Genomic DNA, 144,179 nt, shown 5'->3' with positions numbered 1-144,179 from the left:
CAGATGGGAGGTTCAATATAAGGTCAAAAACTACATACTCAGATCTTCACCAAACTTTGCAGGGATACATTGGATGTCAAGACACGTGGAAAAAACGTACAAAACAAGAGATTGGAGACATCAAGATTTTGGACGAATTTTTTAAGAATTTTCAAATTTTCAGATAGGAGGTTCCATATAAGGTCAAAAACTACATACTCAGATCTTCACCAAACTTTGCAGGGATACATTGGATATCAAGACACGTGGAAAAAACGTACAAAACAAGAGATTGGAGACATCAAGATTTTGGACGAATTTTTTAAGAATTTTCAAATTTTCAGATAGGAGGTTCCAGATAAGGTCAAAAACTACATACTCAGATCTTCACCAAACTTTGCAGGGATACATTGGATGTCAAGACACGTGGAAAAAACGTACAAAACAAGAGATTGGGTTCATCAAGATTTTGGACGGATTTTTTAGGAATTTTCAAATTTTCAGATGGGAGGTTCCAGATAAGGTCAAAAACTACATACTCAGATCTTCACCAAACATTGCAGGGATACATTGGATGTCAAGACACGTGGAAAAAACGTACAAAACAAGAGATTGGAGACATCAAAATTTTGGACGAATTTTTTAAGAATTTTCAAATTTTCAGATAGGAGGTTCCAGATGAGGTCAAAAACTACATACTCAGATCTTCACCAAACTTTGCAGGAATACTTTGCATGTCAAGACACGTGGAAAAAACGTACAAAACAAGAGATCGGAGACATCAAGATTTTCGACGAATTTTTTAAGAATTTTCAAATTTTCAGATGGGATGTTCCAGATAAGGTCAAAAACGACATACTCAGATCTTCACCAAACTTTGCATGGATACATTGGATGTCAAGACACGTGGAAAAAACATACAAAACATAGGATTGGTGACATCAAGATTTTGGACGAATTTTTTAAGAATTTTCAAATTTTCAGATAGGAGGTTCCATATAAGGTCAAAAAATACATACTCAGATCTTCACCAAACTTTGCAGGGATACATTGGATATCAAGACACGTGGAAAAAACGTACAAAACAAGAGATTGGAGACATCAAGATTTTGGACGAATTTTTTAAGAATTTTCAAATTTTCAGATGGGAGGTTCAATATAAGGTCAAAAACTACATACTCAGATCTTCACCAAACTTTGCAGGGATACATTGGATGTCAAGACACGTGGAAAAAACGTACAAAACAAGAGATTGGAGACATCAAGATTTTGGACGAATTTTTTAAGAATTTTCAAATTTTCAGATAGGAGGTTCCATATAAGGTCAAAAACTACATACTCAGATCTTCACCAAACTTTGCAGGGATACATTGGATATCAAGACACGTGGAAAAAACGTACAAAACAAGAGATTGGAGACATCAAGTTTTTGGACGAATTTTTTAAGAATTTTCAAATTTTCAGATAGGAGGTTCCAGATAAGGTCAAAAACTACATACTCAGATCTTCACCAAACTTTGCAGGGATACATTGGATGTCAAGACACGTGGAAAAAACGTACAAAACAAGAGATTGGGGTCATCAAGATTTTGGACGGATTTTTTAGGAATTTTCAAATTTTCAGATGGGAGGTTCCAGATAAGGTCAAAAACTACATACTCAGATCTTCACCAAACATTGCAGGGATACATTGGATGTCAAGACACGTGGAAAAAACGTACAAAACAAGAGATTGGAGACATCAAAATTTTGGACGAATTTTTTAAGAATTTTCAAATTTTCAGATAGGAGGTTCCAGATGAGGTCAAAAACTACATACTCAGATCTTCACCAAACTTTGCAGGAATACTTTGCATGTCAAGACACGTGGAAAAAACGTACAAAACAAGAGATCGGAGACATCAAGATTTTCGACGAATTTTTTAAGAATTTTCAAATTTTCAGATGGGAGGTTCCAGATAAGGTCAAAAACGACATACTCAGATCTTCACCAAACTTTGCATGGATACATTGGATGTCAAGACACGTGGAAAAAACATACAAAACATAGGATTGGTGACATCAAGATTTTGGACGAATTTTTTAAGAATTTTCAAATTTTCAGATAGGAGGTTCCATATAAGGTCAAAAACTACATACTCAGATCTTCACCAAACTTTGCAGGGATACATTGGAGGTCGAGACACGTGGAAAAAAAGTACAAAACAAGAGATTGGGGTCATCAAGATTTTGGACGGATTTTTTAGGAATTTTCAAATTTTCAGATGGGAGGTTCCAGATAAGGTCAAAAACTACATACTCAGATCTTCACCAAACATTGCAGGGATACATTGGATGTCAAGACACGTGGAAAAAACGTACAAAACAAGAGATTGGAGACATCAAGATTTTGGACGAATTTTTTAAGAATTTTCAAATTTTCAGATAGGAGGTTCCAGATGAGGTCAAAAACTACATACTCAGATCTTCACCAAACTTTGCAGGAATACTTTGCATGTCAAGACACGTGGAAAAAACGTACAAAACAAGAGATCGGAGACATCAAGATTTTCGACGAATTTTTGAAGAATTTTCAAATTTTCAGATGGGAGGTTCCAGATAAGGTCAAAAACTACATACTCAGATCTTCACCAAACTTTGCAGGGATACATTGGATGTCAAGACACGTGGAAAAAACGTACAAAAAAGAGATTGGAGACATCAAGATTTTGGACGAATTTTTTAAGAATTCTCAAATTTTCAGAAAGGAGGTTCCATATAAGGTCAAAAACTACATACTCAGATCTTCACCAAACTTTGCAGGGATACTTTGGATGTCAAGACACGTGGAAAAAACGTACAAAACAAGAGATTGGGGTCATCAAGATTTTGGACGAATTTTTTAAGAATTTTCAAATTTTCAGATGGGAGGTTCCAGATAAGGTCAAAAACTACATACTCAGATCTTCACCAAACTTTGCAGGGATACATTGGATGTCAAGACACGTGGAAAAAACGTACAAAACAAGAGATTGGAGACATCAAGATTTTGGACGAATTTTTTAAGAATTTTCAAATTTTCAGATAGGAGGTTCCATATAAGGTCAAAAACTACATACTCAGATCTTCACCAAACTTTGCATGGATACATTATGTGTCAAGACACGTTAAAAAAACGTACAAAACAAAAGATTGGAGACATCAAGATTTTGGTCGAATTTTTTAAGAATTTTCAAATTTTCAGATGGGAGGTTCCAGATAAGGTCAAAAACTACATACTCAGATCTTCACCAAACTTTGCAGGGATACATTGGATGTCAAGACACATGGAAAAAACGTACAAAAAAGAGATTGGAGACATCAAGATTTTGGACGAATTTTTTAACAATTTTCAAATTTTCAGATGGGAGGTTCAATATAAGGTCAAAAACTACATACTCAGATCTTCACCAAACTTTGCATGGATACATTGGATGTCAAGACACGTGGAAAAAACATACAAAACATAGGATTCGGAACATCAAGATTTTGGTCGAATTTTTTAAGAATTTTCAAATTTTCAGATAGGAGGTTCCATATAAGGTCAAAAACTACATACTCAGATCTTCACCAAACATTGCAGGAATACATTGGATGTCAAGACACGTGGAAAAAACGTACAAAACAAGAGATTGGAGACATCAAAATTTTGGACGAATTTTTTAACAATTTTCAAATTTTCAGAAAGGATGTTCCAGATAAGGTCAAAAACGACATACTCAGATCTTCACCAAACTTTGCATGGATACATTGGATGTCAAGACACGTGGGAAAAACGTACAAAACAAGAGATTGGGTTCATCAAGATTTTGCACGGATTTTTTAGGAATTTTCAAATTTTCAGATGGGAGGTTCCAGATAAGGTCAAAAACTACATACTCAGATCTTCACCAAACTTTGCAGGGATACATTGGATGTCAAGACACGTGGAAAAAACGTACAAAACAAGAGATTGGAGACATCAAGATTTTGGACGAATTTTTTAAGAATTTTCAAATTTTCAGATAGGAGGTTCCATATAAGGTCAAAAACTACATACTCAGATCTTCACCAAACTTTGCATGGATACATTATGTGTCAAGACACGTGGAAAAAACGTACAAAACAAGAGATTGGAGACATCAAGATTTTGGACGAATTTTTTAAGAATTTTCAAATTTTCAGAAAGGATGTTCCAGATAAGGTCAAAAACGACATACTCAGATCTTCACCAAACTTTGCAGGGATACATTGGATGTCAAGACACGTGGAAAAAACGTACAAAACAAGAGATTGGGGTCATCAAGATTTTGGACGGATTTTTTAGGAATTTTCAAATTTTCAGATAGGAGGTTCCAGATGAGGTCAAAAACTACATACTCAGATCTTCACCAAACTTTGCAGGAATACATTGGATGTCAAGACACGTGGAAAAAACGTACAAAACAAGAGATTGGAGACATCAAAATTTTGGACGAATTTTTTAAGAATTTTCAAATTTTCAGATAGGAGGTTCCATATAAGGTCAAAAACTACATACTCAGATCTTCACCAAACTTTGCAGGGATACATTGGATATCAAGACACGTGGAAAAAACGTACAAAACAAGAGATTGGAGACATCAAGATTTTGGACGAATTTTTTAAGAATTTTCAAATTTTCAGATGGGAGGTTCAATATAAGGTCAAAAACTACATACTCAGATCTTCACCAAACTTTGCAGGGATACATTGGATGTCAAGACACGTGGAAAAAACGTACAAAACAAGAGATTGGAGACATCAAGATTTTGGACGAATTTTTTAAGAATTTTCAAATTTTCAGATAGGAGGTTCCATATAAGGTCAAAAACTACATACTCAGATCTTCACCAAACTTTGCAGGGATACATTGGATATCAAGACACGTGGAAAAAACGTACAAAACAAGAGATTGGAGACATCAAGATTTTGGACGAATTTTTTAAGAATTTTCAAATTTTCAGATAGGAGGTTCCAGATAAGGTCAAAAACTACATACTCAGATCTTCACCAAACTTTGCAGGGATACATTGGATGTCAAGACACGTGGAAAAAACGTACAAAACAAGAGATTGGGTTCATCAAGATTTTGGACGGATTTTTTAGGAATTTTCAAATTTTCAGATGGGAGGTTCCAGATAAGGTCAAAAACTACATACTCAGATCTTCACCAAACATTGCAGGGATACATTGGATGTCAAGACACGTGGAAAAAACGTACAAAACAAGAGATTGGAGACATCAAAATTTTGGACGAATTTTTTAAGAATTTTCAAATTTTCAGATAGGAGGTTCCAGATGAGGTCAAAAACTACATACTCAGATCTTCACCAAACTTTGCAGGAATACTTTGCATGTCAAGACACGTGGAAAAAACGTACAAAACAAGAGATCGGAGACATCAAGATTTTCGACGAATTTTTTAAGAATTTTCAAATTTTCAGATGGGATGTTCCAGATAAGGTCAAAAACGACATACTCAGATCTTCACCAAACTTTGCATGGATACATTGGATGTCAAGACACGTGGAAAAAACATACAAAACATAGGATTGGTGACATCAAGATTTTGGACGAATTTTTTAAGAATTTTCAAATTTTCAGATAGGAGGTTCCATATAAGGTCAAAAACTACATACTCAGATCTCCACCAAACATTGCAGGGATACATTGGATGTCAAGACACGTGGAAAAAACGTACAAAACAAGAGATTGGAGACATCAAGATTTTCGACGAATTTTTGAAGAATTTTCAAATTTTCAGATAGGAGGTTCCAGATAAGGTCAAAAACTACATACTCAGATCTTCACCAAACGTTGCAGGGATACTTTGCATGTCAAGACACGTGGAAAAAACGTACAAAACAAGAGATTGGAGACATCAAGATTTTGGACGAATTTTTTAAGAATTTTCAAATTTTCAGATAGGAGGTTCCATATAAGGTCAAAAACTACATACTCAGATCTTCACCAAACTTTGCATGGATACATTATGTGTCAAGGCACGTGGAAAAAACGTACAAAACAAAAGATTGGAGACATCAAGATATTGGTCGAATTTTTTAAGAATTTTCAAATTTTCAGATGGGAGGTTCCAGATAAGGTCAAAAACTACATACTCAGATCTTCACCAAACTTTGCAGGGATACATTGGATGTCAAGACACGTGGAAAAAACGTACAAAACAAGAGATTGGAGACATCAAGATTTTGGACGAATTTTTTAAGAATTTTCAAATTTTCAGAAAGGATGTTCCAGATAAGGTCAAAAACGACATACTCAGATCTTCACCAAACTTTGCAGGGATCCATTGGAGGTCGAGACACGTGGAAAAAACGTACAAAACAAGAGATTGGAGACATCAAGATTTTCGACGAATTTTTGAAGAATTTTCAAATTTTCAGATGGGAGGTTCCAGATAAGGTCAAAAACTACATACTCAGATCTTCACCAAACTTTGCAGGGATACATTGGATGTCAAGACACGTGGAAAAAACGTACAAAAAAGAGATTGGAGACATCAAGATTTTGGACGAATTTTTTAACAATTTTCAAATTTTCAGAAAGGATGTTCCAGATAAGGTCAAAAACGACATACTCAGATCTTCACCAAACTTTGCATGGATACATTGGATGTCAAGACACGTGGAAAAAACGTACAAAACAAGAGATTGGGGTCATCAAGATTTTGCACGGATTTTTTAGGAATTTTCAAATTTTCAGATGGGAGGTTCCAGATAAGGTCAAAAACTACATACTCAGATCTTCACCAAACTTTGCAGGGATACATTGGATGTCAAGACACGTGGAAAAAACGTACAAAACAAGAGATTGGAGACATCAAGATTTTGGACGAATTTTTTAAGAATTTTCAAATTTTCAGATAGGAGGTTCCATATAAGGTCAAAAACTACATACTCAGATCTTCACCAAACTTTGCATGGATACATTATGTGTCAAGACACGTGGAAAAAACGTACAAAACAAAAGATTGGAGACATCAAGATTTTGGTCGAATTTTTTAAGAATTTTCAAATTTTCAGATGGGAGGTTCCAGATAAGGTCAAAAACTACATACTCAGATCTTCACCAAACTTTGCAGGGATACATTGGATGTCAAGACACGTGGAAAAAACGTACAAAAAAGAGATTGGAGACATCAAGATTTTGGACGAATTTTTTAACAATTTTCAAATTTTCAGAAAGGATGTTCCAGATAAGGTCAAAAACGACATACTCAGATCTTCACCAAACTTTGCAGGGATACATTGGATATCAAGACACGTGGAAAAAACGTACAAAACAAGAGATTGGAGACATCAAGATTTTCGACGAATTTTTTAAGAATTTTCAAATTTTCAGATAGGAGGTTCCAGATAAGGTCAAAAACTACATACTCAGATCTTCACCAAACGTTGCAGGGATACTTTGCATGTCAAGACACGTGGAAAAAACGTACAAAACAAAAGATTGGAGACATCAAGATTTTCGACGAATTTTTTAAGAATTTTCAAATTTTCAGATGGGAGGTTCCAGATAAGGTCAAAAACGACATACTCAGATCTTCACCAAACTTTGCATGGATACATTGGATGTCAAGACACGTGGAAAAAACGTACAAAACAAGAGATTGGAGACATCAAGATTTTGGACGAATTTTTTAAGAATTCTCAAATTTTCAGAAAGGAGGTTCCATATAAGGTCAAAAACTACATACTCAGATCTTCACCAAACTTTGCAGGGATACTTTGGATGTCAAGACACGTGGAAAAAACGTACAAAACAAGAGATTGGGGTCATCAAGATTTTGGACGAATTTTTTAAGAATTTTCAAATTTTCAGATGGGAGGTTCAATATAAGGTCAAAAACTACATACTCAGATCTTCACCAAACTTTGCATGGATACATTGGATGTCAAGACACGTGGAAAAAACATACAAAACATAGGATTCGGAACATCAAGATTTTGGTCGAATTTTTTAAGAATTTTCAAATTTTCAGATAGGAGGTTCCATATAAGGTCAAAAACTACATACTCAGATCTTCACCAAACATTGCAGGAATACATTGGATGTCAAGACACGTGGAAAAAACGTACAAAACAAGAGATTGGGGTCATCAAGATTTTGCACGGATTTTTTAGGAATTTTCAAATTTTCAGATGGGAGGTTCCAGATAAGGTCAAAAACTACATACTCAGATCTTCACCAAACTTTGCAGGGATACATTGGATGTCAAGACACGTGGAAAAAACGTACAAAACAAGAGATTGGAGACATCAAGATTTTGGACGAATTTTTTAAGAATTTTCAAATTTTCAGATAGGAGGTTCCATATAAGGTCAAAAACTACATACTCAGATCTTCACCAAACTTTGCATGGATACATTATGTGTCAAGACACGTGGAAAAAACGTACAAAACAAAAGATTGGAGACATCAAGATTTTGGTCGAATTTTTTAAGAATTTTCAAATTTTCAGATAGGAGGTTCCATATAAGGTCAAAAACTACATACTCAGATCTTCACCAAACATTGCAGGAATACATTGGATGTCAAGACACGTGGAAAAAACGTACAAAACAAGAGATTGGAGACATCAAAATTTTGGACGAATTTTTTAACAATTTTCAAATTTTCAGAAAGGATGTTCCAGATAAGGTCAAAAACGACATACTCAGATCTTCACCAAACTTTGCATGGATACATTGGATGTCAAGACACGTGGAAAAAACGTACAAAACAAGAGATTGGGGTCATCAAGATTTTGCACGGATTTTTTAGGAATTTTCAAATTTTCAGATGGGAGGTTCCAGATAAGATCAAAAACTACATACTCAGATCTTCACCAAACTTTGCAGGGATACATTGGATGTCAAGACACGTGGAAAAAACGTACAAAACAAGAGATTGGAGACATCAAGATTTTGGACGAATTTTTTAAGAATTTTCAAATTTTCAGATAGGAGGTTCCATATAAGGTCAAAAACTACATACTCAGATCTTCACCAAAATTTGCATGGATACATTATGTGTCAAGACACGTGGAAAAAACGTACAAAACAAGAGATTGGGGTCATCAAGATTTTGGACGAATTTTTTAAGAATTTTCAAATTTTCAGATAGGAGGTTCCATATAAGGTCAAAAACTACATACTCAGATCTTCACCAAACTTTGCAGGGATACATTGGATATCAAGACACGTGGAAAAAACGTACAAAACAAGAGATTGGAGACATCAAGATTTTGGACGAATTTTTTAAGAATTTTCAAATTTTCAGATGGGAGGTTCAATATAAGGTCAAAAACTACATACTCAGATCTTCACCAAACATTGCAGGGATACATTGGATGTCAAGACACGTGGAAAAAACGTACAAAACAAGAGATTGGAGACATCAAAATTTTGGACGAATTTTTTAAGAATTTTCAAATTTTCAGATAGGAGGTTCCAGATGAGGTCAAAAACTACATACTCAGATCTTCACCAAACTTTGCAGGAATACTTTGCATGTCAAGACACGTGGAAAAAACGTACAAAACAAGAGATCGGAGACATCAAGATTTTCGACGAATTTTTTAAGAATTTTCAAATTTTCAGATGGGATGTTCCAGATAAGGTCAAAAACGACATACTCAGATCTTCACCAAACTTTGCATGGATACATTGGATGTCAAGACACGTGGAAAAAACATACAAAACATAGGATTGGTGACATCAAGATTTTGGACGAATTTTTTAAGAATTTTCAAATTTTCAGATAGGAGGTTCCATATAAGGTCAAAAACTACATACTCAGATCTCCACCAAACATTGCAGGGATACATTGGATGTCAAGACACGTGGAAAAAACGTACAAAACAAGAGATTGGAGACATCAAGATTTTCGACGAATTTTTGAAGAATTTTCAAATTTTCAGATAGGAGGTTCCAGATAAGGTCAAAAACTACATACTCAGATCTTCACCAAACGTTGCAGGGATACTTTGCATGTCAAGACACGTGGAAAAAACGTACAAAACAAGAGATTGGAGACATCAAGATTTTGGACGAATTTTTTAAGAATTTTCAAATTTTCAGATAGGAGGTTCCATATAAGGTCAAAAACTACATACTCAGATCTTCACCAAACTTTGCATGGATACATTATGTGTCAAGGCACGTGGAAAAAACGTACAAAACAAAAGATTGGAGACATCAAGATATTGGTCGAATTTTTTAAGAATTTTCAAATTTTCAGATGGGAGGTTCCAGATAAGGTCAAAAACTACATACTCAGATCTTCACCAAACTTTGCAGGGATACATTGGATGTCAAGACACGTGGAAAAAACGTACAAAACAAGAGATTGGAGACATCAAGATTTTGGACGAATTTTTTAAGAATTTTCAAATTTTCAGAAAGGATGTTCCAGATAAGGTCAAAAACGACATACTCAGATCTTCACCAAACTTTGCAGGGATCCATTGGAGGTCGAGACACGTGGAAAAAACGTACAAAACAAGAGATTGGAGACATCAAGATTTTCGACGAATTTTTGAAGAATTTTCAAATTTTCAGATGGGAGGTTCCAGATAAGGTCAAAAACTACATACTCAGATCTTCACCAAACTTTGCAGGGATACATTGGATGTCAAGACACGTGGAAAAAACGTACAAAAAAGAGATTGGAGACATCAAGATTTTGGACGAATTTTTTAACAATTTTCAAATTTTCAGAAAGGATGTTCCAGATAAGGTCAAAAACGACATACTCAGATCTTCACCAAACTTTGCATGGATACATTGGATGTCAAGACACGTGGAAAAAACGTACAAAACAAGAGATTGGGGTCATCAAGATTTTGCACGGATTTTTTAGGAATTTTCAAATTTTCAGATGGGAGGTTCCAGATAAGGTCAAAAACTACATACTCAGATCTTCACCAAACTTTGCAGGGATACATTGGATGTCAACGCACGTGGAAAAAACGTACAAAACAAGAGATTGGAGACATCAAGATTTTGGACGAATTTTTTAAGAATTTTCAAATTTTCAGATAGGAGGTTCCATATAAGGTCAAAAACTACATACTCAGATCTTCACCAAACTTTGCATGGATACATTATGTGTCAAGACACGTGGAAAAAACGTACAAAACAAAAGATTGGAGACATCAAGATTTTGGTCGAATTTTTTAAGAATTTTCAAATTTTCAGATGGGAGGTTCCAGATAAGGTCAAAAACTACATACTCAGATCTTCACCAAACTTTGCAGGGATACATTGGATGTCAAGACACGTGGAAAAAACGTACAAAAAAGAGATTGGAGACATCAAGATTTTGGACGAATTTTTTAACAATTTTCAAATTTTCAGAAAGGATGTTCCAGATAAGGTCAAAAACGACATACTCAGATCTTCACCAAACTTTGCAGGGATACATTGGATATCAAGACACGTGGAAAAAACGTACAAAACAAGAGATTGGAGACATCAAGATTTTCGACGAATTTTTTAAGAATTTTCAAATTTTCAGATAGGAGGTTCCAGATAAGGTCAAAAACTACATACTCAGATCTTCACCAAACGTTGCAGGGATACTTTGCATGTCAAGACACGTGGAAAAAACGTACAAAACAAAAGATTGGAGACATCAAGATTTTCGACGAATTTTTTAAGAATTTTCAAATTTTCAGATGGGAGGTTCCAGATAAGGTCAAAAACGACATACTCAGATCTTCACCAAACTTTGCATGGATACATTGGATGTCAAGACACGTGGAAAAAACGTACAAAACAAGAGATTGGAGACATCAAGATTTTGGACGAATTTTTTAAGAATTCTCAAATTTTCAGAAAGGAGGTTCCATATAAGGTCAAAAACTACATACTCAGATCTTCACCAAACTTTGCAGGGATACTTTGGATGTCAAGACACGTGGAAAAAACGTACAAAACAAGAGATTGGGGTCATCAAGATTTTGGACGAATTTTTTAAGAATTTTCAAATTTTCAGATGGGAGGTTCAATATAAGGTCAAAAACTACATACTCAGATCTTCACCAAACTTTGCATGGATACATTGGATGTCAAGACACGTGGAAAAAACATACAAAACATAGGATTCGGAACATCAAGATTTTGGTCGAATTTTTTAAGAATTTTCAAATTTTCAGATAGGAGGTTCCATATAAGGTCAAAAACTACATACTCAGATCTTCACCAAACATTGCAGGAATACATTGGATGTCAAGACACGTGGAAAAAACGTACAAAACAAGAGATTGGGGTCATCAAGATTTTGCACGGATTTTTTAGGAATTTTCAAATTTTCAGATGGGAGGTTCCAGATAAGGTCAAAAACTACATACTCAGATCTTCACCAAACTTTGCAGGGATACATTGGATGTCAAGACACGTGGAAAAAACGTACAAAACAAGAGATTGGAGACATCAAGATTTTGGACGAATTTTTTAAGAATTTTCAAATTTTCAGATAGGAGGTTCCATATAAGGTCAAAAACTACATACTCAGATCTTCACCAAACTTTGCATGGATACATTATGTGTCAAGACACGTGGAAAAAACGTACAAAACAAAAGATTGGAGACATCAAGATTTTGGTCGAATTTTTTAAGAATTTTCAAATTTTCAGATAGGAGGTTCCATATAAGGTCAAAAACTACATACTCAGATCTTCACCAAACATTGCAGGAATACATTGGATGTCAAGACACGTGGAAAAAACGTACAAAACAAGAGATTGGAGACATCAAAATTTTGGACGAATTTTTTAACAATTTTCAAATTTTCAGAAAGGATGTTCCAGATAAGGTCAAAAACGACATACTCAGATCTTCACCAAACTTTGCATGGATACATTGGATGTCAAGACACGTGGAAAAAACGTACAAAACAAGAGATTGGGGTCATCAAGATTTTGCACGGATTTTTTAGGAATTTTCAAATTTTCAGATGGGAGGTTCCAGATAAGATCAAAAACTACATACTCAGATCTTCACCAAACTTTGCAGGGATACATTGGATGTCAAGACACGTGGAAAAAACGTACAAAACAAGAGATTGGAGACATCAAGATTTTGGACGAATTTTTTAAGAATTTTCAAATTTTCAGATAGGAGGTTCCATATAAGGTCAAAAACTACATACTCAGATCTTCACCAAAATTTGCATGGATACATTATGTGTCAAGACACGTGGAAAAAACGTACAAAACAAGAGATTGGGGTCATCAAGATTTTGGACGAATTTTTTAAGAATTTTCAAATTTTCAGATAGGAGGTTCCATATAAGGTCAAAAACTACATACTCAGATCTTCACCAAACTTTGCAGGGATACATTGGATATCAAGACACGTGGAAAAAACGTACAAAACAAGAGATTGGAGACATCAAGATTTTGGACGAATTTTTTAAGAATTTTCAAATTTTCAGATGGGAGGTTCAATATAAGGTCAAAAACTACATACTCAGATCTTCACCAAACATTGCAGGGATACATTGGATGTCAAGACACGTGGAAAAAACGTACAAAACAAGAGATTGGAGACATCAAAATTTTGGACGAATTTTTTAAGAATTTTCAAATTTTCAGATAGGAGGTTCCAGATGAGGTCAAAAACTACATACTCAGATATTCACCAAACTTTGCAGGAATACTTTGCATGTCAAGACACGTGGAAAAAACGTACAAAACAAGAGATCGGAGACATCAAGATTTTCGACGAATTTTTTAAGAATTTTCAAATTTTCAGATGGGATGTTCCAGATAAGGTCAAAAACGACATACTCAGATCTTCACCAAACTTTGCATGGATACATTGGATGTCAAGACACGTGGAAAAAACATACAAAACATAGGATTGGTGACATCAAGATTTTGGACGAATTTTTTAAGAATTTTCAAATTTTCAGATAGGAGGTTCCATATAAGGTCAAAAACTACATACTCAGATCTCCACCAAACATTGCAGGGATACATTGGATGTCAAGACACGTGGAAAAAACGTACAAAACAAGAGATTGGAGACATCAAGATTTTCGACGAATTTTTGAAGAATTTTCAAATTTTCAGATAGGAGGTTCCAGATAAGGTCAAAAACTACATACTCAGATCTTCACCAAACGTTGCAGGGATACTTTGCATGTCAAGACACGTGGAAAAAACGTACAAAACAAGAGATTGGAGACATCAAGATTTTGGACGAATTTTTTAAGAATTTTCAAATTTTCAGATAGGAGGTTCCATATAAGGTCAAAAACTACATACTCAGATCTTCACCAAACTTTGCATGGATACATTATGTGTCAAGGCACGTGGAAAAAACGTACAAAACAAAAGATTGGAGACATCAAGATATTGGTCGAATTTTTTAAGAATTTTCAAATTTTCAGATGGGAGGTTCCAGATAAGGTCAAAAACTACATACTCAGATCTTCACCAAACTTTGCAGGGATACATTGGATGTCAAGACACGTGGAAAAAACGTACAAAACAAGAGATTGGAGACATCAAGATTTTGGACGAATTTTTTAAGAATTTTCAAATTTTCAGAAAGGATGTTCCAGATAAGGTCAAAAACGACATACTCAGATCTTCACCAAACTTTTCAGGGATCCATTGGAGGTCGAGACACGTGGAAAAAACGTACAAAACAAGAGATTGGAGACATCAAGATTTTCGACGAATTTTTGAAGAATTTTCAAATTTTCAGATGGGAGGTTCCAGATAAGGTCAAAAACTACATACTCAGATCTTCACCAAACTTTGCAGGGATACATTGGATGTCAAGACACGTGGAAAAAACGTACAAAAAAGAGATTGGAGACATCAAGATTTTGGACGAATTTTTTAACAATTTTCAAATTTTCAGAAAGGATGTTCCAGATAAGGTCAAAAACGACATACTCAGATCTTCACCAAACTTTGCATGGATACATTGGATGTCAAGACACGTGGAAAAAACGTACAAAACAAGAGATTGGGGTCATCAAGATTTTGCACGGATTTTTTAGGAATTTTCAAATTTTCAGATGGGAGGTTCCAGATAAGGTCAAAAACTACATACTCAGATCTTCACCAAACTTTGCAGGGATACATTGGATGTCAAGACACGTGGAAAAAACGTACAAAACAAGAGATTGGAGACATCAAGATTTTGGACGAATTTTTTAAGAATTTTCAAATTTTCAGATAGGAGGTTCCATATAAGGTCAAAAACTACATACTCAGATCTTCACCAAACTTTGCATGGATACATTATGTGTCAAGACACGTGGAAAAAACGTACAAAACAAAAGATTGGAGACATCAAGATTTTGGTCGAATTTTTTAAGAATTTTCAAATTTTCAGATGGGAGGTTCCAGATAAGGTCAAAAACTACATACTCAGATCTTCACCAAACTTTGCAGGGATACATTGGATGTCAAGACACGTGGAAAAAACGTACAAAAAAGAGATTGGAGACATCAAGATTTTGGACGAATTTTTTAACAATTTTCAAATTTTCAGAAAGGATGTTCCAGATAAGGTCAAAAACGACATACTCAGATCTTCACCAAACTTTGCAGGGATACATTGGATATCAAGACACGTGGAAAAAACGTACAAAACAAGAGATTGGAGACATCAAGATTTTCGACGAATTTTTTAAGAATTTTCAAATTTTCAGATAGGAGGTTCCAGATAAGGTCAAAAACTACATACTCAGATCTTCACCAAACGTTGCAGGGATACTTTGCATGTCAAGACACGTGGAAAAAACGTACAAAACAAAAGATTGGAGACATCAAGATTTTCGACGAATTTTTTAAGAATTTTCAAATTTTCAGATGGGAGGTTCCAGATAAGGTCAAAAACGACATACTCAGATCTTCACCAAACTTTGCATGGATACATTGGATGTCAAGACACGTGGAAAAAACGTACAAAACAAGAGATTGGAGACATCAAGATTTTGGACGAATTTTTTAAGAATTCTCAAATTTTCAGAAAGGAGGTTCCATATAAGGTCAAAAACTACATACTCAGATCTTCACCAAACTTTGCAGGGATACTTTGGATGTCAAGACACGTGGAAAAAACGTACAAAACAAGAGATTGGGGTCATCAAGATTTTGGACGAATTTTTTAAGAATTTTCAAATTTTCAGATGGGAGGTTCAATATAAGGTCAAAAACTACATACTCAGATCTTCACCAAACTTTGCATGGATACATTGGATGTCAAGACACGTGGAAAAAACATACAAAACATAGGATTCGGAACATCAAGATTTTGGTCGAATTTTTTAAGAATTTTCAAATTTTCAGATAGGAGGTTCCATATAAGGTCAAAAACTACATACTCAGATCTTCACCAAACATTGCAGGAATACATTGGATGTCAAGACACGTGGAAAAAACGTACAAAACAAGAGATTGGGGTCATCAAGATTTTGCACGGATTTTTTAGGAATTTTCAAATTTTCAGATGGGAGGTTCCAGATAAGGTCAAAAACTACATACTCAGATCTTCACCAAACTTTGCAGGGATACATTGGATGTCAAGACACGTGGAAAAAACGTACAAAACAAGAGATTGGAGACATCAAGATTTTGGACGAATTTTTTAAGAATTTTCAAATTTTCAGATAGGAGGTTCCATATAAGGTCAAAAACTACATACTGAGATCTTCACCAAACTTTGCATGGATACATTATGTGTCAAGACACGTGGAAAAAACGTACAAAACAAAAGATTGGAGACATCAAGATTTTGGTCGAATTTTTTAAGAATTTTCAAATTTTCAGATAGGAGGTTCCATATAAGGTCAAAAACTACATACTCAGATCTTCACCAAACATTGCAGGAATACATTGGATGTCAAGACACGTGGAAAAAACGTACAAAACAAGAGATTGGAGACATCAAAATTTTGGACGAATTTTTTAACAATTTTCAAATTTTCAGAAAGGATGTTCCAGATAAGGTCAAAAACGACATACTCAGATCTTCACCAAACTTTGCATGGATACATTGGATGTCAAGACACGTGGAAAAAACGTACAAAACAAGAGATTGGGGTCATCAAGATTTTGCACGGATTTTTTAGGAATTTTCAAATTTTCAGATGGGAGGTTCCAGATAAGGTCAAAAACTACATACTCAGATCTTCACCAAACTTTGCAGGGATACATTGGATGTCAAGACACGTGGAAAAAACGTACAAAACAAGAGATTGGAGACATCAAGATTTTGGACGAATTTTTTAAGAATTTTCAAATTTTCAGATAGGAGGTTCCATATAAGGTCAAAAACTACATACTCAGATCTTCACCAAAATTTGCATGGATACATTATGTGTCAAGACACGTGGAAAAAACGTACAAAACAAGAGATTGGGGTCATCAAGATTTTGGACGAATTTTTTAAGAATTTTCAAATTTTCAGATAGGAGGTTCCATATAAGGTCAAAAACTACATACTCAGATCTTCACCAAACTTTGCAGGGATACATTGGATATCAAGACACGTGGAAAAAACGTACAAAACAAGAGATTGGAGACATCAAGATTTTGGACGAATTTTTTAAGAATTTTCAAATTTTCAGATGGGAGGTTCAATATAAGGTCAAAAACTACATACTCAGATCTTCACCAAACTTTGCAGGGATACATTGGATGTCAAGACACGTGGAAAAAACGTACAAAACAAGAGATTGGAGACATCAAGATTTTGGACGAATTTTTTAAGAATTTTCAAATTTTCAGATAGGAGGTTCCATATAAGGTCAAAAACTACATACTCAGATCTTCACCAAACTTTGCAGGGATACATTGGATATCAAGACACGTGGAAAAAACGTACAAAACAAGAGATTGGAGACATCAAGATTTTGGACGAATTTTTTAAGAATTTTCAAATTTTCAGATAGGAGGTTCCAGATAAGGTCAAAAACTACATACTCAGATCTTCACCAAACTTTGCAGGGATACATTGGATGTCAAGACACGTGGAAAAAACGTACAAAACAAGAGATTGGGGTCATCAAGATTTTGGACGGATTTTTTAGGAATTTTCAAATTTTCAGATGGAAGGTTCCAGATAAGGTCAAAAACTACATACTCAGATCTTCACCAAACATTGCAGGGATACATTGGATGTCAAGACACGTGGAAAAAACGTACAAAACAAGAGATTGGAGACATCAAAATTTTGGACGAATTTTTTAAGAATTTTCAAATTTTCAGATAGGAGGTTCCAGATGAGGTCAAAAACTACATACTCAGATCTTCACCAAACTTTGCAGGAATACTTTGCATGTCAAGACACGTGGAAAAAACGTACAAAACAAGAGATCGGAGACATCAAGATTTTCGACGAATTTTTTAAGAATTTTCAAATTTTCAGATGGGAGGTTCCAGATAAGGTCAAAAACGACATACTCAGATCTTCACCAAACTTTGCATGGATACATTGGATGTCAAGACACGTGGAAAAAACATACAAAACATAGGATTGGTGACATCAAGATTTTGGACGAATTTTTTAAGAATTTTCAAATTTTCAGATAGGAGGTTCCATATAAGGTCAAAAACTACATACTCAGATCTTCACCAAACTTTGCAGGGATACATTGGAGGTCGAGACACGTGGAAAAAAAGTACAAAACAAGAGATTGGGGTCATCAAGATTTTGGACGGATTTTTTAGGAATTTTCAAATTTTCAAATGGGAGGTTCCAGATAAAGTCAAAAACTACATACTCAGATCTTCACCAAACATTGCAGGGATACATTGGATGTCAAGACACGTGGAAAAAACGTACAAAACAAGAGATTGGAGACATCAAGATTTTGGACGAATTTTTTAAGAATTTTCAAATTTTCAGATAGGAGGTTCCAGATGAGGTCAAAAACTACATACTCAGATCTTCACCAAACTTTGCAGGAATACTTTGCATGTCAAGACACGTGGAAAAAACGTACAAAACAAGAGATCGGAGACATCAAGATTTTCGACGAATTTTTTAAGAATTTTCAAATTTTCAGATGGGAGGTTCCAGATAAGGTCAAAAACGACATACTCAGATCTTCACCAAACTTTGCAGGGATCCATTGGAGGTCGAGACACGTGGAAAAAACGTACAAAACAAGAGATTGGAGACATCAAGATTTTGGACGAATTTTTTAAGAATTTTCAAATTTTCAGATAGGAGGTTCCATATAAGGTCAAAAACTACATACTCAGATCTTCACCAAACTTTGCTAGGATACATTGGATGTCAAGACACGTGGAAAAACGTACAAAACAAGAGATTGGAGACATCAAGATTTTCGACGAATTTTTTAAGAATTTTCAAATTTTCAGATGTGAGGTTCCAGATAAGGTCAAAAACGACATACTCAGATCTTCACCAAACTTTGCAGGGATCCATTGGAGGTCGAGACACGTGGAAAAAACGTACAAAACAAGAGATTGGAGACATCAAGATTTTGGACGAATTTTTTAAGAATTTTCAAATTTTCAGAAAGGAGGTTCCATATAAGGTCAAAAACTACATACTCAGATCTTCACCAAACTTTGCAGGGATACTTTGGATGTCAAGACACGTGGAAAAAACGTACAAAACAAGAGATTGGGGTCATCAAGATTTTGGACGAATTTTTTAAGAATTTTCAAATTTTCAGATGGGAGGTTCAATATAAGGTCAAAAACTACATACTCAGATCTTCACCAAACTTTGCATGGATACATTGGATGTCAAGACACGTGGAAAAAACATACAAAACATAGGATTCGGAACATCAAGATTTTGGTCGAATTTTTTAAGAATTTTCAAATTTTCAGATAGGAGGTTCCATATAAGGTCAAAAACTACATACTCAGATCTTCACCAAACATTGCAGGAATACATTGGATGTCAAGACACGTGGAAAAAACGTACAAAACAAGAGATTGGGGTCATCAAGATTTTGCACGGATTTTTTAGGAATTTTCAAATTTTCAGATGGGAGGTTCCAGATAAGGTCAAAAACTACATACTCAGATCTTCACCAAACTTTGCAGGGATACATTGGATGTCAAGACACGTGGAAAAAACGTACAAAACAAGAGATTGGAGACATCAAGATTTTGGACGAATTTTTTAAGAATTTTCAAATTTTCAGATAGGAGGTTCCATATAAGGTCAAAAACTACATACTCAGATCTTCACCAAACTTTGCATGGATACATTATGTGTCAAGACACGTGGAAAAAACGTACAAAACTAAAGATTGGAGACATCAAGATTTTGGTCGAATTTTTTAACAATTTTCAAATTTTCAGAAAGGATGTTCCAGATAAGGTCAAAAACGACATACTCAGATCTTCACCAAACTTTGCATGGATACATTGGATGTCAAGACACGTGGAAAAAACGTACAAAACAAGAGATTGGGGTCATCAAGATTTTGCACGGATTTTTTAGGAATTTTCAAATTTTCAGATGGGAGGTTCCAGATAAGGTCAAAAACTACATACTCAGATCTTCACCAAACTTTGCAGGGATACATTGGATGTCAAGACACGTGGAAAAAACGTACAAAACAAGAGATTGGAGACATCAAGATTTTGGACGAATTTTTTAAGAATTTTCAAATTTTCAGATGGGAGGTTCCATATAAGGTCAAAAACTACATACTCAGAACTTCACCAAACTTTGCATGGATACATTATGTGTCAAGACACGTGGAAAAAACGTACAAAACAAGAGATTGGGGTCATCAAGATTTTGGACGAATTTTTTAAGAATTTTCAAATTTTCAGATAGGAGGTTCCATATAAGGTCAAAAACTACATACTCAGATCTTCACCAAACTTTGCATGGATACATTATGTGTCAAGACACGTGGAAAAAACGTACAAAACAAGAGATTGGAGACATCAAGATTTTGGACGAATTTTTTAAGAATTTTCAAATTTTCAGAAAGGATGTTCCAGATAAGGTCAAAAACGACATACTCAGATCTTCACCAAACTTTGCATGGATACATTGGATGTCAAGACACGTGGAAAAAACGTACAAAACAAGAGATTGGGGTCATCAAGATTTTCGACGGATTTTTTAGGAATTTTCAAATTTTCAGATAGGAGGTTCCAGATGAGGTCAAAAACTACATACTCAGATCTTCACCAAACTTTGCAGGAATACATTGGATGTCAAGACACGTGGAAAAAACGTACAAAACAAGAGATTTTAGACATCAAAATTTTGGACGAATTTTTTAAGAATTTTCAAATTTTCAGATAGGAGGTTCCATATAAGGTCAAAAACTACATACTCAGATCTTCACCAAACTTTGCAGGGATACATTGGATATCAAGACACGTGGAAAAAACGTACAAAACAAGAGATTGGAGACATCAAGATTTTGGACGAATTTTTTAAGAATTTTCAAATTTTCAGATGGGAGGTTCAATATAAGGTCAAAAACTACATACTCAGATCTTCACCAAACTTTGCAGGGATACATTGGATGTCAAGACACGTGGAAAAAACGTACAAAACAAGAGATTGGAGACATCAAGATTTTGGACGAATTTTTTAAGAATTTTCAAATTTTCAGATAGGAGGTTCCATATAAGGTCAAAAACTACATACTCAGATCTTCACCAAACTTTGCAGGGATACATTGGATATCAAGACACGTGGAAAAAACGTACAAAACAAGAGATTGGAGACATCAAGATTTTGGACGAATTTTTTAAGAATTTTCAAATTTTCAGATAGGAGGTTCCAGATAAGGTCAAAAACTACATACTCAGATCTTCACCAAACTTTGCAGGGATACATTGGATGTCAAGACACGTGGAAAAAACGTACAAAACAAGAGATTGGGGTCATCAAGATTTTGGACGGATTTTTTAGGAATTTTCAAATTTTCAAATGGGAGGTTCCAGATAAAGTCAAAAACTACATACTCAGATCTTCACCAAACATTGCAGGGATACATTGGATGTCAAGACACGTGGAAAAAACGTACAAAACAAGAGATTGGAGACATCAAGATTTTGGACGAATTTTTTAAGAATTTTCAAATTTTCAGATAGGAGGTTCCAGATGAGGTCAAAAACTACATACTCAGATCTTCACCAAACTTTGCAGGAATACTTTGCATGTCAAGACACGTGGAAAAAACGTACAAAACAAGAGATCGGAGACATCAAGATTTTCGACGAATTTTTTAAGAATTTTCAAATTTTCAGATGGGAGGTTCCAGATAAGGTCAAAAACGACATACTCAGATCTTCACCAAACTTTGCAGGGATCCATTGGAGGTCGAGACACGAGGAAAAAACGTACAAAACAAGAGATTGGAGACATCAAGATTTTGGACGAATTTTTTAAGAATTTTCAAATTTTCAGATAGGAGGTTCCATATAAGGTCAAAAACTACATACTCAGATCTTCACCAAACTTTGCTAGGATACATTGGATGTCAAGACACGTGGAAAAACGTACAAAACAAGAGATTGGAGACATCAAGATTTTCGACGAATTTTTTAAGAATTTTCAAATTTTCAGATGTGAGGTTCCAGATAAGGTCAAAAACGACATACTCAGATCTTCACCAAACTTTGCAGGGATCCATTGGAGGTCAAGACACGTGGAAAAAACGTACAAAACAAGAGATTGGAGACATCAAGATTTTGGACGAATTTTTTAAGAATTTTCAAATTTTCAGAAAGGAGGTTCCATATAAGGTCAAAAACTACATACTCAGATCTTCACCAAACTTTGCAGGGATACTTTGGATGTCAAGACACGTGGAAAAAACGTACAAAACAAGAGATTGGGGTCATCAAGATTTTGGACGAATTTTTTAAGAATTTTCAAATTTTCAGATGGGAGGTTCAATATAAGGTCAAAAACTACATACTCAGATCTTCACCAAACTTTGCATGGATACATTGGATGTCAAGACACGTGGAAAAAACATACAAAACATAGGATTCGGAACATCAAGATTTTGGTCGAATTTTTTAAGAATTTTCAAATTTTCAGATAGGAGGTTCCATATAAGGTCAAAAACTACATACTCAGATCTTCACCAAACATTGCAGGAATACATTGGATGTCAAGACACGTGGAAAAAACGTACAAAACAAGAGATTGGGGTCATCAAGATTTTGCACGGATTTTTTAGGAATTTTCAAATTTTCAGATGGGAGGTTCCAGATAAGGTCAAAAACTACATACTCAGATCTTCACCAAACTTTGCAGGGATACATTGGATGTCAAGACACGTGGAAAAAACGTACAAAACAAGAGATTGGAGACATCAAGATTTTGGACGAATTTTTTAAGAATTTTCAAATTTTCAGATAGGAGGTTCCATATAAGGTCAAAAACTACATACTCAGATCTTCACCAAACTTTGCATGGATACATTATGTGTCAAGACACGTGGAAAAAACGTACAAAACTAAAGATTGGAGACATCAAGATTTTGGTCGAATTTTTTAACAATTTTCAAATTTTCAGAAAGGATGTTCCAGATAAGGTCAAAAACGACATACTCAGATCTTCACCAAACTTTGCATGGATACATTGGATGTCAAGACACGTGGAAAAAACGTACAAAACAAGAGATTGGGGTCATCAAGATTTTGCACGGATTTTTTAGGAATTTTCAAATTTTCAGATGGGAGGTTCCAGATAAGGTCAAAAACTACATACTCAGATCTTCACCAAACTTTGCAGGGATACATTGGATGTCAAGACACGTGGAAAAAACGTACAAAACAAGAGATTGGAGACATCAAGATTTTGGACGAATTTTTTAAGAATTTTCAAATTTTCAGATAGGAGGTTCCATATAAGGTCAAAAACTACATACTCAGATCTTCACCAAACTTTGCATGGATACATTATGTGTCAAGACACGTGGAAAAAACGTACAAAACAAGAGATTGGGGTCATCAAGATTTTGGACGAATTTTTTAAGAATTTTCAAATTTTCAGATAGGAGGTTCCATATAAGGTCAAAAACTACATACTCCGATCTTCACCAAACTTTGCATGGATACATTATGTGTCAAGACACGTGGAAAAAACGTACAAAACAAGAGATTGGAGACATCAAGATTTTGGACGAATTTTTTAAGAATTTTCAAATTTTCAGAAAGGATGTTCCAGATAAGGTCAAAAACGACATACTCAGATCTTCACCAAACTTTGCATGGATACATTGGATGTCAAGACACGTGGAAAAAACGTACAAAACAAGAGATTGGGGTCATCAAGATTTTCGACGGATTTTTTAGGAATTTTCAAATTTTCAGATAGGAGGTTCCAGATGAGGTCAAAAACTACATACTCAGATCTTCACCAAACTTTGCAGGAATACATTGGATGTCAAGACACGTGGAAAAAACGTACAAAACAAGAGATTGGAGACATCAAAATTTTGGACGAATTTTTTAAGAATTTTCAAATTTTCAGATAGGAGGTTCCATATAAGGTCAAAAACTACATACTCAGATCTTCACCAAACTTTGCAGGGATACATTGGATATCAAGACACGTGGAAAAAACGTACAAAACAAGAGATTGGAGACATCAAGATTTTGGACGAATTTTTTAAGAATTTTCAAATTTTCAGATGGGAGGTTCAATATAAGGTCAAAAACTACATACTCAGATCTTCACCAAACTTTGCAGGGATACATTGGATGTCAAGACACGTGGAAAAAACGTACAAAACAAGAGATTGGAGACATCAAGATTTTGGACGAATTTTTTAAGAATTTTCAAATTTTCAGATAGGAGGTTCCATATAAGGTCAAAAACTACATACTCAGATCTTCACCAAACTTTGCAGGGATACATTGGATATCAAGACACGTGGAAAAAACGTACAAAACAAGAGATTGGAGACATCAAGATTTTGGACGAATTTTTTAAGAATTTTCAAATTTTCAGATAGGAGGTTCCAGATAAGGTCAAAAACTACATACTCAGATCTTCACCAAACTTTGCAGGGATACATTGGATGTCAAGACACGTGGAAAAAACGTACAAAACAAGAGATTGGGGTCATCAAGATTTTGGACGGATTTTTTAGGAATTTTCAAATTTTCAGATGGGAGGTTCCAGATAAGGTCAAAAACTACATACTCAGATCTTCACCAAACATTGCAGGGATACATTGGATGTCAAGACACGTGGAAAAAACGTACAAAACAAGAGATTGGAGACATCAAAATTTTGGACGAATTTTTTAAGAATTTTCAAATTTTCAGATAGGAGGTTCCAGATGAGGTCAAAAACTACATACTCAGATCTTCACCAAACTTTGCAGGAATACTTTGCATGTCAAGACACGTGGAAAAAACGTACAAAACAAGAGATCGGAGACATCAAGATTTTCGACGAATTTTTTAAGAATTTTCAAATTTTCAGATGGGAGGTTCCAGATAAGGTCAAAAACGACATACTCAGATCTTCACCAAACTTTGCATGGATACATTGGATGTCAAGACACGTGGAAAAAACATACAAAACATAGGATTGGTGACATCAAGATTTTGGACGAATTTTTTAAGAATTTTCAAATTTTCAGATAGGAGGTTCCATATAAGGTCAAAAACTACATACTCAGATCTTCACCAAACTTTGCAGGGATACATTGGAGGTCGAGACTCGTGGAAAAAAAGTACAAAACAAGAGATTGGGGTCATCAAGATTTTCGACGAATTTTTGAAGAATTTTCAAATTTTCAGATAGGAGGTTCCAGATAAGGTCAAAAACTACATACTCAGATCTTCACCAAACGTTGCAGGGATACTTTGCATGTCAAGACACGTGGAAAAAACGTACAAAACAAGAGATTGGAGACATCAAGATTTTGGACGAATTTTTTAAGAATTTTCAAATTTTCAGATAGGAGGTTCCATATAAGGTCAAAAACTACATACTCAGATCTTCACCAAACTTTGCATGGATACATTATGTGTCAAGAGACGTGGAAAAAACGTACAAAACAAAAGATTGGAGACATCAAGATATTGGTCGAATTTTTTAAGAATTTATAAATTTTCAGATGGGAGGTTCCAGATAAGGTCAAAAACTACATACTCAGATCTTCACCAAACTTTGCAGGGATACATTGGATGTCAAGACACGTGGAAAAAACGTACAAAACAAGAGATTGGAGACATCAAGATTTTGGACGAATTTTTTAAGAATTTTCAAATTTTCAGAAAGGATGTTCCAGATAAGGTCAAAAACGACATACTCAGATCTTCACCAAACTTTGCAGGGATCCATTGGAGGTCGAGACACGTGGAAAAAACGTACAAAACAAGAGATTGGAGACATCAAGATTTTCGACGAATTTTTGAAGAATTTTCAAATTTTCAGATGGGAGGTTCCAGATAAGGTCAAAAACTACATACTCAGATCTTCACCAAACTTTGCAGGGATACATTGGATGTCAAGACACGTGGAAAAAACGTACAAAAAAGAGATTGGAGACATCAAGATTTTGGACGAATTTTTTAACAATTTTCAAATTTTCAGAAAGGATGTTCCAGATAAGGTCAAAAACGACATACTCAGATCTTCACCAAACTTTGCATGGATACATTGGATGTCAAGACACGTGGAAAAAACGTACAAAACAAGAGATTGGGGTCATCAAGATTTTGCACGGATTTTTTAGGAATTTTCAAATTTTCAGATGGGAGGTTCCAGATAAGGTCAAAAACTACATACTCAGATCTTCACCAAACTTTGCAGGGATACATTGGATGTCAAGACACGTGGAAAAAACGTACAAAACAAGAGATTGGAGACATCAAGATTTTGGACGAATTTTTTAAGAATTTTCAAATTTTCAGATAGGAGGTTCCATATAAGGTCAAAAACTACATACTCAGATCTTCACCAAACTTTGCATGGATACATTATGTGTCAAGACACGTGGAAAAAACGTACAAAACAAAAGATTGGAGACATCAAGATTTTGGTCGAATTTTTTTAGAATTTTCAAATTTTCAGATGGGAGGTTCCAGATAAGGTCAAAAACTACATACTCAGATCTTCACCAAACTTTGCAGGGATACATTGGATGTCAAGACACGTGGAAAAAACGTACAAAAAAGAGATTGGAGACATCAAGATTTTGGACGAATTTTTTAACAATTTTCAAATTTTCAGAAAGGATGTTCCAGATAAGGTCAAAAACGACATACTCAGATCTTCACCAAACTTTGCAGGGATACATTGGATATCAAGACACGTGGAAAAAACGTACAAAACAAGAGATTGGAGACATCAAGATTTTCGACGAATTTTTTAAGAATTTTCAAATTTTCAGATAGGAGGTTCCAGATAAGGTCAAAAACTACATACTCAGATCTTCACCAAACGTTGCAGGGATACTTTGCATGTCAAGACACGTGGAAAAAACGTACAAAACAAAAGATTGGAGACATCAAGATTTTCGACGAATTTTTGAAGAATTTTCAAATTTTCAGATGGGAGGTTCCAGATAAGGTCAAAAACGACATACTCAGATCTTCACCAAACTTTGCATGGATACATTGGATGTCAAGACACGTGGAAAAAACGTACAAAACAAGAGATTGGAGTCATCAAGATTTTGGACGAATTTTTTAAGAATTTTCAAATTTTCAGATAGGAGGTTCCATATAAGGTCAAAAACTACATACTCAGATCTTCACCAAACTTTGCATGGATACATTATGTGTCAAGACACGTGGAAAAAACGTACAAAACAAAAGATTGGAGACATCAAGATTTTGGTCGAATTTTTTAAGAATTTTCAAATTTTCAGATGGGAGGTTCCAGATAAGGTCAAAAACTACATACTCAGATCTTCACCAAACTTTGCAGGGATACATTGGATGTCAAGACACGTGGAAAAAACGTACAAAACAAGAGATTGGAGACATCAAGATTTTGGACGAATTTTTTAAGAATTCTCAAATTTTCAGAAAGGAGGTTCCATATAAGGTCAAAAACTACATACTCAGATCTTCACCAAACTTTGCAGGGATACTTTGGATGTCAAGACACGTGGAAAAAACGTACAAAACAAGAGATTGGGGTCATCAAGATTTTGGACGAATTTTTTAAGAATTTTCAAATTTTCAGATGGGAGGTTCAATATAAGGTCAAAAACTACATACTCAGATCTTCACCAAACTTTGCATGGATACATTGGATGTCAAGACACGTGGAAAAAACATACAAAACATAGGATTCGGAACATCAAGATTTTGGTCGAATTTTTTAAGAATTTTCAAATTTTCAGATAGGAGGTTCCATATAAGGTCAAAAACTACATACTCAGATCTTCACCAAACATTGCAGGAATACATTGGATGTCAAGACACGTGGAAAAAACGTACAAAACAAGAGATTGGGGTCATCAAGATTTTGCACGGATTTTTTAGGAATTTTCAAATTTTCAGATGGGAGGTTCCAGATAAGGTCAAAAACTACATACTCAGATCTTCACCAAACTTTGCAGGGATACATTGGATGTCAAGACACGTGGAAAAAACGTACAAAACAAGAGATTGGAGACATCAAGATTTTGGACGAATTTTTTAAGAATTTTCAAATTTTCAGATAGGAGGTTCCATATAAGGTCAAAAACTACATACTCAGATCTTCACCAAACTTTGCATGGATACATTATGTGTCAAGACACGTGGAAAAAACGTACAAAACAAAAGATTGGAGACATCAAGATTTTGGTCGAATTTTTTAAGAATTTTCAAATTTTCAGATGGGAGGTTCCAGATAAGGTCAAAAACTACATACTCAGATCTTCACCAAACTTTGCAGGGATACATTGGATGTCAAGACACGTGGAAAAAACGTACAAAAAAGAGATTGGAGACATCAAGATTTTGGACGAATTTTTTAACAATTTTCAAATTTTCAGATGGGAGGTTCAATATAAGGTCAAAAACTACATACTCAGATCTTCACCAAACTTTGCATGGATACATTGGATGTCAAGACACGTGGAAAAAACATACAAAACATAGGATTCGGAACATCAAGATTTTGGTCGAATTTTTTAAGAATTTTCAAATTTTCAGATGGGAGGTTCCAGATAAGGTCAAAAACTACATACTCAGATCTTCACCAAACATTGCAGGAATACATTGGATGTCAAGACACGTGGAAAAAACGTACAAAACAAGAGATTGGAGACATCAAAATTTTGGACGAATTTTTTAACAATTTTCAAATTTTCAGAAAGGATGTTCCAGATAAGGTCAAAAACGACATACTCAGATCTTCACCAAACTTTGCATGGATACATTGGATGTCAAGACACGTGGAAAAAACGTACAAAACAAGAGATTGGGGTCATCAAGATTTTGCACGGATTTTTTAGGAATTTTCAAATTTTCAGATGGGAGGTTCCAGATAAGGTCAAAAACTACATACTCAGATCTTCACCAAACTTTGCAGGGATACATTGCATGTCAAGACACGTGGAAAAAACGTACAAAACAAGAGATTGGAGACATCAAGATTTTGGACGAATTTTTTAAGAATTTTCAAATTTTCAGATAGGAGGTTCCATATAAGGTCAAAAACTACATACTCAGATCTTCACCAAACTTTGCATGGATACATTAGGTGTCAAGACACGTGGAAAAAACGTACAAAACAAGAGATTGGGGTCATCAAGATTTTGGACGAATTTTTTAAGAATTTTCAAATTTTCAGATAGGAGGTTCCATATAAGGTCAAAAACTACACACTCAGATCTTCACCAAAATTTGCATGGATACATTATGTGTCAAGACACGTGGAAAAAACGTACAAAACAAGAGATTGGGGTCATCAAGATTTTGGACGAATTTTTTAAGAATTTTCAAATTTTCAGATAGGAGGTTCCATATAAGGTCAAAAACTACATACTCAGATCTTCACCAAACTTTGCAGGGATACATTGGATATCAAGACACGTGGAAAAAACGTACAAAACAAGAGATTGGAGACATCAAGATTTTGGACGAATTTTTTAAGAATTTTCAAATTTTCAGATGGGAGGTTCAATATAAGGTCAAAAACTACATACTCAGATCTTCACCAAACTTTGCAGGGATACATTGGATGTCAAGACACGTGGAAAAAACGTACAAAACAAGAGATTGGAGACATCAAGATTTTGGACGAATTTTTTAAGAATTTTCAAATTTTCAGATAGGAGGTTCCATATAAGGTCAAAAACTACATACTCAGATCTTCACCAAACTTTGCAGGGATACATTGGATATCAAGACACGTTGAAAAAACGTACAAAACAAGAGATTGGAGACATCAAGATTTTGGACGAATTTTTTAAGAATTTTCAAATTTTCAGATAGGAGGTTCCAGATAAGGTCAAAAACTACATACTCAGATCTTCACCAAACTTTGCAGGGATACATTGGATGTCAAGACACGTGGAAAAAACGTACAAAACAAGAGATTGGGGTCATCAAGATTTTGGACGGATTTTTTAGGAATTTTCAAATTTTCAGATGGGAGGTTCCAGATAAGGTCAAAAACTACATACTCAGATCTTCACCAAACATTGCAGGGATACATTGGATGTCAAGACACGTGGAAAAAACGTACAAAACAAGAGATTGGAGACATCAAAATTTTGGACGAATTTTTTAAGAATTTTCAAATTTTCAGATAGGAGGTTCCAGATGAGGTCAAAAACTACATACTCAGATCTTCACCAAACTTTGCAGGAATACTTTGCATGTCAAGACACGTGGAAAAAACGTACAAAACAAGAGATCGGAGACATCAAGATTTTCGACGAATTTTTTAAGAATTTTCAAATTTTCAGATGGGAGGTTCCAGATAAGGTCAAAAACGACATACTCAGATCTTCACCAAACTTTGCATGGATACATTGGATGTCAAGACACGTGGAAAAAACATACAAAACATAGGATTGGTGACATCAAGATTTTGGACGAATTTTTTAAGAATTTTCAAATTTTCAGATAGGAGGTTCCATATAAGGTCAAAAACTACATACTCAGATCTTCACCAAACTTTGCAGGGATACATTGGAGGTCGAGACACGTGGAAAAAAAGTACAAAACAAGAGATTGGGGTCATCAAGATTTTGGACGGATTTTTTAGGAATTTTCAAATTTTCAAATGGGAGGTTCCAGATAAAGTCAAAAACTACATACTCAGATCTTCACCAAACATTGCAGGGATACATTGGATGTCAAGACACGTGGAAAAAACGTACAAAACAAGAGATTGGAGACATCAAGATTTTGGACGAATTTTTTAAGAATTTTCAAATTTTCAGATAGGAGGTTCCAGATGAGGTCAAAAACTACATACTCAGATCTTCACCAAACTTTGCAGGAATACTTTGCATGTCAAGACACGTGGAAAAAACGTACAAAACAAGAGATCGGAGACATCAAGATTTTCGACGAATTTTTTAAGAATTTTCAAATTTTCAGATGGGAGGTTCCAGATAAGGTCAAAAACGACATACTCAGATCTTCACCAAACTTTGCAGGGATCCATTGGAGGTCGAGACACGTGGAAAAAACGTACAAAACAAGAGATTGGAGACATCAAGATTTTGGACGAATTTTTTAAGAATTTTCAAATTTTCAGATAGGAGGTTCCATATAAGGTCAAAAACTACATACTCAGATCTTCACCAAACTTTGCATGGATACATTATGTGTCAAGACACGTGGAAAAAACGTACAAAACAAGAGATTGGAGACATCAAGATTTTGGACGAATTTTTTAAGAATTTTCAAATTTTCAGAAAGGATGTTCCAGATAAGGTCAAAAACGACATACTCAGATCTTCACCAAACTTTGCATGGATACATTGGATGTCAAGACACGTGGAAAAAACGTACAAAACAAGAGATTGGGGTCATCAAGATTTTCGACGGATTTTTTAGGAATTTTCAAATTTTCAGATAGGAGGTTCCAGATGAGGTCAAAAACTACATACTCAGATCTTCACCAAACTTTGCAGGAATACATTGGATGTCAAGACACGTGGAAAAAACGTACAAAACAAGAGATTGGAGACATCAAAATTTTGGACGAATTTTTTAAGAATTTTCAAATTTTCAGATAGGAGGTTCCATATAAGGTCAAAAACTACATACTCAGATCTTCACCAAACTTTGCAGGGATACATTGGATATCAAGACACGTGGAAAAAACGTACAAAACAAGAGATTGGAGACATCAAGATTTTGGACGAATTTTTTAAGAATTTTCAAATTTTCAGATGGGAGGTTCAATATAAGGTCAAAAACTACATACTCAGATCTTCACCAAACTTTGCAGGGATACATTGGATGTCAAGACACGTGGAAAAAACGTACAAAACAAGAGATTGGAGACATCAAGATTTTGGACGAATTTTTTAAGAATTTTCAAATTTTCAGATAGGAGGTTCCATATAAGGTCAAAAACTACATACTCAGATCTTCACCAAACTTTGCAGGGATACATTGGATATCAAGACACGTGGAAAAAACGTACAAAACAAGAGATTGGAGACATCAAGATTTTGGACGAATTTTTTAAGAATTTTCAAATTTTCAGATAGGAGGTTCCAGATAAGGTCAAAAACTACATACTCAGATCTTCACCAAACTTTGCAGGGATACATTGGATGTCAAGACACGTGGAAAAAACGTACAAAACAAGAGATTGGGGTCATCAAGATTTTGGACGGATTTTTTAGGAATTTTCAAATTTTCAGATGGGAGGTTCCAGATAAGGTCAAAAACTACATACTCAGATCTTCACCAAACATTGCAGGGATACATTGGATGTCAAGACACGTGGAAAAAACGTACAAAACAAGAGATTGGAGACATCAAAATTTTGGACGAATTTTTTAAGAATTTTCTAATTTTCAGATAGGAGGTTCCAGATGAGGTCAAAAACTACATACTCAGATCTTCACCAAACTTTGCAGGAATACTTTGCATGTCAAGACACGTGGAAAAAACGTACAAAACAAGAGATCGGAGACATCAAGATTTTCGACGAATTTTTTAAGAATTTTCAAATTTTCAGATGGGAGGTTCCAGATAAGGTCAAAAACGACATACTCAGATCTTCACCAAACTTTGCATGGATACATTGGATGTCAAGACACGTGGAAAAAACATACAAAACATAGGATTGGTGACATCAAGATTTTGGACGAATTTTTTAAGAATTTTCAAATTTTCAGATAGGAGGTTCCATATAAGGTCAAAAACTACATACTCAGATCTTCACCAAACTTTGCAGGGATACATTGGAGGTCGAGACTCGTGGAAAAAAAGTACAAAACAAGAGATTGGGGTCATCAAGATTTTCGACGAATTTTTGAAGAATTTTCAAATTTTCAGATAGGAGGTTCCAGATAAGGTCAAAAACTACATACTCAGATCTTCACCAAACGTTGCAGGGATACTTTGCATGTCAAGACACGTGGAAAAAACGTACAAAACAAGAGATTGGAGACATCAAGATTTTGGACGAATTTTTTAAGAATTTTCAAATTTTCAGATAGGAGGTTCCATATAAGGTCAAAAACTACATACTCAGATCTTCACCAAACTTTGCATGGATACATTATGTGTCAAGAGACGTGGAAAAAACGTACAAAACAAAAGATTGGAGACATCAAGATATTGGTCGAATTTTTTAAGAATTTATAAATTTTCAGATGGGAGGTTCCAGATAAGGTCAAAAACTACATACTCAGATCTTCACCAAACTTTGCAGGGATACATTGGATGTCAAGACACGTGGAAAAAACGTACAAAACAAGAGATTGGAGACATCAAGATTTTGGACGAATTTTTTAAGAATTTTCAAATTTTCAGAAAGGATGTTCCAGATAAGGTCAAAAACGACATACTCAGATCTTCACCAAACTTTGCAGGGATCCATTGGAGGTCGAGACACGTGGAAAAAACGTACAAAACAAGAGATTGGAGACATCAAGATTTTCGACGAATTTTTGAAGAATTTTCAAATTTTCAGATGGGAGGTTCCAGATAAGGTCAAAAACTACATACTCAGATCTTCACCAAACTTTGCAGGGATACATTGGATGTCAAGACACGTGGAAAAAACGTACAAAAAAGAGATTGGAGACATCAAGATTTTGGACGAATTTTTTAACAATTTTCAAATTTTCAGAAAGGATGTTCCAGATAAGGTCAAAAACGACATACTCAGATCTTCACCAAACTTTGCATGGATACATTGGATGTCAAGACACGTGGAAAAAACGTACAAAACAAGAGATTGGGGTCATCAAGATTTTGCACGGATTTTTTAGGAATTTTCAAATTTTCAGATGGGAGGTTCCAGATAAGGTCAAAAACTACATACTCAGATCTTCACCAAACTTTGCAGGGATACATTGGATGTCAAGACACGTGGAAAAAACGTACAAAACAAGAGATTGGAGACATCAAGATTTTGGACGAATTTTTTAAGAATTTTCAAATTTTCAGATAGGAGGTTCCATATAAGGTCAAAAACTACATACTCAGATCTTCACCAAACTTTGCATGGATACATTATGTGTCAAGACACGTGGAAAAAACGTACAAAACAAAAGATTGGAGACATCAAGATTTTGGTCGAATTTTTTTAGAATTTTCAAATTTTCAGATGGGAGGTTCCAGATAAGGTCAAAAACTACATACTCAGATCTTCACCAAACTTTGCAGGGATACATTGGATGTCAAGACACGTGGAAAAAACGTACAAAAAAGAGATTGGAGACATCAAGATTTTGGACGAATTTTTTAACAATTTTCAAATTTTCAGAAAGGATGTTCCAGATAAGGTCAAAAACGACATACTCAGATCTTCACCAAACTTTGCAGGGATACATTGGATATCAAGACACGTGGAAAAAACGTACAAAACAAGAGATTGGAGACATCAAGATTTTCGACGAATTTTTTAAGAATTTTCAAATTTTCAGATAGGAGGTTCCAGATAAAGTCAAAAACTACATACTCAGATCTTCACCAAACGTTGCAGGGATACTTTGCATGTCAAGACACGTGGAAAAAACGTACAAAACAAAAGATTGGAGACATCAAGATTTTCGACGAATTTTTGAAGAATTTTCAAATTTTCAGATGGGAGGTTCCAGATAAGGTCAAAAACGACATACTCAGATCTTCACCAAACTTTGCATGGATACATTGGATGTCAAGACACGTGGAAAAAACGTACAAAACAAGAGATTGGAGTCATCAAGATTTTGGACGAATTTTTTAAGAATTTTCAAATTTTCAGATAGGAAGTTCCATATAAGGTCAAAAACTACATACTCAGATCTTCACCAAACTTTGCATGGATACATTATGTGTCAAGACACGTGGAAAAAACGTACAAAACAAAAGATTGGAGACATCAAGATTTTGGTCGAATTTTTTAAGAATTTTCAAATTTTCAGATGGGAGGTTCCAGATAAGGTCAAAAACTACATACTCAGATCTTCACCAAACTTTGCAGGGATACATTGGATGTCAAGACACGTGGAAAAAACGTACAAAACAAGAGATTGGAGACATCAAGATTTTGGACGAATTTTTTAAGAATTCTCAAATTTTCAGAAAGGAGGTTCCATATAAGGTCAAAAACTACATACTCAGATCTTCACCAAACTTTGCAGGGATACTTTGGATGTCAAGACACGTGGAAAAAACGTACAAAACAAGAGATTGGGGTCATCAAGATTTTGGACGAATTTTTTAAGAATTTTCAAATTTTCAGATGGGAGGTTCAATATAAGGTCAAAAACTACATACTCAGATCTTCACCAAACTTTGCATGGATACATTGGATGTCAAGACACGTGGAAAAAACATACAAAACATAGGATTCGGAACATCAAGATTTTGGTCGAATTTTTTAAGAATTTTCAAATTTTCAGATAGGAGGTTCCATATAAGGTCAAAAACTACATACTCAGATCTTCACCAAACATTGCAGGAATACATTGGATGTCAAGACACGTGGAAAAAACGTACAAAACAAGAGATTGGGGTCATCAAGATTTTGCACGGATTTTTTAGGAATTTTCAAATTTTCAGATGGTAGGTTCCAGATAAGGTCAAAAACTACATACTCAGATCTTCACCAAACTTTGCAGGGATACATTGGATGTCAAGACACGTGGAAAAAACGTACAAAACAAGAGATTGGAGACATCAAGATTTTGGACGAATTTTTTAAGAATTTTCAAATTTTCAGATAGGAGGTTCCATATAAGGTCAAAAACTACATACTCAGATCTTCACCAAACTTTGCATGGATACATTATGTGTCAAGACACGTGGAAAAAACGTACAAAACAAAAGATTGGAGACATCAAGATTTTGGTCGAATTTTTTAAGAATTTTCAAATTTTCAGATGGGAGGTTCCAGATAAGGTCAAAAACTACATACTCAGATCTTCACCAAACTTTGCAGGGATACATTGGATGTCAAGACACGTGGAAAAAACGTACAAAAAAGAGATTGGAGACATCAAGATTTTGGACGAATTTTTTAACAATTTTCAAATTTTCAGATGGGAGGTTCAATATAAGGTCAAAAACTACATACTCAGATCTTCACCAAACTTTGCATGGATACATTGGATGTCAAGACACGTGGAAAAAACATACAAAACATAGGATTCGGAACATCAAGATTTTGGTCGAATTTTTTAAGAATTTTCAAATTTTCAGATGGGAGGTTCCAGATAAGGTCAAAAACTACATACTCAGATCTTCACCAAACATTGCAGGAATACATTGGATGTCAAGACACGTGGAAAAAACGTACAAAACAAGAGATTGGAGACATCAAAATTTTGGACGAATTTTTTAACAATTTTCAAATTTTCAGAAAGGATGTTCCAGATAAGGTCAAAAACGACATACTCAGATCTTCACCAAACTTTGCATGGATACATTGGATGTCAAGACACGTGGAAAAAACGTACAAAACAAGAGATTGGGGTCATCAAGATTTTGCACGGATTTTTTAGGAATTTTCAAATTTTCAGATGGGAGGTTCCAGATAAGGTCAAAAACTACATACTCAGATCTTCACCAAACTTTGCAGGGATACATTGCATGTCAAGACACGTGGAAAAAACGTACAAAACAAGAGATTGGAGACATCAAGATTTTGGACGAATTTTTTAAGAATTTTCAAATTTTCAGATAGGAGGTTCCATATAAGGTCAAAAACTACATACTCAGATCTTCACCAAACTTTGCATGGATACATTAGGTGTCAAGACACGTGGAAAAAACGTACAAAACAAGAGATTGGGGTCATCAAGATTTTGGACGAATTTTTTAAGAATTTTCAAATTTTCAGATAGGAGGTTCCATATAAGGTCAAAAACTACACACTCAGATCTTCACCAAAATTTGCATGGATACATTATGTGTCAAGACACGTGGAAAAAACGTACAAAACAAGAGATTGGGGTCATCAAGATTTTGGACGAATTTTTTAAGAATTTTCAAATTTTCAGATAGGAGGTTCCATATAAGGTCAAAAACTACATACTCAGATCTTCACCAAACTTTGCAGGGATACATTGGATATCAAGACACGTGGAAAAAACGTACAAAACAAGAGATTGGAGACATCAAGATTTTGGACGAATTTTTTAAGAATTTTCAAATTTTCAGATGGGAGGTTCAATATAAGGTCAAAAACTACATACTCAGATCTTCACCAAACTTTGCAGGGATACATTGGATGTCAAGACACGTGGAAAAAACGTACAAAACAAGAGATTGGAGACATCAAGATTTTGGACGAATTTTTTAAGAATTTTCAAATTTTCAGATAGGAGGTTCCATATAAGGTCAAAAACTACATACTCAGATCTTCACCAAACTTTGCAGGGATACATTGGATATCAAGACACGTTGAAAAAACGTACAAAACAAGAGATTGGAGACATCAAGATTTTGGACGAATTTTTTAAGAATTTTCAAATTTTCAGATAGGAGGTTCCAGATAAGGTCAAAAACTACATACTCAGATCTTCACCAAACTTTGCAGGGATACATTGGATGTCAAGACACGTGGAAAAAACGTACAAAACAAGAGATTGGGGTCATCAAGATTTTGGACGGATTTTTTAGGAATTTTCAAATTTTCAGATGGGAGGTTCCAGATAAGGTCAAAAACTACATACTCAGATCTTCACCAAACATTGCAGGGATACATTGGATGTCAAGACACGTGGAAAAAACGTACAAAACAAGAGATTGGAGACATCAAAATTTTGGACGAATTTTTTAAGAATTTTCAAATTTTCAGATAGGAGGTTCCAGATGAGGTCAAAAACTACATACTCAGATCTTCACCAAACTTTGCAGGAATACTTTGCATGTCAAGACACGTGGAAAAAACGTACAAAACAAGAGATCGGAGACATCAAGATTTTCGACGAATTTTTTAAGAATTTTCAAATTTTCAGATGGGAGGTTCCAGATAAGGTCAAAAACGACATACTCAGATCTTCACCAAACTTTGCATGGATACATTGGATGTCAAGACACGTGGAAAAAACATACAAAACATAGGATTGGTGACATCAAGATTTTGGACGAATTTTTTAAGAATTTTCAAATTTTCAGATAGGAGGTTCCATATAAGGTCAAAAACTACATACTCAGATCTTCACCAAACTTTGCAGGGATACATTGGAGGTCGAGACACGTGGAAAAAAAGTACAAAACAAGAGATTGGGGTCATCAAGATTTTGGACGGATTTTTTAGGAATTTTCAAATTTTCAAATGGGAGGTTCCAGATAAAGTCAAAAACTACATACTCAGATCTTCACCAAACATTGCAGGGATACATTGGATGTCAAGACACGTGGAAAAAACGTACAAAACAAGAGATTGGAGACATCAAGATTTTGGACGAATTTTTTAAGAATTTTCAAATTTTCAGATAGGAGGTTCCAGATGAGGTCAAAAACTACATACTCAGATCTTCACCAAACTTTGCAGGAATACTTTGCATGTCAAGACACGTGGAAAAAACGTACAAAACAAGAGATCGGAGACATCAAGATTTTCGACGAATTTTTTAAGAATTTTCAAATTTTCAGATGGGAGGTTCCAGATAAGGTCAAAAACGACATACTCAGATCTTCACCAAACTTTGCAGGGATCCATTGGAGGTCGAGACACGTGGAAAAAACGTACAAAACAAGAGATTGGAGACATCAAGATTTTGGACGAATTTTTTAAGAATTTTCAAATTTTCAGATAGGAGGTTCCATATAAGGTCAAAAACTACATACTCAGATCTTCACCAAACTTTGCTAGGATACATTGGATGTCAAGACACGTGGAAAAACGTACAAAACAAGAGATTGGAGACATCAAGATTTTCGACGAATTTTTTAAGAATTTTCAAATTTTCAGATGTGAGGTTCCAGATAAGGTCAAAAACGACATACTCAGATCTTCACCAAACTTTGCAGGGATCCATTGGAGGTCGAGACACGTGGAAAAAACGTACAAAACAAGAGATTGGAGACATCAAGATTTTGGACGAATTTTTTAAGAATTTTCAAATTTTCAGAAAGGAGGTTCCATATAAGGTCAAAAACTACATACTCAGATCTTCACCAAACTTTGCAGGGATACTTTGGATGTCAAGACACGTGGAAAAAACGTACAAAACAAGAGATTGGGGTCATCAAGATTTTGGACGAATTTTTTAAGAATTTTCAAATTTTCAGATGGGAGGTTCAATATAAGGTCAAAAACTACATACTCAGATCTTCACCAAACTTTGCATGGATACATTGGATGTCAAGACACGTGGAAAAAACATACAAAACATAGGATTCGGAACATCAAGATTTTGGTCGAATTTTTTAAGAATTTTCAAATTTTCAGATAGGAGGTTCCATATAAGGTCAAAAACTACATACTCAGATCTTCACCAAACATTGCAGGAATACATTGGATGTCAAGACACGTGGAAAAAACGTACAAAACAAGAGATTGGGGTCATCAAGATTTTGCACGGATTTTTTAGGAATTTTCAAATTTTCAGATGGGAGGTTCCAGATAAGGTCAAAAACTACATACTCAGATCTTCACCAAACTTTGCAGGGATACATTGGATGTCAAGACACGTGGAAAAAACGTACAAAACAAGAGATTGGAGACATCAAGATTTTGGACGAATTTTTTAAGAATTTTCAAATTTTCAGATAGGAGGTTCCATATAAGGTCAAAAACTACATACTCAGATCTTCACCAAACTTTGCATGGATACATTATGTGTCAAGACACGTGGAAAAAACGTACAAAACTAAAGATTGGAGACATCAATATTTTGGTCGAATTTTTTAACAATTTTCAAATTTTCAGAAAGGATGTTCCAGATAAGGTCAAAAACGACATACTCAGATCTTCACCAAACTTTGCATGGATACATTGGATGTCAAGACACGTGGAAAAAACGTACAAAACAAGAGATTGGGGTCATCAAGATTTTGCACGGATTTTTTAGGAATTTTCAAATTTTCAGATGGGAGGTTCCAGATAAGGTCAAAAACTACATACTCAGATCTTCACCAAACTTTGCAGGGATACATTGGATGTCAAGACACGTGGAAAAAACGTACAAAACAAGAGATTGGAGACATCAAGATTTTGGACGAATTTTTTAAGAATTTTCAAATTTTCAGATGGGAGGTTCCATATAAGGTCAAAAACTACATACTCAGATCTTCACCAAACTTTGCATGGATACATTATGTGTCAAGACACGTGGAAAAAACGTACAAAACAAGAGATTGGGGTCATCAAGATTTTGGACGAATTTTTTAAGAATTTTCAAATTTTCAGATAGGAGGTTCCATATAAGGTCAAAAACTACATACTCAGATCTTCACCAAACTTTGCATGGATACATTATGTGTCAAGACACGTGGAAAAAACGTACAAAACAAGAGATTGGAGACATCAAGATTTTGGACGAATTTTTTAAGAATTTTCAAATTTTCAGAAAGGATGTTCCAGATAAGGTCAAAAACGACATACTCAGATCTTCACCAAACTTTGCATGGATACATTGGATGTCAAGACACGTGGAAAAAACGTACAAAACAAGAGATTGGGGTCATCAAGATTTTCGACGGATTTTTTAGGAATTTTCAAATTTTCAGATAGGAGGTTCCAGATGAGGTCAAAAACTACATACTCAGATCTTCACCAAACTTTGCAGGAATACATTGGATGTCAAGACACGTGGAAAAAACTTACAAAACAAGAGATTTTAGACATCAAAATTTTGGACGAATTTTTTAAGAATTTTCAAATTTTCAGATAGGAGGTTCCATATAAGGTCAAAAACTACATACTCAGATCTTCACCAAACTTTGCAGGGATACATTGGATATCAAGACACGTGGAAAAAACGTACAAAACAAGAGATTGGAGACATCAAGATTTTGGACGAATTTTTTAAGAATTTTCAAATTTTCAGATGGGAGGTTCAATATAAGGTCAAAAACTACATACTCAGATCTTCACCAAACTTTGCAGGGATACATTGGATGTCAAGACACGTGGAAAAAACGTACAAAACAAGAGATTGGAGACATCAAGATTTTGGACGAATTTTTTAAGAATTTTCAAATTTTCAGATAGGAGGTTCCATATAAGGTCAAAAACTACATACTCAGATCTTCACCAAACTTTGCAGGGATACATTGGATATCAAGACACGTGGAAAAAACGTACAAAACAAGAGATTGGAGACATCAAGATTTTGGACGAATTTTTTAAGAATTTTCAAATTTTCAGATAGGAGGTTCCAGATAAGGTCAAAAACTACATACTCAGATCTTCACCAAACTTTGCAGGGATACATTGGATGTCAAGACACGTGGAAAAAACGTACAAAACAAGAGATTGGGGTCATCAAGATTTTGGACGGATTTTTTAGGAATTTTCAAATTTTCAAATGGGAGGTTCCAGATAAAGTCAAAAACTACATACTCAGATCTTCACCAAACATTGCAGGGATACATTGGATGTCAAGACACGTGGAAAAAACGTACAAAACAAGAGATTGGAGACATCAAGATTTTGGACGAATTTTTTAAGAATTTTCAAATTTTCAGATAGGAGGTTCCAGATGAGGTCAAAAACTACATACTCAGATCTTCACCAAACTTTGCAGGAATACTTTGCATGTCAAGACACGTGGAAAAAACGTACAAAACAAGAGATCGGAGACATCAAGATTTTCGACGAATTTTTTAAGAATTTTCAAATTTTCAGATGGGAGGTTCCAGATAAGGTCAAAAACGACATACTCAGATCTTCACCAAACTTTGCAGGGATCCATTGGAGGTCGAGACACGAGGAAAAAACGTACAAAACAAGAGATTGGAGACATCAAGATTTTGGACGAATTTTTTAAGAATTTTCAAATTTTCAGATAGGAGGTTCCATATAAGGTCAAAAACTACATACTCAGATCTTCACCAAACTTTGCTAGGATACATTGGATGTCAAGACACGTGGAAAAACGTACAAAACAAGAGATTGGAGACATCAAGATTTTCGACGAATTTTTTAAGAATTTTCAAATTTTCAGATGTGAGGTTCCAGATAAGGTCAAAAACGACATACTCAGATCTTCACCAAACTTTGCAGGGATCCATTGGAGGTCAAGACACGTGGAAAAAACGTACAAAACAAGAGATTGGAGACATCAAGATTTTGGACGAATTTTTTAAGAATTTTCAAATTTTCAGAAAGGAGGTTCCATATAAGGTCAAAAACTACATACTCAGATCTTCACCAAACTTTGCAGGGATACTTTGGATGTCAAGACACGTGGAAAAAACGTACAAAACAAGAGATTGGGGTCATCAAGATTTTGGACGAATTTTTTAAGAATTTTCAAATTTTCAGATGGGAGGTTCAATATAAGGTCAAAAACTACATACTCAGATCTTCACCAAACTTTGCATGGATACATTGGATGTCAAGACACGTGGAAAAAACATACAAAACATAGGATTCGGAACATCAAGATTTTGGTCGAATTTTTTAAGAATTTTCAAATTTTCAGATAGGAGGTTCCATATAAGGTCAAAAACTACATACTCAGATCTTCACCAAACATTGCAGGAATACATTGGGAGGTCGAGACACGTGGAAAAAACGTACAAAACAAGAGATTGGAGACATCAAGATTTTCGACGAATTTTTGAAGAATTTTCAAATTTTCAGATGGGAGGTTCCAGATAAGGTCAAAAACTACATACTCAGATCTTCACCAAACTTTGCAGGGATACATTGGATGTCAAGACACGTGGAAAAAACGTACAAAAAAGAGATTGGAGACATCAAGATTTTGGACGAATTTTTTAACAATTTTCAAATTTTCAGAAAGGATGTTCCAGATAAGGTCAAAAACGACATACTCAGATCTTCACCAAACTTTGCATGGATACATTGGATGTCAAGACACGTGGAAAAAACGTACAAAACAAGAGATTGGGGTCATCAAGATTTTGCACGGATTTTTTAGGAATTTTCAAATTTTCAGATGGGAGGTTCCAGATAAGGTCAAAAACTACATACTCAGATCTTCACCAAACTTTGCAGGGATACATTGGATGTCAAGACACGTGGAAAAAACGTACAAAACAAGAGATTGGAGACATCAAGATTTTGGACGAATTTTTTAAGAATTTTCAAATTTTCACATAGGAGGTTCCATATAAGGTCAAAAACTACATACTCAGATCTTCACCAAACTTTGCATGGATACATTATGTGTCAAGACACGTGGAAAAAACGTACAAAACAAAAGATTGGAGACATCAAGATTTTGGTCGAATTTTTTAAGAATTTTCAAATTTTCAGATGGGAGGTTCCAGATAAGGTCAAAAACTACATACTCAGATCTTCACCAAACTTTGCAGGGATACATTGGATGTCAAGACACGTGGAAAAAACGTACAAAAAAGAGATTGGAGACATCAAGATTTTGGACGAATTTTTTAACAATTTTCAAATTTTCAGAAAGGATGTTCCAGATAAGGTCAAAAACGACATACTCAGATCTTCACCAAACTTTGCAGGGATACATTGGATATCAAGACACGTGGAAAAAACGTACAAAACAAGAGATTGGAGACATCAAGATTTTCGACGAATTTTTTAAGAATTTTCAAATTTTCAGATAGGAGGTTCCAGATAAGGTCAAAAACTACATACTCAGATCTTCACCAAACGTTGCAGGGATACTTTGCATGTCAAGACACGTGGAAAAAACGTACAAAACAAAAGATTGGAGACATCAAGATTTTCGACGAATTTTTTAAGAATTTTCAAATTTTCAGATGGGAGGTTCCAGATAAGGTCAAAAACGACATACTCAGATCTTCACCAAACTTTGCATGGATACATTGGATGTCAAGACACGTGGAAAAAACGTACAAAACAAGAGATTGGAGTCATCAAGATTTTGGACGAATTTTTTAAGAATTTTCAAATTTTCAGATAGGAGGTTCCATATAAGGTCAAAAACTACATACTCAGATCTTCACCAAACTTTGCATGGATACATTATGTGTCAAGACACGTGGAAAAAACGTACAAAACAAAAGATTGGAGACATCAAGATTTTGGTCGAATTTTTTAAGAATTTTCAAATTTTCAGATGGGAGGTTCCAGATAAGGTCAAAAACTACATACTCAGATCTTCACCAAACTTTGCAGGGATACATTGGATGTCAAGACACGTGGAAAAAACGTACAAAACAAGAGATTGGAGACATCAAGATTTTGGACGAATTTTTTAAGAATTCTCAAATTTTCAGAAAGGAGGTTCCATATAAGGTCAAAAACTATATACTCAGATCTTCACCAAACTTTGCAGGGATACTTTGGATGTCAAGACACGTGGAAAAAACGTACAAAACAAGAGATTGGGGTCATCAAGATTTTGGACGAATTTTTTAAGAATTTTCAAATTTTCAGATGGGAGGTTCAATATAAGGTCAAAAACTACATACTCAGATCTTCACCAAACTTTGCATGGATACATTGGATGTCAAGACACGTGGAAAAAACATACAAAACATAGGATTCGGAACATCAAGATTTTGGTCGAATTTTTTAAGAAATTTCAAATTTTCAGATAGGAGGTTCCATATAAGGTCAAAAACTACATACTCAGATCTTCACCAAACATTGCAGGAATACATTGGATGTCAAGACACGTGGAAAAAACGTACAAAACAAGAGATTGGGGTCATCAAGATTTTGCACGGATTTTTTAGGAATTTTCAAATTTTCAGATGGGAGGTTCCAGATAAGGTCAAAAACTACATACTCAGATCTTCACCAAACTTTGCAGGGATACATTGGATGTCAAGACACGTGGAAAAAACGTACAAAACAAGAGATTGGAGACATCAAGATTTTGGACGAATTTTTTAAGAATTTTCAAATTTTCAGATAGGAGGTTCCATATAAGGTCAAAAACTACATACTCAGATCTTCACCAAACTTTGCATGGATACATTATGTGTCAAGACACGTGGAAAAAACGTACAAAACAAAAGATTGGAGACATCAAGATTTTGGTCGAATTTTTTAAGAATTTTCAAATTTTCAGATGGGAGGTTCCAGATAAGGTCAAAAACTACATACTCAGATCTTCACCAAACTTTGCAGGGATACATTGGATGTCAAGACACGTGGAAAAAACGTACAAAAAAGAGATTGGAGACATCAAGATTTTGGACGAATTTTTTAACAATTTTCAAATTTTCAGATGGGAGGTTCAATATAAGGTCAAAAACTACATACTCAGATCTTCACCAAACTTTGCATGGATACATTGGATGTCAAGACACGTGGAAAAAACATACAAAACATAGGATTCGGAACATCAAGATTTTGGTCGAATTTTTTAAGAATTTTCAAATTTTCAGATGGGAGGTTCCAGATAAGGTCAAAAACTACATACTCAGATCTTCACCAAACATTGCAGGAATACATTGGATGTCAAGACACGTGGAAAAAACGTACAAAACAAGAGATTGGAGACATCAAAATTTTGGACGAATTTTTTAACAATTTTCAAATTTTCAGAAAGGATGTTCCAGATAAGGTCAAAAACGACATACTCAGATCTTCACCAAACTTTGCATGGATACATTGGATGTCAAGACACGTGGAAAAAACGTACAAAACAAGAGATTGGGGTCATCAAGATTTTGCACGGATTTTTTAGGAATTTTCAAATTTTCAGATGGGAGGTTCCAGATAAGGTCAAAAACTACATACTCAGATCTTCACCAAACTTTGCAGGGATACATTGCATGTCAAGACACGTGGAAAAAACGTACAAAACAAGAGATTGGAGACATCAAGATTTTGGACGAATTTTTTAAGAATTTTCAAATTTTCAGATAGGAGGTTCCATATAAGGTCAAAAACTACATACTCAGATCTTCACCAAACTTTGCATGGATACATTATGTGTCAAGACACGTGGAAAAAAACGTACAAAACAAGAGATTGGGGTCATCAAGATTTTGGACGAATTTTTTAAGAATTTTCAAATTTTCAGATAGGAGGTTCCATATAAGGTCAAAAACTACATACTCAGATCTTCACCAAACTTTGCATGGATACATTATGTGCCAAGACACGTGGAAAAAACGTACAAAACAAGAGATTGGAGACATCAAGATTTTGGACGAATTTTTTAAAAATTTTCAAATTTTCAGAAAGGATGTTCCAGATAAGGTCAAAAACGACATACTCAGATCTTCACCAAACTTTGCATGGATACATTGGATGTCAAGACACGTGGAAAAAACGTACAAAACAAGAGATTGGGGTCATCAAGATTTTGGACGGATTTTTTAGGAATTTTCAAATTTTCAGATGGGAGGTTCCAGATAAGGTCAAAAACTACATACTCAGATCTTCACCAAACATTGCAGGGATACATTGGATGTCAAGACACGTGGAAAAAACGTACAAAACAAGAGATTGGAGACATCAAAATTTTGGACGAATTTTTTAAGAATTTTCAAATTTTCAGATAGGAGGTTCCATATAAGGTCAAAAACTACATACTCAGATCTTCACCAAACTTTGCAGGGATACATTGGATATCAAGACACGTGGAAAAAACGTACAAAACAAGAGATTGGAGACATCAAGATTTTCGACGAATTTTTTAAGAATTTTCAAATTTTCAGATGGGAGGTTCAATATAAGGTCAAAAACTACATACTCAGATCTTCACCAAACTTTGCAGGGATACATTGGATGTCAAGACACGTGGAAAAAACGTACAAAACAAGAGATTGGAGACATCAAGATTTTGGACGAATTTTTTAAGAATTTTCAAATTTTCAGATAGGAGGTTCCATATAAGGTCAAAAACTACATACTCAGATCTTCACCAAACTTTGCAGGGATACATTGGATGTCAAGACACGTGGAAAAAACGTACAAAACAAGAGATTGGGGTCATCAAGATTTTGAACGGATTTTTTAGGAATTTTCAAATTTTCAGATGGGAGGTTCCAGATAAGGTCAAAAACTACATACTCAGATCTTCACCAAACATTGCAGGGATACATTGGATGTCAAGACACGTGGAAAAAACGTACAAAACAAGAGATTGGAGACATCAAAATTTTGGACGAATTTTTTAAGAATTTTCAAATTTTCAGATAGGAGGTTCCAGATGAGGTCAAAAACTACATACTCAGATCTTCACCAAACTTTGCAGGAATACTTTGCATGTCAAGACACGTGGAAAAAACGTAAAAAACAAGAGATCGGAGACATCAAGATTTTCGACGAATTTTTTAAGAATTTTCAAATTTTCAGATGGGAGTTTCCAGATAAGGTCAAAAACGACATACTCAGATCTTCACCAAACTTTGCATGGATACATTGGATGTCAAGACACGTGGAAAAAACATACAAAACATAGGATTGGTGACATCAAGATTTTGGACGAATTTTTTAAGAATTTTCAAATTTTCAGATAGGAGGTTCCATATAAGGTCAAAAACTACATACTCAGATCTTCACCAATCTTTGCAGGGATACATTGGAGGTCGAGACACGTGGAAAAAATGTACAAAACAAGAGATTGGGGTCATCAAGATTTTGGACGGATTTTTTAGGAATTTTCAAATTTTCAGATGGGAGGTTCCAGATAAGGTCAAAAACTACATACTCAGATCTTCACCAAACATTGCAGGGATACATTGGATGTCAAGACACGTGGAAAAAACGTACAAAACAAGAGATTGGAGACATCAAGATTTTGGACGAATTTTTTAAGAATTTTCAAATTTTCAGATAGGAGGTTCCAGATGAGGTCAAAAACTACATACTCAGATCTTCACCAAACTTTGCAGGAATACTTTGCATGTCAAGACACGTGGAAAAAACGTACAAAACAAGAGATCGGAGACATCAAGATTTTCGACGAATTTTTTAAGAATTTTCAAATTTTCAGATGGGAGGTTCCAGATAAGGTCAAAAACGACATACTCAGATCTTCACCAAACTTTGCAGGGATCCATTGGAGGTCGAGACACGTGGAAAAAACGTACAAAACAAGAGATTGGAGACATCAAGATTTTGGACGAATTTTTTAAGAATTTTCAAATTTTCAGATAGGAGGTTCCATATAAGGTCAAAAACTACATACTCAGATCTTCACCAAACTTTGCTAGGATACATTGGATGTCAAGACACGTGGAAAAAACGTACAAAACAAGAGATTGGAGACATCAAGATTTTGGACGAATTTTTTAAGAATTTTCAAATTTTCAGATAGGAGGTACCATATAAGGTCAAAAACGACATACTCAGATCTTCACCAAACTTTGCAGGGATCCATTGGAGGTCGAGACACGTGGAAAAAACGTACAAAACAAGAGATTGGAGACATCAAGATTTTGGACGAATTTTTGAAGAATTTTCAAATTTTCAGATGGGAGGTTCCAGATAAGGTCAAAAACTACATACTCAGATCTCAACCAAACATTGCAGGAATACGTTGGATGTCAAGACACGTGGAAAAAACGTACAAAACAAGAGATTGGAGACATCAAGATTTTCGACGAATTTTTGAAGAATTTTCAAATTTTCAGATAGGAGGTTCCATATAAGGTCAAAAACTACATACTCAGATCTTCACCAAACGTTGCAGGGATACTTTGCATGTCAAGACACGTGGAAAAAACGTACAAAACAAAAGATTGGAGACATCAAGATTTTCGACGAATTTTTTAAGAATTTTCAAATTTTCAGATGGGAGGTTCCAGATAAGGTCAAAAACGACATACTCAGATCTTCACCAAACTTTGCATGGATACATTGGATGTCAAGACACGTGGAAAAAACGTACAAAACAAGAGATTGGAGACATCAAGATTTTGGACGAATTTTTTAAGAATTTTCAAATTTTCAGATGGGAGGTTCAATATAAGGTCAAAAACTACATACTCAGATCTTCACCAAACTTTGCAGGGATACTTTGGATGTCAAGACACGTGGAAAAAACGTACAAAACAAGAGATTGGGGTCATCAAGATTTTGCACGGATTTTTTAAGAATTTTCAAATTTTCAGATGGGAGGTTCCAGATAAGGTCAAAAACTACATACTCAGATCTTCACCAAACTTTGCAGGGATACATTGGATGTCAAGACACGTGGAAAAAACGTACAAAACAAGAGAATGGAGACATCAAGATTTTGGACGAATTTTTTAAGAATTTTCAAATTTTCAGATAGGAGGTTCCATATAAGGTCAAAAACTACATACTCAGATCTTCACCAAACTTTGCATGGATACTTTATGTGTCAAGACACGTGGAAAAAACGTACAAAACAAAAGATTGGAGACATCAAGATTTTGGTCGAATTTTTTAAGAATTTTCAAATTTTCAGATGGGAGGTTCCAGATAAGGTCAAAAACTACATACTCAGATCTTCACCAAACTTTGCAGGGATACATTGGATGTCAAGACACGTGGAAAAAACGTACAAAAAAGAGATTGGAGACATCAAGATTTTGGACGAATTTTTTAACAATTTTCAAATTTCAGAAAGGATGTTCCAGATAAGGTCAAAAACTACATACTCAGATCTTCACCAAACTTTGCAGGGATACATTGGATGTCAAGACACGTGGAAAAAACGTACAAAACAAGAGATTGGAGACATCAAGATTTTGGACGAATTTTTTAAGAATTTTCAAATTTTCAGAAAGGAGGTTCCATATAAGGTCAAAAACTACATACTCAGATCTTCACCAAACTTTGCAGGGATACATTGGATGTCAAGACACGTGGAAAAAACGTACAAAACAAGAGATTGGAGACATCAAGATTTTCGACGAATTTTTTAAGAATTTTCAAATTTTCAGAAAGGATGTTCCAGATAAGGTCAAAAACGACATACTCAGATCTTCACCAAACTTTGCAGGGATACATTGGAGGTCGAGACACGTGGAAAAAACGTACAAAACAAGAGATTGGAGACATCAAGATTTTGGACGAATTTTTGAAGAATTTTCAAATTTTCTGATAGGAGGTCCCAGATAAGGTCAAAAACTACATACTCAGATCTCCACCAAACATTGCAGGGATACATTGGATGTCAAGACACGTGGAAAAAACGTACAAAACAAGAGATTGGAGACATCAAGATTTTCGACGAATTTTTGAAGAATTTTCAAATTTTCAGATGGGAGGTTCCAGATAAGGTCAAAAACTACATACTCAGATCTTCACCAAACTTTGCAGGGATACATTGGATGTCAAGACACGTGGAAAAAACGTACAAAAAAGAGATTGGAGACATCAAGATTTTGGACGAATTTTTTAACAATTTTCAAATTTTCAGAAAGGATGTTCCAGATAAGGTCAAAAACGACATACTCAGATCTTCACCAAACTTTGCATGGATACATTGGATGTCAAGACACGTGGAAAAAACGTACAAAACAAGAGATTGGGGTCATCAAGATTTTGCACGGATTTTTTAGGAATTTTCAAATTTTCAGATGGGAGGTTCCAGATAAGGTCAAAAACTACATACTCAGATCTTCACCAAACTTTGCAGGGATACATTGGATGTCAAGACACGTGGAAAAAACGTACAAAACTAGAGATTGGAGACATCAAGATTTTGGACGAATTTTTTAAGAATTTTCAAATTTTCAGATAGGAGGTTCCATATAAGGTCAAAAACTACATACTCAGATCTTCACCAAACTTTGCAGGGATACATTGGATGTCAAGACACGTGGAAAAAACGTACAAAACAAAAGATTGGAGACATCAAGATATTGGTCGAATTTTTTAAGAATTTTCAAATTTTCAGATGGGAGGTTCCAGATAAGGTCAAAAACTACATACTCAGATCTTCACCAAACTTTGCAGGGATACATTGGATGTCAAGACACGTGGAAAAAACGTACAAAACAAGAGATAGGAGACATCAAGATTTTGGACGAATTTTTTAACAATTTTCAAATTTTCAGAAAGGATGTTCCAGATAAGGTCAAAAACAACATACTCAGATCTTCACCAAACTTTGCAGGGATACATTGGATGTCAAGACACGTGGAAAAAACGTACAAAACAAGAGATCGGAGACATCAAGATTTTCGACGAATTTTTTAAGAATTTTCAAATTTTCAGATGGGAGGTTCCAGATAAGGTCAAAAACTACATACTCAGATCTTCACCAAACTTTGCAGGGATACATTGGATGTCAAGACACGTGGAAAAAACGTACAAAACAAGAGATTGGAGACATCAAAATTTTGGACGAATTTTTTAAGAATTTTCAAATTTTCAGATAGGAGGTTCCAGATGAGGTCAAAAACTACATACTCAGATCTTCACCAAACTTTGCAGGAATACTTTGCATGTCAAGACACGTGGAAAAAACGTACAAAACAAGAGATCGGAGACATCAAGATTTTCGACGAATTTTTTAAGAATTTTCAAATTTTCAGATAGGAGGTTCCATATAAGGTCAAAAACTACATACTCAGATCTTCACCAAACTTTGCATGGATACATTATGTGTCAAGACACGTGGAAAAAACGTACAAAACAAAAGATTGGAGACATCAAGATTTTGGTCGAATTTTTTAAGAATTTTCAAATTTTCAGATGGGAGGTTCCAGATAAGGTCAAAAACTACATACTCAGATCTTCACCAAACTTTGCAGGGATACATTGGATGTCAAGACACGTGGAAAAAACGTACAAAACAAGAGATTGGAGACATCAAGATTATGGACGAATTTTTTGAGAATTTTCAAATTTTCAGAAAGGAGGTTCCATATAAGGTCAAAAACTACATACTCAGATCTTCACCAAACTTTGCAGGGATACATTGGATGTCAAGACACGTGGAAAAAACGTACAAAACAAGAGATTGGAGACATCAAGATTTTCGACGAATTTTTTAAGAATTTTCAAATTTTCAGAAAGGATGTTCCAGATAAGGTCAAAAACGACATACTCAGATCTTCACCAAACTTTGCAGGGATACATTGGAGGTCGAGACACGTGGAAAAAACGTACAAAACAAGAGATTGGAGACATCAAGATTTTGGACGAATTTTTGAAGAATTTTCAAATTTTCTGATACGAGGTCCCAGATAAGGTCAAAAACTACATACTCAGATCTCCACCAAACATTGCAGGGATACATTGGATGTCAAGACACGTGGAAAAAACGTACAAAACAAGAGATTGGAGACATCAAGATTTTCGACGAATTTTTTAAGAATTTTCAAATTTCAGATGGGAGGTTCCAGATAAGGTCAAAAACGACATACTCAGATCTTCACCAAACTTTGCATGGATACATTGGATGTCAAGACACGTGGAAAAAACGTACAAAACAAGAGATTGGAGACATCAAGATTTTGGACGAATTTTTTAAGAATTTTCAAATTTTCAGATGGGAGGTTCAATATAAGGTCAAAAACTACATACTCAGATCTTCACCAAACTTTGCAGGGATACTTTGGATGTCAAGACACGTGGAAAAAACGTACAAAACAAGAGATTGGGGTCATCAAGATTTTGGACGAATTTTTTAAGAATTTTCAAATTTTCAGATGGGAGGTTCAATATAAGGTCAAAAACTACATACTCAGATCTTCACCAAACTTTGCATGGATACATTGGATGTCAAGACACGTGGAAAAAACATACAAAACATAGGATTCGGAACATCAAGATTTTGGTCGAATTTTTTAAGAATTTTCAAATTTTCAGATAGGAGGTTCCATATAAGGTCAAAAACTACATACTCAGATCTTCACCAAACATTGCAGGAATACATTGGATGTCAAGACACGTGGAAAAAACGTACAAAACAAGAGATTGGGGTCATCAAGATTTTGCACGGATTTTTTAGGAATTTTCAAATTTTCAGATGGGAGGTTCCAGATAAGGTCAAAAACTACATACTCAGATCTTCACCAAACTTTGCAGGGATACATTGGATGTCAAGACACGTGGAAAAAACGTACAAAACAAGAGAATGGAGACATCAAGATTTTGGACGAATTTTTTAAGAATTTTCAAATTATCAGAAAGGATGTTCCAGATAAGGTCAAAAACGACATACTCAGATCTTCACCAAACTTTGCATGGATACATTGGATGTCAAGACACGTGGAAAAAACGTACAAAACAAGAGATTGGGGTCATCAAGATTTTGCACGGATTTTTTAGGAATTTTCAAATTTTCAGATGGGAGGTTCCAGATAAGGTCAAAAACTACATACTCAGATCTTCACCAAACTTTGCAGGGATACATTGGATGTCAAGACACGTGGAAAAAACGTACAAAACTAGAGATTGGAGACATCAAGATTTTGGACGAATTTTTTAAGAATTTTCAAATTTTCAGATAGGAGGTTCCATATAAGGTCAAAAACTACATACTCAGATCTTCACCAAACTTTGCAGGGATACATTGGATGTCAAGACACGTGGAAAAAACGTACAAAACAAAAGATTGGAGACATCAAGATATTGGTCGAATTTTTTAAGAATTTTCAAATTTTCAGATGGGAGGTTCCAGATAAGGTCAAAAACTACATACTCAGATCTTCACCAAACTTTGCAGGGATACATTGGATGTCAAGACACGTGGAAAAAACGTACAAAACAAGAGATAGGAGACATCAAGATTTTGGACGAATTTTTTAACAATTTTCAAATTTTCAGAAAGGATGTTCCAGATAAGGTCAAAAACAACATACTCAGATCTTCACCAAACTTTGCAGGGATACATTGGATGTCAAGACACGTGGAAAAAACGTACAAAACAAGAGATTGGAGACATCAAAATTTTGGACGAATTTTTTAAGAATTTTCAAATTTTCAGATAGGAGGTTCCAGATGAGGTCAAAAACTACATACTCAGATCTTCACCAAACTTTGCAGGAATACTTTGCATGTCAAGACACGTGGAAAAAACGTACAAAACAAGAGATCGGAGACATCAAGATTTTCGACGAATTTTTTAAGAATTTTCAAATTTTCAGATAGGAGGTTCCATATAAGGTCAAAAACTACATACTCAGATCTTCACCAAACTTTGCATGGATACATTATGTGTCAAGACACGTGGAAAAAACGTACAAAACAAAAGATTGGAGACATCAAGATTTTGGTCGAATTTTTTAAGAATTTTCAAATTTTCAGATGGGAGGTTCCAGATAAGGTCAAAAACTACATACTCAGATCTTCACCAAACTTTGCAGGGATACATTGGATGTCAAGACACGTGGAAAAAACGTACAAAACAAGAGATTGGAGACATCAAGATTATGGACGAATTTTTTGAGAATTTTCAAATTTTCAGAAAGGAGGTTCCATATAAGGTCAAAAACTACATACTCAGATCTTCACCAAACTTTGCAGGGATACATTGGATGTCAAGACACGTGGAAAAAACGTACAAAACAAGAGATTGGAGACATCAAGATTTTCGACGAATTTTTTAAGAATTTTCAAATTTTCAGAAAGGATGTTCCAGTTAAGGTCAAAAACGACATACTCAGATCTTCACCAAACTTTGCAGGGATACATTGGAGGTCGAGACACGTGGAAAAAACGTACAAAACAAGAGATTGGAGACATCAAGATTTTGGACGAATTTTTGAAGAATTTTCAAATTTTCTGATACGAGGTCCCAGATAAGGTCAAAAACTACATACTCAGATCTCCACCAAACATTGCAGGGATACATTGGATGTCAAGACACGTGGAAAAAACGTACAAAACAAGAGATTGGAGACATCAAGATTTTCGACGAATTTTTGAAGAATTTTCAAATTTTCAGATAGGAGGTTCCAGATAAGGTCAAAAACTACATACTCAGATCTTCACCAAACGTTGCAGGGATACTTTGCATGTCAAGACACGTGGAAAAAACGTACAAAACAAGAGATTGGAGACATCAAGATTTTCGACGAATTTTTTAAGAATTTTCAAATTTTCAGATGGGAGGTTCCAGATAAGGTCAAAAACGACATACTCAGATCTTCACCAAACTTTGCATGGATACATTGGATGTCAAGACAAGTGGAAAAAACGTACAAAACAAGAGATTGGGGTCATCAAGATTTTGCACGGATTTTTTAGGAATTTTCAAATTTTCAGATGGGAGGTTCCATATAAGGTCAAAAACTACATACTCAGATCTTCACCAAACTTTGCAGGGATACATTGGATGTCAAGACACGTGGAAAAAACGTACAAAACAAGAGATTGGAGACATCAAGATTTTGGACGAATTTTTTAAGAATTTTCAAATTTTCAGATAGGAGGTTCCATATAAGGTCAAAAACTACATACTCAGATCTTCACCAAACTTTGCAGGAATACTTTGCATGTCAAGACACGTGGAAAAAACGTACAAAACAAGAGATCGGAGACATCAAGATTTTCGACGAATTTTTTAAGAATTTTCAAATTTTCAGATGGGAGGTTCCAGATAAGGTCAAAAACGACATACTCAGATCTTCACCAAACTTTGCATGGATACATTGGATGTCAAGACACGTGGAAAAAACATACAAAACATAGGATTGGTGACATCAAGATTTTGGACGAATTTTTTAAGAATTTTCAAATTTTCAGATAGGAGGTTCCATATAAGGTCAAAAACTACATACTCAGATCTTCACCAAACTTTGCAGGGATACATTGGATGTCAAGACACGTGGAAAAAACGTACAAAACAAGAGATTGGAGACATCAAGATTATGGACGAATTTTTTGAGAATTTTCAAATTTTCAGAAAGGAGGTTCCATATAAGGTCAAAAACTACATACTCAGATCTTCACCAAACTTTGCAGGGATACATTGGATGTCAAGACACGTGGAAAAAACGTACAAAACAAGAGATTGGAGACATCAAGATTTTCGACGAATTTTTTAAGAATTTTCAAATTTTCAGAAAGGATGTTCCAGATAAGGTCAAAAACGACATACTCAGATCTTCACCAAACTTTGCAGGGATACATTGGAGGTCGAGACACGTGGAAAAAACGTACAAAACAAGAGATTGGAGACATCAAGATTTTGGACGAATTTTTGAAGAATTTTCAAATTTTCTGATAGGAGGTCCCAGATAAGGTCAAAAACTACATACTCAGATCTCCACCAAACATTGCAGGGATACATTGGATGTCAAGACACGTGGAAAAAACGTACAAAACAAGAGATTGGAGACATCAAGATTTTCGACGAATTTTTGAAGAATTTTCAAATTTTCAGATAGGAGGTTCCAGATAAGGTCAAAAACTACATACTCAGATCTTCACCAAACGTTGCAGGGATACTTTGCATGTCAAGACACGTGGAAAAAACGTACAAAACAAGAGATTGGAGACATCAAGATTTTCGACGAATTTTTTAAGAATTTTCAAATTTTCAGATGGGAGGTTCCAGATAAGGTCAAAAACGACATACTCAGATCTTCACCAAACTTTGCATGGATACATTGGATGTCAAGACACGTGGAAAAAACGTACAAAACAAGAGATTGGGGTCATCAAGATTTTGCACGGATTTTTTAGGAACTTTCAAATTTTCAGATGGGAGGTTCCAGATAAGGTCAAAAACTACATACTCAGATCTTCACCAAACTTTGCAGGGAGACATTGGATGTCAAGACACGTGGAAAAAACGTACAAAACAAGAGATTGGAGACATCAAGATTTTGGACGAATTTTTTAAGAATTTTCAAATTTTCAGATAGGAGGTTCCATATAAGGTCAAAAACTACATACTCAGATCTTCACCAAACATTGCAGGAATACATTGGATGTCAAGACACGTGGAAAAACGTACAAAACAAGAGATTGGGGTCATCAAGATTTTGCACGGATTTTTTAGGAATTTTCAAATTTTCAGATGGGAGGTTCCAGATAAGGTCAAAAACTACATACTCAGATCTTCACCAAACTTTGCAGGGATACATTGGATGTCAAGACACGTGGAAAAAACGTACAAAACAAGAGATTGGAGACATCAAGATTTTGGACGAATTTTTTAAGAATTTTCAAATTTTCAGATAGGAGGTTCCATATAAGGTCAAAAACTACATACTCAGATCTTCACCAAACTTTGCAGGAATACTTTGCATGTCAAGACACGTGGAAAAAACGTACAAAACAAGAGATCGGAGACATCAAGATTTTCGACGAATTTTTTAAGAATTTTCAAATTTTCAGATAGGAGGTTCCATATAAGGTCAAAAACTACATACTCAGATCTTCACCAAACTTTGCAGGAATACTTTGCATGTCAAGACACGTGGAAAAAACGTACAAAACAAGAGATCGGAGACATCAAGATTTTCGACGAATTTTTTAAGAATTTTCAAATTTTCAGATGGGAGGTTCCAGATAAGGTCAAAAACGACATACTCAGATCTTCACCAAACTTTGCATGGATACATTGGATGTCAAGACACGTGGAAAAAACATACAAAACATAGGATTGGTGACATCAAGATTTTGGACGAATTTTTTAAGAATTTTCAAATTTTCAGATAGGAGGTTCCATATAAGGTCAAAAACTACATACTCAGATCTTCACCAAACTTTGCAGGGATTCATTGGATGTCAAGACACGTGGAAAAAACGTACAAAGCAAGAGATTGGAGACATCAAGATTATGGACGAATTTTTTGAGAATTTTCAAATTTTCAGAAAGGAGGTTCCATATAAGGTCAAAAACTACATACTCAGATCTTCACCAAACTTTGCAGGTATACATTGGATGTCAAGACACGTGGAAAAAACGTACAAAACAAGAGATTGGAGACATCAAGATTTTCGACGAATTTTTTAAGAATTTTCAAATTTTCAGAAAGGATGTTCCAGATAAGGTCAAAAACGACATACTCAGATCTTCACCAAACTTTGCAGGGATACATTGGAGGTCGAGACACGTGGAAAAAACGTACAAAACAAGAGATTGGAGACATCAAGATTTTGGACGAATTTTTGAAGAATTTTCAAATTTTCTGATAGGAGGTCCCAGATAAGGTCAAAAACTACATACTCAGATCTCCACCAAACATTGCAGGGATACATTGGATGTCAAGACACGTGGAAAAAACGTACAAAACAAGAGATTGGAGACATCAAGATTTTCGACGAATTTTTGAAGAATTTTCAAATTTTCAGATAGGAGGTTCCAGATAAGGTCAAAAACTACATACTCAGATCTTCACCAAACGTTGCAGGGATACTTTGCATGTCAAGACACGTGGAAAAAACGTACAAAACAAGAGATTGGAGACATCAATATTTTCGACGAATTTTTTAAGAATTTTCAAATTTTCAGATGGGAGGTTCCAGATAAGGTCAAAAACGACATACTCAGATCTTCACCAAACTTTGCATGGATACATTGGATGTCAAGACACGTGGAAAAAACGTACAAAACAAGAGATTGGGGTCATCAAGATTTTGCACGGATTTTTTAGGAATTTTCAAATTTTCAGATGGGAGGTTCCAGATAAGGTCAAAAACTACATACTCAGATCTTCACCAAACTTTGCAGGGATACATTGGATGTCAAGACACGTGGAAAAAACGTACAAAACAAGAGATTGGAGACATCAAGATTTTGGACGAATTTTTTAAGAATTTTCAAATTTTCAGATAGGAGGTTCCATATAAGGTCAAAAACTACATACTCAGATCTTCACCAAACATTGCAGGAATACATTGGATGTCAAGACACGTGGAAAAAACGTACAAAACAAGAGATTGGGGTCATCAAGATTTTGCACGGATTTTTTAGGAATTTTCAAATTTTCAGATGGGAGGTTCCAGATAAGGTCAAAAACTACATACTCAGATCTTCACCAAACTTTGCAGGGATACATTGGATGTCAAGACACGTGGAAAAAACGTACAAAACAAGAGATTGGAGACATCAAGATTTTGGACGAATTTTTTAAGAATTTTCAAATTTTCATATAGGAGGTTCCATATAAGGTCAAAAACTACATACTCAGATCTTCACCAAACTTTGCAGGAATACTTTGCATGTCAAGACACGTGGAAAAAACGTACAAAACAAGAGATCGGAGACATCAAGATTTTCGACGAATTTTTTAAGAATTTTCAAATTTTCAGATAGGAGGTTCCATATAAGGTCAAAAACTACATACTCAGATCTTCACCAAACTTTGCAAAAATACTTTGCATGTCAAGACACGTGGAAAAAACGTACAAAACAAGAGATCGGAGACATCAAGATTTTCGACGAATTTTTTAAGAATTTTCAAATTTTCAGATGGGAGGTTCCAGATAAGGTCAAAAACGACATACTCAGATCTTCACCAAACTTTGCATGGATACATTGGATGTCAAGACACGTGGAAAAAACATACAAAACATAGGATTGGTGACATCAAGATTTTGGACGAATTTTTTAAGAATTTTCAAATTTTCAGATAGGAGGTTCCATATAAGGTCAAAAACTACATACTCAGATCTTCACCAAACTTTGCAGGGATACATTGGAGGTCGAGACACGTGGAAAAAAAGTACAAAACAAGAGATTGGGGTCATCAAGATTTTGGACGGATTTTTTGAGAATTTTCAAATTTTCAGAAAGGAGGTTCCATATAAGGTCAAAAACTACATACTCAGATCTTCACCAAACTTTGCATGGATACATTATGTGTCAAGACACGTGGAAAAAACGTACAAAACAAAAGATTGGAGACATCAAGATTTTGGTCGAATTTTTTAAGAATTTTCAAATTTTCAGATGGGAGGTTCCAGATAAGGTCAAAAACTACATACTCAGATCTTCACCAAACTTTGCAGGGATACATTGGATGTCAAGACACGTGGAAAAAACGTACAAAAAAGAGATTGGAGACATCAAGATTTTGGACGAATTTTTTAACAATTTTCAAATTTTCAGAAAGGATGTTCCAGATAAGGTCAAAAACGACATACTCAGATCTTCACCAAACTTTGCAGGGATACATTGGATATCAAGACACGTGGAAAAAACGTACAAAACAAGAGATTGGAGACATCAAGATTTTGGACGAATTTTTTAAGAATTTTCAAATTTTCAGATAGAAGGTTCCAGATAAGGTCAAAAACTACATACTCAGATCTTCACCAAACTTTGCAGGGATACATTGGATGTCAAGACACGTGGAAAAAACGTACAAAACAAGAGATTGGAGACATCAAGATTTTGGACGAATTTTTTAAGAATTTTCAAATTTTCAGATAGGAGGTTCCAGATGAGGTCAAAAACTACATACTCAGATCTTCACCAAACTTTGCAGGAATACTTTGCATGTCAAGACACGTGGAAAAAACGTACAAAACAAGAGATCGGAGACATCAAGATTTTCGACGAATTTTTTAAGAATTTTCAAATTTTCAGATAGGAGGTTCCATATAAGGTCAAAAACTACATACTCAGATCTTCACCAAACTTTGCATGGATACATTATGTGTCAAGACACGTGGAAAAAACGTACAAAACAAAAGATTGGAGACATCAAGATTTTGGTCGAATTTTTTAAGAATTTTCAAATTTTCAGATGGGAGGTTCCAGATAAGGTCAAAAACTACATACTCAGATCTTCACCAAACTTTGCAGTGATACATTGGATGTCAAGACACGTGGAAAAAACGTACAAAAAAGAGATTGGAGACATCAAGATTTTGGACGAATTTTTTAACAATTTTCAAATTTTCAGAAAGGATGTTCCAGATAAGGTCAAAAACGACATACTCAGATCTTCACCAAACTTTGCAGGGATACATTGGATATCAAGACACGTGGAAATAACGTACAAAACAAGAGATTGGAGACATCAAGATTTTGGACGAATTTTTTAAGAATTTTCAAATTTTCAGATGGGAGGTTCCATATAAGGTCAAAAACTACATACTCAGATCTTCACCAAACTTTGCAGGGATACATTGGATATCAAGACACGTGGAAAAAACGTACAAAACAAGAGATTGGAGACATCAAGATTTTTGACGAATTTTTTAAGAATTTTCAAATTTTCAGATAGGAGGTTCCAGATAAGGTCAAAAACTACATACTCAGATCTTCACCAAACTTTGCAGGGATACATTGGATGTCAAGACACGTGGAAAAAACGTACAAAACAAGAGATTGGGGTCATCAAGATTTTGCACGGATTTTTTAGGAATTTTCAAATTTTCAGATGGGAGGTTCCAGATAAGGTCAAAAACTACATACTCAGATCTTCACCAAACATTGCAGGGATACATTGGATGTCAAGACACGTGGAAAAAACGTACAAAACAAGAGATTGGAGACATCAAAATTTTGGACGAATTTTTTAAGAATTTTCAAATTTTCAGATAGGAGGTTCCAGATGAGGTCAAAAACTACATACTCAGATCTTCACCAAACTTTGCAGGGATACATTGGAGGTCGAGACACGTGGAAAAAACGTACAAAACAAGAGATTGGAGACATCAAGATTTTGGACGAATTTTTGAAGAATTTTCAAATTTTCTGATAGGAGGTCCCAGATAAGGTCAAAAACTACATACTCAGATCTCCACCAAACATTGCAGGGATACATTGGATGTCAAGACACGTGGAAAAAACGTACAAAACAAGAGATTGGAGACATCAAGATTTTCGACGAATTTTTGAAGAATTTTCAAATTTTCAGATAGGAGGTTCCAGATAAGGTCAAAAACTACATACTCAGATCTTCACCAAACGTTGCAGGGATACTTTGCATGTCAAGACACGTGGAAAAAACGTACAAAACAAGAGATTGGAGACATCAATATTTTCGACGAATTTTTTAAGAATTTTCAAATTTTCAGATGGGAGGTTCCAGATAAGGTCAAAAACGACATACTCAGATCTTCACCAAACTTTGCATGGATACATTGGATGTCAAGACACGTGGAAAAAACGTACAAAACAAGAGATTGGGGTCATCAAGATTTTGCACGGATTTTTTAGGAATTTTCAAATTTTCAGATGGGAGGTTCCAGATTAGGTCAAAAACTACATACTCAGATCTTCACCAAACTTTGCAGGGATACATTGGATGTCAAGACACGTGGAAAAAACGTACAAAACAAGAGATTGGAGACATCAAGATTTTGGACGAATTTTTTAAGAATTTTCAAATTTTCAGATAGGAGGTTCCATATAAGGTCAAAAACTACATACTCAGATCTTCACCAAACATTGCAGGAATACATTGGATGTCAAGACACGTGGAAAAAACGTACAAAACAAGAGATTGGGGTCATCAAGATTTTGCACGGATTTTTTAGGAATTTTCAAATTTTCAGATGGGAGGTTCCAGATAAGGTCAAAAACTACATACTCAGATGTTCACCAAACTTTGCAGGGATACATTGGAGGTCGAGACACGTGGAAAAAAAGTACAAAACAAGAGATTGGGGTCATCAAGGTTTTGGACGGATTTTTTGAGAATTTTCAAATTTTCATATAGGAGGTTCCATATAAGGTCAAAAACTACATACTCAGATCTTCACCAAACTTTGCATGGATACATTATGTGTCAAGACACGTGGAAAAAACGTACAAAACAAAAGATTGGAGACATCAAGATTTTGGTCGAATTTTTTAAGAATTTTCAAATTTTCAGATGGGAGGTTCCAGATAAGGTCAAAAACTACATACTCAGATCTTCACCAAACTTTGCAGGGATACATTGGATGTCAAGACACGTGGAAAAAACGTACAAAAAAGAGATTGGAGACATCAAGATTTTGGACGAATTTTTTAACAATTTTCAAATTTTCAGAAAGGATGTTCCAGATAAGGTCAAAAACGACATACTCAGATCTTCACCAAACTTTGCAGGGATACATTGGATATCAAGACACGTGGAAAAAACGTACAAAACAAGAGATTGGAGACATCAAGATTTTGGACGAATTTTTTAAGAATTTTCAAATTTTCAGATAGAAGGTTCCAGATAAGGTCAAAAACTACATACTCAGATCTTCACCAAACTTTGCAGGGATACATTGGATGTCAAGACACGTGGAAAAAACGTACAAAAAAAGAGATTGGAGACATCAAGATTTTGGACGAATTTTTTAAGAATTTTCAAATTTTCAGATAGGAGGTTCCAGATGAGGTCAAAAACTACATACTCAGATCTTCACCAAACTTTGCAGGAATACTTTGCATGTCAAGACACGTGGAAAAAACGTACAAAACAAGAGATCGGAGACATCAAGATTTTCGACGAATTTTTTAAGAATTTTCAAATTTTCAGATAGGAGGTTCCATATAATGTCAAAAACTACATACTCAGATCTTCACCAAACTTTGCATGGATACATTATGTGTCAAGACACGTGGAAAAAACGTACAAAACAAAAGATTGGAGACATCAAGATTTTGGTCGAATTTTTTAAGAATTTTCAAATTTTCAGATGGGAGGTTCCAGATAAGGTCAAAAACTACATACTCAGATCTTCACCAAACTTTGCAGTGATACATTGGATGTCAAGACACGTGGAAAAAACGTACAAAAAAGAGATTGGAGACATCAAGATTTTGGACGAATTTTTTAACAATTTTCAAATTTTCAGAAAGGATGTTCCAGATAAGGTCAAAAACGACATACTCAGATCTTCACCAAACTTTGCAGGGATACATTGGATATCAAGACACGTGGAAATAACGTACAAAACAAGAGATTGGAGACATCAAGATTTTGGACGAATTTTTTAAGAATTTTCAAATTTTCAGATGGGAGGTTCCATATAAGGTCAAAAACTACATACTCAGATCTTCACCAAACTTTGCAGGGATACATTGGATATCAAGACACGTGGAAAAAACGTACAAAACAAGAGATTAGAGACATCAAGATTTTGGACGAATTTTTTAAGAATTTTCAAATTTTCAGATAGGAGGTTCCAGATAAGGTCAAAAACTACATACTCAGATCTTCACCAAACTTTGCAGGGATACATTGGATGTCAAGACACGTGGAAAAAACGTACAAAACAAGAGATTGGGGTCATCAAGATTTTGCACGGATTTTTTAGGAATTTTCAAATTTTCAGATGGGAGGTTCCAGATAAGGTCAAAAACTACATACTCAGATCTTCACCAAACATTGCAGGGATACATTGGATGTCAAGACACGTGGAAAAAACGTACAAAACAAGAGATTGGAGACATCAAAATTTTGGACGAATTTTTTAAGAATTTTCAAATTTTCAGATAGGAGGTTCCAGATGAGGTCAAAAACTACATACTCAGATCTTCACCAAACTTTGCAGGAATACTTTGCATGTCAAGACACGTGGAAAAAACGTACAAAACAAGAGATCGGAGACATCAAGATTTTCGACGAATTTTTTAAGAATTTTCAAATTTTCAGATGGGAGGTTCCAGATAAGGTCAAAAACGACATACTCAGATCTTCACCAAACTTTGCATGGATACATTGGATGTCAAGACACGTGGAAAAAACATACAAAACATAGGATTGGTGACATCAAGATTTTGGACGAATTTTTTAAGAATTTTCAAATTTTCAGATAGGAGGTTCCATATAAGGTCAAAAACTACATACTCAGATCTTCACCAAACTTTGCAGGGATACATTGGAGGTCGAGACACGTGGAAAAAAAGTACAAAACAAGAGATTGGGGTCATCAAGATTTTGGACGGATTTTTTAGGAATTTTCAAATTTTCAGATGGGAGGTTACAGATGAGGTCAAAAACTACATACTCAGATCTTCACCAAACTTTGCAGGAATACTTTGCATGTCAAGACACGTGGAAAAAACGTACAAAACAAGAGATCGGAGACATCAAGATTTTCGACGAATTTTTTAAGAATTCTCAAATTTTCAGAAAGGAGGTTCCATATAAGGTCAAAAACTACATACTCAGATCTTCACCAAACTTTGCAGGAATACTTTGCATGTCAAGACACGTGGAAAAAACGTACAAAACAAGAGATCGGAGACATCAAGATTTTCGACGAATTTTTTAAGAATTTTCAAATTTTCAGATGGGAGGTTCCAGATAAGGTCAAAAACGACATACTCAGATCTTCACCAAACTTTGCATGGATACATTGGATGTCAAGACACGTGGAAAAAACATACAAAACATAGGATTGGGGTCATCAAGATTTTGGTCGAATTTTTTAAGAATTTTCAAATTTTCAGATAGGAGGTTCCATATAAGGTCAAAAACTACATACTCAGATCTTCACCAAACATTGCAGGAATACATTGGATGTCAAGACACGTGGAAAAAACGTACAAAACAAGAGATTGGGGTCATCAAGATTTTGCACGGATTTTTTAGGAATTTTCAAATTTTCAGATGGGAGGTTCCAGATAAGGTCAAAAACTACATACTCAGATCTTCACCAAACTTTGCAGGGATACATTGGATGTCAAGACACGTGGAAAAAACGTACAAAACAAGAGATTGGAGACATCAAGATTTTGGACGAATTTTTTAAGAATTTTCAAATTTTCAGATAGGAGGTTCCATATAAGGTCAAAAACTACATACTCAGATCTTCACCAAACTTTGCATGGATACATTATGTGTCAAGACACGTGGAAAAAACGTACAAAACAAAAGATTGGAGACATCAAGATTTTGGTCGAATTTTTTAAGAATTTTCAAATTTTCAGATGGGAGGTTCCAGATAAGGTCAAAAACTACATACTCAGATCTTCACCAAACTTTGCAGGGATACATTGGATGTCAAGACACGTGGAAAAAACGTACAAAAAAGAGATTGGAGACATCAAGATTTTGGACGAATTTTTTAACAATTTTCAAATTTTCAGAAAGGATGTTCCAGATAAGGTCAAAAACGACATACTCAGATCTTCACCAAACTTTGCAGGGATACATTGGATATCAAGACACGTGGAAAAAACGTACAAAACAAGAGATTGGAGACATCAAGATTTTGGACGAATTTTTTAAGAATTTTCAAATTTTCAGATAGGAGGTTCCAGATAAGATCAAAAACTACATACTCAGATCTTCACCAAACTTTGCAGGGATACATTGGATGTCAAGACACGTGGAAAAAACGTACAAAACAAGAGATTGGAGACATCAAGATTTTGGACGAATTTTTTAAGAATTTTCAAATTTTCAGATAGGAGGTTCCATATAAGGTCAAAAACTACATACTCAGATCTTCACCAAACATTGCAGGGATACATTGGATATCAAGACACGTGGAAAAAACGTACAAAACAAGAGATTGGAGACATCAAGATTTTGGACGAATTTTTTAAGAATTTTCAAATTTTCAGATAGGAGGTTCCATATAAGGTCAAAAACTACATACTCAGATCTTCACCAAACTTTGCAGGGATACATTGGATGTCAAGACACGTGGAAAAAACGTACAAAACAAGAGATTGGAGACATCAAGATTTTGGACGAATTTTTTAAGGATTTTCAAATTTTCAGATAGGAGGTTCCATATAAGGTCAAAAACTACATACTCAGATCTTCACCAAACTTTGCATGGATACATTATGTGTCAAGACACGTGGAAAAAACGTACAAAACAAAAGATTGGAGACATCAAGATTTTGGTCGAATTTTTTAAGAATTTTCAAATTTTCAGATGGGAGGTTCCAGATAAGGTCAAAAACTACATACTCAGATCTTCACCAAACTTTGCAGGGATACATTGGATGTCAAGACACGTAGAAAAACGTACAAAAAAGAGATTGGAGACATCAAGATTTTGGACGAATTTTTTAACAATTTTCAAATTTTCAGAAAGGATGTTCCAGATAAGGTCAAAAACGACATACTCAGATCTTCACCAAACTTTGCAGGGATACATTGGATATCAAGACACGTGGAAAAAACGTACAAAACAAGAGATTGGAGACATCAAGATTTTGGACGAATTTTTTAAGAATTTTCAAATTTTCAGATGGGAGGTTCAATATAAGGTCAAAAACTACATACTCAGATCTTCACCAAACTTTGCAGGGATACATTGGATGTCAAGACACGTGGAAAAAACGTACAAAACAAGAGATTGGAGACATCAAGATTTTGGACGAATTTTTTAAGAATTTTCAAATTTTCAGATAGGAGGTTCCATATAAGGTCAAAAACTACATACTCAGATCTTCACCAAACTTTGCAGGGATACATTGGATATCAAGACACGTGGAAAAAACGTACAAAACAAGAGATTGGAGACATCAAGATTTTGGACGAATTTTTTAAGAATTTTCAAATTTTCAGATAGGAGGTTCCATATAAGGTCAAAAACTACATACTCAGATCTTCACCAAACATTGCAGGGATACATTGGATATCAAGACACGTGGAAAAAACGTACAAAACAAGAGATTGGAGACATCAAGATTTTGGACGGATTTTTTAGGAATTTTCAAATTTTCAGATGGGAGGTTCCAGATAAGGTCAAAAACTACATACTCAGATCTTCACCAAACATTGCAGGGATACATTGGATGTCAAGACACGTGGAAAAAACGTACAAAACAAGAGATTGGAGACATCAAAATTTTGGACGAATTTTTTAAGAATTTTCAAATTTTCAGATAGGAGGTTCCAGATGAGGTCAAAAACTACATACTCAGATCTTCACCAAACTTTGCAGGAATACTTTGCATGTCAAGACACGTGGAAAAAACGTACAAAACAAGAGATCGGAGACATCAAGATTTTCGACGAATTTTTTAAGAATTTTCAAATTTTCAGATGGGAGGTTCCAGATAAGGTCAAAAACGACATACTCAGATCTTCACCAAACTTTGCATGGATACATTGGATGTCAAGACACGTGGAAAAAACATACAAAACATAGGATTGGTGACATCAAGATTTTGGACGAATTTTTTAAGAATTTTCAAATTTTCAGATAGGAGGTTCCATATAAGGTCAAAAACGACATACTCAGATCTTCACCAAACTTTGCAGGGATACATTGGAGGTCGAGACACGTGGAAAAAAAGTACAAAACAAGAGATTGGGGTCATCAAGATTTTGGACGGATTTTTTAGGAATTTTCAAATTTTCAGATGGGAGGTTCCAGATAAGGTCAAAAACTACATACTCAGATCTTCACCAAACTTTGCAGGAATACTTTGCATGTCAAGACACGTGGAAAAAACGTACAAAACAAGAGATCGGAGACATCAAGATTTTCGACGAATTTTTTAAGAATTTTCAAATTTTCAGATAGGAGGTTCCATATAAGGTCAAAAACGACATACTCAGATCTTCACCAAACATTGCAGGGATACATTGGATGTCAAGACACGTGGAAAAAACGTACAAAACAAGAGATTGGAGACATCAAGATTTTCGACGAATTTTTTAAGAATTTTCAAATTTTCAGATGGGAGGTTCCAGATGAGGTCAAAAACTACATACTCAGATCTTCACCAAACTTTGCAGGAATACTTTGCTTGTCAAGACACGTGGAAAAAACGTACAAAACAAGAGATCGGAGACATCAAGATTTTCGACGAATTTTTTAAGAATTCTCAAATTTTCAGAAAGGAGGTTCCATATAAGGTCAAAAACTACATACTCAGATCTTCACCAAACTTTGCAGGAATACTTTGCATGTCAAGACACGTGGAAAAAACGTACAAAACAAGAGATCGGAGACATCAAGATTTTCGACGAATTTTTTAAGAATTTTCAAATTTTCAGATGGGAGGTTCCAGATAAGGTCAAAAACGACATACTCAGATCTTCACCAAACTTTGCATGGATACATTGGATGTCAAGACACGTGGAAAGAACGTACAAAACAAGAGATTGGAGACATCAAGATTTTGGACGAATTTTTTAAGAATTTTCAAATTTTCAGATAGGAGGCTCCCTATAAGGTCAAAAACTACATACTCAGATCTTCACCAAACATTGCAGGGATACATTGGATGTCAAGACACGTGGAAAAAACGTACAAAACAAGAGATCGGAGACATCAAGATTTTCGACGAATTTTTTAAGAATTTTCAAATTTTCAGATGGGAGGTTCCAGATAAGGTCAAAAACGACATACTCAGATCTTCACCAAACTTTGCATGGATACATTGGATGTCAAGACACGTGGAAAAAACATACAAAACATAGGATTGGGGTCATCAAGATTTTGGTCGAATTTTTTAAGAATTTTCAAATTTTCAGATAGGAGGTTCCATATAAGGTCAAAAACTACATACTCAGATCTTCACCAAACATTGCAGAAATACATTGGATGTCAAGACACGTGGAAAAAACGTACAAAACAAGAGATTGGGGTCATCAAGATTTTGCACGGATTTTTTAGGAATTTTCAAATTTTCAGATGGGAGGTTCCAGATAAGGTCAAAAACTACATACTCAGATCTTCACCAAACTTTGCAGGGATACATTGGATGTCAAGACACGTGGAAAAAACGTACAAAACAAGAGATTGGAGACATCAAGATTTTGGACGAATTTTTTAAGAATTTTCAAATTTTCAGATAGGAGGTTCCATATAAGGTCAAAAACTACATACTCAGATCTTCACCAAACTTTGCATGGATACATTATGTGTCAAGACACGTGGAAAAAACGTACAAAACAAAAGATTGGAGACATCAAGATTTTGGTCGAATTTTTTAAGAATTTTCAAATTTTCAGATGGGAGGTTCCAGATAAGGTCAAAAACTACATACTCAGATCTTCACCAAACTTTGCAGGGATACATTGGATGTCAAGACACGTGGAAAAAACGTACAAAAAAGAGATTGGAGACATCAAGATTTTGGACGAATTTTTTAACAATTTTCAAATTTTCAGAAAGGATGTTCCAGATAAGGTCAAAAACGACATACTCAGATCTTCACCAAACTTTGCAGGGATACATTGGATATCAAGACACGTGGAAAAAACGTACAAAACAAGAGATTGGAGACATCAAGATTTTGGACGAATTTTTTAAGAATTTTCAAATTTTCAGATAGGAGGTTCCAGATAAGGTCAAAAACTACATACTCAGATCTTCACCAAACTTTGCAGGGATACATTGGATGTCAAGACACGTGGAAAAAACGTACAAAACAAGAGATTGGAGACATCAAGATTTTGGACGAATTTTTTAAGAATTTTCAAATTTTCAGATAGGAGGTTCCATATAAGGTCAAAAACTACATACTCAGATCTTCACCAAACATTGCAGGGATACATTGGATATCAAGACACGTGGAAAAAACGTACAAAACAAGAGATTGGAGACATCAAGATTTTGGACGAATTTTTTAAGAATTTTCAAATTTTCAGATAGGAGGTTCCATATAAGGTCAAAAACTACATACTCAGATCTTCACCAAACTTTGCAGGGATACATTGGATGTCAAGACACGTGGAAAAAACGTACAAAACAAGAGATTGGAGACATCAAGATTTTGGACGAATTTTTTAAGGATTTTCAAATTTTCAGATAGGAGGTTCCATATAAGGTCAAAAACTACATACTCAGATCTTCACCAAACTTTGCATGGATACATTATGTGTCAAGACACGTGGAAAAAACGTACAAAACAAAAGATTGGAGACATCAAGATTTTGGTCGAATTTTTTAAGAATTTTCAAATTTTCAGATGGGAGGTTCCAGATAAGGTCAAAAACTACATACTCAGATCTTCACCAAACTTTGCAGGGATACATTGGATGTCAAGACACGTAGAAAAACGTACAAAAAAGAGATTGGAGACATCAAGATTTTGGACGAATTTTTTAACAATTTTCAAATTTTCAGAAAGGATGTTCCAGATAAGGTCAAAAACGACATACTCAGATCTTCACCAAACTTTGCAGGGATACATTGGATATCAAGACACGTGGAAAAAACGTACAAAACAAGAGATTGGAGACATCAAGATTTTGGACGAATTTTTTAAGAATTTTCAAATTTTCAGATGGGAGGTTCAATATAAGGTCAAAAACTACATACTCAGATCTTCACCAAACTTTGCAGGGATACATTGGATGTCAAGACACGTGGAAAAAACGTACAAAACAAGAGATTGGAGACATCAAGATTTTGGACGAATTTTTTAAGAATTTTCAAATTTTCAGATAGGAGGTTCCATATAAGGTCAAAAACTACATACTCAGATCTTCACCAAACTTTGCAGGGATACATTGGATATCAAGACACGTGGAAAAAACGTACAAAACAAGAGATTGGAGACATCAAGATTTTGGACGAATTTTTTAAGAATTTTCAAATTTTCAGATAGGAGGTTCCATATAAGGTCAAAAACTACATACTCAGATCTTCACCAAACATTGCAGGGATACATTGGATATCAAGACACGTGGAAAAAACGTACAAAACAAGAGATTGGAGACATCAAGATTTTGGACGGATTTTTTAGGAATTTTCAAATTTTCAGATGGGAGGTTCCAGATAAGGTCAAAAACTACATACTCAGATCTTCACCAAACATTGCAGGGATACATTGGATGTCAAGACACGTGGAAAAAACGTACAAAACAAGAGATTGGAGACATCAAAATTTTGGACGAATTTTTTAAGAATTTTCAAATTTTCAGATAGGAGGTTCCAGATGAGGTCAAAAACTACATACTCAGATCTTCACCAAACTTTGCAGGAATACTTTGCATGTCAAGACACGTGGAAAAAACGTACAAAACAAGAGATCGGAGACATCAAGATTTTCGACGAATTTTTTAAGAATTTTCAAATTTTCAGATGGGAGGTTCCAGATAAGGTCAAAAACGACATACTCAGATCTTCACCAAACTTTGCATGGATACATTGGATGTCAAGACACGTGGAAAAAACATACAAAACATAGGATTGGTGACATCAAGATTTTGGACGAATTTTTTAAGAATTTTCAAATTTTCAGATAGGAGGTTCCATATAAGGTCAAAAACGACATACTCAGATCTTCACCAAACTTTGCAGGGATACATTGGAGGTCGAGACACGTGGAAAAAAAGTACAAAACAAGAGATTGGGGTCATCAAGATTTTGGACGGATTTTTTAGGAATTTTCAAATTTTCAGATGGGAGGTTCCAGATAAGGTCAAAAACTACATACTCAGATCTTCACCAAACTTTGCAGGAATACTTTGCATGTCAAGACACGTGGAAAAAACGTACAAAACAAGAGATCGGAGACATCAAGATTTTCGACGAATTTTTTAAGAATTTTCAAATTTTCAGATAGGAGGTTCCATATAAGGTCAAAAACGACATACTCAGATCTTCACCAAACATTGCAGGGATACATTGGATGTCAAGACACGTGGAAAAAACGTACAAAACAAGAGATTGGAGACATCAAGATTTTCGACGAATTTTTTAAGAATTTTCAAATTTTCAGATAGGAGGTTCCAGATGAGGTCAAAAACTACATACTCAGATCTTCACCAAACTTTGCAGGAATACTTTGCATGTCAAGACACGTGGAAAAAACGTACAAAACAAGAGATCGGAGACATCAAGATTTTCGACGAATTTTTTAAGAATTTTCAAATTTTCAGATGGGAGGTTCCAGATAAGGTCAAAAACGACATACTCAGATCTCCACCAAACTTTGCATGGATACATTGGATGTCAAGACACGTGGAAAAAACGTACAAAACAAGAGATTGGGGTCATCAAGATTTTGCACGGATTTTTTAGGAATTTTCAAATTTTCAGATGGGAGGTTCCAGATAAGGTCAAAAACTACATACTCAGATCTTCACCAAACTTTGCAGGGATACATTGGATGTCAAGACACGTGGAAAAAACGTACAAAACAAGAGATTGGAGACATCAAGATTTTGGACGAATTTTTTAAGAATTTTCAAATTTTCGGATTGGAGGTTCCATATAATGTCAAAAACTACATACTCAGATCTTCACCAAACTTTGCAGGAATACATTGGATGTCAAGACACGTGGAAAAAACGTACAAAACAAGAGATTGGAGACATCAAGATTTTGGACGAATTTTTTAAGAATTTTCAAATTTTCAGATAGGAGGTTCCATATAAGGTCAAAAACTACATACTCAGATCTTCACCAAACTTTGCATGGATACATTATGTGTCAAGACACGTGGAAAAAACGTACAAAACAAAAGATTGGAGACATCAAGGTTTTGGTCGAATTTTTTAAGAATTTTCAAATTTTCAGATGGGAGGTTCCAGATAAGGTCAAAAACTACATACTCAGATCTTCACCAAACTTTGCAGGGATACATTGGATGTCAAGACACGTGGAAAAAACGTACAAAAAAGAGATTGGAGACATCAAGATTTTGGACGAATTTTTTAACAATTTTCAAATTTTCAGAAAGGATGTTCCAGATAAGGTCAAAAACGACATACTCAGATCTTCACCAAACTTTGCAGGGATACATTGGATATCAAGACACGTGGAAAAAACGTACAAAACAAGAGATTGGAGACATCAAGATTTTGGACGAATTTTTTAAGAATTTTCAAATTTTCAGATAGGAGGTTCCAGATAAGGTCAAAAACTACATACTCAGATCTTCACCATACTTTGCAGGGATACATTGGATGTCAAGACACGTGGAAAAAACGTACAAAACAAGAGATTGGAGACATCAAGATTTTGGACGAATTTTTTAAGAATTTTCAAATTTTCAGATAGGAGGTTCCATATAAGGTCAAAAACTACATACTCAGATCTTCACCAAACATTGCAGGGATACATTGGATATCAAGACACGTGGAAAAAACGTACAAAACAAGAGATTGGAGACATCAAGATTTTGGACGAATTTTTTAAGAATTTTCAAATTTTCAGATAGGAGGTTCCAGATGAGGTCAAAAACTACATACTCAGATCTTCACCAAACTTTGCAGGAATACTTTGCATGTCAAGACACGTGGAAAAAACGTACAAAACAAGAGATCGGAGACATCAAGATTTTCGACGAATTTTTTAAGAATTTTCAAATTTTCAGATAGGAGGTTCCATATAAGGTCAAAAACTACATACTCAGATCTTCACAAAACATTGCAGGAATACATTGGATGTCAAGACACGTGGAAAAAACGTACAAAACAAGAGATTGGGGTCATCAAGATTTTGGACGGATTTTTTAGGAATTTTCAAATTTTCAGATGGGAGGTTCCAGATAAGGTCAAAAACTACATACTCAGATCTTCACCAAACATTGCAGGGATACATTGGATGTCAAGACACGTGGAAAAAACGTACAAAACAAGAGATTGGAGACATCAAAATTTTGGACGAATTTTTTAAGAATTTTCAAATTTTCAGATAGGAGGTTCCAGATGAGGTCAAAAACTACATACTCAGATCTTCACCAAACTTTGCAGGAATACTTTGCATGTCAAGACACGTGGAAAAAACGTACAAAACAAGAGATCGGAGACATCAAGATTTTCGACGAATTTTTTAAGAATTTTCAAATTTTCAGATAGGAGGTTCCATATAAGGTCAAAAACTACATACTCAGATCTTCACCAAACTTTGCAGGGATACATTGGAGGTCGAGACACGTGGAAAAAAAGTACAAAACAAGAGATTGGGGTCATCAAGGTTTTGGACGAATTTTTTAACAATTTTCAAATTTTCAGAAAGGATGTTCCAGATAAGGTCAAAAACGACATACTCAGATCTTCACCAAACTTTGCAGGGATACATTGGATATCAAGACACGTGGAAAAAACGTACAAAACAAGAGATTGGAGACATCAAGATTTTGGACGAATTTTTTAAGAATTTTCAAATTTTCAGATGGGAGGTTCAATATAAGGTCAAAAACTACATACTCTGATCTTCACCAAACTTTGCAGGGATACATTGGATGTCAAGACACGTGGAAAAAACGTACAAAACAAGAGATTGGAGACATCAAGATTTTGGTCGAATTTTTTAGGAATTTTCAAATTTTCAGATAGGAGGTTCCATATAAGGTCAAAAACTACATACTCAGATCTTCACCAAACATTGCAGGAATACATTGGATGTCAAGACACGTGGAAAAAACGTACAAAACAAGAGATTGGAGACATCAAGGTTTTTGGACGATTTTTTTAAGAATTTTCAAATTTTCAGATAGGAGGTTCCAGATAAGGTCAAAAACTACATACTCAGATCTTCACCAAACTTTGCAGGGATACATTGGATGTCAAGACACGTGGAAAAAACGTACAAAACAAGAGATTGGGGTCATCAAGATTTTGGACGGATTTTTTAGGAATTTTCAAATTTTCAGATGGGAGGTTCCAGATAAGGTCAAAAACTACATACTCAGATCTTCACCAAACATTGCAGGGATACATTGGATGTCAAGACACGTGGAAAAAACGTACAAAACAAGAGATTGGAGACATCAAGATTTTGGACGAATTTTTTAAGAATTTTCAAATTTTCAGATAGGAGGTTCCATATAAGGTCAAAAACTACATACTCAGATCTTCACCAAACTTTGCAGGAATACTTTGCATGTCAAGACACGTGGAAAAAACATACAAAACATAGGATTGGTGACATCAAGATTTTGGACGAATTTTTTAAGAATTTTCAAATTTTCAGATAGGAGGTTCCATATAAGGTCAAAAACTACATACTCAGATCTTCACCAAACTTTGCAGGGATACATTGGAGGTCGAGACACGTGGAAAAAAAGTACAAAACAAGAGATTGGGGTCATCAAGATTTTGGACGGATTTTTTAGGAATTTTCAAATTTTCAGATGGGAGGTTCCAGATAAGGTCAAAAACTACACACTCAGATCTTCACCAAACATTGCAGGGATACATTGGATGTCAAGACACGTGGAAAAAACGTACAAAACAAGAGATTGGAGACATCATGATTTTGGACGAATTTTTTAAGAATTTTCAAATTTTCAGATAGGAGGTTCCAGATGAGGTCAAAAACTACATACTCAGATCTTCACCAAACTTTGCAGAAATACTTTGCATGTCAAGACACGTGGAAAAAACGTACAAAACAAGAGATCGGAGACATCAAGATTTTCGACGAATTTTTTAAGAATTTTCAAATTTTCAGATGGGAGGTTCCAGATAAGGTCAAAAACTACATACTCAGATCTTCACCAAACTTTGCAGGGATCCATTGGAGGTCGAGACACGTGGAAAAAAAGTACAAAACAAGAGATTGGGGTCATCAAGATTTTGGACGGATTTTTTAGGAATTTTCAAATTTTCAGATGGGAGGTTCCAGATAAGGTCAAAAACTACACACTCAGATCTTCACCAAACATTGCAGGGATACATTGGATGTCAAGACACGTGGAAAAAACGTACAAAACAAGAGATTGGAGACATCATGATTTTGGACGAATTTTTTAAGAATTTTCAAATTTTCAGATAGGAGGTTCCAGATGAGGTCAAAAACTACATACTCAGATCTTCACCAAACTTTGCAGAAATACTTTGCATGTCAAGACACGTGGAAAAAACGTACAAAACAAGAGATCGGAGACATCAAGATTTTCGACGAATTTTTTAAGAATTTTCAAATTTTCAGATGGGAGGTTCCAGATAAGGTCAAAAACTACATACTCAGATCTTCACCAAACTTTGCAGGGATCCATTGGAGGTCGAGACACGTGGAAAAAACGTACAAAACAAGAGATCGGAGACATCAAGATTTTCGACGAATTTTTTAAGAATTTTCAAATTTTCAGATAGGAGGTTCCATATAAGGTCAAAAACTACATACTCAGATCTTCACCAAACTTTGCAGGGATACATTGGAGGTCGAGACACGTGGAAAAAAAGTACAAAACAAGAGATTGGGGTCATCAAGGTTTTGGACGAATTTTTTAACAATTTTCAAATTTTCAGAAAGGATGTTCCAGATAAGGTCAAAAACGACATACTCAGATCTTCACCAAACTTTGCAGGGATACATTGGATATCAAGACACGTGGAAAAAACGTACAAAACAAGAGATTGGAGACATCAAGATTTTGGACGAATTTTTTAAGAATTTTCAAATTTTCAGATGGGAGGTTCAATATAAGGTCAAAAACTACATACTCAGATCTTCACCAAACTTTGCAGGGATACATTGGATGTCAAGACACGTGGAAAAAACGTACAAAACAAGAGATTGGAGACATCAAGATTTTGGTCGAATTTTTTAGGAATTTTCAAATTTTCAGATAGGAGGTTCCATATAAGGTCAAAAACTACATACTCAGATCTTCACCAAACATTGCAGGAATACATTGGATGTCAAGACACGTGGAAAAAACGTACAAAACAAGAGATTGGAGACATCAAGGTTTTTGGACGATTTTTTTAAGAATTTTCAAATTTTCAGATAGGAGGTTCCAGATAAGGTCAAAAACTACATACTCAGATCTTCACCAAACTTTGCAGGGATACATTGGATGTCAAGACACGTGGAAAAAACGTACAAAACAAGAGATTGGGGTCATCAAGATTTTGGACGGATTTTTTAGGAATTTTCAAATTTTCAGATGGGAGGTTCCAGATAAGGTCAAAAACTACATACTCAGATCTTCACCAAACATTGCAGGGATACATTGGATGTCAAGACACGTGGAAAAAACGTACAAAACAAGAGATTGGAGACATCAAGATTTTGGACGAATTTTTTAAGAATTTTCAAATTTTCAGATAGGAGGTTCCATATAAGGTCAAAAACTACATACTCAGATCTTCACCAAACTTTGCAGGAATACTTTGCATGTCAAGACACGTGGAAAAAACATACAAAACATAGGATTGGTGACATCAAGATTTTGGACGAATTTTTTAAGAATTTTCAAATTTTCAGATAGGAGGTTCCATATAAGGTCAAAAACTACATACTCAGATCTTCACCAAACTTTGCAGGGATACATTGGAGGTCGAGACACGTGGAAAAAAAGTACAAAACAAGAGATTGGGGTCATCAAGATTTTGGACGGATTTTTTAGGAATTTTCAAATTTTCAGATGGGAGGTTCCAGATAAGGTCAAAAACTACACACTCAGATCTTCACCAAACATTGCAGGGATACATTGGATGTCAAGACACGTGGAAAAAACGTACAAAACAAGAGATTGGAGACATCATGATTTTGGACGAATTTTTTAAGAATTTTCAAATTTTCAGATAGGAGGTTCCAGATGAGGTCAAAAACTACATACTCAGATCTTCACCAAACTTTGCAGAAATACTTTGCATGTCAAGACACGTGGAAAAAACGTACAAAACAAGAGATCGGAGACATCAAGATTTTCGACGAATTTTTTAAGAATTTTCAAATTTTCAGATGGGAGGTTCCAGATAAGGTCAAAAACTACATACTCAGATCTTCACCAAACTTTGCAGGGATCCATTGGAGGTCGAGACACGTGGAAAAAACGTACAAAACAAGAGATTGGAGACATCAAGATTTTGGACGAATTTTTTAAGAATTTTCAAATTTTCAGATAGGAGGTTCCATATAAGGTCAAAAACTACATACTCAGATCTTCACCAAACTTTGCAGGGATACATTGGATGTCAAGACACGTGGAAAAAACGTACAAAACAAGAGATTGGAGACATCAAGATTTTCGACGAATTTTTTAAGAATTTTCAAATTTTCAGAAAGGATGTTCCAGATAAGGTCAAAAACGACATACTCAGATCTTCACCAAACTTTGCAGGGATCCATTGGAGGTCGAGACTCGTGGAAAAAACGTACAAAACAAGAGATTGGAGACATCAAGATTTTGGACGAATTTTTGAAGAATTTTCAAATTTTCAGATGGGAGGTTCCAGATAAGGTCAAAAACTACATACTCAGATCTTCACCAAACTTTGCAGGGATACATTGGATGTCAAGACACGTGGAAAAAACGTACAAAAAAGAGATTGGAGACATCAAGATTTTGGACGAATTTTTTAACAATTTTCAAATTTTCAGAAAGGATGTTCCAGATAAGGTCAAAAACGACATACTCAGATCTTCACCAAACTTAGCATGGATACATTGGATGTCAAGACACGTGGAAAAAACGTACAAAACAAGAGATTGGGGTCATCAAGATTTTGCACGAATTTTTTAGGAATTTTCAAATTTTCAGATGGGAGGTTCCAGATAAGGTCAAAAACTACATACTCAGATCTTCACCAAACTTTGCAGGGATACATTGGATGTCAAGACACGTGGAAAAAACGTACAAAACAAGAGATTGGAGACATCAAGATTTTGGACGAATTTTTTAACAATTTTCAAATTTTCAGAAAGGATGTTCCAGATAAGGTCAAAAACGACATACTCAGATCTTCACCAAACTTTGCAGGGATACATTGGATATCAAGACACGTGGAAAAAACGTACAAAACAAGAGATTGGAGACATCAAGATTTTGGACGAATTTTTTAAGAATTTTCAAATTTTCAGATAGGAGGTTCCAGATAAGGTCAAAAACTACATACTCAGATCTTCACCAAACTTTGCAGGGATACATTGGATGTCAAGACACGTGGAAAAAACGTACAAAACAAGAGATTGGAGACATCAAGATTTTGGACGAATTTTTTAAGAATTTTCAAATTTTCAGATAGGAGGTTCCATATAAGGTCAAAAACTACATACTCAGATCTTCACCAAACATTGCAGGGATACATTGGATATCAAGACACGTGGAAAAAACGTACAAAACAAGAGATTGGAGACATCAAGATTTTGGACGAATTTTTTAAGAATTTTCAAATTTTCAGATAGGAGGTTCCATATAAGGTCAAAAACTACATACTCAGATCTTCACCAAACTTTGCAGGGATACATTGGATGTCAAGACACGTGGAAAAAACGTACAAAACAAGAGATTGGAGACATCAAGATTTTGGACGAATTTTTTAAGGATTTTCAAATTTTCAGATAGGAGGTTCCATATAAGGTCAAAAACTACATACTCAGATCTTCACCAAACTTTGCATGGATACATTATGTGTCAAGACACGTGGAAAAAACGTACAAAACAAAAGATTGGAGACATCAAGATTTTGGTCGAATTTTTTAAGAATTTTCAAATTTTCAGATGGGAGGTTCCAGATAAGGTCAAAAACTACATACTCAGATCTTCACCAAACTTTGCAGGGATACATTGGATGTCAAGACACGTGGAAAAAACGTACAAAAAAGAGATTGGAGACATCAAGATTTTGGACGAATTTTTTAACAATTTTCAAATTTTCAGAAAGGATGTTCCAGATAAGGTCAAAAACGACATACTCAGATCTTCACCAAACTTTGCAGGGATACATTGGATATCAAGACACGTGGAAAAAACGTACAAAACAAGAGATTGGAGACATCAAGATTTTGGACGAATTTTTTAAGAATTTTCAAATTTTCAGATGGGAACTTTTCTAACGGTGGAAGCGGCCCCGGCGCCTACCCAGCGTCGAATAACATGGGTACCTGGGGGAAACCCTGGGGGGTAAAGGCGGTCAGGGGCGTGATGCTGATCACATCACCTCCACTCACGACCGGATCAAGAAAGTGTGGGGCGTTACCCCCACACCCCCTATACGCCTTCAAGGCGTGGTGCTATGCACAGCGGAACACTTTACCTTTTTTTCAGATGGGAGGTTCAATATAAGGTCAAAAACTACATACTCAGATCTTCACCAAACTTTGCAGGGATACATTGGATGTCAAGACACGTGGAAAAAACGTACAAAACAAGAGATTGGAGACATCAAGATTTTGGACGAATTTTTTAAGAATTTTCAAATTTTCAGATAGGAGGTTCCATATAAGGTCAAAAACTACATACTCAGATCTTCACCAAACTTTGCAGGGATACATTGGATATCAAGACACGTGGAAAAAACGTACAAAACAAGAGATTGGAGACATCAAGATTTTGGACGAATTTTTTAAGAATTTTCAAATTTTCAGATAGGAGGTTCCAGATAAGGTCAAAAACTACATACTCAGATCTTCACCAAACTTTGCAGGGATACATTGGATGTCAAGACACGTGGAAAAAACGTACAAAACAAGAGATTGGGGTCATCAAGATTTTGGACGGATTTTTTAGGAATTTTCAAATTTTCAGATGGGAGGTTCCAGATAAGGTCAAAAACTACATACTCAGATCTTCACCAAACATTGCAGGGATACATTGGATGTCAAGACACGTGGAAAAAACGTACAAAACAAGAGATTGGAGACATCAAAATTTTGGACGAATTTTTTAAGAATTTTCAAATTTTCAGATAGGAGGTTCCAGATGAGGTCAAAAACTACATACTCAGATCTTCACCAAACTTTGCAGGAATACTTTGCATGTCAAGACACGTGGAAAAAACGTACAAAACAAGAGATCGGAGACATCAAGATTTTCGACGAATTTTTTAAGAATTTTCAAATTTTCAGATGGGAGGTTCCAGATAAGGTCAAAAACGACATACTCAGATCTTCACCAAACTTTGCATGGATACATTGGATGTCAAGACACGTGGAAAAAACATACAAAACATAGGATTGGTGACATCAAGATTTTGGACGAATTTTTTAAGAATTTTCAAATTTTCAGATAGCAGGTTCCATATAAGGTCAAAAACTACATACTCAGATCTTCACCAAACTTTGCAGGGATACATTGGAGGTCGAGACACGTGGAAAAAAAGTACAAAACAAGAGATTGGGGTCATCAAGATTTTGGACGGATTTTTTAGGAATTTTCAAATTTTCAGATGGGAGGTTCCAGATAAGGTCAAAAACTACATACTCAGATCTTCACCAAACATTGCAGGGATACATTGGATGTCAAGACACGTGGAAAAAACGTACAAAACAAGAGATTGGAGACATCAAGATTTTGGACGAATTTTTTAAGAATTTTCAAATTTTCAGATAGGAGGTTCCAGATGAGGTCAAAAACTACATACTCAGATCTTCACCAAACTTTGCAGGAATACTTTGCATGTCAAGACACGTGGAAAAAACGTACAAAACAAGAGATCGGAGACATCAAGATTTTCGACGAATTTTTTAAGAATTTTCAAATTTTCAGATGGGAGGTTCCAGATAAGGTCAAAAACGACATACTCAGATCTCCACCAAACTTTGCATGGATACATTGGATGTCAAGACACGTGGAAAAAACGTACAAAACAAGAGATTGGGGTCATCAAGATTTTGCACGGATTTTTTAGGAATTTTCAAATTTTCAGATGGGAGGTTCCAGATAAGGTCAAAAACTACATACTCAGATCTTCACCAAACTTTGCAGGGATACATTGGATGTCAAGACACGTGGAAAAAACGTACAAAACAAGAGATTGGAGACATCAAGATTTTGGACGAATTTTTTAAGAATTTTCAAATTTTCAGATAGGAGGTTCCATATAAGGTCAAAAACTACATACTCAGATCTTCACCAAACATTGCAGGAATACATTGGATGTCAAGACACGTGGAAAAAACGTACAAAACAAGAGATTGGGGTCATCAAGATTTTGCACGGATTTTTTAGGAATTTTCAAATTTTCAGATGGGAGGTTCCAGATAAGGTCAAAAACTACATACTCAGATCTTCACCAAACTTTGCAGGGATACATTGGATGTCAAGACACGTGGAAAAAACGTACAAAACAAGAGATTGGAGACATCAAGATTTTGGACGAATTTTTTAAGAATTTTCAAATTTTCAGATAGGAGGTTCCATATAAGGTCAAAAACTACATACTCAGATCTTCACCAAACTTTGCAGGAATACTTTGCATGTCAAGACACGTGGAAAAAACGTACAAAACAAGAGATCGGAGACATCAAGATTTTCGACGAATTTTTTAAGAATTTTCAAATTTTCAGATGAAAGGTTCCAGATAAGGTCAAAAACGACATACTCAGATCTTCACCAAACTTTGCATGGATACATTGGATGTCAAGACACGTGGAAAAAACATACAAAACATAGGATTGGTGACATCAAGATTTTGGACGAATTTTTTAAGAATTTTCAAATTTTCAGATTGGAGGTTCCATATAAGGTCAAAAACTACATACTCAGATCTTCACCAAACTTTGCAGGGATACATTGGATGTCAAGACACGTGGAAAAAACGTACAAAACAAGAGATTGGAGACATCAAGATTTTGGACGAATTTTTCAAGAATTTTCAAATTTTCAGATAGGAGGTTCCATATAAGGTCAAAAACTACATACTCAGATCTTCACCAAACTTTGCATGGATACATTATGTGTCAAGACACGTGGAAAAAACGTACAAAACAAAAGATTGGAGACATCAAGGTTTTGGTCGAATTTTTTAAGAATTTTCAAATTTTCAGATGGGAGGTTCCAGATAAGGTCAAAAACTACATACTCAGATCTTCACCAAACTTTGCAGGGATACATTGGATGTCAAGACACGTGGAAAAAACGTACAAAAAAGAGATTGGAGACATCAAGATTTTGGACGAATTTTTTAACAATTTTCAAATTTTCAGAAAGGATGTTCCAGATAAGGTCAAAAACGACATACTCAGATCTTCACCAAACTTTGCAGGGATACATTGGATATCAAGACACGTGGAAAAAACGTACAAAACAAGAGATTGGAGACATCAAGATTTTGGACGAATTTTTTAAGAATTTTCAAATTTTCAGATAGGAGGTTCCAGATAAGGTCAAAAACTACATACTCAGATCTTCACCATACTTTGCAGGGATACATTGGATGTCAAGACACGTGGAAAAAACGTACAAAACAAGAGATTGGAGACATCAAGATTTTGGACGAATTTTTTAAGAATTTTCAAATTTTCAGATAGGAGGTTCCATATAAGGTCAAAAACTACATACTCAGATCTTCACCAAACATTGCAGGGATACATTGGATATCAAGACACGTGGAAAAAACGTACAAAACAAGAGATTGGAGACATCAAGATTTTGGACGAATTTTTTAAGAATTTTCAAATTTTCAGATAGGAGGTTCCAGATGAGGTCAAAAACTACATACTCAGATCTTCACCAAACTTTGCAGGAATACTTTGCATGTCAAGACACGTGGAAAAAACGTACAAAACAAGAGATCGGAGACATCAAGATTTTCGACGAATTTTTTAAGAATTTTCAAATTTTCAGATAGGAGGTTCCATATAAGGTCAAAAACTACATACTCAGATCTTCACCAAACTTTGCATGGATACATTATGTGTCAAGACACGTGGAAAAAACGTACAAAACAAAAGATTGGAGACATCAAGATTTTGGTCGAATTTTTTAAGAATTTTCAAATTTTCAGATGGGAGGTTCCAGATAAGGTCAAAAACTACATACTCAGATCTTCACAAAACATTGCAGGAATACATTGGATGTCAAGACACGTGGAAAAAACGTACAAAACAAGAGATTGGGGTCATCAAGATTTTGGACGGATTTTTTAGGAATTTTCAAATTTTCAGATGGGAGGTTCCAGATAAGGTCAAAAACTACATACTCAGATCTTCACCAAACTTTGCAGGGATACATTGGATATCAAGACACGTGGAAAAAACGTACAAAACAAGAGATTGGAGACATCAAGATTTTGGACGAATTTTTTAAGAATTTTCAAATTTTCAGATGGGAGGTTCAATATAAGGTCAAAAACTACATACTCAGATCTTCACCAAACTTTGCAGGGATACATTGGATGTCAAGACACGTGGAAAAAACGTACAAAACAAGAGATTGGAGACATCAAGATTTTGGTCGAATTTTTTAAGAATTTTCAAATTTTCAGATAGGAGGTTCCATATAAGGTCAAAAACTACATACTCAGATCTTCACAAAACATTGCAGGAATACATTGGATGTCAAGACACGTGGAAAAAACGTACAAAACAAGAGATTGGGGTCATCAAGATTTTGGACGGATTTTTTAGGAATTTTCAAATTTTCAGATGGGAGGTTCCAGATAAGGTCAAAAACTACATACTCAGATCTTCACCAAACATTGCAGGGATACATTGGATGTCAAGACACGTAGAAAAAACGTACAAAACAAGAGATTGGAGACATCAAAATTTTGGACGAATTTTTTAAGAATTTTCAAATTTTCAGATAGGAGGTTCCAGATGAGGTCAAAAACTACATACTCAGATCTTCACCAAACTTTGCAGGAATACTTTGCATGTCAAGACACGTGGAAAAAACGTACAAAACAAGAGATCGGAGACATCAAGATTTTCGACGAATTTTTTAAGAATTTTCAAATTTTCAGATAGGAGGTTCCATATAAGGTCAAAAACTACATACTCAGATCTTCACCAAACTTTGCAGGGATACATTGGAGGTCGAGACACGTGGAAAAAAAGTACAAAACAAGAGATTGGGGTCATCAAGGTTTTGGACGAATTTTTTAACAATTTTCAAATTTTCAGAAAGGATGTTCCAGATAAGGTCAAAAACGACATACTCAGATCTTCACCAAACTTTGCAGGGATACATTGGATATAAAGACACGTGGAAAAAACGTACAAAACAAGAGATTGGAGACATCAAGATTTTGGACGAATTTTTTAAGAATTTTCAAATTTTCAGATGGGAGGTTCAATATAAGGTCAAAAACTACATACTCAGATCTTCACCAAACTTTGCAGGGATACATTGGATGTCAAGACACGTGGAAAAAACGTACAAAACAAGAGATTGGAGACATCAAGATTTTGGTCGAATTTTTTAAGAATTTTCAAATTTTCAGATAGGAGGTTCCATATAAGGTCAAAAACTACATACTCAGATCTTCACCAAACATTGCAGGAATACATTGGATGTCAAGACACGTGGAAAAAACGTACAAAACAAGAGATTGGAGACATCAAGGTTTTTGGACGAATTTTTTAAGAATTTTCAAATTTTCAGATAGGAGGTTCCAGATAAGGTCAAAAACTACATACTCAGATCTTCACCAAACTTTGCAGGGATACATTGGATGTCAAGACACGTGGAAAAAACGTACAAAACAAGAGATTGGGGTCATCAAGATTTTGGACGGATTTTTTAGGAATTTTCAAATTTTCAGATGGGAGGTTCCAGATAAGGTCAAAAACTACATACTCAGATCTTCACCAAACATTGCAGGGATACATTGGATGTCAAGACACGTGGAAAAAACGTACAAAACAAGAGATTGGAGACATCAAGATTTTGGACGAATTTTTTAAGAATTTTCAAATTTTCAGATAGGAGGTTCCATATAAGGTCAAAAACTACATACTCAGATCTTCACCAAACTTTGCAGGAATACTTTGCATGTCAAGACACGTGGAAAAAACATACAAAACATAGGATTGGTGACATCAAGATTTTGGACGAATTTTTTAAGAATTTTCAAATTTTCAGATAGGAGGTTCCATATAAGGTCAAAAACTACATACTCAGATCTTCACCAAACTTTGCAGGGATACATTGGAGGTCGAGACACGTGGAAAAAAAGTACAAAACAAGAGATTGGGGTCATCAAGATTTTGGACGGATTTTTTAGGAATTTTCAAATTTTCAGATGGGAGGTTCCAGATAAGGTCAAAAACTACATACTCAGATCTTCACCAAACATTGCAGGGATACATTGGATGTCAAGACACGTGGAAAAAACGTACAAAACAAGAGATTGGAGACATCATGATTTTGGACGAATTTTTTAAGAATTTTCAAATTTTCAGATAGGAGGTTCCAGATGAGGTCAAAAACTACATACTCAGATCTTCACCAAACTTTGCAGAAATACTTTGCATGTCAAGACACGTGGAAAAAACGTACAAAACAAGAGATCGGAGACATCAAGATTTTCGACGAATTTTTTAAGAATTTTCAAATTTTCAGATGGGAGGTTCCAGATAAGGTCAAAAACGACATACTCAGATCTTCACCAAACTTTGCAGGGATCCATTGGAGGTCGAGACACGTGGAAAAAACGTACAAAACAAGAGATTGGAGACATCAAGATTTTGGACGAATTTTTTAAGAATTTTCAAATTTTCAGATAGGAGGTTCCATATAAGGTCAAAAACTACATACTCAGATCTTCACCAAACTTTGCAGGGATACATTGGATGTCAAGACACGTGGAAAAAACGTACAAAACAAGAGATTGGAGACATCAAGATTTTCGACGAATTTTTGAAGAATTTTCAAATTTTCAGATGGGAGGTTCCAGATAAGGTCAAAAACTACATACTCAGATCTTCACCAAACTTTGCAGGGATACATTGGATGTCAAGACACGTGGAAAAAACGTACAAAAAAGAGATTGGAGACATCAAGATTTTGGACGAATTTTTTAACAATTTTCAAATTTTCAGAAAGGATGTTCCAGATAAGGTCAAAAACGACATACTCAGATCTTCACCAAACTTAGCATGGATACATTGGATGTCAAGACACGTGGAAAAAACGTACAAAACAAGAGATTGGGGTCATCAAGATTTTGCACGGATTTTTTAGGAATTTTCAAATTTTCAGATGGGAGGTTCCAGATAAGGTCAAAAACTACATACTCAGATCTTCACCAAACTTTGCAGGGATACATTGGATGTCAAGACACGTGGAAAAAACGTACAAAACAAGAGATTGGAGACATCAAGATTTTGGACGAATTTTTTAAGAATTTTCAAACTTTCAGATAGGAGGTTCCATATAAGGTCAAAAACTACATACTCAGATCTTCACCAAACTTTGCATGGATACATTATGTGTCAAGACACGTGGAAAAAACGTACAAAACAAAAGATTGGAGACATCAAGATTTTGGTCGAATTTTTTAAGAATTTTCAAATTTTCAGATGGGAGGTTCCAGATAAGATCAAAAACTACATACTCAGATCTTCACCAAACTTTGCAGGGATACATTGGATGTCAAGACACGTGGAAAAAACGTACAAAAAAGAGATTGGAGACATCAAGATTTTGGACGAATTTTTTAACAATTTTCAAATTTTCAGAAAGGATGTTCCAGATAAGGTCAAAAACGACATACTCAGATCTTCACCAAACTTTGCATGGATACATTGGATGTCAAGACACGTGGAAAAAACGTACAAAAAAGAGATTGGAGACATCAAGATTTTGGACGAATTTTTTAACAATTTTCAAATTTTCAGAAAGGATGTTCCAGATAAGGTCAAAAACGACATACTCAGATCTTCACCAAACTTTGCATGGATACATTGGATGTCAAGACACGTGGAAAAAACGTACAAAACAAGAGATTGGGGTCATCAAGATTTTGCACGGATTTTTTAGGAATTTTCAAATTTTCAGATGGGAGATTCCAGATAAGGTCAAAAACTACATACTCAGATCTTCACCAAACTTTGCAGGGATACATTGGATGTCAAGACACGTGGAAAAAACGTACAAAACAAGAGATTGGGGTCATCAAGATTTTGCACGGATTTTTTAGGAATTTTCAAATTTTCAGATGGGAGGTTCCAGATAAGGTCAAAAACTACATACTCAGATCTTCACCAAACTTTGCAGGGATACATTGGATGTCAAGACACGTGGAAAAAACGTACAAAACAAGAGATTGGAGACATCAAGATTTTGGACGAATTTTTTAAGAATTTTCAAATTTTCAGATAGGAGGTTCCATATAAGGTCAAAAACTACATACTCAGATCTTCACCAAACTTTGCATGGATACATTATGTGTCAAGACACGTGGAAAAAACGTACAAAACAAAAGATTGGAGACATCAAGATATTGGTCGAATTTTTTAAGAATTTTCAAATTTTCAGATGGGAGGTTCCAGATAAGGTCAAAAACTACATACTCAGATCTTCACCAAACTTTGCAGGGATACATTGGATGTCAAGACACGTGGAAAAAACGTACAAAACAAGAGATAGGAGACATCAAGATTTTGGACGAATTTTTTAACAATTTTCAAATTTTCAGAAAGGATGTTCCAGATAAGGTCAAAAACAACATACTCAGATCTTCACCAAACTTTGCAGGGATACATTGGATGTCAAGACACGTGGAAAAAACGTACAAAACAAGAGATCGGAGACATCAAGATTTTCGACGAATTTTTTAAGAATTTTCAAATTTTCAGATGGGAGGTTCCAGATAAGGTCAAAAACTACATACTCAGATCTTCACCAAACTTTGCAGGTATACATTGGATGTCAAGACACGTGGAAAAAACGTACAAAACAAGAGATTGGAGACATCAAGATTATGGACGAATTTTTTGAGAATTTTCAAATTTTCAGAAAGGAGGTTCCATATAAGGTCAAAAACTACATGCTCAGATCTTCACCAAACCTGGCAGGGATACTTTGGATGTCAAGACACGTGGAAAAAACGTACAAAACAAGAGATTGGAGACATCAAGATTTTCAACGAATTTTTTAAGAATTTTCAAATTTTCAGAAAGGATGTTCCAGATAAGGTCAAAAACGACATACTCAGATCTTCACCAAACTTTGCAGGGATACATTGGAGGTCGAGACACGTGGAAAAAACGTACAAAACAAGAGATTGGAGACATCAAGATTTTGGACGAATTTTTGAAGAATTTTCAAATTTTCTGATAGGAGGTCCCAGATAAGGTCAAAAACTACATACTCAGATCTCCACCAAACATTGCAGGGATACATTGGATGTCAAGACACGTGGAAAAAACGTACAAAACAAGAGATTGGAGACATCAAGATTTTCGACGAATTTTTGAAGAATTTTCAAATTTTCAGATAGGAGGTTCCAGATAAGGTCAAAAACTACATACTCAGATCTTCACCAAACGTTGCAGGGATACTTTGCATGTCAAGACACGTGGAAAAAACGTACAAAACAAGAGATTGGAGACATCAAGATTTTCGACGATTTTTTTAAGAATTTTCAAATTTTCAGATGGGAGGTTCCAGATAAGGTCAAAAACGACATACTCAGATCTTCACCAAACTTTGCATGGATACATTGGATGTCAAGACACGTGGAAAAAACGTACAAAACAAGAGATTGGGGTCATCAAGATTTTGCACGGATTTTTGAAGAATTTTCAAATTTTCAGATAGGAGGTTCCAGATAAGGTCAAAAACTACATACTCAGATCTTCACCAAACTTTGCAGGGATCCATTGGAGGTCGAGACACGTGGAAAAAACGTACAAAACAAGAGATTGGAGACATCAAGATTTTGGACGAATTTTTGAAGAATTTTCAAATTTTCAGATAGGAGGTTCCAGATAAGGTCTAAAACTACATACTCAGATCTCCACCAAACATTGCAGGAATACATTGGATGTCAAGACACGTGGAAAAAACGTACAAAACAAGAGATTGGAGACATCAAGATTTTCGACGAATTTTTGAAGAATTTTCAAATTTTCAGAAAGGATGTTCCAGATGAGGTCAAAAACTACATACTCAGATCTTCACCAAACTTTGCAGGGATCCATTGGAGGTCGAGACACGTGGAAAAAACGTACAAAACAAGAGATCGGAGACATCAAGATTTTGGACGAATTTTTTAAGAATTTTCAAATTTTCAGATAGGAGGTTCCATATAAGGTCAAAAACTACATACTCAGATCTTCACCAAACTTTGCAGGGATACATTGGAGGTCGAGACACGTGGAAAAAAAGTACAAAACAAGAGATTGGGGTCATCAAGATTTTGGACGGATTTTTTAGGAATTTTCAAATTTTCAGATGGGAGGTTCCAGATAAGGTCAAAAACTACATACTCAGATCTTCACCAAACATTGCAGGGATACATTGGATGTCAAGACACGTGGAAAAAACGTACAAAACAAGAGATTGGAGACATCAAAATTTTGGACGAATTTTTTAAGAATTTTCAAATTTTCAGATAGGAGGTTCCAGATGAGGTCAAAAACTACATACTCAGATCTTCACCAAACTTTGCAGGAATACTTTGCATGTCAAGACACGTGGAAAAAACGTACAAAACAAGAGATCGGAGACATCAAGATTTTCGACGAATTTTTTAAGAATTTTCAAATTTTCAGATAGGAGGTTCCATATAAGGTCAAAAACTACATACTCAGATCTTCACCAAACTTTGCAGGGATACATTGGAGGTCGAGACACGTGGAAAAAAAGTACAAAACAAGAGATTGGGGTCATCAAGGTTTTGGACGAATTTTTTAACAATTTTCAAATTTTCAGAAAGGATGTTCCAGATAAGGTCAAAAACGACATACTCAGATCTTCACCAAACTTTGCAGGGATACATTGGATATAAAGACACGTGGAAAAAACGTACAAAACAAGAGATTGGAGACATCAAGATTTTGGACGAATTTTTTAAGAATTTTCAAATTTTCAGATGGGAGGTTCAATATAAGGTCAAAAACTACATACTCAGATCTTCACCAAACTTTGCAGGGATACATTGGATGTCAAGACACGTGGAAAAAACGTACAAAACAAGAGATTGGAGACATCAAGATTTTGGTCGAATTTTTTAAGAATTTTCAAATTTTCAGATAGGAGGTTCCATATAAGGTCAAAAACTACATACTCAGATCTTCACCAAACATTGCAGGAATACATTGGATGTCAAGACACGTGGAAAAAACGTACAAAACAAGAGATTGGAGACATCAAGGTTTTTGGACGAATTTTTTAAGAATTTTCAAATTTTCAGATAGGAGGTTCCAGATAAGGTCAAAAACTACATACTCAGATCTTCACCAAACTTTGCAGGGATACATTGGATGTCAAGACACGTGGAAAAAACGTACAAAACAAGAGATTGGGGTCATCAAGATTTTGGACGGATTTTTTAGGAATTTTCAAATTTTCAGATGGGAGGTTCCAGATAAGGTCAAAAACTACATACTCAGATCTTCACCAAACATTGCAGGGATACATTGGATGTCAAGACACGTGGAAAAAACGTACAAAACAAGAGATTGGAGACATCAAGATTTTGGACGAATTTTTTAAGAATTTTCAAATTTTCAGATAGGAGGTTCCATATAAGGTCAAAAACTACATACTCAGATCTTCACCAAACTTTGCAGGAATACTTTGCATGTCAAGACACGTGGAAAAAACATACAAAACATAGGATTGGTGACATCAAGATTTTGGACGAATTTTTTAAGAATTTTCAAATTTTCAGATAGGAGGTTCCATATAAGGTCAAAAACTACATACTCAGATCTTCACCAAACTTTGCAGGGATACATTGGAGGTCGAGACACGTGGAAAAAAAGTACAAAACAAGAGATTGGGGTCATCAAGATTTTGGACGGATTTTTTAGGAATTTTCAAATTTTCAGATGGGAGGTTCCAGATAAGGTCAAAAACTACATACTCAGATCTTCACCAAACATTGCAGGGATACATTGGATGTCAAGACACGTGGAAAAAACGTACAAAACAAGAGATTGGAGACATCATGATTTTGGACGAATTTTTTAAGAATTTTCAAATTTTCAGATAGGAGGTTCCAGATGAGGTCAAAAACTACATACTCAGATCTTCACCAAACTTTGCAGAAATACTTTGCATGTCAAGACACGTGGAAAAAACGTACAAAACAAGAGATCGGAGACATCAAGATTTTGGACGAATTTTTTAAGAATTTTCAAATTTTCAGATGGGAGGTTCCAGATAAGGTCAAAAACGACATACTCAGATCTTCACCAAACTTTGCAGGGATCCATTGGAGGTCGAGACACGAGGAAAAAACGTACAAAACAAGAGATTGGAGACATCAAGATTTTGGACGAATTTTTTAAGAATTTTCAAATTTTCAGATAGGAGGTTCCATATAAGGTCAAAAACTACATACTCAGATCTTCACCAAACTTTGCAGGGATACATTGGATGTCAAGACACGTGGAAAAAACGTACAAAACAAGAGATTGGAGACATCAAGATTTTCGACGAATTTTTGAAGAATTTTCAAATTTTCAGATGGGAGGTTCCAGATAAGGTCAAAAACTACATACTCAGATCTTCACCAAACTTTGCAGGGATACATTGGATGTCAAGACACGTGGAAAAAACGTACAAAAAAGAGATTGGAGACATCAAGATTTTGGACGAATTTTTTAACAATTTTCAAATTTTCAGAAAGGATGTTCCAGATAAGGTCAAAAACGACATACTCAGATCTTCACCAAACTTAGCATGGATACATTGGATGTCAAGACACGTGGAAAAAACGTACAAAACAAGAGATTGGGGTCATCAAGATTTTGCACGGATTTTTTAGGAATTTTCAAATTTTCAGATGGGAGGTTCCAGATAAGGTCAAAAACTACATACTCAGATCTTCACCAAACTTTGCAGGGATACATTGGATGTCAAGACACGTGGAAAAAACGTACAAAACAAGAGATTGGAGACATCAAGATTTTGGACGAATTTTTTAAGAATTTTCAAACTTTCAGATAGGAGGTTCCATATAAGGTCAAAAACTACATACTCAGATCTTCACCAAACTTTGCATGGATACATTATGTGTCAAGACACGTGGAAAAAACGTACAAAACAAAAGATTGGAGACATCAAGATTTTGGTCGAATTTTTTAAGAATTTTCAAATTTTCAGATGGGAGGTTCCAGATAAGATCAAAAACTACATACTCAGATCTTCACCAAACTTTGCAGGAATACATTGGATGTCAAGACACGTGGAAAAAACGTACAAAAAAGAGATTGGAGACATCAAGATTTTGGACGAATTTTTTAACAATTTTCAAATTTTCAGAAAGGATGTTCCAGATAAGGTCAAAAACGACATACTCAGATCTTCACCAAACTTTGCATGGATACATTGGATGTCAAGACACGTGGAAAAAACGTACAAAAAAGAGATTGGAGACATCAAGATTTTGGACGAATTTTTTAACAATTTTCAAATTTTCAGAAAGGATGTTCCAGATAAGGTCAAAAACGACATACTCAGATCTTCACCAAACTTTGCATGGATACATTGGATGTCAAGACACGTGGAAAAAACGTACAAAACAAGAGATTGGGGTCATCAAGATTTTGCACGGATTTTTTAGGAATTTTCAAATTTTCAGATGGGAGATTCCAGATAAGGTCAAAAACTACATACTCAGATCTTCACCAAACTTTGCAGGGATACATTGGATGTCAAGACACGTGGAAAAAACGTACAAAACAAGAGATTGGGGTCATCAAGATTTTGCACGGATTTTTTAGGAATTTTCAAATTTTCAGATGGGAGGTTCCAGATAAGGTCAAAAACTACATACTCAGATCTTCACCAAACTTTGCAGGGATACATTGGATGTCAAGACACGTGGAAAAAACGTACAAAACAAGAGATTGGAGACATCAAGATTTTGGACGAATTTTTTAAGAATTTTCAAATTTTCAGATAGGAGGTTCCATATAAGGTCAAAAACTACATACTCAGATCTTCACCAAACTTTGCATGGATACATTATGTGTCAAGACACGTGGAAAAAACGTACAAAACAAAAGATTGGAGACATCAAGATATTGGTCGAATTTTTTAAGAATTTTCAAATTTTCAGATGGGAGGTTCCAGATAAGGTCAAAAACTACATACTCAGATCTTCACCAAACTTTGCAGGGATACATTGGATGTCAAGACACGTGGAAAAAACGTACAAAACAAGAGATAGGAGACATCAAGATTTTGGACGAATTTTTTAACAATTTTCAAATTTTCAGAAAGGATGTTCCAGATAAGGTCAAAAACAACATACTCAGATCTTCACCAAACTTTGCAGGGATACATTGGATGTCAAGACACGTGGAAAAAACGTACAAAACAAGAGATCGGAGACATCAAGATTTTCGACGAATTTTTTAAGAATTTTCAAATTTTCAGATGGGAGGTTCCAGATAAGGTCAAAAACTACATACTCAGATCTTCACCAAACTTTGCAGGTATACATTGGATGTCAAGACACGTGGAAAAAACGTACAAAACAAGAGATTGGAGACATCAAGATTATGGACGAATTTTTTGAGAATTTTCAAATTTTCAGAAAGGAGGTTCCATATAAGGTCAAAAACTACATGCTCAGATCTTCACCAAACCTGGCAGGGATACTTTGGATGTCAAGACACGTGGAAAAAACGTACAAAACAAGAGATTGGAGACATCAAGATTTTCAACGAATTTTTTAAGAATTTTCAAATTTTCAGAAAGGATGTTCCAGATAAGGTCAAAAACGACATACTCAGATCTTCACCAAACTTTGCAGGGATACATTGGAGGTCGAGACACGTGGAAAAAACGTACAAAACAAGAGATTGGAGACATCAAGATTTTGGACGAATTTTTGAAGAATTTTCAAATTTTCTGATAGGAGGTCCCAGATAAGGTCAAAAACTACATACTCAGATCTCCACCAAACATTGCAGGGATACATTGGATGTCAAGACACGTGGAAAAAACGTACAAAACAAGAGATTGGAGACATCAAGATTTTCGACGAATTTTTGAAGAATTTTCAAATTTTCAGATAGGAGGTTCCAGATAAGGTCAAAAACTACATACTCAGATCTTCACCAAACGTTGCAGGGATACTTTGCATGTCAAGACACGTGGAAAAAACGTACAAAACAAGAGATTGGAGACATCAAGATTTTCGACGATTTTTTTAAGAATTTTCAAATTTTCAGATGGGAGGTTCCAGATAAGGTCAAAAACGACATACTCAGATCTTCACCAAACTTTGCATGGATACATTGGATGTCAAGACACGTGGAAAAAACGTACAAAACAAGAGATTGGGGTCATCAAGATTTTGCACGGATTTTTGAAGAATTTTCAAATTTTCAGATAGGAGGTTCCAGATAAGGTCAAAAACTACATACTCAGATCTTCACCAAACTTTGCAGGGATCCATTGGAGGTCGAGACACGTGGAAAAAACGTACAAAACAAGAGATTGGAGACATCAAGATTTTGGACGAATTTTTGAAGAATTTTCAAATTTTCAGATAGGAGGTTCCAGATAAGGTCTAAAACTACATACTCAGATCTCCACCAAACATTGCAGGAATACATTGGATGTCAAGACACGTGGAAAAAACGTACAAAACAAGAGATTGGAGACATCAAGATTTTCGACGAATTTTTGAAGAATTTTCAAATTTTCAGAAAGGATGTTCCAGATGAGGTCAAAAACTACATACTCAGATCTTCACCAAACTTTGCAGGGATCCATTGGAGGTCGAGACACGTGGAAAAAACGTACAAAACAAGAGATCGGAGACATCAAGATTTTGGACGAATTTTTTAAGAATTTTCAAATTTTCAGATAGGAGGTTCCATATAAGGTCAAAAACTACATACTCAGATCTTCACCAAACTTTGCAGGGATACATTGGAGGTCGAGACACGTGGAAAAAAAGTACAAAACAAGAGATTGGGGTCATCAAGATTTTGGACGGATTTTTTAGGAATTTTCAAATTTTCAGATGGGAGGTTCCAGATAAGGTCAAAAACTACATACTCAGATCTTCACCAAACATTGCAGGGATACATTGGATGTCAAGACACGTGGAAAAAACGTACAAAACAAGAGATTGGAGACATCAAGATTTTGGACGAATTTTTTAAGAATTTTCAAATTTTCAGATAGGAGGTTCCAGATGAGGTCAAAAACTACATACTCAGATCTTCACCAAACTTTGCAGGAATACTTTGCATGTCAAGACACGTGGAAAAAACGTACAAAACAAGAGATCGGAGACATCAAGATTTTCGACGAATTTTTTAAGAATTTTCAAATTTTCAGATGGGAGGTTCCAGATAAGGTCAAAAACGACATACTCAGATCTTCACCAAACTTTGCAGGGATCCATTGGAGGTCGAGACACGTGGAAAAAACGTACAAAACAAGAGATTGGAGACATCAAGATTTTGGACGAATTTTTTAAGAATTTTCAAATTTTCAGATAGGAGGTTCCATATAAGGTCAAAAACTACATACTCAGATCTTCACCAAACTTTGCAGGGATACATTGGATGTCAAGACACGTGGAAAAAACGTACAAAACAAGAGATTGGAGACATCAAGATTTTCGACGAATTTTTTAAGAATTTTCAAATTTTCAGAAAGGATGTTCCAGATAAGGTCAAAAACGACATACTCAGATCTTCACCAAACTTTGCAGGGATCCATTGGAGGTCGAGACACGTGGAAAAAACGTACAAAACAAGAGATTGGAGACATCAAGATTTTGGACGAATTTTTGAAGAATTTTCAAATTTTCAGATGGGAGGTTCCAGATAAGGTCAAAAACTACATACTCAGATCTTCACCAAACTTTGCAGGGATACATTGGATGTCAAGACACGTGGAAAAAACGTACAAAAAAGAGATTGGAGACATCAAGATTTTGGACGAATTTTTTAACAATTTTCAAATTTTCAGAAAGGATGTTCCAGATAAGGTCAAAAACGACATACTCAGATCTTCACCAAACTTTGCATGGATACATTGGATGTCAAGACACGTGGAAAAAACGTACAAAACAAGAGATTGGGGTCATCAAGATTTTGCACGGATTTTTTAGGAATTTTCAAATTTTCAGATGGGAGGTTCCAGATAAGGTCAAAAACTACATACTCAGATCTTCACCAAACTTTGCAGGGATACATTGGATGTCAAGACACGTGGAAAAAACGTACAAAACAAGAGATTGGAGACATCAAGATTTTGGACGAATTTTTTTAGAATTTTCAAATTTTCAGATAGGAGGTTCCATATAAGGTCAAAAACTACATACTCAGATCTTCACCAAACTTTGCATGGATACATTATGTGTCAAGACACGTGGAAAAAACGTACAAAACAAAAGATTGGAGACATCAAGATTTTGGTCGAATTTTTTAAGAATTTTCAAATTTTCAGATGGGAGGTTCCAGATAAGGTCAAAAACTACATACTCAGATCTTCACCAAACTTTGCAGGGATACATTGGATGTCAAGACACGTGGAAAAAACGTACAAAAAAGAGATTGGAGACATCAAGATTTTGGACGAATTTTTTAACAATTTTCAAATTTTCAGAAAGGATGTTCCAGATAAGGTCAAAAACGACATACTCAGATCTTCACCAAACTTTGCATGGATACATTGGATGTCAAGACACGTGGAAAAAACGTACAAAAAAGAGATTGGAGACATCAAGATTTTGGACGAATTTTTTAACAATTTTCAAATTTTCAGAAAGGATGTTCCAGATAAGGTCAAAAACGACATACTCAGATCTTCACCAAACTGTGCATGGATACATTGGATGTCAAGACACGTGGAAAAAAAGTACAAAACAAGAGATTGGGGTCATCAAGATTTTGCACGGATTTTTTAGGAATTTTCAAATTGTCAGATGGGAGATTCCAGATAAGGTCAAAAACTACATACTCAGATCTTCACCAAACTTTGCAGGGATACATTGGATGTCAAGACACGTGGAAAAAACGAACAAAACAAGAGATTGGGGTCATCAAGATTTTGCACGGATTTTTTAGGAATTTTCAAATTTTCAGATGGGAGGTTCCAGATAAGGTCAAAAACTACATACTCAGATCTTCACCAAACTTTGCAGGGATACATTGGATGTCAAGACACGTGGAAAAAACGTACAAAACAAGAGATTGGAGACATCAAGATTTTGGACGAATTTTTTAAGAATTTTCAAATTTTCAGATAGGAGGTTCCATATAAGGTCAAAAACTACATACTCAGATCTTCACCAAACTTTGCATGGATACATTATGTGTCAAGACACGTGGAAAAAACGTACAAAACAAAAGATTGGAGACATCAAGATATTGGTCGAATTTTTTAAGAATTTTCAAATTTTCAGATGGGAGGTTCCAGATAAGGTCAAAAACTACATACTCAGATCTTCACCAAACTTTGCAGGGATACATTGGATGTCAAGACACGTGGAAAAAACGTACAAAACAAGAGATAGGAGACATCAAGATTTTGGACGAATTTTTTAACAATTTTCAAATTTTCAGAAAGGATGTTCCAGATAAGGTCAAAAACAACATACTCAGATCTTCACCAAACTTTGCAGGGATACATTGGATGTCAAGACACGTGGAAAAAACGTACAAAACAAGAGATCGGAGACATCAAGATTTTCGACGAATTTTTTAAGAATTTTCAAATTTTCAGATGGGAGGTTCCAGATAAGGTCAAAAACTACATACTCAGATCTTCACCAAACTTTGCAGGTATACATTGGATGTCAAGACACGTGGAAAAAACGTACAAAACAAGAGATTGGAGACATCAAGATTATGGACCAATTTTTTGAGAATTTTCAAATTTTCAGAAAGGAGGTTCCATATAAGGTCAAAAACTACATGCTCAGATCTTCACCAAACCTGGCAGGGATACTTTGGATGTCAAGACACGTGGAAAAAACGTACAAAACAAGAGATTGGAGACATCAAGATTTTCAACGAATTTTTTAAGAATTTTCAAATTTTCAGAAAGGATGTTCCAGATAAGGTCAAAAACGACATACTCAGATCTTCACCAAACTTTGCAGGGATACATTGGAGGTCGAGACACGTGGAAAAAACGTACAAAACAAGAGATTGGAGACATCAAGATTTTGGACGAATTTTTGAAGAATTTTCAAATTTTCTGATAGGAGGTCCCAGATAAGGTCAAAAACTACATACTCAGATCTCCACCAAACATTGCAGGGATACATTGGATGTCAAGACACGTGGAAAAAACGTACAAAACAAGAGATTGGAGACATCAAGATTTTCGACGAATTTTTGAAGAATTTTCAAATTTTCAGATAGGAGGTTCCAGATAAGGTCAAAAACTACATACTCAGATCTTCACCAAACGTTGCAGGGATACTTTGCATGTCAAGACACGTGGAAAAAACGTACAAAACAAGAGATTGGAGACATCAAGATTTTCGACGATTTTTTTAAGAATTTTCAAATTTTCAGATGGGAGGTTCCAGATAAGGTCAAAAACGACATACTCAGATCTTCACCAAACTTTGCATGGATACATTGGATGTCAAGACACGTGGAAAAAACGTACAAAACAAGAGATTGGGGTCATCAAGATTTTGCACGGATTTTTGAAGAATTTTCAAATTTTCAGATAGGAGGTTCCAGATAAGGTCAAAAACTACATACTCAGATCTTCACCAAACTTTGCAGGGATCCATTGGAGGTCGAGACACGTGGAAAAAACGTACAAAACAAGAGATTGGAGACATCAAGATTTTGGACGAATTTTTGAAGAATTTTCAAATTTTCAGATAGGAGGTTCCAGATAAGGTCTAAAACTACATACTCAGATCTCCACCAAACATTGCAGGAATACATTGGATGTCAAGACACGTGGAAAAAACGTACAAAACAAGAGATTGGAGACATCAAGATTTTCGACGAATTTTTGAAGAATTTTCAAATTTTCAGAAAGGATGTTCCAGATGAGGTCAAAAACTACATACTCAGATCTTCACCAAACTTTGCAGGGATCCATTGGAGGTCGAGACACGTGGAAAAAACGTACAAAACAAGAGATCGGAGACATCAAGATTTTCGACGAATTTTTGAAGAATTTTCAAATTTTCAGATAGAAGGTTCCAGATAAGGTCTAAAACTACATACTCAGATCTCCACCAAACATTGCAGGAATACATTGGATGTCAAGACACGTGGAAAAAACGTACAAAACAAGAGATTGGAGACATCAAGATTTTCGACGAATTTTTGAAGAATTTTCAAATTTTCAGAAAGGATGTTCCAGATAAGGTCAAAAACGACATACTCAGATCTTCACCAAACTTTGCAGGGATCCATTGGAGGTCGAGACACGTGGAAAAAACGTACAAAACAAGAGATTGGAGACATCAAGATTTTGGACGAATTTTTGAAGCATTTTCAAATTTTCAGATAGGAAGTTCCAGATAAGGTCTAAAACTACATACTCAGATCTCCACCAAACATTGCAGGAATACATTGGATGTCAAGACACGTGGAAAAAACGTACAAAACAAGAGATTGGAGACATCAAGATTTTCGACGAATTTTTGAAGAATTTTCAAATTTTCAGATAGGAGGTTCCAGATAAGGTCAAAAACTACATACTCAGATCTTCACCAAACGTTGCAGGGATACTTTGCATGTCAAGACACGTGGAAAAAACGTACAAAACAAAAGATTGGAGACATCAAGATTTTCGACGAATTTTTTAAGAATTTTCAAATTTTCAGATGGGAGGTTCCAGATAAGGTCAAAAACGACATACTCAGATCTTCACCAAACTTTGCATGGATACATTGGATGTCAAGACACGTGGAAAAAACGTACAAAACAAGAGATTGGAGACATCAAGATTTTGGACGAATTTTTTAAGAATTCTCAAATTTTCAGAAAGGAGGTTCCATATAAGGTCAAAAACTACATACTCAGATCTTCACCAAACTTTGCAGGGATACTTTGGATGTCAAGACACGTGGAAAAAACGTACAAAACAAGAGATTGGGATCATCAAGATTTTGAACGAATTTTTTAAGAATTTTCAAATTTTCAGATGGGAGGTTCAATATAAGGTCAAAAACTACTTACTCAGATCTTCACCAAACTTTGCAGGGATACATTGGAGGTCGAGACACGTGGAAAAAAAGTACAAAACAAGAGATTGGGGTCATCAAGATTTTGGACGGATTTTTTAGGAATTTTCAAATTTTCAGATGGGAGGTTCCAGATAAGGTCAAAAACTACATACTCAGATCTTCACCAAACATTGCAGGGATACATTGGATGTCAAGACACGTGGAAAAAACGTACAAAACAAGAGATTGGAGACATCAAGATTTTGGACGAATTTTTTAAGAATTTTCAAATTTTCAGATAGGAGGTTCCAGATGAGGTCAAAAACTACATACTCAGATCTTCACCAAACTTTGCAGGAATACTTTGCATGTCAAGACACGTGGAAAAAACGTACAAAACAAGAGATCGGAGACATCAAGATTTTCGACGAATTTTTTAAGAATTTTCAAATTTTCAGATGGGAGGTTCCAGATAAGGTCAAAAACGACATACTCAGATCTTCACCAAACTTTGCAGGGATCCATTGGAGGTCGAGACACGTGGAAAAAACGTACAAAACAAGAGATTGGAGACATCAAGATTTTGGACGAATTTTTTAAGAATTTTCAAATTTTCAGATGGGAGGTTCCAGATAAGGTCAAAAACGACATACTCAGATCTTCACCAAACTTTGCATGGATACATTGGATGTCAAGACACGTGGAAAAAACGTACAAAACAAGAGATTGGAGACATCAAGATTTTGGACGAATTTTTTAAGAATTCTCAAATTTTCAGAAAGGAGGTTCCAGATGAGGTCAAAAACGACATACTCAGATCTTCACCAAACTTTGCAGGGATACTTTGCATGTCAAGACACGTGGAAAAAACGTACAAAACAAGAGATCGGAGACATCAAGATTTTCGACGAATTTTTTAAGAATTTTCAAATTTTCAGATAGGAGGTTCCATATAAGGTCAAAAACTACATACTCAGATCTTCACCAAACTTTGCAGGGATACATTGGAGGTCGAGACACGTGGAAAAAAAGTACAAAACAAGAGATTGGGGTCATCAAGATTTTGGACGGATTTTTTAGGAATTTTCAAATTTTCAGATGGGAGGTTCCAGATAAGGTCAAAAACTACATACTCAGATCTTCACCAAACATTGCAGGGATACATTGGATGTCAAGACACGTGGAAAAAACGTACAAAACAAGAGATTGGAGACATCAAGATTTTGGACGAATTTTTTAATAATTTTCAAATTTTCAGATAGGAAATTTTAGATGAGGTCAAAAACTACATACTCAGATCTTCACCAAACTTTGCAGGAATACTTTGCATGTCAAGACACGTGGAAAAAACGTACAAAACAAGAGATCGGAGACATCAAGATTTTCGACGAATTTTTGAAGAATTTTCAAATTTTCAGATAGGAGGTTCCAGATAAGGTCTAAAACTACATACTCAGATCTCCACCAAACATTGCAGGAATACATTGGATGTCAAGACACGTGGAAAAAACGTACAAAACAAGAGATTGGAGACATCAAGATTTTCGACGAATTTTTGAAGAATTTTCAAATTTTCAGATAGGAGGTTCCAGATAAGGTCAAAAACTACATACTCAGATCTTCACCAAACTTTGCAGGGATCCATTGGAGGTCGAGACACGTGGAAAAAACGTACAAAACAAGAGATTGGAGACATCAAGATTTTGGACGAATTTTTGAAGAATTTTCAAATTTTCAGATAGGAGGTTCCAGATAAGGTCTAAAACTACATACTCAGATCTCCACCAAACACTGCAGGAATACATTGGATGTCAAGACACGTGGAAAAAACGTACAAAACAAGAGATTGGAGACATCAAGATTTTCGACGAATTTTTGAAGAATTTTCAAATTTTCAGAAAGGATGTTCCAGATGAGGTCAAAAACTACATACTCAGATCTTCACCAAACTTTGCAGGGATCCATTGGAGGTCGAGACACGTGGAAAAAACGTACAAAACAAGAGATCGGAGACATCAAGATTTTCGACGAATTTTTGAAGAATTTTCAAATTTTCAGATAGAAGGTTCCAGATAAGGTCTAAAACTACATACTCAGATCTCCACCAAACATTGCAGGAATACATTGGATGTCAAGACACGTGGAAAAAACGTACAAAACAAGAGATTGGAGACATCAAGATTTTCGACGAATTTTTGAAGAATTTTCAAATTTTCAGAAAGGATGTTCCAGATAAGGTCAAAAACGACATACTCAGATCTTCACCAAACTTTGCAGGGATCCATTGGAGGTCGAGACACGTGGAAAAAACGTACAAAACAAGAGATTGGAGACATCAAGATTTTGGACGAATTTTTGAAGCATTTTCAAATTTTCAGATAGGAAGTTCCAGATAAGGTCTAAAACTACATACTCAGATCTCCACCAAACATTGCAGGAATACATTGGATGTCAAGACACGTGGAAAAAACGTACAAAACAAGAGATTGGAGACATCAAGATTTTCGACGAATTTTTGAAGAATTTTCAAATTTTCAGATAGGAGGTTCCAGATAAGGTCAAAAACTACATACTCAGATCTTCACCAAACGTTGCAGGGATACTTTGCATGTCAAGACACGTGGAAAAAACGTACAAAACAAAAGATTGGAGACATCAAGATTTTCGACGAATTTTTTAAGAATTTTCAAATTTTCAGATGGGAGGTTCCAGATAAGGTCAAAAACGACATACTCAGATCTTCACCAAACTTTGCATGGATACATTGGATGTCAAGACACGTGGAAAAAACGTACAAAACAAGAGATTGGAGACATCAAGATTTTGGACGAATTTTTTAAGAATTCTCAAATTTTCAGAAAGGAGGTTCCATATAAGGTCAAAAACTACATACTCAGATCTTCACCAAACTTTGCAGGGATACTTTGGATGTCAAGACACGTGGAAAAAACGTACAAAACAAGAGATTGGGATCATCAAGATTTTGAACGAATTTTTTAAGAATTTTCAAATTTTCAGATGGGAGGTTCAATATAAGGTCAAAAACTACTTACTCAGATCTTCACCAAACTTTGCAGGGATACATTGGAGGTCGAGACACGTGGAAAAAAAGTACAAAACAAGAGATTGGGGTCATCAAGATTTTGGACGGATTTTTTAGGAATTTTCAAATTTTCAGATGGGAGGTTCCAGATAAGGTCAAAAACTACATACTCAGATCTTCACCAAACATTGCAGGGATACATTGGATGTCAAGACACGTGGAAAAAACGTACAAAACAAGAGATTGGAGACATCAAGATTTTGGACGAATTTTTTAAGAATTTTCAAATTTTCAGATAGGAGGTTCCAGATGAGGTCAAAAACTACATACTCAGATCTTCACCAAACTTTGCAGGAATACTTTGCATGTCAAGACACGTGGAAAAAACGTACAAAACAAGAGATCGGAGACATCAAGATTTTCGACGAATTTTTTAAGAATTTTCAAATTTTCAGATGGGAGGTTCCAGATAAGGTCAAAAACGACATACTCAGATCTTCACCAAACTTTGCAGGGATCCATTGGAGGTCGAGACACGTGGAAAAAACGTACAAAACAAGAGATTGGAGACATCAAGATTTTGGACGAATTTTTTAAGAATTTTCAAATTTTCAGATGGGAGGTTCCAGATAAGGTCAAAAACGACATACTCAGATCTTCACCAAACTTTGCATGGATACATTGGATGTCAAGACACGTGGAAAAAACGTACAAAACAAGAGATTGGAGACATCAAGATTTTGGACGAATTTTTTAAGAATTCTCAAATTTTCAGAAAGGAGGTTCCAGATGAGGTCAAAAACGACATACTCAGATCTTCACCAAACTTTGCAGGGATACTTTGCATGTCAAGACACGTGGAAAAAACGTACAAAACAAGAGATCGGAGACATCAAGATTTTCGACGAATTTTTTAAGAATTTTCAAATTTTCAGATAGGAGGTTCCATATAAGGTCAAAAACTACATACTCAGATCTTCACCAAACTTTGCAGGGATACATTGGAGGTCGAGACACGTGGAAAAAAAGTACAAAACAAGAGATTGGGGTCATCAAGATTTTGGACGGATTTTTTAGGAATTTTCAAATTTTCAGATGGGAGGTTCCAGATAAGGTCAAAAACTACATACTCAGATCTTCACCAAACATTGCAGGGATACATTGGATGTCAAGACACGTGGAAAAAACGTACAAAACAAGAGATTGGAGACATCAAGATTTTGGACGAATTTTTTAATAATTTTCAAATTTTCAGATAGGAAATTTTAGATGAGGTCAAAAACTACATACTCAGATCTTCACCAAACTTTGCAGGAATACTTTGCATGTCAAGACACGTGGAAAAAACGTACAAAACAAGAGATCGGAGACATCAAGATTTTCGACGAATTTTTGAAGAATTTTCAAATTTTCAGATAGGAGGTTCCAGATAAGGTCTAAAACTACATACTCAGATCTCCACCAAACATTGCAGGAATACATTGGATGTCAAGACACGTGGAAAAAACGTACAAAACAAGAGATTGGAGACATCAAGATTTTCGACGAATTTTTGAAGAATTTTCAAATTTTCAGATAGGAGGTTCCAGATAAGGTCAAAAACTACATACTCAGATCTTCACCAAACTTTGCAGGGATCCATTGGAGGTCGAGACACGTGGAAAAAACGTACAAAACAAGAGATTGGAGACATCAAGATTTTGGACGAATTTTTGAAGAATTTTCAAATTTTCAGATAGGAGGTTCCAGATAAGGTCTAAAACTACATACTCAGATCTCCACCAAACACTGCAGGAATACATTGGATGTCAAGACACGTGGAAAAAACGTACAAAACAAGAGATTGGAGACATCAAGATTTTCGACGAATTTTTGAAGAATTTTCAAATTTTCAGAAAGGATGTTCCAGATGAGGTCAAAAACTACATACTCAGATCTTCAACTTTGCAGGGATACTTTGGATGTCAAGACACGTGGAAAAAACGTACAAAACAAGAGATCGGAGACATCAAGATTTTCGACGAATTTTTGAAGAATTTTCAAATTTTCAGATAGGAGGTTCCAGATAAGGTCTAAAACTACATACTCAGATCTCCACCAAACATTGCAGGAATACATTGGATGTCAAGACACGTGGAAAAAACGTACAAAACAAGAGATTGGAGACATCAAGATTTTGGACGAATTTTTGAATAATTTTCAAATTTTCAGAAAGGATGTTCCAGATAAGGTCAAAAACGACATACTCAGATCTCCACCAAACATTGCAGGGATACATTGGATGTCAAGACACGTGGAAAAAACGTACAAAACAAGAGATTGGAGACATCAAGATTTTCGACGAATTTTTGAAGAATTTTCAAATTTTCAGATAGGAGGTTCCAGATAAGGTCAAAAACTACATACTCAGATCTTCACCAAACGTTGCAGGGATACATTATGTGTCAAGACACGTGGAAAAAACGTACAAAACAAGAGATTGGAGACATCAAGATTTTCGACGAATTTTTTAAGAATTTTCAAATTTTCAGATAGGAGGTTCCAGATAAGGTCAAAAACGACATACTCAGATCTTCACCAAACTTTGCATGGATACATTGGATGTCAAGACACGTGGAAAAAACGTACAAAACAAGAGATTGGGGTCATCAAGATTTTGCACGGATTTTTTAGGAATTTTCAAATTTTCAGATGGGAGGTTCCAGATAAGGTCAAAAACTACATACTCAGATCTTCACCAAACTTTGCAGGGATACATTGGATGTCAAGACACGTGGAAAAAACGTACAAAACAAGAGATTGGAGACATCAAGATTTTGGACGAATTTTTTAAGAATTTTCAAATTTTCAGATAGGAGGTTCCATATAAGGTCAAAAACTACATACTCAGATCTTCACCAAACTTTGCAGGGATACATTGGATGTGAAGACACGTGGAAAAAACGTACAAAACAAGAGATTGGAGACATCAAGATTTTGGACGAATTTTTTAAGAATTTTCAAATTTTCAGATAGGAGGTTCCAGATGAGGTCAAAAACTACATACTCAGATCTTCACCAAACTTTGCAGGGATACATTGGATATCAAGACACGTGGAAAAAACGTACAAAACAAGAGATTGGAGACATCAAGATTTTGGACGAATTTTTTAAGAATTTTCAAATTTTCAGAAAGGATGTTCCAGATAAGGTCAAAAACGACATACTCAGATCTTCACCAAACTTTGCAGGGATCCATTGGAGGTCGAGACACGTGGAAAAAACGTACAAAACAAGAGATTGGAGACATCAAGATTTTGGACGAATTTTTGAAGAATTTTCAAATTTTCAGATAGGAGGTTCCAGATAAAGTCTAAAACTACATACTCAGATCTCCACCAAACATTGCAGGAATACATTGGATGTCAAGACACGTGGAAAAAACGTACTAAACAAGAGATTGGAGACATCAAAATTTTGGACGAATTTTTTAAGAATTTTCAAATTTTCAGATAGGAGGTTCCAGATGAGGTCAAAAACTACATACTCAGATCTTCACCAAACTTTGCAGGAATACTTTGCATGTCAAGACACGTGGAAAAAACGTACAAAACAAGAGATCGGAGACATCAAGATTTTCGACGAATTTTTTAAGAATTTTCAAATTTTCAGATGGGAGGTTCCAGATAAGGTCAAAAACGACATACTCAGATCTTCACCAAACTTTGCATGGATACATTGGATGTCAAGACACGTGGAAAAAACATACAAAACATAGGATTGGTGACATCAAGATTTTGATCGAATTTTTTAAGAATTTTCAAATTTTCAGATAGGAGGTTCCATATAAGGTCAAAAACTACATACTCAGATCTTCACCAAACATTGCAGGAATACATTGGATGTCAAGACACGTGGAAAAAACGTACAAAACAAGAGATTGGGGTCATCAAGATTTTGCACGGATTTTTTAGGAATTTTCAAATTTTCAGATGGGAGGTTCCAGATAAGGTCAAAAACTACATACTCAGATCTTCACCAAACTTTGCAGGGATACATTGGATGTCAAGACACGTGGAAAAAACGTACAAAACAAGAGATTGGAGACATCAAGATTTTGGACGAATTTTTTAAGAATTTTCAAATTTTCAGATAGGAGGTTCCATATAAGGTCAAAAACTACATACTCAGATCTTCACCAAACTTTGCATGGATACATTATGTGTCAAGACACGTGGAAAAAACGTACAAAACAAAAGATTGGAGACATCAAGATTTTGGTCGAATTTTTTAAGAATTTTCAAATTTTCAGATGGGAGGTTCCAGATAAGGTCAAAAACTACATACTCAGATCTTCACCAAACTTTGCAGGGATACATTGGATGTCAAGACACGTGGAAAAAACGTACAAAAAAGAGATTGGAGACATCAAGATTTTGGACGAATTTTTTAACAATTTTCAAATTTTCAGAAAGGATGTTCCAGATAAGGTCAAAAACGACATACTCAGATCTTCACCAAACTTTGCAGGGATACATTGGATATCAAGACACGTGGAAAAAACGTACAAAACAAGAGATTGGAGACATCAAGATTTTGGACGAATTTTTTAAGAATTTTCAAATTTTCAGATAGGAGGTCCCAGATAAGGTCAAAAACTACATACTCAGATCTTCACCAAACTTTGCAGGGATACATTGGATGTGAAGACACGTGGAAAAAACGTACAAAACAAGAGATTGGAGACATCAAGATTTTGGACGAATTTTTTAAGAATTTTCAAATTTTCAGATAGGAGGTTCCAGATGAGGTCAAAAACTACATACTCAGATCTTCACCAAACTTTGCAGGAATACTTTGCATGTCAAGACACGTGGAAAAAACGTACAAAACAAGACATCGGAGACATCAAGATTTTCGACGAATTTTTTAAGAATTTTCAAATTTTCAGATGGGAGGTTCCAGATAAGGTCAAAAACGACATACTCAGATCTTCACCAAACTTTGCAGGGATCCATTGGAGGTCGAGACACGTGGAAAAAACGTACAAAACAAGAGATTGGAGACATCAAGATTTTGGACGAATTTTTTAAGAATTTTCAAATTTTCAGATAGGAGGTTCCAGATAAGGTCAAAAACTACATACTCAGATCTTCACCAAACTTTGCAGGGATACATTGGATGTCAAGACACGTGGAAAAAACGTACAAAACAAGAGATTCTGGTCAACAAGATTTTGGACGGATTTTTTAGGAATTTTCAAATTTTCAGATGGGAGGTTCCAGATAAGGTCAAAAACTACATACTCAGATCTTCACCAAACTCTGCAGGGATACATTGTATGTCAAGACACGTGGAAAAAACATACAAAACATAGGATTGGGGACATCAAGATTTTGTTAAATTCTTTTAAGAATTTTCAAATTTTCAGATAGGAGGTTCCATATAAGGTCAAAAACTACATACTCAGATCTTCACCAAACATTGCAGGGATACATTGGATGTCAAGACACGTGGAAAGAACGTACAAAACAAGAGATTGGAGACATCAAGATTTTGGACGAATTTTTTAAGAATTTTCAAATTTTCAGATAGGAGGCTCCATATAAGGTCAAAAACTACATACTCAGATCTTCACCAAACATTGCAGGGATACATTGGATGTCAAGACACGTGGAAAAAACGTACAAAACAAGAGATTGGAGACATCAAGATTTTGGACGAATTTTTTAAGAATTTTCAAATTTTCAGATAGGAGGTTCGAGATAAGGTCAAAAACTACATACTCAGATCTTCACCAAACGTTGCAGGGATACTTTGCATGTCAAGACACGTGGAAAAAACGTACAAAACAAGAGATTGGAGACATCAAGATTTTCGACGAATTTTTTAAGAATTTTCAAATTTTCAGATGGGAGGTTCCAGATAAGGTCAAAAACGACATACTCAGATCTTCACCAAACTTTGCATGGATACATTGGATGTCAAGACACGTGGAAAAAACGTACAAAACAAGAGATTGGGGTCATCAAGATTTTGCACGGATTTTTTAAGAATTTTCAAATTTTCAGATGGGAGGTTCCAGATAAGGTCAAAAACGACATACTCAGATCTTCACCAAACTTTGCATGGATACATTGGATGTCAAGACACGTGGAAAAAACGTACAAAACAAGAGATCGGAGACATCAAGATTTTCGACGAATTTTTTAAGAATTTTCAAATTTTCAGATGGGAGGTTCCAGATAAGGTCAAAAACGACATACTCAGATCTTCACCAAACTTTGCAGGGATCCATTGGAGGTCGAGACACGTGGAAAAAACGTACAAAACAAGAGATTGGAGACATCAAGATTTTGGACGAATTTTTTAAGAATTTTCAAATTTTCAGATAGGAGGTTCCAGATAAGGTCAAAAACTACATACTCAGATCTTCACCAAACTTTGCAGGGATACATTGGATGTCAAGACACGTGGAAAAAACGTACAAAACAAGAGATTCGGGTCAACAAGATTTTGGACGGATTTTTTAGGAATTTTCAAATTTTCAGATGGGAGGTTCCAGATAAGGTCAAAAACTACATACTCAGATCTTCACCAAACTCTGCAGGGATACATTGTATGTCAAGACCCGTGGAAAAAACATACAAAACATAGGATTGGGGACATCAAGATTTTGTTAAATTCTTTTAAGAATTTTCAAATTTTCAGATAGGAGGTTCCATATAAGGTCAAAAACTACATACTCAGATCTTCACCAAACATTGCAGGGATACATTGGATGTCAAGACACGTGGAAAGAACGTACAAAACAAGAGATTGGAGACATCAAGATTTTGGACGAATTTTTTAAGAATTTTCAAATTTTCAGATAGGAGGCTCCATATAAGGTCAAAAACTACATACTCAGATCTTCACCAAACATTGCAGGGATACATTGGATGTCAAGACACGTGGAAAAAACGTACAAAACAAGAGATTGGAGACATCAAGATTTTGGACGAATTTTTTAAGAATTTTCAAATTTTCAGATAGGAGGTTCGAGATAAGGTCAAAAACTACAAACTCAGATCTTCACCAAACGTTGCAGGGATACTTTGCATGTCAAGACACGTGGAAAAAACGTACAAAACAAGAGATTGGAGACATCAAGATTTTCGACGAATTTTTTAAGAATTTTCAAATTTTCAGATGGGAGGTTCCAGATAAGGTCAAAAACGACATACTCAGATCTTCACCAAACTTTGCATGGATACATTGGATGTCAAGACACGTGGAAAAAACGTACAAAACAAGAGATTGGGGTCATCAAGATTTTGCACGGATTTTTTAAGAATTTTCAAATTTTCAGATGGGAGGTTCCAGATAAGGTCAAAAACGACATACTCAGATCTTCACCAAACTTTGCATGGATACATTGGATGTCAAGACACGTGGAAAAAACGTACAAAACAAGAGATTGGAGACATCAAGATTTTGGACGAATTTTTTAAGAATTCTCAAATTTTCAGAAAGGAGGTTCCATATAAGGTCAAAAACTACATACTCAGATCTTCACCAAACTTTGCAGGGATACTTTGGATGTCAAGACACGTGGAAAAAACGTACTAAACAAGAGATTGGGGTCATCAAGATTTTGGACGAATTTTTTAAGAATTTTCAAATTTTCAGATGGGAGGTTCAATATAAGGTCAAAAACTACATACTCAGATCTTCACCAAACTTTGCATGGATACATTGGATGTCAAGACACGTGGAAAAAACATACAAAACATAGGATTCGGAACATCAAGATTTTGGTCGAATTTTTTAAGAATTTTCAAATTTTCAGATAGGAGGTTCCATATAAGGTCAAAAACTACATACTCAGATCTTCACCAAACTTTGCAGGGATACATTGGATGTCAAGACACGTGGAAAAAACGTACAAAACAAGAGATTGGAGACATCAAGATTTTCGACGAATTTTTTAAGAATTTTCAAATTTTCAGAAAGGATGTTCCAGATAAGGTCAAAAACGACATACTCAGATCTTCACCAAACTTTGCAGGGATACATTGGAGGTCGAGACACGTGGAAAAAACGTACAAAACAAGAGATTGGAGACATCAAGATTTTGGACGAATTTTTGAAGAATTTTCAAATTTTCTGATAGGAGGTCCCAGATAAGGTCAAAAACTACATACTCAGATCTCCACCAAACATTGCATGGATACATTGGATGTCAAGACACGTGGAAAAAACGTACAAAACAAGAGATTGGAGACATCAAGATTTTCGACGAATTTTTGAAGAATTTTCAAATTTTCAGATAGGAGGTTCCAGATAAGGTCAAAAACTACATACTCAGATCTTCACCAAACGTTGCAGGGATACTTTGCATGTCAAGACACGTGGAAAAAACGTACAAAACAAGAGATTGGAGACATCAAGATTTTCGACGAATTTTTTAAGAATTTTCAAATTTTCAGATGGGAGGTTCCAGATAAGGTCAAAAACGACATACTCAGATCTTCACCAAACTTTGCATGGATACATTGGATGTCAAGACACGTGGAAAAAACGTACAAAACAAGAGATTGGGGTCATCAAGATTTTGCACGGATTTTTTAAGAATTTTCAAATTTTCAGATGGGAGGTTCCAGATAAGGTCAAAAACGACATACTCAGATCTTCACCAAACTTTGCATGGATACATTGGATGTCAAGACACGTGGAAAAAACGTACAAAACAAGAGATTGGAGACATCAAGATTTTGGACGAATTTTTTAAGAATTCTCAAATTTTCAGAAAGGAGGTTCCATATAAGGTCAAAAACGACATACTCAGATCTTCACCAAACTTTGCAGGGATACATTGGATATCAAGACACGTGGAAAAAACGTACAAAACAAGAGATTGGAGACATCAAGATTTTGGACGAATTTTTTAAGAATTTTCAAATTTTCAGATAGGAGGTTCCAGATAAGGTCAAAAACTACATACTCAGATCTTCACCAAACTTTGCAGGGATACATTGGATGTCTAGACACGTGGAAAAAACGTACAAAACAAGAGATTGGGGTCATCAAGATTTTGGACGGATTTTTTAGGAATTTTCAAATTTTCAGATGGTAGGTTCCAGATAAGGTCAAAAACTACATACTCAGATCTTCACCAAACATTGCAGGGATACATTGGATGTCAAGACACGTGGAAAAAACGTACAAAACAAGAGATTGGAGACATCAAGATTTTGGACGAATTTTTTAAGAATTTTCAAATTTTCAGATAGGAGGTTCCAGATGAGGTCAAAAACTACATACTCAGATCTTCACCAAACTTTGCAGGAATACTTTGCATGTCAAGACACGTGGAAAAAAAGTACAAAACAAGAGATCGGAGACATCAAGATTTTCGAAGAATTTTTTAAGAATTTTCAAATTTTCAGATGGGAGGTTCCAGATAAGGTCAAAAACGACATACTCAGATCTTCACCAAACTTTGCAGGGATCCATTGGAGGTCGAGACACGTGGAAAAAACGTACAAAACAAGAGATTGGAGACATCAAGATTTTGGACGAATTTTTTAAGAATTTTCAAATTTTCAGATAGGAGGTTCCATATAAGGTCAAAAACTACATACTCAGATCTTCACCAAACTTTGCAGGGATACATTGGATGTCAAGACACGTGGAAAAAACGTACAAAACAAGAGATTGGAGACATCAAGATTTTGGACGATTTTTTTAAAAATTTTCAAATTTTCAGAAATGCGGTTCCAGATAAGGTCAAAAACTACATACTCAGATCTTCACCAAACTTTGCAGGGATACATTGGATGTCAAGACACGTGGAAAATACGTACAAAACAAGAGATTCGGGTCAACAAGATTTTGGACGGATTTTTTAGGAATTTTCAAATTTTCAGATGGGAGGTTCCAGATAAGGTCAAAAACTACATACTCAGATCTTCACCAAACTCTGCAGGGATACATTGTATGTCAAGACACGTGGAAAAAACATACAAAACATAGGATTGGGGACATCAAGATTTTGTTAAATTCTTTTAAGAATTTTCAAATTTTCAGATAGGAGGTTCCATATAAGGTCAAAAACTACATACTCAGATCTTCACCAAACTTTGCATGGATACATTGGATGTCAAGACACGTGGAAAAAACGTACAAAACAAGAGATTGGGGTCATCAAGATTTTGCACGGATTTTTTAAGAATTTTCAAATTTTCAGATGGGAGGTTCCAGATAAGGTCAAAAACGACATACTCAGATCTTCACCAAACTTTGCATGGATACATTGGATGTCAAGACACGTGGAAAAAACGTACAAAACAAGAGATTGGAGACATCAAGATTTTGGACGAATTTTTTAAGAATTCTCAAATTTTCAGAAAGGAGGTTCCATATAAGGTCAAAAACTACATACTCAGATCTTCACCAAACTTTGCAGGGATACTTTGGATGTCAAGACACGTGGAAAAAACGTACAAAACAAGAGATTGGGGTCATCAAGATTTTGGACGAATTTTTTAAGAATTTTCAAATTTTCAGATGGGAGGTTCAATATAAGGTCAAAAACTACATACTCAGATCTTCACCAAACTTTGCATGGATACATTGGATGTCAAGACACGTGGAAAAAACATACAAAACATAGGATTCGGAACATCAAGATTTTGGTCGAATTTTTTAAGAATTTTCAAATTTTCAGATAGGAGGTTCCATATAAGGTCAAAAACTACATACTCAGATCTTCACCAAACTTTGCAGGGATACATTGGATGTCAAGACACGTGGAAAAAACGTACAAAACAAGAGATTGGAGACATCAAGATTTTCGACGAATTTTTTAAGAATTTTCAAATTTTCAGAAAGGATGTTCCAGATAAGGTCAAAAACGACATACTCAGATCTTCACCAAACTTTGCAGGGATACATTGGAGGTCGAGACACGTGGAAAAAACGTACAAAACAAGAGATTGGAGACATCAAGATTTTGGACGAATTTTTGAAGAATTTTCAAATTTTCTGATAGGAGGTCCCAGATAAGGTCAAAAACTACATACTCAGATCTCCACCAAACATTGCAGGGATACATTGGATGTCAAGACACGTGGAAAAAACGTACAAAACAAGAGATTGGAGACATCAAGATTTTCGACGAAGTTTTGAAGAATTTTCAAATTTTCAGATAGGAGGTTCCAGATAAGGTCAAAAACTACATACTCAGATCTTCACCAAACGTTGCAGGGATACTTTGCATGTCAAGACACGTGGAAAAAACGTACAAAACAAGAGATTGGAGACATCAAGATTTTCGACGAATTTTTTAAGAATTTTCAAATTTTCAGATGGGAGGTTCCAGATAAGGTCAAAAACGACATACTCAGATCTTCACCAAACTTTGCATGGATACATTGGATGTCAAGACACGTGGAAAAAACGTACAAAACAAGAGATTGGAGACATCAAGATTTTGGACGAATTTTTTAAGAATTCTCAAATTTTCAGAAAGGAGGTTCCATATAAGGTCAAAAACTACATACTCAGATCTTCACCAAACTTTGCAGGGATACTTTGGATGTCAAGACACGTGGAAAAAACGTACAAAACAAGAGATTGGGGTCATCAAGATTTTGGACGAATTTTTTAAGAATTTTCAAATTTTCAGATGGGAGGTTCAATATAAGGTCAAAAACTACATACTCAGATCTTCACCAAACTTTGCATGGATACATTGGATGTCAAGACACGTGGAAAAAACATACAAAACATAGGATTCGGAACATCAAGATTTTGGTCGAATTTTTTAAGAATTTTCAAATTTTCAGATAGGAGGTTCCATATAAGGTCAAAAACTACATACTCAGATCTTCACCAAACTTTGCAGGGATACATTGGATGTCAAGACACGTGGAAAAAACGTACAAAACAAGAGATTGGAGACATCAAGATTTTCGACGAATTTTTTAAGAATTTTCAAATTTTCAGAAAGGATGTTCCAGATAAGGTCAAAAACGACATACTCAGATCTTCACCAAACTTTGCAGGGATACATTGGAGGTCGAGACACGTGGAAAAAACGTACAAAACAAGAGATTGGAGACATCAAGATTTTGGACGAATTTTTGAAGAATTTTCAAATTTTCTGATAGGAGGTCCCAGATAAGGTCAAAAACTACATACTCAGATCTCCACCAAACATTGCAGGGATACATTGGATGTCAAGACACGTGGAAAAAACGTACAAAACAAGAGATTGGAGACATCAAGATTTTCGACGAAGTTTTGAAGAATTTTCAAATTTTCAGATAGGAGGTTCCAGATAAGGTCAAAAACTACATACTCAGATCTTCACCAAACGTTGCAGGGATACTTTGCATGTCAAGACACGTGGAAAAAACGTACAAAACAAGAGATTGGAGACATCAAGATTTTCGACGAATTTTTTAAGAATTTTCAAATTTTCAGATGGGAGGTTCCAGATAAGGTCAAAAACGACATACTCAGATCTTCACCAAACTTTGCATGGATACATTGGATGTCAAGACACGTGGAAAAAACGTACAAAACAAGAGATTGGGGTCATCTAGATTTTGCACGGATTTTTTAAGAATTTTCAAATTTTCAGATGGGAGGTTCCAGATAAGGTCAAAAACGACATACTCAGATCTTCACCAAACTTTGCATGGATACATTGGATGTCAAGACACGTGGAAAAAACGTACAAAACAAGAGATTGGAGACATCAAGATTTTGGACGAATTTTTTAAGAATTCTCAAATTTTCAGAAAGGAGGTTCCATATAAGGTCAAAAACGACATACTCAGATCTTCACCAAACTTTGCAGGGATACATTGGATATCAAGACACGTGGAAAAAACGTACAAAACAAGAGATTGGAGACATCAAGATTTTGGACGAATTTTTTAAGAATTTTCAAATTTTCAGATAGGAGGTTCCAGATAAGGTCAAAAACTACATACTCAGATCTTCACCAAACTTTGCAGGGATACATTGGATGTCAAGACACGTGGAAAAAACGTACAAAACAAGAGATTGGGGTCATCAAGATTTTGGACGGATTTTTTAGGAATTTTCAAATTTTCAGATGGGAGGTTCCAGATAAGGTCAAAAACTACATACTCAGATCTTCACCAAACATTGCAGGGATACATTGGATGTCAAGACACGTGGAAAAAACGTACAAAACAAGAGATTGGAGACATCAAAATTTTGGACGAATTTTTTAAGAATTTTCAAATTTTCAGATAGGAGGTTCCAGATTTGGTCAAAAACTACATACTCAGATCTTCACCAAACTTTGCAGGAATACTTTGCATGTCAAGACACGTGGAAAAAACGTACAAAACAAGAGATCGGAGACATCAAGATTTTCGACGAATTTTTTAAGAATTTTCAAATTTTCAGATGGGAGGTTCCAGATAAGGTCAAAAACGACATACTCAGATCTTCACCAAACTTTGCATGGATACATTGGATGTCAAGACACGTGGAAAAAACATACAAAACATAGGATTGGTGACATCAAGATTTTGGACGAATTTTTTAAGAATTTTCAAATTTTCAGATAGGAGGTTCCATATAAGGTCAAAAACTACATACTCAGATCTTCACCAAACTTTGCAGGGATACATTGGAGGTCGAGACACGTGGAAAAAAAGTACAAAACAAGAGATTGGGGTCATCAAGATTTTGGACGGATTTTTTAGGAATTTTCAAATTTTCAGATAGGAGGTTCCAGATGAGGTCAAAAACTACATACTCAGATCTTCACCAAACTTTGCAGGAATACTTTGCATGTCAAGACACGTGGAAAAAACGTTCAAAACAAGAGATCGGAGACATCAAGATTTTCGACGAATTTTTTAAGAATTTTCAAATTTTCAGATGGGAGGTTCCAGATAAGGTCAAAAACGACATACTCAGATCTTCACCAAACTTTGCAGGGATCCATTGGAGGTCGAGACACGTGGAAAAAACGTACAAAACAAGAGATTGGAGACATCAAGATTTTGGACGAATTTTTTAAGAATTTTCAAATTTTCAGATAGGAGGTTCCATATAAGGTCAAAAACTACATACTCAGATCTTCACCAAACTTTGCAGGGATACATTGGATGTCAAGAAACGTGGAAAAAACGTACAAAACAAGAGATTGGAGACATCAAGATTTTCGAAGAATTTTTTAAGAATTTTCAAATTTTCAGAAAGGATGTTCCAGATAAGGTCAAAAACGACATACTCAGATCTTCACTAACTTTGCAGGGATACATTGGAGGTCGAGACACGTGGAAAAAACGTACAAAACAAGAGATTGGAGACATCAAGATTTTGGACGAATTTTTGAAGAATTTTCAAATTTTCAGAAAGGATGTTCCAGATAAGGTCAAAAACGACATACTCAGATCTTCACCAAACTTTGCAGGGATACATTGGAGGTCGAGACACGTGGAAAAAACGTACAAAACAAGAGATTGGAGACATCAAGATTTTGGACGAATTTTTGAAGAATTTTCAAATTTTCTGATAGGAGGTCCCAGATAAGGTCAAAAACTACATACTCAGATCTCCACCAAACATTGCAGGGATACATTGGATGTCAAGACACGTGGAAAAAACGTACAAAACAAGAGATTGGAGACATCAAGATTTTCGACGAATTTTTGAAGAATTTTCAAATTTTCAGATAGGAGGTTCCAGATAAGGTCAAAAACTACATACTCAGATCTTCACCAAACGTTGCAGGGATACTTTGCATGTCAAGACACGTGGAAAAAACGTACAAAACAAGAGATTGGAGACATCAAGATTTTCGACGAATTTTTTAAGAATTTTCAAATTTTCAGATGGGAGGTTCCAGATAAGGTCAAAAACGACATACTCAGATCTTCACCAAACTTTGCATGGATACATTGGATGTCAAGACACGTGGAAAAAACGTACAAAACAAGAGATTGGGGTCATCAAGATTTTGCACGGATTTTTTAGGAATTTTCAAATTTTCAGATGGGAGGTTCCAGATAAGGTCAAAAACTACAAACTCAGATCTTCACCAAACTTTGCAGGGATACATTGGATGTCAAGACACGTGGAAAAAACGTACAAAACAAGAGATTGGAGACATCAAGATTTTGGACGAATTTTTTAACAATTTTCAAATTTTCAGAAAGGATGTTCCAGATAAGGTCAAAAACGACATACTCAGATCTTCACCAAACTTTGCAGGGATACATTGGATATCAAGACACGTGGAAAAAACGTACAAAACAAGAGATTGGAGACATCAAGATTTTGGACGAATTTTTTAAGAATTTTCAAATTTTCAGAAAGGATGTTCCAGATAAGGTCAAAAACGACATACTCAGATCTTCACCAAACTTTGCAGGGATCCATTGGAGGTCGAGACACGTGGAAAAAACGTACAAAACAAGAGATTGGAGACATCAAGATTTTGGACGAATTTTTGAAGAATTTTCAAATTTTCAGATAGGAGGTTCCAGATAAAGTCTAAAACTACATACTCAGATCTCCACCAAACATTGCAGGAATACATTGGATGTCAAGACACGTGGAAAAAACGTACAAAACAAGAGATTGGAGACATCAAAATTTTGGACGATTTTTTTAAGAATTTTCAAATTTTCAGATAGGAGGTTCCAGATGAGGTCAAAAACTACCTACTCAGATCTTCACCAAACTTTGCAGGAATACTTTGCATGTCAAGACACGTGGAAAAAACATACAAAACAAGAGATCGGAGACATCAAGATTTTCGACGAATTTTTTAAGAATTTTCAAATTTTCAGATGGGAGGTTCCAGATAAGGTCAAAAACGACATACTCAGATCTTCACCAAACTTTGCATGGATACATTGGATGTCAAGACACGTGGAAAAAACATACAAAACATAGGATTGGTGACATCAAGATTTTGGACGAATTTTTTAAGAATTTTCAAATTTTCAGATAGGAGGTTCCATATAAGGTCAAAAACTACATACTCAGATCTTCACCAAACTTTGCAGGAATACTTTGCATGTCAAGACACGTGGAAAAAACGTACAAAACAAGAGATCGGAGACATCAAGATTTTCGACGAATTTTTTAAGAATTTTCAAATTTTCAGATGGGAGTTTCCAGTTAAGGTCAAAAACGACATACTCAGATCTTCACCAAACTTTGCAGGGATCCATTGGAGGTCGAGACACGTGGAAAAAACGTACAAAACAAGAGATTGGAGACATCAAGATTTTGGACGATTTTTTTAAGAATTTTCAAATTTTCAGATAGGAGGTTCCATATAAGGTCAAAAACTACATACTCAGATCTTCACCAAACTTTGCAGGGATACATTGGATGTCAAGACACGTGGAAAAAACGTACAAAACAAAAGATTGGAGACATCAAGATTTTCGACGAATTTTTTAAGAATTTTCAAATTTTCAGATGGGAGGTTCCAGATGAGGTCAAAAACGACATACTCAGATCTTCACCAAACTTTGCAGGAATACTTTGCATGTCAAGACACGTGGAAAAAACGTACAAAACAAGAGATCGGAGACATCAAGATTTTCGACGAATTTTTTAAGAATTTTCAAATTTTCAGATGGGAGGTTCCAGATAAGGTCAAAAACGACATACTCAGATCTTCACCAAACTTTGCATGGATACATTGGATGTCAAGACACGTGGAAAAAACATACAAAACATAGGATTCGGAACATCAAGATTTTGGTCGAATTTTTTAAGAATTTTCAAATTTTCAGATAGGAGGTTCCATATAAGGTCAAAAACTACATACTCAGATCTTCACCAAACATTGCAGGAATACATTGGATGTCAAGACACGTGGAAAAAACGTACAAAACAAGAGATTGGGGTCATCAAGATTTTGCACGGATTTTTTAGGAATTTTCAAATTTTCAGATGGGAGGTTCCAGATAAGGTCAAAAACTACATACTCAGATCTTCACCAAACTTTGCAGGGATACATTGGATGTCAAGACACGTGGAAAAAACGTACAAAACAAGAGATTGGAGACATCAAGATTTTGGACGAATTTTTTAAGAATTTTCAAATTTTCAGATAGGAGGTTCCATATAAGGTCAAAAACTACATACTCAGATCTTCACCAAACTTTGCATGGATACATTATGTGTCAAGACACGTGGAAAAAACGTACAAAACAAAAGATTGGAGACATCAAGATTTTGGTCGAATTTTTTAAGAATTTTCAAATTTTCAGATGGGAGGTTCCAGATAAGGTCAAAAACTACATACTCAGATCTTCACCAAACTTTGCAGGGATACATTGGATGTCAAGACACGTGGAAAAAACGTACAAAAAAGAGATTGGAGACATCAAGATTTTGGACGAATTTTTTAACAATTTTCAAATTTTCAGAAAGGATGTTCCAGATAAGGTCAAAAACGACATACTCAGATCTTCACCAAACTTTGCAGGGATACATTGGATATCAAGACACGTGGAAAAAACGTACAAAACAAGAGATTGGGGTCATCAAGATTTTGCACGGATTTTTTAGGAATTTTCAAATTTTCAGATGGGAGGTTCCAGATAAGGTCATAAACTACATACTCAGATCTTCACCAAACTTTGCAGGGATACATTGGATGTCAAGACATGTGGAAAAAACGTACAAAACAAGAGATTGGAGACATCAAGATTTTGGACGAATTTTTTAAGAATTTTCAAATTTTCAGATAGGAGGTTCCATATAAGGTCAAAAACTACATACTCAGATCTTCACCAAACTTTGCATGGATACATTATGTGTCAAGACACGTGGAAAAAACGTACAAAACAAAAGATTGGAGACATCAAGATTTTGGTCGAATTTTTTAAGAATTTTCAAATTTTCAGATGGGAGGTTCCAGATAAGGTCAAAAACTACATACTCAGATCTTCACCAAACTTTGCAGGGATACATTGGATGTCAAGACACGTGGAAAAAACGTACAAAAAAGAGATTGGAGACATCAAGATTTTGGACGAATTTTTTAACAATTTTCAAATTTTCAGAAAGGATGTTCCAGATAAGGTCAAAAACGACATACTCAGATCTTCACCAAACTTTGCAGGGATACATTGGATATCAAGACACGTGGAAAAAACGTACAAAACAAGAGATTGGAGACATCAAGATTTTCGACGAATTTTTTAAGAATTTTCAAATTTTCAGATAGGAGGTTCCAGATAAGGTCAAAAACTACATACTCAGATCTTCACCAAACGTTGCAGGGATACTTTGCATGTCAAGACACGTGGAAAAAACGTACAAAACAAAAGATTGGAGACATCAAGATTTTCGACGAATTTTTTAAGAATTTTCAAATTTTCAGATGGGAGGTTCCAGATAAGGTCAAAAACGACATACTCAGATCTTCACCAAACTTTGCATGGATACATTGGATGTCAAGACACGTGGAAAAAACGTACAAAACAAGAGATTGGAGACATCAAGATTTTGGACGAATTTTTTAAGAATTCTCAAATTTTCAGAAAGGAGGTTCCATATAAGGTCAAAAACTACATACTCAGATCTTCACCAAACTTTGCAGGGATACTTTGGATGTCAAGACACGTGGAAAAAACGTACAAAACAAGAGATTGGGGTCATCAAGATTTTGGACGAATTTTTTAAGAATTTTCAAATTTTCAGATGGGAGGTTCAATATAAGGTCAAAAACTACATACTCAGATCTTCACCAAACTTTGCATGGATACATTGGATGTCAAGACACGTGGAAAAAACACAAAACATAGGATTCGGAACATCAAGATTTTGGTCGAATTTTTTAAGAATTTTCAAATTTTCAGATAGGAGGTTCCATATAAGGTCAAAAACTACATACTCAGATCTTCACCAAACATTGCAGGAATACATTGGATGTCAAGACACGTGGAAAAAACGTACAAAACAAGAGATTGGGGTCATCAAGATTTTGCACGGATTTTTTAGGAATTTTCAAATTTTCAGATGGGAGGTTCCAGATAAGGTCAAAAACTACATACTCAGATCTTCACCAAACTTTGCAGGGATACATTGGATGTCAAGACACGTGGAAAAAACGTACAAAACAAGAGATTGGAGACATCAAGATTTTGGACGAATTTTTTAAGAATTTTCAAATTTTCAGATAGGAGGTTCCATATAAGGTCAAAAACTACATACTCAGATCTTCACCAAACTTTGCATGGATACATTATGTGTCAAGACACGTGGAAAAAACGTACAAAACAAAAGATTGGAGACATCAAGATTTTGGTCGAATTTTTTAAGAATTTTCAAATTTTCAGATGGGAGGTTCCAGATAAGGTCAAAAACTACATACTCAGATCTTCACCAAACTTTGCAGGGATACATTGGATGTCAAGACACGTGGAAAAAACGTACAAAAAAGAGATTGGAGACATCAAGATTTTTGACGAATTTTTTAACAATTTTCAAATTTTCAGAAAGGATGTTCCAGATAAGGTCAAAAACGACATACTCAGATCTTCACCAAACTTTGCAGGGATACATTGGATATCAAGACACGTGGAAAAAACGTACAAAACAAGAGATTGGAGACATCAAGATTTTGGACGAATTTTTTAAGAATTTTCAAATTTTCAGAAAGGATGTTCCAGATAAGGTCAAAAACGACATACTCAGATCTTCACCAAACTTTGCAGGGATCCATTGGAGGTCGAGACACGTGGAAAAAACGTACAAAACAAGAGATTGGAGACATCAAGATTTTGGACGAATTTTTGAAGAATTTTCAAATTTTCAGATAGGAGGTTCCAGATAAGGTCTAAAACTACATACTCAGATCTCCACCAAACATTGCAGGAATACATTGGATGTCAAGACACGTGGAAAAAACGTACAAAACAAGAGATTGGAGACATCAAGATTTTGGACGAATTTTTGAAGAATTTTCAAATTTTCAGATAGGAGGTTCCAGATGAGGTCAAAAACTACCTACTCAGATCTTCACCAAACTTTGCAGGAATACTTTGCATGTCAAGACACGTGGAAAAAACGTACAAAACAAGAGATCGGAGACATCAAGATTTTCGACGAATTTTTTAAGAATTTTCAAATTTTCAGATGGGAGGTTCCAGATAAGGTCAAAAACGACATACTCAGATCTTCACCAAACTTTGCAGGGATACATTGGAGGTCGAGACACGTGGAAAAAAAGTACAAAACAAGAGATTGGGGTCATCAAGATTTTGGACGGATTTTTTAGGAATTTCCAAATTTTCAGATGGGAGGTTCCAGATAAGGTCAAAAACTACATACTCAGATCTTCACCAAACATTGCAGGGATACTTTGCATGTCAAGACACGTGGAAAAAACGTACAAAACAAAAGATTGGAGACATCAAGATTTTCGACGAATTTTTTAAGAATTTTCAAATTTTCAGATGGGAGGTTCCAGATAAGGTCAAAAACGACATACTCAGATCTTCACCAAACTTTGCATGGATACATTGGATGTCAAGACACGTGGAAAAAACGTACAAAACAAGAGATTGGAGACATCAAGATTTTGGACGAATTTTTTAAGAATTCTCAAATTTTCAGAAAGGAGGTTCCATATAAGGTCAAAAACTACATACTCAGATCTTCACCAAACTTTGCAGGAATACTTTGCATGTCAAGACACGTGGAAAAAACGTACAAAACAAGAGATCGGAGACATCAAGATTTTCGACGAATTTTTTAAGAATTTTCAAATTTTCAGATGGGAGGTTCCAGATAAGGTCAAAAACGACATACTCAGATCTTCACCAAACTTTGCATGGATACATTGGATGTCAAGACAAGTGGAAAAAACATACAAAACATAGGATTGGTGACATCAAGATTTTGGACGAATTTTTTAAGAATTTTCAAATTTTCAGATAGGAGGTTCCATATAAGGTCAAAAACTACATACTCAGATCTTCACCAAACTTTGCAGGGATACATTGGAGGTCGAGACACGTGGAAAAAAAGTACAAAACAAGAGATTGGGGTCATCAAGATTTTGGACGGATTTTTTAGGAATTTTCAAATTTTCAGATGGGAGGTTCCAGATAAGGTCAAAAACTACATACTCAGATCTTCACCAAACATTGCAGGGATACATTGGATGTCAAGACACGTGGAAAAAACGTACAAAACAAGAGATTGGAGACATCAAGATTTTGGACGAATTTTTTAAGAATTTTCAAATTTTCAGATAGGAGGTTCCAGATGAGGTCAAAAACTACATACTCAGATCTTCACCAAACTTTGCAGGAATACTTTGCATGTCAAGACACGTGGAAAAAACGTACAAAACAAGAGATCGGAGACATCAAGATTTTCGACGAATTTTTTAAGAATTTTCAAATTTTCAGATGGGAGGTTCCAGATAAGGTCAAAAACGACATACTCAGATCTTCACCAAACTTTGCAGGGATCCATTGGAGGTCGAGACACGTGGAAAATACGTACAAAACAAGAGATTGGAGACATCAAGATTTTGGACGAATTTTTTAAGAATTTTCAAATTTTCAGATAGGAGGTTCCATATAAGGTCAAAAACTACATACTCAGATCTTCACCAAACTTTGCAGGGATACATTGGATGTCAAGACACGTGGAAAAAACGTACAAAACAAAAGATTGGAGACATCAAGATTTTCGACGAATTTTTTAAGAATTTTCAAATTTTCAGATAGGAGGTTCCAGATGAGGTCAAAAACGACATACTCAGATCTTCACCAAACTTTGCAGGAATACTTTGCATGTCAAGACACGTGGAAAAAACGTACAAAACAAGAGATCGGAGACATCAAGATTTTCGACGAATTTTTTAAGAATTTTCAAATTTTCAGATGGGAGGTTCCAGATAAGGTCAAAAACGACATACTCAGATCTTCACCAAACTTTGCATGGATACATTGGATGTCAAGACACGTGGAAAAAACATACAAAACATAGGATTCGGAACATCAAGATTTTGGTCGAATTTTTTAAGAATTTTCAAATTTTCAGATAGGAGGTTCCATATAAGGTCAAAAACTACATACTCAGATCTTCACCAAACATTGCAGGAATACATTGGATGTCAAGACACGTGGAAAAAACGTACAAAACAAGAGATTGGGGTCATCAAGATTTTGCACGGATTTTTTAGGAATTTTCAAATTTTCAGATGGGAGGTTCCAGATGAGGTCAAAAACTACATACTCAGATCTTCACCAAACTTTGCAGGGATACATTGGATGTCAAGACACGTGGAAAAAACGTACAAAAAAGAGATTGGAGACATCAAGATTTTGGACGAATTTTTTAACAATTTTCAAATTTTCAGAAAGGATGTTCCAGATAAGGTCAAAAACGACATACTCAGATCTTCACCAAACTTTGCATGGATACATTGGATGTCAAGACACGTGGAAAAAACGTACAAAACAAGAGATTGGGGTCATCAAGATTTTGCACGGATTTTTTAGGAATTTTCAAATTTTCAGATGGGAGGTTCCAGATAAGGTCAAAAACTACATACTCAGATCTTCACCAAACTTTGCAGGGATACATTGGATGTCAAGACACGTGGAAAAAACGTACAAAACAAGAGATTGGAGACATCAAGATTTTGGACGAATTTTTTAACAATTTTCAAATTTTCAGAAAGGATGTTCCAGATAAGGTCAAAAACGACATACTCAGATCTTCACCAAACTTTGCAGGGATACATTGGATATCAAGACACGTGGAAAAAACGTACAAAACAAGAGATTGGGGTCATCAAGATTTTGCACGGATTTTTTAGGAATTTTCAAATTTTCAGATGGGAGGTTCCAGATAAGGTCAAAAACTACATACTCAGATCTTCACCAAACTTTGCAGGGATACATTGGATGTCAAGACATGTGGAAAAAACGTACAAAACAAGAGATTGGAGACATCAAGATTTTGGACGAATTTTTTAAGAATTTTCAAATTTTCAGATAGGAGGTTCCATATAAGGTCAAAAACTACATACTCAGATCTTCACGAAACTTTGCATGGATACATTATGTGTCAAGACACGTGGAAAAAACGTACAAAACAAAAGATTGGAGACATCAAGATTTTCGACGAATTTTTTAAGAATTTTCAAATTTTCAGATGGGAGGTTCCAGATAAGGTCAAAAACGACATACTCAGATCTTCACCAAACTTTGCATGGATACATTGGATGTCAAGACACGTGGAAAAAACGTACAAAACAAGAGATTGGAGACATCAAGATTTTGGACGAATTTTTTAAGAATTCTCAAATTTTCAGAAAGGAGGTTCCATATAAGGTCAAAAACTACATACTCAGATCTTCACCAAACTTTGCAGGGATACTTTGGATGTCAAGACACGTGGAAAAAACGTACAAAACAAGAGATTGGGGTCATCAAGTATTTGGACGAATTTTTTAAGAATTTTAAAATTTTCAGATGGGAGGTTCAATATAAGGTCAAAAACTACATACTCAGATCTTCACCAAACTTTGCATGGATACATTGGATGTCAAGACACGTGGAAAAAACACAAAACATAGGATTCGGAACATCAAGATTTTGGTCGAATTTTTTAAGAATTTTCAAATTTTCAGATAGGAGGTTCCATATAAGGTCAAAAACTACATACTCAGATCTTCACCAAACATTGCAGGAATACATTGGATGTCAAGACACGTGGAAAAAACGTACAAAACAAGAGATTGGGGTCATCAAGATTTTGCACGGATTTTTTAGGAATTTTCAAATTTTCAGATGGGAGGTTCCAGATAAGGTCAAAAACTACATACTCAGATCTTCACCAAACTTTGCAGGGATACATTGGATGTCAAGACACGTGGAAAAAACGTACAAAACAAGAGATTGGAGACATCAAGATTTTGGACGAATTTTTTAAGAATTTTCAAATTTTCAGATAGGAGGTTCCATATAAGGTCAAAAACTACATACTCAGATCTTCACCAAACTTTGCATGGATACATTATGTGTCAAGACACGTGGAAAAAACGTACAAAACAAAAGATTGGAGACATCAAGATTTTGGTCGAATTTTTTAAGAATTTTCAAATTTTCAGATGGGAGGTTCCAGATAAGGTCAAAAACTACATACTCAGATCTTCACCAAACTTTGCAGGGATACATTGGATGCCAAGACACGTGGAAAAAACGTACAAAAAAGAGATTGGAGACATCAAGATTTTTGACGAATTTTTTAACAATTTTCAAATTTTCAGAAAGGATGTTCCAGATAAGGTCAAAAACGCCATACTCAGATCTTCACCAAACTTTGCAGGGATACATTGGATATCAAGACACGTGGAAAAAACGTACAAAACAAGAGATTGGAGACATCAAGATTTTGGACGAATTTTTTAAGAATTTTCAAATTTTCAGAAAGGATGTTCCAGATAAGGTCAAAAACGACATACTCAGATCTTCACCAAACTTTGCAGGGATCCATTGGAGGTCGAGACACGTGGAAAAAACGTACAAAACAAGAGATTGGAGACATCAAGATTTTGGACGAATTTTTGAAGAATTTTCAAATTTTCAGATAGGAGGTTCCAGATAAGGTCTAAAACTACATACTCAGATCTCCACCAAACATTGCAGGAATACATTGGATGTCAAGACACGTGGAAAAAACGTACAAAACAAGAGATTGGAGACATCAAAATTTTGGACGAATTTTTTAAGAATTTTCAAATTTTCAGATAGGAGGTTCCAGATGAGGTCAAAAACTACCTACTCAGATCTTCACCAAACTTTGCAGGAATACTTTGCATGTCAAGACACGTGGAAAAAACGTACAAAACAAGAGATCGGAGACATCAAGATTTTCGACGAATTTTTTAAGAATTTTCAAATTTTCAGATGGGAGGTTCCAGATAAGGTCAAAAACGACATACTCAGATCTTCACCAAACTTTGCATGGATACATTGGATGTCAAGACACGTGGAAAAAACATACAAAACATAGGATTGGTGACATCAAGATTTTGGACGAATTTTTTAAGAATTTTCAAATTTTCAGATAGGAGGTTCCATATAAGGTCAAAAACTACATACTCAGATCTTCACCAAACTTTGCAGGGATACATTGGAGGTCGAGACACGTGGAAAAAAAGTACAAAACAAGAGATTGGGGTCATCAAGATTTTGGACGGATTTTTTAGGAATTTTCAAATTTTCAGATGGGAGGTTCCAGATAAGGTCAAAAACTACATACTCAGATCTTCACCAAACATTGCAGGGATACATTGGATGTCAAGACACGTGGAAAAAACGTACAAAACAAGAGATTGGAGACATCAAGATTTTGGACGAATTTTTTAAGAATTTTCAAATTTTCAGATAGGAGGTTCCAGATGAGGTCAAAAACTACATACTCAGATCTTCACCAAACTTTGCAGGAATACTTTGCATGTCAAGACACGTGGAAAAAACGTACAAAACAAGAGATCGGAGACATCAAGATTTTCGACGAATTTTTTAAGAATTTTCAAATTTTCAGATGGGAGGTTCCAGATAAGGTCAAAAACGACATACTCAGATCTTCACCAAACTTTGCAGGGATCCATTGGAGGTCGAGACACGTGGAAAAAACGTACAAAACAAGAGATTGGAGACATCAAGATTTTGGACGAATTTTTTAAGAATTTTCAAATTTTCAGATAGGAGGTTCCATATAAGGTCAAAAACTACATACTCAGATCTTCACCAAACTTTGCAGGGATACATTGGATGTCAAGACACGTGGAAAAAACGTACAAAACAAAAGATTGGAGACATCAAGATTTTCGACGAATTTTTTAAGAATTTTCAAATTTTCAGATGGGAGGTTCCAGATGAGGTCAAAAACGACATACTCAGATCTTCACCAAACTTTGCAGGAATACTTTGCATGTCAAGACACGTGGAAAAAACGTACAAAACAAGAGATCGGAGACATCAAGATTTTCGACGAATTTTTTAAGAATTTTCAAATTTTCAGATGGGAGGTTCCAGATAAGGTCAAAAACGACATACTCAGATCTTCACCAAACTTTGCATGGATACATTGGATGTCAAGACACGTGGAAAAAACATACAAAACATAGGATTCGGAACATCAAGATTTTGGTCGAATTTTTTAAGAATTTTCAAATTTTCAGATAGGAGGTTCCATATAAGGTCAAAAACTACATACTCAGATCTTCACCAAACATTGCAGTGGATGTCAAGACACGTGGAAAAAACGTACAAAACAAGAGATTGGGGTCATCAAGATTTTGCACGGATTTTTTAGGAATTTTCAAATTTTCAGATGGGAGGTTCCAGATAAGGTCAAAAACTACATACTCAGATCTTCACCAAACTTTGCAGGGATACATTGGATGTCAAGACACGTGGAAAAAACGTACAAAAAAGAGATTGGAGACATCAAGATTTTGGACGAATTTTTTAACAATTTTCAAATTTTCAGAAAGGATGTTCCAGATAAGGTCAAAAACGACATACTCAGATCTTCACCAAACTTTGCATGGATACGTTGGATGTCAAGACACGTGGAAAAAACGTACAAAACAAGAGATTGGGGTCATCAAGATTTTGCACGGATTTTTTAGGAATTTTCAAATTTTCAGATGGGAGGTTCCAGATAAGGTCAAAAACTACATACTCAGATCTTCACCAAACTTTGCAGGGATACATTGGATGTCAAGACACGTGGAAAAAACGTACAAAACAAGAGATTGGAGACATCAAGATTTTGGACGAATTTTTTAACAATTTTCAAATTTTCAGAAAGGATGTTCCAGATAAGGTCAAAAACGACATACTCAGATCTTCACCAAACTTTGCAGGGATACATTGGATATCAAGACACGTGGAAAAAACGTACAAAACAAGAGATTGGGGTCATCAAGATTTTGCACGGATTTTTTAGGAATTTTCAAATTTTCAGATGGGAGGTTCCAGATAAGGTCAAAAACGACATACTCAGATCTTCACCAAACTTTGCAGGGATACATTGGATGTCAAGACATGTGGAAAAAACGTACAAAACAAGAGATTGGAGACATCAAGATTTTGGACGAATTTTTTAAGAATTCTCAAATTTTCAGAAAGGAGGTTCCATATAAGGTCAAAAACTACATACTCAGATCTTCACCAAACTTTGCAGGGATACTTTGGATGTCAAGACACGTGGAAAAAACGTACAAAACAAGAGATTGGGGTCATCAAGATTTTGGACGAATTTTTTAAGAATTTTCAAATTTTCAGATGGGAGGTTCAATATAAGGTCAAAAACTACATACTCAGATCTTCACCAAACTTTGCATGGATACATTGGATGTCAAGACACGTGGAAAAAACACAAAACATAGGATTCGGAACATCAAGATTTTGGTCGAATTTTTTAAGAATTTTCAAATTTTCAGATAGGAGGTTCCATATAAGGTCAAAAACTACATACTCAGATCTTCACCAAACATTGCAGGAATACATTGGATGTCAAGACACGTGGAAAAAACGTACAAAACAAGAGATTGGGGTCATCAAGATTTTGCACGGATTTTTTAGGAATTTTCAAATTTTCAGATGGGAGGTTCCAGATAAGGTCAAAAACTACATACTCAGATCTTCACCAAACTTTGCAGGGATACATTGGATGTCAAGACACGTGGAAAAAACGTACAAAACAAGAGATTGGAGACATCAAGATTTTGGACGAATTTTTTAAGAATTTTCAAATTTTCAGATAGGAAGTTCCATATAAGGTCAAAAACTACATACTCAGATCTTCACCAAACTTTGCAGGGATACATTGGAGGTCGAGACACGTGGAAAAAAAGTACAAAACAAGAGATTGGGGTCATCAAGATTTTGGACGGATTTTTTAGGAATTTTCAAATTTTCAGATGGGAGGTTCCAGATAAGGTCAAAAACTACATACTCAGATCTTCACCAAACATTGCAGGGATACATTGGATGTCAAGACACGTGGAAAAAACGTACAAAACAAGAGATTGGAGACATCAAGATTTTGGACGAATTTTTTAAGAATTTTCAAATTTTCAGATAGGAGGTTCCAGATGAGGTCAAAAACTACATACTCAGATCTTCACCAAACTTTGCAGGAATACTTTGCATGTCAAGACACGTGGAAAAAACGTACAAAACAAGAGATCGGAGACATCAAGATTTTCGACGAATTTTTTAAGAATTTTCAAATTTTCAGATGGGAGGTTCCAGATAAGGTCAAAAACGACATACTCAGATCTTCACCAAACTTTGCAGGGATCCATTGGAGGTCGAGACACGTGGAAAATACGTACAAAGCAAGAGATTGGAGACATCAAGATTTTGGACGAATTTTTTAAGAATTTTCAAATTTTCAGATAGGAGGTTCCATATAAGGTCAAAAACTACATACTCAGATCTTCACCAAACTTTGCAGGGATACATTGGATGTCAAGACACGTGGAAAAAACGTACAAAACAAAAGATTGGAGACATCAAGATTTTCGACGAATTTTTTAAGAATTTTCAAATTTTCAGATGGGAGGTTCCAGATGAGGTCAAAAACGACATACTCAGATCTTCACCAAACTTTGCAGGAATACTTTGCATGTCAAGACACGTGGAAAAAACGTACAAAACAAGAGATCGGAGACATCAAGATTTTCGACGAATTTTTTAAGAATTTTCAAATTTTCAGATGGGAGGTTCCAGATAAGGTCAAAAACGACATACTCAGATCTTCACCAAACTTTGCATGGATACATTGGATGTCAAGACACGTGGAAAAAACATACAAAACATAGGATTCGGAACATCAAGATTTTGGTCGAATTTTTTAAGAATTTTCAAATTTTCAGATAGGAGGTTCCATATAAGGTCAAAAACTACATACTCAGATCTTCACCAAACATTGCAGGAATACATTGGATGTCAAGACACGTGGAAAAAACGTACAAAACAAGAGATTGGGGTCATCAAGATTTTGCACGGATTTTTTAGGAATTTTCAAATTTTCAGATGGGAGGTTCCAGATAAGGTCAAAAACTACATACTCAGATCTTCACCAAACTTTGCAGGGATACATTGGATGTCAAGACACGTGGAAAAAACGTACAAAAAAGAGATTGGAGACATCAAGATTTTGGACGAATTTTTTAACAATTTTCAAATTTTCAGAAAGGATGTTCCAGATAAGGTCAAAAACGACATACTCAGATCTTCACCAAACTTTGCATGGATACATTGGATGTCAAGACACGTGGAAAAAACGTACAAAACAAGAGATTGGGGTCATCAAGATTTTGCACGGATTTTTTAGGAATTTTCAAATTTTCAGATGGGAGGTTCCAGATAAGGTCAAAAACTACATACTCAGATCTTCACCAAACTTTGCAGGGATACATTGGATGTCAAGACACGTGGAAAAAACGTACAAAACAAGAGATTGGAGACATCAAGATTTTGGACGAATTTTTTAACAATTTTCAAATTTTCAGAAAGGATGTTCCAGATAAGGTCAAAAACGACATACTCAGATCTTCACCAAACTTTGCAGGGATACATTGGATATCAAGACACGTGGAAAAAACGTACAAAACAAGAGATTGGGGTCATCAAGATTTTGCACGGATTTTTTAGGAATTTTCAAATTTTCAGATGGGAGGTTCCAGATAAGGTCAAAAACTACATACTCAGATCTTCACCAAACTTTGCAGGGATACATTGGATGTCAAGACATGTGGAAAAAACGTACAAAACAAGAGATTGGAGACATCAAGATTTTGGACGAATTTTTTAAGAATTTTCAAATTTTCAGATAGGAGGTTCCATATAAGGTCAAAAACTACATACTCAGATCTTCACGAAAATTTGCATGGATACATTATGTGTCAAGACACGTGGAAAAAACGTACAAAACAAAAGATTGGAGACATCAAGATTTTCGACGAATTTTTTAAGAATTTTCAAATTTTCAGATGGGAGGTTCCAGATAAGGTCAAAAACGACATACTCAGATCTTCACCAAACTTTGCATGGATACATTGGATGTCAAGACACGTGGAAAAAACGTACAAAACAAGAGATTGGAGACATCAAGATTTTGGACGAATTTTTTAAGAATTCTCAAATTTTCAGAAAGGAGGTTCCATATAAGGTCAAAAACTACATACTCAGATCTTCACCAAACTTTGCAGGGATACTTTGGATGTCAAGACACGTGGAAAAAACGTACAAAACAAGAGATTGGGGTCATCAAGATTTTGGACGAATTTTTTAAGAATTTTCAAATTTTCAGATGGGAGGTTCAATATAAGGTCAAAAACTACATACTCAGATCTTCACCAAACTTTGCATGGATACATTGGATGTCAAGACACGTGGAAAAAACACAAAACATAGGATTCGGAACATCAAGATTTTGGTCGAATTTTTTAAGAATTTTCAAATTTTCAGATAGGAGGTTCCATATAAAGTCAAAAACTACATACTCAGATCTTCACCAAACATTGCAGGAATACATTGGATGTCAAGACACGTGGAAAAAACGTACAAAACAAGAGATTGGGGTCATCAAGATTTTGCACGGATTTTTTAGGAATTTTCAATTTTTCAGATGGGAGGTTCCAGATAAGGTCAAAAACTACATACTCAGATCTTCACCAAACTTTGCAGGGATACATTGGATGTCAAGACACGTGGAAAAAACGTACAAAACAAGAGATTGGAGACATCAAGATTTTGGACGAATTTTTTAAGAATTTTCAAATTTTCAGATAGGAGGTTCCATATAAGGTCAAAAACTACATACTCAGATCTTCACCAAACTTTGCATGGATACATTATGTGTCAAGACACGTGGAAAAAACGTACAAAACAAAAGATTGGAGACATCAAGATTTTGGTCGAATTTTTTAAGAATTTTCAAATTTTCAGATGGGAGGTTCCAGATAAGGTCAAAAACTACATACTCAGATCTTCACCAAACTTTGCAGGGATACATTGGATGTCAAGACACGTGGAAAAAACGTACAAAAAAGAGATTGGAGACATCAAGATTTTTGACGAATTTTTTAACAATTTTCAAATTTTCAGAAAGGATGTTCCAGATAAGGTCAAAAACGCCATACTCAGATCTTCACCAAACTTTGCAGGGATACATTGGATATCAAGACACGTGGAAAAAAAGTACAAAACAAGAGATTGGAGACATCAAGATTTTGGACGAATTTTTTAAGAATTTTCAAATTTTCAGAAAGGATGTTCCAGATAAGGTCAAAAACGACATACTCAGATCTTCACCAAACTTTGCAGGGATCCATTGGAGGTCGAGACACGTGGAAAAAACGTACAAAACAAGAGATTGGAGACATCAAGATTTTGGACGAATTTTTGAAGAATTTTCAAATTTTCAGATAGGAGGTTCCAGATAAGGTCTAAAACTACATACTCAGATCTCCACCAAACATTGCAGGAATACATTGGATGTCAAGACACGTGGAAAAAACGTACAAAACAAGAGATTGGAGACATCAAAATTTTGGACGAATTTTTTAAGAATTTTCAAATTTTCAGATAGGAGGTTCCAGATGAGGTCAAAAACTACCTACTCAGATCTTCACCAAACTTTGCAGGAATACTTTGCATGTCAAGACACGTGGAAAAAACGTACAAAACAAGAGATCGGAGACATCAAGATTTTCGACGAATTTTTTAAGAATTTTCAAATTTTCAGATGGGAGGTTCCAGATAAGGTCAAAAACGACATACTCAGATCTTCACCAAACTTTGCATGGATACATTGGATGTCAAGACACGTGGAAAAAACATACAAAACATAGGATTGGTGACATCAAGATTTTGGACGAATTTTTTAAGAATTTTCAAATTTTCAGATAGGAGGTTCCATATAAGGTCAAAAACTACATACTCAGATCTTCACCAAACTTTGCAGGGATACATTGGATGTCAAGACACGTGGAAAAAACGTACAAAACAAAAGATTGGAGACATCAAGATTTTCGACGAATTTTTTAAGAATTTTCAAATTTTCAGATAGGAGGTTCCAGATGAGGTCAAAAACGACATACTCAGATCTTCACCAAACTTTGCAGGAATACTTTGCATGTCAAGACACGTGGAAAAAACGTACAAAACAAGAGATCGGAGACATCAAGATTTTCGACGAATTTTTTAAGAATTTTCAAATTTTCAGATAGGAGGTTCCATATAAGGTCAAAAACTACATACTCAGATCTTCACCAAACTTTGCAGGGATACATTGGAGGTCGAGACACGTGGAAAAAAAGTACAAAACAAGAGATTGGGGTCATCAAGATTTTGGACGGATTTTTTAGGAATTTTCAAATTTTCAGATGGGAGGTTCCAGATAAGGTCAAAAACTACATACTCAGATCTTCACCAAACATTGCAGGGATACATTGGATGTCAAGACACGTGGAAAAAACGTACAAAACAAGAGATTGGAGACATCAAGATTTTGGACGAATTTTTTAAGAATTTTCAAATTTTCAGATAGGAGGTTCCAGATGAGGTCAAAAACTACATACTCAGATCTTCACCAAACTTTGCAGGAATACTTTGCATGTCAAGACACGTGGAAAAAACGTACAAAACAAGAGATCGGAGACATCAAGATTTTCGACGAATTTTTTAAGAATTTTCAAATTTTCAGATGGGAGGTTCCAGATAAGGTCAAAAACGACATACTCAGATCTTCACCAAACTTTGCAGGGATCCATTGGAGGTCGAGACACGTGGAAAAAACGTACAAAACAAGAGATTGGAGACATCAAGATTTTGGACGAATTTTTTAAGAATTTTCAAATTTTCAGATAGGAGGTTCCATATAAGGTCAAAAACTACATACTCAGATCTTCACCAAACTTTGCAGGGATACATTGGATGTCAAGACACGTGGAAAAAACGTACAAAACAAAAGATTGGAGACATCAAGATTTTCGACGAATTTTTTAATAATTTTCAAATTTTCAGATGGGAGGTTCCAGATGAGGTCAAAAACGACATACTCAGATCTTCACCAAACTTTGCAGGAATACTTTGCATGTCAAGACACGTGGAAAAAACGTACAAAACAAGAGATCGGAGACATCAAGATTTTCGACGAATTTTTTAAGAATTTTCAAATTTTCAGATGGGAGGTTCCAGATAAGGTCAAAAACGACATACTCAGATCTTCACCAAACTTTGCATGGATACATTGGATGTCAAGACACGTGGAAAAAACATACAAAACATAGGATTCGGAACATCAAGATTTTGGTCGAATTTTTTAAGAATTTTCAAATTTTCAGATAGGAGGTTCCATATAAGGTCAAAAACTACATACTCAGATCTTCACCAAACATTGCAGGAATACATTGGATGTCAAGACACGTGGAAAAAACGTACAAAACAAGAGATTGGGGTCATCAAGATTTTGCACGGATTTTTTAGGAATTTTCAAATTTTCAGATGGGAGGTTCCAGATAAGGTCAAAAACTACATACTCAGATCTTCACCAAACTTTGCAGGGATACATTGGATGTCAAGACACGTGGAAAAAACGTACAAAAAAGAGATTGGAGACATCAAGATTTTGGACGAATTTTTTAACAATTTTCAAATTTTCAGAAAGGATGTTCCAGATAAGGTCAAAAACGACATACTCAGATCTTCACCAAACTTTGCATGGATACATTGGATGTCAAGACACGTGGAAAAAACGTACAAAACAAGAGATTGGGGTCATCAAGATTTTGCACGGATTTTTTAGGAATTTTCAAATTTTCAGATGGGAGGTTCCAGATAAGGTCAAAAACTACATACTCAGATCTTCACCAAACTTTGCAGGGATACATTGGATGTCAAGACACGTGGAAAAAACGTACAAAACAAGAGATTGGAGACATCAAGATTTTGGACGAATTTTTTAACAATTTTCAAATTTTCAGAAAGGATGTTCCAGATAAGGTCAAAAACGACATACTCAGATCTTCACCAAACTTTGCAGGGATACATTGGATATCAAGACACGTGGAAAAAACGTACAAAACAAGAGATTGGGGTCATCAAGATTTTGCACGGATTTTTTAGGAATTTTCAAATTTTCAGATGGGAGGTTCCAGATAAGGTCAAAAACTACATACTCAGATCTTCACCAAACTTTGCAGGGATACATTGGATGTCAAGACATGTGGAAAAAACGTACAAAACAAGAGATTGGAGACATCAAGATTTTGGACGAATTTTTTAAGAATTTTCAAATTTTCAGATAGGAGGTTCCATATAAGGTCAAAAACTACATACTCAGATCTTCACCAAACTTTGCATGGATACATTATGTGTCAAGACACGTGGAAAAAACGTACAAAACAAAAGATTGGAGACATCAAGATTTTCGACGAATTTTTTAAGAATTTTCAAATTTTCAGATGGGAGGTTCCAGATAAGGTCAAAAACGACATACTCAGATCGTCACCAAACTTTGCATGGATACATTGGATGTCAAGACACGTGGAAAAAACGTACAAAACAAGAGATTGGAGACATCAAGATTTTGGACGAATTTTTTAAGAATTCTCAAATTTTCAGAAAGGAGGTTCCATATAAGGTCAAAAACTACATACTCAGATCTTCACCAAACTTTGCAGGGATACTTTGGATGTCAAGACACGTGGAAAAAACGTACAAAACAAGAGATTGGGGTCATCAAGATTTTGGACGAATTTTTTAAGAATTTTCAAATTTTCAGATGGGAGGTTCAATATAAGGTCAAAAACTACATACTCAGATCTTCACCAAACTTTGCATGGATACATTGGATGTCAAGACACGTGGAAAAAACACAAAACATAGGATTCGGAACATCAAGATTTTGGTCGAATTTTTTAAGAATTTTCAAATTTTCAGATAGGAGGTTCCATATAAGGTCAAAAACTACATACTCAGATCTTCACCAAACATTGCAGGAATACATTGGATGTCAAGACACGTGGAAAAAACGTACAAAACAAGAGATTGGGGTCATCAAGATTTTGCACGGATTTTTTAGGAATTTTCAAATTTTCAGATGGGAGGTTCCAGATAAGGTCAAAAACTACATACTCAGATCTTCACCAAACTTTGCAGGGATACATTGGATGTCAAGACACGTGGAAAAAACGTACAAAACAAGAGATTGGAGACATCAAGATTTTGGACGAATTTTTTAAGAATTTTCAAATTTTCAGATAGGAGGTTCCATATAAGGTCAAAAACTACATACTCAGATCTTCACCAAACTTTGCATGGATACATTATGTGTCAAGACACGTGGAAAAAACGTACAAAACAAAAGATTGGAGACATCAAGATTTTGGTCGAATTTTTTAAGAATTTTCAAATTTTCAGATGGGAGGTTCCAGATAAGGTCAAAAACTACATACTCAGATCTTCACCAAACTTTGCAGGGATACATTGGATGTCAAGACACGTGGAAAAAACGTACAAAAAAGAGATTGGAGACATCAAGATTTTTGACGAATTTTTTAACAATTTTCAAATTTTCAGAAAGGATGTTCCAGATAAGGTCAAAAACGACATACTCAGATCTTCACCAAACTTTGCAGGGATACATTGGATATCAAGACACGTGAGTAGTATAAAAGTATATACTACCAGGACCACTTACAAGTGTAGAAAGTATGAACCCCCCTCAAGCAGATTTGGCTATACTTAAAACAAGCTCAACATGCCTACATGAGCTTTTTGCTCTAGTGTGGAATCTTGTCTAATCCAAGATTTTTGTAAAAATGCCCTCGGGAATTTCTCAGAAAGTATGAACCCCCTCAGATTGATTTGTCTATACTTACAAAAGGCACTTCTGTGAGATTGTTGTCCATAAATTTGTTAAAAATATGCCCCTCTTGTGGCCACACTTAAAACTAGGCCACCCACACACACACACACACACACACACACACATATTTATTTCTGGTTTAAGTTCAATTGGGCACCAGCCTCAATTTGTTTATCTAATATTAAAACAATGTAATTCTTCTAGAATTGCTCTGTGACTCTCTCATTTCTTACATCATAAACATATGATTTTTCTCCTATGAGAATAACACTACATATGGTGTCTTCGGGTAAAGCCTCATGGAATTCACAGATAATTTTAATGTTTGTCCTGTCATTCACCACAACTTGTTTCCTTTTTGAAGTGTTAATTACAAACATGGGTCTCCGTGCTTTGAATTCATCTGGTGCGTAGTACATGTCTGTATTCCCAGTAGTGACTCTTTTGAAAGCCGAAAAAGCTTCATATAATTTAAGAAAATCATTCTTGGACATGTCTAAATTGTAATTTTCTCTAGGAAAGACCTCATTTCTGCCATTTTTAAGATATATGTTCTTGATGTTGCAGTTATCAAATCTACTTGAATTTTTTTCCTGATTGTTGTGTCTTCCAGTCTGAAACAGTACCACTACAAAATCAGGCATGTCGTATTGTATGCTGGAGAATGAATTTGTAGCATCAAATTCATAATAAGTACCAGATGCAGGCTTCTGTACGCATTGATATGTGTAAAATTGCAGAGGAACCTGGGGATTTTTTATTATATCAGCTTTGTATTTAAGAGCGTAACTGGCCTCATATTCAACAACGGGGATTCTTAGCTCCATAGTCTGAATAATGCATTTGCCTGCATCTGGCAAGGTATTAGGCAGAGCTTCTCCTGTAGTGTTTAATGTGCTGTACCTCATCAGAGCATTGTTATCATTTGCAGCTCTTCTAAATGTAATTCTTAACCCCCCCTTCCACATAATTTCTTTGTAATCCGAGAAGAATCCTGGCAACAGGCGCATGGGGAACAGCACTGTGTGATTTTTAGATAATATTTTATCACCAGCCTCAAATCCACCTATTTTGTAGTAAGAAGCCTCTGTTTTGGATAATTTTAATGTGGCCAAAGCTGTGGAGGTAATGCCGGGATAATCTATTCTGTTTATAACAACGCCATGCTTTCTGATCTCAATTTCAGAGAACAGATGCGGCACAAAATTGTCCACCAATCTTATATTTGAATTTGCCGGATAATCTGTTCCATCGAGCTTTACAACATCAAATTTGATGTATAGATCTGCTCTGTGGGGGTGTATAAATCCGTCCCCTACATCAAGATCAACCTCAATCTCTGTGTTGGGTTGATTTAAATTTGCAAATGTCCTCCTGTTTGGAGGGAATGATTGTAGCTCATAACTCTCAATATTTTCCATTGTATGTATTTTTATTTAAATATTAATCTCTATGATAGCAGTTGTTGTGGCTCCAGCAAAATCAACTAATTCTTCTTTTTCATTAGTGACCATCAATTCAATATAATCTATTCTATTATGGCACACAGGAAAATATAATGTTGGGGATGGATTGTAGATGATGGGCTCCATGAATTCGGAATTAGGTTTGAATGTTGCAATGATGCCAGTTTGTTTGTGAGTGCCTATGCCATTTGATTTGGTGATCATACCCTCTGCCACATTACAGTGAATATTCAGAGTCTCTATGGCTAAGAATTTAGGTATATTCATAGCAGTGTGTTTGATGGCTGGTTCAAGTTTTGTGTTGTTCTCAAAGCCTAGCAGCTCTCCTATAGTACCCAGATCCACTGTTTCTGTAGCAGATACAATCTCTACTCTGTGAGTGACAGAATTTTGACTTAACACCACACCTCTGGGTAATTGAGCATTTAAAGTGGATAGATTATATTGCCCTGGAGTGATGACAATTTTTTGATCCCCTACTGCAATTTTGTTGTTGTGGTGTGTAATATTAGGTATCAGGTACATGCCGTAAAATGCTCTGAGAGCTATTGTTTTGGGATATACTATGTCATCATGTAATCTAAGTTTCAATATTGAATTTTGGCTGGTGAGATGGAATACCCCCATGATGTTTCAGATACCACAAGGCTTTTTGAAAATTTTCAATTGATGGTTTATTTATTTGAGACATATATCTAAGAACTGATAAACACAAATGTCCGCAATTAACATCTTTGAAATTTTGAACACGGGCATTATTGTAATAAAGATTAGCCGATTTTAGATATTTTACTAAATTTTCAGGTGGAACACCTCCAAATGAATCAAACACAAATGCCTCATTGTTTAAATATTTAAGATAACAGATCCAGTGAGTGCCCTGATTTTTGTACTCATCCAAATTAACAATGCCACACTCTTTGTTGAGTGGTTGTTCTGGTAAAGAATCAGACATGTACACACCTCTAAAATGTTTGATGCCCAGTGGCTTGATTAAAGCTTCAATATCTTGGTTTGTAAGCGGCTCTTGTTTTTTTTAAACTTATTCATGGCTCTCTTAACACCTTTGCCTTTTTTCTCCATGGCCAGGTTATGGCGCTTCTGCTCATCTAATTCTGCCCTATTTTTCTTGGCATCTATTACTGTTTTTGCTATGGCAGCTGATCCCCCGGCCAAGCTCCCAACAGCCCCGAGAGCAGCTAAGATGGCCGGGATAGTAAATATGAAACCCCCTGTATGCAATTTTTTTCTTGATTGCTGTAATTTTTTTAATTGGGGGGTGCTAAGCAACAATTTCATACCATGTCCCTTTGCAAGACAAGAGCTTTTTTTCTTGCGCTGCTTTTTGGTCAAGAGACTGTCAATAGTTTTAAGAGATTTGAGACCTGCATAAGGTATTTGATACATAACACCCTTGGCCTTCATTGTAGGTTTATTATATACATATTTACAACCCCCACCCCAGTTTTTG

Source organism: Lepisma saccharinum, unplaced genomic scaffold (genome assembly GCF_977018435.1).
Source record: "Lepisma saccharinum unplaced genomic scaffold, izLepSacc3.1 HAP1_SCAFFOLD_44, whole genome shotgun sequence".
NCBI classification, from domain to species: domain Eukaryota; kingdom Metazoa; phylum Arthropoda; class Insecta; order Zygentoma; family Lepismatidae; genus Lepisma; species Lepisma saccharinum.
This window is presented reverse-complemented; position numbering follows the sequence as displayed.